Source organism: Cavia porcellus, unplaced genomic scaffold (assembly GCF_034190915.1).
Source record: "Cavia porcellus strain 051 isolate PalLab524CR breed Dunkin Hartley unplaced genomic scaffold, mCavPor4.1 scaffold_17, whole genome shotgun sequence".
Taxonomy (NCBI): domain Eukaryota; kingdom Metazoa; phylum Chordata; class Mammalia; order Rodentia; family Caviidae; genus Cavia; species Cavia porcellus.
The window spans coordinates 73,564,586-73,685,896 of NW_026947500.1; the positions used below are offsets into that span (position 1 = coordinate 73,564,586).

Sequence of the window (121,311 nt, forward strand, 5' to 3'; positions counted from 1 at the left end):
CTTCAGAATAACTTCTAGGATTCATTTTATTCTCCTTTTGATGAGGCCGGGGGTGGAGGGAATGATAACAGAAGCCTTGGCAGCCTCTGGGGTGGGGGGAGACCCTTGATTAACAGGAGTAGGAGAGGACAGAGGCCGTTGTGGTGCCCCTCGGCTCCGTGAGTGACCCAAGAGGAGGCCAGCTTCTCTTTCTCACAGCCGTGTGGGAGCATGGACCCCCCCCCTGACTTGGGGACACACGAGCCTCCCTCAGATGGCTCTGGATGCATAGCTGGAACAGGACACAGAGGAGGAGGACAGAGCCCTGCTGTCTGCTCTGTGTCACGGGGGACAATCGTGGAAAGTTCCAGAAGCACTAACTGCACCCTGAGGTGCAGGGGAGAAAAAAAGGCTGGGTGTGGGGGCGCACGCCCCTCATCCCAGCACCGAGAGGCGGAAGCAGGAGGATTCGCCACAAGCTGCAGCCCAGCCTGGGGAGTTTGGTGACTTCGCAAAATGCTGCCCCAAAACATAAAGGATTGTGGGCAGAGTGCAGTGCAAAGGCCCTGGGTTCAATCCCCCAACGCCCCAAACAACCCAGACGTTCACCCCAGCTTTGCTTCCTCCATCTCTAACCACCCCGTCCACCTCTCCATTTAGGGTTTTTCTTCTACCTGATCCAAGATGATCACAGTTTCTAGAAGCTTCCACGCTTTCTGTCTCCGGACAGGTATCTCTTATTTCTCCTCATCCTCTCTCTCTCACTGGGGGACCCCCCTCCCCATAAGTCGCCCATAATGGCCTCATGAAATAAATCACTCCTCGTGGCTAAAGGAAATTTAATAAGCCGGCTTATTTCTGCCTCCTCTGCTCTTTGTGCACGGCCTTTTTGTTAGGTTCGCATGGGAAGAGGCGTCTGGGAGGAAACTGTTCTCAGCAATGATATCTCGGATTCTCCCAGCTTTCCAGCAGCCCCAGAGGAAAAAGGGGTTTGTTTTTTCGTGTGGGAGGGGAAAGAAGCCAGGAGCCAAGGGAACACCCAGATTAAAATAAACAGATTTCCAGCTGCCTGGGACCTCAGCGCCAGGGGAAACAGGCAGGTGGGCGGTAAATCGAGGTGACTTCGGCCTGGAGTAGCTCCCCCTCTGCGCTGTGCTCTGGGAGGTGGCAGTGCCCCTAGATCTGTCTCCTCTAGTAAAATTACGCTGAAATTTCCTTTTCATGGTGCTGGAGAGAGATAGAGCCAGGTCTCAGCCATGCCAGGCAAGGTCAAAGTCACACCTGCTGGCCTCAAACAGGCGATCTTCCTGCCTCAGCCTCCCGAGGGGCTGGGATGGCAGCGGGGCAGCTCTGCACCCGAGGCGAGGCCCAGGCGGGGCTCAGGCTCCCGGTGACCCAGGGGCAGGAGCTGTAGCTCAGAGACCAGGCCGTGGGTTCCACCCTCCGTGTGTCGCGGGCAGGCTCACTGAGCAGCAGACCACGCCAGCGCTCTCACACGCACGCTCACAGCTTCCTGGGGGCTTCCTGGGGGGCTCCCTGGTCAGCTCTTTTTGGGCTTGGAGGCAAACTTTTCCCCAGACCTCAGAGTCTCAAAAAGCACCCAGGGACCAGCGCTGGAAAATGAGGCTTGCTCCCTGTGTGATGAGTCCCCAAAGCCCTGGGTAAGCGCTGGGATCCACGCTCTCCTCTGTGAGGTCCCGGACCCCTGTAACTGGGGAGAGTGGGGGAGAGCAGGAGGCCCCATGCAATGCTGCACACCTGGGATCCGGAACAATCTGGGAGGCTGAGGCAGGAGGATCGCTAGTCTGAGTCTTTAGCCTGGGCATTTTAGGGACCCAGTGAGACCCTGTGTCAAAAAGAAACATGGGGGCTGGCGGTTTAGCTCAGCGGCATAAGCACCTGCCTTGCAAGTAAGCAGTCATGGGTTTGATCCCTGATACCGATAAAAATAAATAAATAAATAAATAAATAAATAAATAAATAAATAATAAAACATAGAAAGGGCTGGGAGTGGAGCTCGGTGAGAAAGCTGGGGTTCAGTCTCCAGTACCAAGGAAAGGCTCTTTATAAAGTAAGGGGGGGCAGGCAGGCGAGGGGCCCCAGCGCGAAGCTCATTCCCGGGACACCCAGTTACTCGGTGACCTCAGGAGACAAACCATGAGAGCCCTCCCTACGGCCAACACGATGGCCCCCCATTTCAGGGTCTTTGATCCGGCCCCCTCAAATCCACACCCCAAACCCTCCGTGTGGACTGTCCAGCCCCCCGAGACTGCTGGCATGGCTGGGAAAGGGGGGTCTGACCCAAAGCTCCTGGTGGGGGTGAAGCTGGGGGTCCTTGCCCCCCCCCAGCCACCTCTACAAGCCAAACCTCGTTTACACGCCCGGCAGTGTCCACACCGACTGACCCCGTCCACCCTGGCTGCGTCCACACAACGCCGAGACCTCCAAACTGCTCCCGGGGTCTGCACGCCCTGGTCGCATGCACACAGCACCAGGTGTTCATACATGGACACCCCCGTTTCGGACGGGTCGCTGAGCCCCGCGGGGGACCCCAACTCACCCTGCTCCACTCAGCTCCCGCGGCCGGATCCCGCACTGCGGAGCCCGGAGCTGCGGACTAGAGGGCGGGGCGGGTGCACCTGGGCGAGGCGGGGACACCTGGGCGGGGCACGCCTGGGGGGGCACCTGGGCGGGGCACACCTGCCGGCACCGCCCTCCCCCTCCCCCTCCCTCACTCCGGGCTCAGCCCCTCAGCAGCTGCCTCCTTGGCTGCAGCTGCCAGAGCAGGTGAAGTGATTTCCTGAGGGAAGTCAGTCAGGGTCCCTCTGGGGACTGACTCCCTAGGGAGCAGGGGACAGAGCTGGGCAACGGGTGTGTGTGAATAACTAACTCGGTTTTGTAAACAAGCGTTTCATTTTAGAGCAGCTTCGCCCAAATATCCAGAAAGTAAACCAGGCACAGTGGCGCATGCCTGTCACCCCAGCACTCGGGAGGCTGAAGCAGGAGGGTTGCCAGCCTGGGCTGCCGGGTGAGTTCAAGGTCGGGCCTCCTTGCATAATTCCGTCGGCCTTGAACTTACCGTGGGGCTGAGCTTGCCCTCTGGGGTCCTGCAGGAGCTGCCTCACCAGGCAGAGCTCCCTGGGGCAGAGCTGGGTTTAGGATTCACGTGTGGTGCAGCCCCCCAATTCCTAGTGGGGTACAGCAAGCGATCCAGTACAGCAGGCACCGAGCAGATGGGTGGATGGGTAGGTGGATGGGTGAATGGCTGGGTTTGTGGACGGACTGATACGTGGACGGGTAAGTGGGTGACAGCTTGAGGGGTGGCTGGATGATAGGTAAGCGGGCAGGTGAGTGACAGGTGGGGAGCACACAGGTGGATACAGGGATGGCAGGTGGGCCTGGTGGATGGATGGCTGCGGGGGGCAGAGGTACAGATGGACGGGGGCTGGGCGCATGGAAATATTTAACCTCTGGTCAGCTGTTTGAAAGAAAATCCCCATGGTCAACATCTTTCTTTCTCTTTCTGTCTGAGACAGGGTCTCACTATACGGTTCAGGCTGGCCTCGAACTCTCAGCGATCCTCCTGCCTCAGCCTCCCCAGGTGCTGGGATGACAGGTGTGCGCCACCACGCCTGGCTCGAAATTGAGCATGGTGACCCCCAAACCAAGGGGATCGATGGCCTTGCATGGCTCTCGGCTGTATGGATGGATTGCTGAGTCCAAACCAAGAGGCTAACCCGGCTTTGGTAGCGCAGTAGCTCACGATTCCCCTGCGCATGCGCCCGGGGTCCCACATGGTGGGGGGGGGATCCTCAGCTGGGGGCGGGGCTTGGCTGGTGTCACATGGGCAGGGCCCTTTGTCCAGAGGGGAGGTGTGAAGCTGCTGAAGGGCACGTGGGTGGCCTAAGCACCTGAAGGTGCTGCTCCTCTTGGGTCCCCCCTCCTCCTGGGATACAGGAGGATCTGTGAGAACCAACTGACCACCAGAGCCCCAGTCCACAGCAAGGCCCAGGGTGATTTGGGTCCCCCAGCGCCCCCCAAAAGCACCCTCAAGATTAACTGGGTCCTTCTCACCCCCAGGCAGAGTGAGCAAGGGCCGGGACCAAGCCGCCTCATCTGTGCATGGCTGAAGGTTTTTAAAAATCCCTTTTCTTGCTAAGTAGCCTGGCCGGGCTCACACTTGTCATCCTCCTCCTGCCTCAGCCTCCCAGAGTGCCTGGGTGGCAGGCATACATTAATGCATGGCTCTGGCTTCTGTGATGCTCTTAAGTGGGACAGTAAAGCGGCTGTGGCAGAGACCACCTGGGCCACGGCACCCAAAGAGGTGACTGTGAGACGGGACCCTGGAACATTCCCGAGCTGCTCAGAGCTGCTGAGTTTCCTTCGGGTCCAGAATGTCTTCACCCGGGACCCTCCACCCCCCACTGTGTGCAGCCCCCACGGAGGAAAAGCCAGGTGGTAATATCAAAAGCTACGTTTAATCTTCAGAGCCAACAGGAGCAAGGCGAAACATACAAATGGGGAGCCCCGGGTGCCCCCCACTCCGACTGGAACGCCACGCACACCCCGTACAGAATGGCTTGAGTTAAGGTGCAGTCCCACAGAGGAAGCGGGCCCGGCCCCAGACTGTCCTGGCTCCCGGGGATGGAGGGAGGTCCCGCCACTCTCCCCCAGCTCACCTGGCTTTTCAAGGATCACGGCCCGTTGGGGTCACTCCACTTCCTCTGCTACATCCTGGGGGGGCTGGGAGCCCCACTCGGACACCCTGGCCCAAGGGAGTGGGGGGCACCTCCACCTTCCCAGTCCTGGAGGCCGAGCGGAGAGGAGGGGTCCCGCATCTGTGCTCTGCTGCCCAGCATTTGGGGCACAGGCAGCCCCGAACAGGTGGCCCCGCCTCAGGCGTCTCTGTCCTGGGCCTGGATGAGCCCGTGGGTGAGGTAGCGGACAGGACGTGGGCTGGGAGCGGCCTCCCTCGGTCCAGAGGCTCTGGGCTGCTTTTCCGACCTGCCCTGTGGGGTGGCAGGGACCCTGCCGGCGACACCACCAGACTCAGAGAGCAGCGACGCTTTATTAAAGGAGGGAGGCGCTGGGCCCCACTCTGGGCCCATTTGGGCCCTGGGACGACTATGGTCCCCTCTGCCCGTCCCTCGCCTGCACCGCAGCCCAGGGCCTGAGCCCCGCTGGCCTCCCACTCCGTGCAGCTCAGGCTGGGTCCCCTCATGTGGCCAGTGGCTGCTCAGCAGCCTGGAGCTGCGCCCTGCAGGGAGGACGACCCTGAAGGGGAGCGGTGGCGGGTGAAGCACCAGACGCAATGGCCTTGGCCACAAGCGGATGGCACAGGCTACCGGGGACGGGAGCTGATGGAAGACTGCAGAGCCGGAGGAGCCGAGGCAGCCAAGCACACCGAGCGGGGCTGGAGAGGCGGGGCGCGGGCGGGCGTGGGCAGGGGGGCCTCGAGGCCCTGCCCGGGACTGAGCACCATGTTGGGGGCCGGCACGGGCCGGGCTGGTGGGGGCGGCTGTCCTGTGTCCCCTGCAGTCGCCACTGGCCCCAGCATCGTGGTGTGGTGGCAACGGCCATGCACGGCCTCAGGGGCTTGGAGGACCCCTCCCTAGGCCGGGCTCCCAGGCTGGGCGGAAGGGGGGCCGGGCAAGGCCAGGTCCTGGCCCTCAGGCTCTGGGGCGCTGCGGGCCGGGCTCCCGGGCTCCTGGGCAGGCGCTGCAGCCCCTTCTTCCTCCGCCGCGCACGGCTCTGGGGGCTGCTCTTCACCTGGAGGCTGGGGTCTCGGGCCGACTGGCTCCCTCGGGGGCTGGGAACTGCCGGCCGGGGCCCACAGTGACTGAGGAAGGTCTTTCTGCAGAAGAGAGGCTGTGGGTGACATGGGGACAGGAGCCTGGAGCAGCTCTTGGCAGGGGCAGCAGGCACTGCTGCAGGTGGAGGCTGCAGGTGGAGGAGGGCAGGGGACGCCCTGGAGCTCTGGGCTCAGGACCAGCGAGAGGTCAAGACCACTTACCCACCCAGCCGCCCGCTGGCAGCCACCCCTCCTGTGTAGTCACCACCCTGCCCTGGCTCCAGGCCAGACGTGGGGCGGGTGACCTGCCATGCACTGGCGTCCCACCCTCGGCAGTACCCAACCCATCCTAGGATCCCCAAAACCTAGCCCAGCAGGGGCCGCCGCTGCCTGGTGAGGCACTGTCCTGGAGACAGATGGGGCACAGTCGCCTCCCTCCTGCTCAGCTGCAATGGCCCAGCCCCAAGCCGGGTCCCCCAGGAGGCGGGGACAGAAAAGGCTGGCAAAGAAAGCACAAGCCTCGGGCAGCGTCTGGCCAGGCCAGGGGACCCACAGCAGGCAGCCCGCCCGCTGCCCCATGACTACGATCTGCACCCCCCTCCCCCGGACAGCGGGGACCCGCTGGGGCCCCTCAGGTTACCACTCCCGCAGACACTGACAGAAACCGGTATTCACCGCAAAGCCGCTGCCCGTCCAGAAGGCGCCCAGCTCCTGGCGCCACAGGGCCACCGCGCACGACGTCACCAGGGTGCAGGGCACCAGGTAGAGCAGCGCGGGCTGGCCACGCTGCATGAGCGCCAGCGCCACAAACGTCACCAGGAGGCCGATGCCATAGGCTGTGAGGAGGAGGGAGAGGGGCGCAGGGGCTGGGTGTCGGGGTGCTGGGGCGGGCCTGGCCCCACCCCACCCGTGTGCGGGGCAGAAGCCCGGGGCGGCGGGGGCGGAGGGAGTGAGACAAATGGCACAGCAGGCTCGCCTTGACGATGAGGCCCCCTCGCAGCCAGCGGGGGGCTCTGACTGGCTCCCCTCTGTGGTCCTCTCCGAGACAGTCTCACTGTCACCTCATCTCCCAGGGGGCCTCAGTTTGGAACCAACAACCCCACCCCAGGGCGCCAGGGGGAGGCGCTGAGCTCAGACACTTAGAAAGAACCTGGGCTCAGCAGAAAACAGGGTCCCGAGTACATGGTTCTGGGGTGAACAGGGAAGGCGACCAGGGAGAAGAAAAACAAAATGAGAGAGGCGGGGGACACGGACCAGCCCCCAACGGCCACCTTGAGGTCCTGGGTTCAAATCCCGACACCACCTCCACAACAAAATAGGAGGAAAGAAAACAGCCAGGCCCGCAGGAGCCAGGGCAGGACAGCGTCCTGGACGACGGTACCCACCGATGGTGCTGGCCATGAAGTAGACCCTGGAGGACTGCACCTGCACGTCGAACCTGTGGCAGTAGGCCACCAGCAGCCCTGCAGGGGTACCCCAGGCTCACCATGGGCCGAGGCCACCCCTCCCATCAGGCTGCTGACATCACCAGGGATTGGGGTTGCAATGACCCCCGAGACCTGAGGCCCAGGACGGCCTGGCTGGGGTCGTTACAGGGGCCCCCACCCTCTGCACCAGGGGGTGCAGGCTGCCAGGGCACAGGAGTAGGACACAGATGGGGCAGAGACTGCCCTGGTCAGGGGTCACCCCTACGCACCCCCAGCAGGATCTGGTCCCCACCCCCAGAGAGGGCCTCAGCCCTGGCCTGTCACTGCCAACTCCCCAGCCCGCCAGCCTCGGCACCTGGCACCAAGATGTCTCCAAAGCCCAGGAGGGAGAAGGGCCGGTCGCACAGGGCCAGGGGCGAGGAGTTGAGCCTGGGCACCTTCAGGACCATGGGCAGCTGCGGGAGAGCAGAGTGGACTCTCTCCAGACCGGGCCTGCCTGGCCTGGGGGGGCCCTGCACCCCACCCCGTCAGACTCTGGGCTGAGGCCTCACAGAGACATGACGCACCTTCTCATGGGTGGTGGAGTCCGAGGGTCCGGTGGCCACCTCCACCATGATGCTGTTCCCGCTCTGCACAGAAGGGTCACATCAGGGTGGGTGCTGGGCAGCGGGGTGGGAACCGCGAGGCGGGCAGGGCAGGCGCCTACCTTGGTCAGGAAGGGCGTAATGAAGACAAAGAAGACGTCGTAGATGAACAGCACCAGCAGCAGCAGCGTGCAAGCCTGGGGGAGCAACAAGTGTGAGGAGGAGGGGTCAGTGGGGGGAACGTGGGGGGGGCACAGTGGGGGGCCGAGCCTCACCTTGAAGGTTGGGAGGCGGATGGTCTTCAGCATGTACAGGCAGAAGGTGATGCCCAGCGCGTCCTGCAGGACCCAGGCCCACCTGGAAGGCAAGGCCCTACTGACCCAGACACCACACACCGCACCTGACCTGGCCCGCCCAGACCTGCTTCATGAGGCTCTGTGCACACCGCTCTCCAAACACATCCCGTCTCCCCGCTGCCAGTCAGCCTGTCAGGGCCAACCTGTGCCCAAGTGGGAGGGGGGACAAGTGGCGCGGACACCAACATCCCCCTGCACCAGCCGGTGTGAGCAGGGCTGGGCCTGCAACGTCGGGCAGGGGCCGTGCTGGGCATTGTGGGGGACAATGCTGGCACTGGGCCGGCGTCCCCCCTGCCTGGGGGCACCGTGGAGATCGCTGGCATCAGGGCCAGGAGGGTTCACGGCATCTCCGTCCAGATTCCAGTCAGGGCCAGGGGGCACCTGGCCAGCTGGGATGGAACCAGACACGGCTCCGGGCGGGAGGTCTCGGCACAGGCGGAGGTTCCGCCCGGGCACCTGAGGACAGGAGAGGGGACCGGGCAGGGGCGGGGTGGTGGCACTCACTGGTCCTCGTTGCGGAAGACGCCCCACACCACGCTGACGGCCACGCAGAAGAGTGCCAGGAGCAGCATGCGGGCCTGGGGGCGCTTGTGGAAGTAGGGCAGGCTGTTGTCTGGGACCCTGGTGGGGACCGCCCGTCAGCAGCCGGGATCCCGTGGCCCCGAGCCCGCACCCAACGGCTCCTGCAGCACGGGGGCCCCTCCAGAGCCCCATCAAGCTCCTGCCCCCCGGGGCAGGCAGCCAGAGGGAGCCTGCTGCACCAGGTCTGCCCCCGTCTCCAACAGCAAAGTGGGGTGGCGGGGCCCTCTGAGCCCCATCTGGCCTTGCCTTAGCCCCCCCTTACCCCGTGAACACCTCAGCTCCCGGGCCGGGACTCTCTGGGCCCAGCCTGTGGGGTCTGCTGAGCAGGCCAGTCTGCAGCCCAGGGCTGAGCCGTGGCCCTGGACCCCCAGGGGGCTGCTGGCCGGGCCAGGCGGGGCCGGGGCTCACCTGCACCCGCAGCAGGGCAGGCGGCGCACACAGGGCGCCAGGCAGCTGTAGAGGCCGGTGGAGGAGGCCAGGCAGAAGATCCCGATGATCACGTAGACTGCAGGGGGAGCGTGTGGTGAGGGCGCCGCTGGAGCACCCCCGCCCCGCCCGGCCCCGCCCACCCCGCCCCGCCCGGCCCCGCCAGCCCGCACCGAGGTGGTCGTAGAAGTAGTAGAGCAGCACGAGCATGGAGCAGCACATGACCACGAACACGCAGATCATGACGGGCGTCACGTCCACCGCGCCGTCCTCCTGCTTCTCGGGCCCGTCGTCCCGCTTGTGCTTCACGTACCTTCTTGGAGGACACGGGGCTCACGGGTGCCGGGGCGCTCCCGGCCCTGTGACGGCCTCCCCGCGGGCTGCAGGGACTGACCGGGACCCCCGAGCCCCCGGCAGGGCCTCACCTCCTCACGTCCCGGCTCCCGGCCCAGTAGCCGCCGAGGGCAACCGTGCCCACCGCCATGATGAAGATGATCACCATGTTGTAGTCCAGCACAGGCTCGCTGGGCGCGTACAGCGCCACCCGCAGCTGGTGGCCGAAGTTCTGCAGGGAAGGGCAGGGACAGGCTGCTGAGCGGCGCCCTGCCCTCTGCACCGCCCGCAGGCGGGGCCGCACCCCAGCCCGGCGGCCAGGGGCGCCTACCTGGAACATGTCCAGCATGTCCCGGTGGCTGAGCAGCGCCACGGGGATCCCGATCTCCTCGTACTGCGTCCTGTTGCCTCCTGGGGGCACCTGGCCCGGGAGGAGGCAGTGTGGGGAGTCCACGCGGGAGCCTGCGGACCACTGGGCCCAGGTCGCATCAGGGCCACTGCCAGGGTGGGTGCCAGGCCTCAGGCGGGGGTCACCCAGAGTCCCACGCAGGGCTCTGTCGCACACCAGCCCCTCCCACAAGGCCCCACAGCCAACACCAGAGCCCGCCGCCCGTACCAGCTTCTCCTTGCTGACCACCAGCAGCCCTCGTGCCCCGCCGCCTTGCGCCAGGCGCACTTTCTCGTAGAAGGTGCAGTTCCCACGCGCCACCAGCGGGACCTGGTTGATGAAGCCCCCGGGAGGGAGGTCGCTGGGGGAGCAGAGCATGGAGGATGACCAGTCGCCAAGCTGCAGGAGAGACTGGGGGGCGGGGAGGGGGTCACGGCGGCTTCCTGGCCACTGATCACTGGGGAGGACACCATGACCGTGCTGACTCCTGGGCTCTGGGAGGGGTCAGCCCAGTGTGGCAGGGTCAGAGATGGGGGAACCTTGACAGGGGTCTCGGGGACATCCCTGAGGGTCCTGTGAGAGTCCAGGGGGCCTCGGCAGTGTCCACGGGAGGGAAGCGGCTCGCCCAGCCTGCCAGGACTCTCTCAGTACAGGCCCCAGTGACTGGGAGGCGGGGGAGGACCAACACCACTGTCCAGAGCACAGGCCTCGCTTGAGGCTCACGGCCAGCCGTGCCCAAGAGACAGGGGACCCCGTGGCCGCCCCAGGGCCACCCTCCTAAGGTTCCACATCACAAGGTTGAAAACGCTCCCAGCATGCACCAGGCAGGGCCGGAGCTCACAGCCCCCACGGGGCAGCGCTGGGTGGGGGTGAGAGCGCCTGTGCACAGAAGCCACGGCGTACCTCACACTCAGGCCACACGCCTGTGCTCACAGACAGGCAGGTGTGGGGCTGCACCCCTGTAGGGAACAGCGGGGTGCACACTGCCTGGCACCAGACCCTCCCCGCAGCCCCGTGCCGGGTGCGGCAGCCTCACCGCCTTGCCCAGGTCGTGCGGCAGGTGCGCCCACTGCGGGTTGTAGAGGATGCAGTAGTCCTTGCCTCTGGGGACACCGCTCTCAGACATCACGTGCACCATGCCGTACTCGCAGGTCACCTGCGCAGGGACAGGACGGGGGACGGGGTGGTCAGAGTGACCCCACGGGGCCTGGGGCGCCTTCGGGCAAGCATCAGGACTCAGCCTCTCCTGAGCACGGCTCACGGCTGAGGACCCCGGAGGGAGGGCGGCGGGGACAAGCTGACTTCCCAGGGAGACTGGCTGGGACCACGGCCCTGCGCCAGCGCTCTCCAGACAGGGAAGACAGCTCGAGTTCTCAGGGCCTTCGGGATCAGTGGGGACAGGAGGGAACAGAGTCCTAGGAAGAGCCCTCTTACAGGATATCCACAGCCCTGTCCCCCGCTCTGGTGGCCACTGCGTGCGTGGGGGGGGGGGACAGGGCAGGTCTGACCACAGGTGGGGGGTTACAGCTAGTCACATGACCAGTCCAAGAGGGCACAGGTCAGAGGGGACCCTGCCTGATACCCCATCAGCTCCCAAGTAAGCGGGGCGGGAAGTGGACAGACCAAAGGAGCTGAGGGCACTGGACATTGGGCTGGCCACAGCCATGTGTGTGCTCTGCAGGGGCTGAGGTCTGGCAGCCGCTGGGAACAAATCCAGGCAGCCACAGCAGGGCGCTCCCTCCTGCACCCCTACCCAGCACCAGCCAGCCAGGGACAGCTGGCCTGGGTCCCTCCACGGTGACCAGCAGGAGCCCAGGAGACAGAGAGGGATGATGAGCACCGTTCACACAGAGGGCAGAGGCGCCCAGCACAGGGGGCCCCGCCTGCTGACCCCGCCTCACACGGCCACCTGCTCACCCGCCTCCTGCTGGGCCTGGCCTGGCTGCCACCACCTCAGGCAGAGCTGGGTCCTGATGCCCTGCCACTGCCCAGAGAACACCCTCAGCCTCACGTGGGCCTTGGGAGGGCGGGGTCTCAGGCGCCTCGGCCCATGCCTTGGTCTTCTTGGGGACGGAGTGCCCACCCGCACCCCTGAACACTCCTCCCACAGGGCTGCGTGCCCTGGGCCACTCCTGGCGTCCAGAGGCCCTGCACACAAACAAGCGGGCAGTGGTGCCAACCTGCACCCTGGGGCGAGGCCAGCACTGCGGGTCCGTGATGTCACATGGAACCTCAGTCCCACAGGTGGCTACGCTAGGCTGGGGCAGCGAAAGGGGGACTCTCATCTGCCTTGGTTTGACCGTCAGTCTAAGAGCATCTCACCTGAGGCCCTGGCCACCCAGAGGTGGCAGCACGTAAATGCCCAAGGCCTCCGAGTCCCCATGGTCCAGAGTTGATACAGGCTATATTTTGAAGGCCACCCCCAGCTGCTGTTCCAGGGTCTCCCTGTCCCCTGAGATAACAAACGTGAGTCACCTGTGGCTGCGGGCTGCATCCTGGGCACTTGGCTGGCTGTCCTCTGCCCATTCCCTGTCCCAGCCTGGCCTGAGCACCTCTCCCAATGTCTCCTCCTCCCCCACCTGCAGGTGCCCCACTGCCCTGCCCGCCCGAGGGTGCCCAGCTGTGTGCCCTTCAGATGGGTCCACCCATGGTCCAGCATCCCTGGCACCTGCTGGGAGGCAAGGTAAGGGCCACGAAGGTGCTGGGGTCCACGGTCCTAGCTGCATCTGATAATAAAGGTTTTTTTTGTTTTTATGTTTTTGCTTTTTTGAGACAATCTGCTTAGACAGCTCAGGCTGGCCTTGAGCTCACTTTGTGGCCCAGGCTGGTCTTGAACTTCCAATGATCCTCCTGCCTCAGCCTCCCAAGCTGGGATGACAGGTGTGGGCCACCACACCCACCAGGCTTGTTGACGAACTTTTTTTTTTTTTTTTTTGTCTTTTTTCCCCGGTACCAGGGATCGAACTCACGACTGCCTGCTTGCAAGGCAGGTGCTTATGCCGCTGAGCTAAATCCCCAGCCCCTAGTTGACGAACTTTTACAGGAACTCAGCCCAACGTGCTCCTATGCAGAAGGTCCAAGGTCGTCCCCACCCGCAAGGGAGGGGCGGCAGCAGGAACTCGGGGCCCAGAGCGGAGACCGCTGGCTATCTGGCCTTCCCAGAAGACAGCCCAGCCCTGTCCCCGGATCTGGGCTGTGAGTGAAATGCCTTTTGTGTGACACAGAAATAGATAGAGCCACTGCTCTTCAAAAGGATCACTCAGGGACACAAAAGCGCATTCACTGATATTCTGTCCTCATAATCTGCAAAACTGGTTTCCACTAAAAAAAAAAAACCCTGGGGCCGGTTGTGTTGCTCAGCAGCACAGCGTCTGCCTGGCAAGCTGGAGGCAGGAGGTCAGGGGTGAGGGCTCGGACCCCCGGTGCCTGAACATGACACAGCCACCTCCAGGGCTTCGTGATCACAGTGGGGACAGGCGGGACACCTGTGGGGAACTGAGCCTTGGAACAACACAGGGGGGTCTCGAAAACATCACGGGGAACTGCCTCCCTGCAGGGGTCCCCAGTTCCAGCTAGGACCAGGCTGCTGCCTGGGGAAGGGGTGGAGCACACCAGGGCGCCCACAGCTGACCACAGGTCCCACGGACAGACTCGCCTCGCCTCCCTTCTGTCCTGCGGTGCCAGGGAGGTGGGCACAGCTGCAGACAGCAGAGCTGCCCAGGGTCCCCACGTGGCAGTGCACTCAGGACTAGCACCAAGCAGCCCTCTGGAGAACAGCCGCTTCCATTCCTGGGCACCCCCCCCCCCCAGTCCACAACGGGTTCCAGGAAGAGAGGGAAGCCCTGGAAGCTGCTTCCTTGTTCTACTCTTGGGATGAAATGTGAACTCTGCCTGCCCAGGATGAAGTCCAAAAACCCCTGCATCCTGAGCATTCTGCCAGCTGGCCTGGCCTGACCTGTCCAGCCCTGCCCCACCTTTTCCCCCTGCCCATAGCCGCTCCCTGGGCTCCTGCTCTGCCCTCTGGCTGAGGGGGAACCCCTGGTCTTACCTCCAGGTCACCAGGAGGGCCTCCTTTACGGGGACATCTTGCAGGGGGTGGCGGGAGTGTAAGCTGTCCTTGCAAGTGCTAAACAGCTCTCCACACCAGCCCTAACCAACTCATCATCGTCCCCAAATAAATCCAGCTCACATCCCCCGACCTGCAGCCCATACCACCGCTCCTCTTCCGGGCCCACCTGGAGAAATCCTGTGCAGTTCAGGACACCCATGTCACAGCTTTTAAAACCTCCCAGAGAGCCAGGCGTGGTGATGCACGTCTGTAATCCCAGCACTCAGAGGCTAAGGCAGGAGGCATGTTGGAGTTTGAGACCCGCCTTGGGCTACAAAGTGAGCTCAAGGCCAGCCTGAACTGCATTTCGAAACCCTGTCTCAAAAAGACAAAATCAAAAAACAAAACAAAACCCTCCCAAGGAAACTGAGTCCCCACTTCTGTGGTGCCTCCACAATCACACAGCATTTCTCTCACTTCCCCTGTAGCCCCTCCACCTGCTGGAGCAGACCAGTGAGGGAAGTCCAGGCCAGTGCAGGGAAAGTCCAGCGAGCTGGAGAGACAGCTGGGCAGCTGAGGGGCTTCCTGGACAGCCTCTGAGGGCAACAGAACAACCAAGACTAAGGGAGACCAGGGGCATTCCAGGGTGACGCAAGAGCATAGAGCATAAGGGGCCACCAGTGAACCTTGCTAACCAGGGGGCGGCACCCAGAGGCCTCAGGAAAAAGACAGGAAACCGCTGGATGTGACAAGACACAAGAAGCTTTGAAGAAAATGTTATTTCTGCCTGGTCAAGAGTGGACTTGAGGGACAAAAGCTGGCACACGGGGACCAAGCAGCTGCAAGGAGCTACCACGGAGACACACAGACAGGCTGCACAATGCACACAGAGAAAGCGCCCTAGTGTGGGAGAGGTGTCAGGAGTTAAACTGCACACATGCCTGTCATCCTAGCACCCTAGGAGGCTGAGGCAGGAGGACTGAAATTGACCCCAGCCTGGCCAAATGAGCAAGACCTTGTCTCAAAAAAAAAAAAAAAAAAAAAAAAAAAAAAAGACTGGGGACCTACTTACCTACTTTAGTGTGAAAGCCCTGGGGTCCCCGATTAGAACTAACTAAGGAATGCATTTGTAGACTTCCCAGGGCCCGAATCCCTGAGCTGCAGACCCCAGGAGCAAAGGAACACCTGGAACCCTACTGTAGTCACAACGGTGGGCATCAGCTACCCCGTGGATGGAGGGAGGCCCTGCTAGACTGTGACACCCTTCTCACTAACTGACTCATGGCCCCCACATCTCCTCCTGGACCCAAAAACGAGACGCTTATGGCCCCTTTTGCAGACTGACAACTGCCGCTCAGAGCTGGAGCCCCCTTGCCCAAGGTCACGGAGCACAGTAGGCGAGGGGCCGGGGTTCAATCGCATTTCAGGTCTGAGTGCTTAGCTGCTCCTCAACGCCGCCAGGTTTTGGGGAACACGGCGGACGCCCCACCGGGGTCCTTCTGGCAAGCCCCCGGTGGAGACCTAGCTTGCATTGCGCTCATTTCGCAAAAGGGGAAACTGAGGCTCGGGACGGGCTGTCACCTGCCAAGGCCACTAAAGTGGAGGTCCGTGGCGGCGGCTGCGGACCCCGAGACCGACAAGCAGGCCTTGGGGAGCGTTCCCGCGGCGGGAAGGCGAGGAAGAGGAGCCAGGAAAGGCCCGCAAGGTCACAGCCGGGCTCCCGCCGCCCGTGGGGGGCGCGGGTGTCGGAGGCTGCTCCCCGCGCCGGGTCGGGCGGGCTCCCACGCGTAACCCGGAACCGAGGGCCCAGCACCCCACCCACAGCTGCGGGTCGGCCGGGCCCAGCGCAGCCCTCACCTGGGCCGCGAAGAGTACAAAGGCCGCCCCGAGTCGCGCCACTGTCAAAGCCGCCATTCCTGCCGGTCCCGCCGCAACAGACAGCGGAGGTTTCCAAGCAACGCCCCAGGCCGCCGCGTCGCGCAAGCGCTGCGCATGCGCGCGAAGCCGGGGTCAAAGGACGTGGCTTAGCGCCTGCGCAAAGAGGCGCAGGCGGCACCATGGCGGTGAGTGCACGGCTGGACGTGTGCCTGGGAGAGCGGAGGGGCTGGGGGTGCATGCACCGGGACGAGGGAGCCCGGGGGCTGAAGACCCCGGGAAGATAGAGGGACTCCAAGACAGAGGGCTGCGGAGCGGGAGACGTATTTGAGAGGCAGGAAGCTGCACACCGGTGATTAGGAGCGCTGTGGACCGTAGAGTGGGGTGCTGCAGACTGAGGGTGCAGGAGGACAGGTAGCTGAGAGATTGCAGACTGTGAAGACTGGGGCTCTGTATCAGGCAGAGATAGCGGCAGCCGAGGAGAGGGGCCGCCGACGGGGAGGACGTGTGGGGACGGGTGAGTCGCGGACCCCTGAGACTCGGTGTCCGGAGAACGGGGGGTGCCAGAGCTGGGGCCGCGCTCCCCACTTCACGGGTTCTGCCTTCCCGCAGGACAAAGAGAAAAAGAAGAAGGAAAGCATCTTGGACCTGTCCAAGTACATTGATAAGACGATCCGGGTGAAGTTCCAGGGGGGCCGCGAAGGTGAGGCGCCCTCTCCTAAAAACGCAAATAAAATACGTAAAGGCAGCGGCGAGGGGGAGACAGGCAGAGCTGCGGATGTTTTAGGTGCTTAAAACGGGCCACCTTGTGCCATCTTCGTGTTGTCACTGGGAAATAGGAACTGGCTGCCTGTATTTCAGGTGGGGAGACTGAGGCAGAGAGAGGAGACCCAGTGTAACCAAGAGAGCTGTCCCGCCTCTGCGTTTTCCCCAGCCCGGGGCTGCCCCAGCGCCTTCCTGGTGTCTTGCTTTCCTTACATGTGCACGTGTTTTGTTTTGTTTCAGACAGGATTTCACTATGTAGCCCAGGCTGGCTTTGAATTTAGCAATCCTCCTGCCTCAGCCACCCAAGTGCTGGGATTAGAGGCCTGCATCAGCATGCCTGGTCAGTTTTTGCTTTTTGAGACAAAGCTCTGGGCTCCTTTTTCTCCAAGCTGGGGACTGATAGGTGGCATCAGTCCTTAAGGCCTGATGCCTGCCTGACCATCGAGGTACAAAGCCCATGCTAGAATCTGAATAAATGTTTGCTCCATGAGCACCATGCTGGCTCCTAGCCTGTAGGCTGTGTTAAAAAGATACAGTTCCTGCTCTTCGGGGAGCTGGTGTTTGTTTTGTACCCAACATAGCAAATGTATGCCTATGTAGCAGGTTAAATAACACCCATTTTTTACCTTACTGGATCTACAGGCTACCCAGGCATGGTAGCACATACATCTATAATCCCAGCAGTGGGAGGCTGAAGCAGGAGGGTCTCTGAAAGTTCAAAGCCAGCCTGGGCTACATAGTGAGACCCAGTCTCCAAAAAAAAAAAGTGTAAGCTAATGACTTGGTGCCACTCAGGGCCCCCCCAAGGCTGTCAGAGAAGGAGCTCTCTTGAGCTGCAGCCCCAAGCGCACCAGTTACTAGTAGAACCCTGTCGTGGGACTCCTGTCTTCCAGTCATGCTGGTTGGGGACCCTCACTCCTGCCTGGGGACCGAACCCAGGCCCTTCATGCTGAGCTCGCCCCTCAGCCCTTTTTATTGATTTTCTTTTAATTTGAGGCACGGTCTCACTAAGCTGCCTGGGCTGTGCTCAAATTTGGATCTTCCTGCCTCAGCCTCTGAGAGTGCCGTAATGACAACCATGCACTGACCCTTAGACTGACCCAAAGCCCCTCATCAGAGACCTGAGTTATGGCGCTAGCTTCTTATTATTGGCGCAGGACCTAAGCTTGGGGTGGGGGGCACCCACACACAGGCCTGGCTTCCCCAGTGCATTTCGCCCTGCCTGCAGCCTCAGCCAGGCCGGGCCAGGGAACAGTCAGTGTGGTGTTCGGGCCCCAGAGGAGGTGACAGAGAGAGAGCCTGGCAAAAAGGAGCATGCAGTCCCCGGAGGCAGAAGGTCACCTGCAGAGAGGTGGCACCAAGACACAACAAGATGGCCCATCAGGCAGAACAGGCAGCCCTGGTGGGGACACCGGGCTCGTCCCCTCTCAGGCTGTCACCGGGTGTGGCAGATGTGGCACCTGGACAAGGAGCCGTGACCCAGGACACCCAGGCTCCCAGAGAGGAGGGCACTCCCGGTAGCCAGGGAGGGGCGTTTCTCCCGAGAGCTGCCCAGAATCCTGCTGGGCACTGGGTCTCCGGGGGACCCAGCTGAAGAAGCCACAGACCCAGAAGAGGACACTCTGTCTGAGCACATGCACCAGGTCCATCCCCTCCCCAGCCCGGGCTCCCTGAGGCCACTTTCTGTCTTGGTGTCACCTACCTGGGTCATTTCCAGTCCGTGAAGCCCACACTGTGTGTCCTCTGTGCCTGGCATCTCTCACTGAGCATGGCATCCTCAAGGTCTCCGGCCCTTAGAGTGGCTCATGCCTGTGATCCCAGCACTCAGAGGCTGAGACAGGAGGATCGCTTTGAGTTCGAAACCAGTCTGGGCTAGACAGTGAGCTCAAGGCCAGCCTGAACTGCATAGTGAGACCCTGTCTCAAAAGGACAAAAACAAAATCTGTGTTTCATGGGCCCGGGATCCCCATCCATAGTCGCAGGGTCCCCTGCCCCCAAGTACTGTGTAGCATGTTGTGAGCAGGCGGGTGATGAGTGTGTCTCTCGTCTCGCGGGTCTGCAGCCTGCACAGCCTCTCTGAGCTTGCCCCCTCTGCTGGCCCCCAGCATTCCAGCCTCCAGTCACACCACCGCCTGTTCCTCGACAACTCACAAGACAAGAGTTTTTTGTTTTTGTTCTTTTGTCTTTCTGAGACAGGGTCTCCCTGCACAGGCTGGCCTTGAGCTCACTCTAGCCCAGGCTGGTCTTGAACTCACAATGGTCCTCCTGCCTCAGCCTCCCGAGTGCTGGGGTCACAGGTGTGCATCGCCACTGAGCCCAGCTTGGTTTTTACGTGGCCTTTTGTCTTTTTTCATTTTTATCGGTACCAGGGATCGAACTCACGACTGCCTGCTTGCAAGGCAGGTGCTTATGCCGCTGAGCTAAATCCCCAGCCCCTGATTCTTGGTTTTTACACTTTGCATAGAAGCCTAAGGAAGAGCTCCCGTCAGCCCTCACTGGGCCGTGTCCACCCAGAAAGTTTCATTGGCACCCGGGGCTCCATGCACGGCAGCAGTGTCCCCCATGTCCTCCGCAGACGGTGACGCGGCCCATTGTACCGGCCATCGGGCCTCTGCAGGAGACGCTTGCTGACCGTGCCTGGGGAGCCCCAGCACCCCTGCCCTGGGGTGGGTGCTGACCTCACACTCCTGTCCGTTTGCTTCCCTTCCCGGTGGCTTCTCCAAGCTAGTGGAATCCTGAAGGGCTTCGACCCACTGCTCAACCTCGTGCTGGACGGGACCATCGAGTACATGCGAGGTGAGCGGCCCTTCTGCTTCCCTGAGGGCCACCGGCAGGTCACCTCCCCCACCTGGGCCGCTGGCACAAGCAGAGAGCCTCCCCATGACCTCCGTCTTCAGCCCGTGCGAGGCTGGGACTGGGGCCTTCTGTTCTGGGCAGGTCTCCTGAGCTGTCCAGGCTGGGCTGCAGCTTGCAGTCCTGCCTCAGCCCCCTAGAGTGCAGGGTGCCAACTCTCTTGGCGATCGTTGGGCGTGGTGAGGTCCTTGGGCTGGGTCCAGCGTGGTCACAGAGCCGTGCTGTGAGAGCTGTGCTGGGGGCTCCCCCGGTGCGCCCGTTCTGCTCCTGAGTTCACACAGCCCCTGACCCTGAGGGTCCCTTGTTTCTTCCCCTCACTGAACCCCCCATCCCCGTCCTGGCCACCACCATGCTTAACTTCTGGGGCACCCGGACGGGTGGCAGAGTCTGATGTCCCAGTGTGTCACCCCAGCCGTGGCTTTGCCCTGTCCCAGAAAGGCAGGGTAGTGTGGCCCCCTTGGCAGTCACCTCTCCCAGCCCAAGGGCCCCTGGGAAAGCACAGGAGCCACCTGGGCCCCACCTTGGTGGCCACTGGCCCCGTCGTGCAGGGCTAGCACAGCACCCCCGAGCTCTAGTGTCACCTGGGTCACCAGGCCGTGGACGAGAGGCTGCCTAGGGAGAGCCGGGTCCCAGACCACACCAGCGCCCCAGTGTCACACTCCAGGCCACCCGGTCCTGGCCACTCCTAGCACCCTGTGACAGTGACCTCACCAGAGCCTGGGTCCGGCTCCCTGCCCCTCACCACAGGACAGTGGTGCCCATGAGGGAGCCTGGGGGTCTCAGAGTCCCGGAGTCCAGGCCCTGGTCCCACTGAGTTCCGGAGCGAGGGTCCCACAGTTCGCAGGCTCAGCACCTCTGTGTCCCCCAGACCCCGATGACCAGTACAAGCTGACGGAGGACACGCGGCAGCTGGGGCTGGTGGTGTGCCGGGGCACGTCGGTGGTGCTGATCTGCCCGCAGGACGGCATGGAAGCCATCCCCAACCCCTTCATCCAGCAGCAGGACGCCTAGGGCCCCCCCCCCCGCCTTTTTGTATTGGTTGAATTTTTGTTTTCTTAATAAAACCACAAACCTTTCGCAGCCTGGCATCTAGTATCTCGCTTTCCCAGCTGTGACCCCAGGACCTGTGGGTTCCCTGGGGCTCAGTCCAGCCCCCACCCCCACCCCGGTTTGTAGATCACCAGCCACCATCTGAGCTGGGAACCGGAAAGAGTTCCGAGGTGACCAGGGTGACGGGTGGGCAGGAGCATCCATCCCGAGGGGACTTAGTCCAGCTCACCCGGCTCAGCCTCCATGCAACCCTGGACGGTGCCCCCAGAGCCAGTGCCCTGTCACTCCCCACACAGCCAGGTCCCTTCAGGAGCGGGAGCAAGCCTGGCGACCCTCGGGAGGCCGGCGGGGTGGCAGGACCTCACCCCGGCTGTGCTAGGGGCTTGGGGGTGGCCTAGGGTTGTCCAGGCAGGAACCCGGGCTTGATCACATCTCACAGCTGTGGACACGGAGGAGGCAGGCTGGATGGGGCGGACGGGGAGCCCAGGGCCGGGGTAGGCGGAGCGCTGGGGTCTGGGTCCTCACCTGCGCCCCGCTTCCCACCCCCCACCGCCATCTGGCCTGGCCCTGCCTCGCCTCTCCTCCTCCTCCTCCATCTCCTCAGAGGCCTCATGGGGGGCATGGATCTGTGGGGCTCACAGCCCTCCCACCCCAGGTCCCTTTCTTGGCAGGGGACCAGGGCCAGAGGAGGGGAGCCCAATGTGGAGGAACCAGGAGCCAGGCCCCAGAGCCAGCTGTCCGCAAAGTCCACACCCTGAGCCCCTGTGTCCTGGCCCTAACTGGGTGCAGCAGCTCTGGCAGCCTGGGGTCCTAAACCCTGGGGGGAAAGCAGGAATTTCCTCTTTGGGGGGCCAAGTAGACCCCTTGGAGCACCTAGGGACACAAGCAGGCAGAGGGGGACCCCAGCTTGCCCCAGAGCCAGAAAGAAGGCCTGTTCCTGTGCCCCTCAAAACATCTCCCTGGATGTGCCGCCCCCCATCCTGCCCCGCTCAGTCACCCCTCAGTGAGCCGACGAGGGTCCCACTCCCATGAGGCTGAGGATGCCCCCCCACCTCCGAGCCAGGTCCCACTCGGGGTCAGAGAGAGGCACGTAATGTCCACGCCAGCTCCTTGCCGGAGCCCAGAGACTCACTTCCCAGGACCAAGGCTGCACAAAACAGGCCTGATATAAGCCATGTACAGTGGCACGCACCTGTCACCCAGCAACTGGGAAGCTGAGGCAGGAGGGTCACAAGTCTCACCCCAGCCAGGGGCACTCAGTATCTTAGCAAGACCTGTCTCAAAATTAAAAAAAAAAACTAAAAGGGCACCAGGAGGAGGATCAGAAGTAACTCACTGGTAGAGCACTTGCCTATCATGGGCAAGGTCCTGGGTTCAACCCCCAGGATTGCAAAAAAATATTTTTTATGACACTGCATTTTTTTTTTTTTGTCTTTTTCCTTTTTATTGGTACCAGGGATCGAACTCACGACTGCCTGCTTTCAAGCCAGGCGCTTATGCCGCTGAGCTAAATCCCCAGCCCCTGCGTTTTTGGGCATGTTTCTTACACAGCAGTGCATCAAGAAACTTGCTGACAAAAGCCTATGGCAAATTACCAAGTGATGGGGCCAGTCTAGCACAATAAAGTATAAGGTGTAGTACTGTTTATTCCGTTTATTTAAGACAAAGATTTCAAATAAGATTGTATTTTCTTTTTCTTTTTTTTTTTTTTTAGACAAAAAAAGTCTCACTATGTAGTTCATGCTAGCCTTGAACTCACTGTGTAGCCCAGGCTGGCCTCAAACTTGTGGCAGTCCTCCTGCCTCAGCCTCCTGGGTGTTGGGATGACAGCTGAGCACCACCACACCCCGCTCAAAAGATTGTATTTTCTGTGTGGTTAAATGTGCCAGTTAAAGACACAGAGGAGCCCGGGCTCCTCTCCGGAGTTGAAGATTCTGGTCAACAGGGGGTGTTAGCCAGTTCTGTGGGTTTTAATATTTTAGAAGGAGAAATTTAATATTTAATGTTTTACCTTTAATATTACATCGAAAATTTAATATTTCACTAGGAGTCAGAGCAGAGCGAGAAGGGAGAGGGAGCTGGAGCGGGACTGAGGCAAGGGCCCGGGCGGGCACAGGGAGGACATGAGGGGCCCCGGGGCCCCTGATCTTGGCCGCTATCAATCCTGGCCTGTGGCTCCCCGGGCCGCGCCATGCTGATGACAGTGACGGAGGGTCACCCCAGACTCTGGCCCGGGTTCCCTGCTTTTAGCTCCTTGCCCCCAGCCTGCTGCAGCTGCCGTGGTCAGCAGGGCCCTGGCCTCCAGGCGCTGGCCAAGCAGGGACAGAGGTCCCTGAAGACTGCAGCGCAAAGTGAGCAGAGCCCAGCGTGACCCCGGATCTGGCGGATGGAAACCCCAGGACACCACCTGCCCACAGGTTCTGGAAGCTTCTGAAAGCAGACACTCCTCGCCTGCCTCAGAGAAGCTTTGTTCCCGTAACCCAGCCCCAGACCCTCTGGGGGATCCTACACCACTCCACTGTGTAGCCCCGACCCCTCCCCGCCCCCTGCAGTTTCCCTGGCCTCAGTTTCCCGGTCGTCGGTGAAATGGGAGAAGAACCCGGCTTCTCCTGGGCTCAACCTAGGACATAAAGAGAAGCAGGTTTACAGAGGGGCAGCTTCCGGCCTGGCATGGGGCACGGTCATTCTGGCTTCTGGGAGGCCGAGGCAGGAGGGTGGTGAGTTCAAACCCAGCCCAGATAATTTAGTGACTTAGTGAGGCCCTGTCTCAAAATTAAAGGTAACATAGGTGGAAGAGGGAGCCCATGCAAAGGCCCTGGGGTCTGCCCCAGCACTACAAAACCAACAGGGTGGCCAGGCACATGGGCTTTGCCCACAAGCAGGGCTTCAGGATTCAAGGTGGTGGGTGGGGACCCTCCCCATCCTGCCCACCGTCCAGGCTCCAAATTTCCCCAGGACCGTTGTCCCCACATCCACCTCCCCCATCAATCTAGCAGCCTTGTGAGCTCAAGGTGGGTGTCTGTATCTGGCCAATGACAGCTCGTCCTGGTCCCCACCCAAGGCTGCCCACACACTTGGTCACGGGCCCTGGACTGGCCAGTGCAGCGTGCTCCAGCCAGCAGGGGGCAGGAGTCTCCCAGGAACAAGGCCCAGGCCACCTGGGGTGAGCTGGGGACACAGGGGTGAAACCTGGTCACCCAGGGGAGGGGTCTAGAGAGGAAGGTGGGCAGAGATCAAACTTGAACCAGGCCTGTCACCCACCTGTCATCCCAGCTTCTCTGGAAGCTGAGGCGGGAGGATCTCCAGTTCGAAGCCAGCCTGGACAGTTTAGCAATTTAGCAATCTTAGGTCCAAAGAAAATCAAAAGGGATGGATGTGGTTTGGTGGTAAACACTCGCCTGGCCTGTGCCAGGTCCTGGGTTTTATGCCCAGCACCGCAGACCACAAAATAAAATAACATAGAATCGATCTCGAAGCTTTTAAAGGACACATAACATAGTTTCAACCCCCCATTCTTCCAGAGACTAGTTTTCTAGTTCAGATATAAGGTCACCAGACAAAGACAGAAAAATAGGAATCCTTCTTGAGACAGTAGCAAATTGAACCCACCCATCTACACAGAGGAGCAAAGTAGAGGCCTGTCCCAGCTACTAGAGGCCGAGGCAGGAGAATCTTGGGTTCTAGCCCAGCCCAGGCAGAACAGAAACCTAAATGCAGTTCAGAGCAAAGGTCCTGGGTTCCATCGCCCTACTGGAAAGGGCAGGGGAATATCACTGCCTGCAATCAATGGACCTTCTCAGGAGGCTGAGGCAGGAGGATCACACGAGTTTGCAGCCAGCCTGAGTACATAGCGAGACCCTGTCTCAAATGAAAACAACAGGCCTTTTTTTGGTTTGTGTATTCATGTTCTTGAGATAGGATGGTATTGTTGTGTAGGTCAGGCTGGCCTTGAAGTCATTTGGTACCCCAGGCTGGTCTCCAACTCACAGCGATCCTCCTGCCTCAGCCTCTCGATTGCTGGGATTACAGACATGTGCCACCATGCTCGGAAAATGCACTTTATAGTCACTCAATTGCCCAGGCTGGGCTCCAACTTGCAATCCTCCTGCCTCAGCCTCCTGCAAAGGGCTCTCCCTCCCACCACCACCACCCCTGCAGCCTACAGGGTGTGACCTTCGGAGCCCTGATCTCCTTGGTGGTTTGCCTTGTGGCGCTGATTTTGGGGCCTTTGTCTCCCCGCCCTGTGTGTGCTGGCAGGGGCTGCGTGGGGACCCCGAATCCCAGGGTCTTGCCCAGGGATTGCCCTGGCATTGCACAGAAAGCGACTCTGGAAACTGTCCTAGCTCATTTCACCGCTGGCCGCTGGCCACGTGTCAGGCGACCTCCTAAATATTCCACAACTGCTGCAGGCGCTCAGCAGATGGAGACCTGCAGTCAGAGAGGTCAGTCAGCAGCCTGGGGTCACACAGCCACCGCCAGCCACACCCGGCCCAGGCCCAGACCTCTGCAGCCCGAGCCTCCTAACCACTCTGCCTGAAGGGCCCAGGACTGTCCCCAGTCACAGCGGGAAGGAACTTGTCAGAGCTCCTGTCCCCCAGACCCCCTCGGGGCTGTGACAGCCGTACCAGATCCCCAAAGTCACAAGGGAGCCAGAGGGGAGGGGGACAGGAGGGCATCTAATTTTAGAAATAATTACACCACATCAGAGCTCCTACTGGGGGGACTCAGACAAGAGGGCCCCCCACCAGGCACCCACACACACCCCTTTCCAGAGGGCCAGGTAGGGCTCCACAGTCAGCGGTCACCTCCCTGCCCCCCAGGATGCCCACTGCATCCCCAGCTGGCTCCGCCCCTGCCTCCCAGGTGGTCCATCTCCATGGCAACAGCCCCCTCACAGGTGGTCCGTCTCCATGGCAACCAGGTAGCTGAGAAGCTGTGACCCAGCCTACAGCCCCTTCCCACGCTTTCTCCCACGCCCCATCAAGGCAGCTCTGGGAGAGGAGTGCAGGGGACCTGCAGGGACCTGGTCACAGAAAGGGAGAGCGACGACCCAAGATCACCCAGCCTGAGCATTTTATTAAGCACCAGGTCCCCCCCAAACTCAGGTGCAGCCCCTGTCCTCCACTGGCTCTCACCAGAAGACAGAGGCTCTGGCCACGGAAAGAAAGGCAAGCGGCACCCACCAGTCCTCGGGGAGGCTGAGGCAGGAGGGTTGCAGCTTGGCGAGACCTCGTCTCAAAATAAAAACCAGAAAAGGGGCCGGGCTGCAGCTCAGTGGGAAGGCTCTGGATTCCAGTCCCAGCACTCAGAAGAGAAAGGATGCGAGGAATGGGGGAGGGGGCCGAAGGTCTCAGTCTCAGGAAGCTGCCAGCACCTCGGTGAGGTACGAGGAACGATGGCCTTAGACAGCCCGCACTGGGAACAAGCACGCTGCCTGATGCCACACTTTGCTGGCTCACATGTGCCCTGCTGCTTATTAGACGCCGATGATGTTGGGGGGCTGAGGTGCAGGGATGACAGGGGAGGGCAGAGAACAAACAAGATAAATCAGCAAATTACAGAGCAACTCGGGGAACTGCCAGGGAGGCTGGCGAGGAGGAACGGAGGCACGTGTGGTGGCAGGGTGACTCAAGGGGAAGGGAGTGGGGAAACAGCTGGTGCAAAGGCCCTGCGCCTAGCCCTGGCCTCCAGCCTCTTCCTGATGACAGAGGCACGGGGCCCCCTGGCCTGCCCCTCCATTAGTGAGGGCAGAATCTTCAGTCCTGGGACACAGAAACACTTCCTTTTTTTTTTTTTTTTTTCCTAAACAAGGTCTTGCTATGTAGCCGGCAGCAGCCCTTCCGCCTCAGCCTCCTGCATGCAGGGCAGGATTGCTGGTGTGTACCACCAGGTCTGGCTGAGACAAGAGACTCTTCCACTCACCCATTTCACAGATAGGACAACTGAGTCTGGAAGAGAGAGATTCCCCCCCACCATGGTCACAGGGCTGGGATGCAGGAGAACCTACACTTGATCCCAGATGATTGGCTATTGTCCCTCACATTCCTGGGGGTAACCTCCCTGATCCCCGATCCCTCCACTTGGTACACCCTTGGTAGGTGCTCAATCAACGCCTTTTCCTAAGAGCCCAGAGAGGCCAAAATCAGAGCCACAAGGCCTCAGAGAGGGGAAGCGGTCTCCCTTAGGTCACACAGTGCTGCAGCCCTGCACCCTGGGGACAGGGCTCTCGTGTCCTTTCCCTGGACCTCTTCTCCTCTCCTCGGCCACCCAAGGAATCTGCCCACCTCATGCTGGTCCCATGGGGGCCCTGGCCTCCGGCCTCCAGGGATGCAGTTTCTGGGCCTCGGGCCAACGCGACAGTCTGGGAACGCAGCCGGCTTGAGTCACAGGTGGCAGAGCGAATGCCAAGCCACCAGCAAAGCTGCGGAGGACACAGAGGGCGGGGGCAGGGCTGGGGACCGGGTGGGCAGTGCGGGGTGACACGCAGGCTCCCGGGGAGCAGCAGGGCTCACTGGGGACACTCGGTATCTGAGTCCCGGAGCAAGTCGGAGGGCCGCTGTGTCCAGGGGCTGGCCGCCCGCTTCTGGCCGCCCTGCTGCCCTGGCTGCTGCCACTGGGCAGTCACAGCCTCCCGGCCGGGGTGTGGATGGGGACCCAACAATGACGCCATGCGGTGCCTCCACCAGGGGCCCCAAGCCTCCTCTAGTCTTGAGGTGCCCAAGCCTAGGAACGGGCTCAGCGCCTCCCGGAAAGACTCCGGCTAAAGCCAGGCAGGGCGCCGCACGCCGGTCATCCCAGCACTCGGAGGCCGAGGCAGGAGGGCCGCTAGGTCCAGGGCGGCCTGGGCAGCTGAGCAAGACCCCCCCCCCGCCGTCTTAAACAGTTTTTTGATGTGTAGAAGGGCTGTGGATGTAGCTCAGTGCAAAGGCCCAGGGCTCCCCTCACTAAGGCAAGAAAAGGAAAAAAAAGTAATGGGGAGCCCTGGCAGGTTCTAGGGCCCAGCAGCTAAGCTGTCCCCTCCGCGGCTTCCCGGGCACCGCAGCAGCTGCAGGCCCTGGAGGTCCAGCTTGGGTGGGGGTGGGGACGCGAGGGGGTGGCCGGTTCCAGACAGGATCGCCCCCACCTTTCCCTAACCCCACTTTCTCCGCTCACCCACCCCTGCCCCCCCCGCCCCCCCTTCGGGTCTCCTCTCCCGCAGTCTGTAGGGAGGGGTGCGGGTGGGAGGGGGTGGGGTGACAAGGGAGTGGGGGAGGGGAGAACGTAGGTAGGGGGAGGGAGAGGGGGGGAGGAGGGGAGGGGGGAGGGGAGGGGGGAGGAGAACGTAGGGGAGGGGAGGAGGGGTGGAGGGGGAGGGGGGACGTTGAGTCCCGGCGCAGATGCAGGCGCCCTGGCCTGCCCCCCCACCTGCGCCCACGTGTCCCCAGCACACCTGCGGCCCCCGCGCGCCCCCGCCCCGCGCTCGCGCACAGGGGAGGCGGGCGGCGGGCGGCGGGCGCGCGCGGCGGGCTCGTGCACAGCGGCGGAGCCCGGGAGGCGGCGGGCTCGTGTCTGCCGGGCCCAGCGCCGAGTCGGTGTCGCGCGGAGCCGCCCAGGTGAGCGCCGCAGCCGGGATCGCGGCCCCACGCGCAGCGCCCGCGCGCCCCTCTCCCTGGAAACTTCGGGGTCCCCTCGCCGCCTGGGGGACGCGGAGGAGCGGGGACCGCGGGGAGCCGGGGGAAAGGGGGGCGCGGGCCTGGACGCGGGGACCCCGGCGCGGGCGGGGAGCCCGGCTGCACCCCTGCGCCCACCCCCGTGTTGGGGCGCCGGGGTCCGGAGCCCGCACCGAGCGGCGGCGGAGCCGAGCTCGCGGAGGAGGATTCGGGGTGCGGGGCGCAGCCCCTGCGCTGCGGGCCTGTGTGGGAGCTGGGGGGCGGCTGCGCCCCCCTCCGAGGCTGGGCCTGGGGGGCCCGGGGCCTCGGGGCCTGGCCCGAGGGTGGGGGGTGCGAGCCCCATTCAACAAGTTGGGGGCCGCACCTCGCGGGGACGGGAAATGCGGGGCCCTCGGTGGCCGCAGAGCCCCTTACAGCGGGGCAGCGCCGCCGGTGCCTGGGCACTGGGGTGCCATTGGTCCCGGTCCCCAAACCCTGAGGAAAGGGAATTTCGGGGCATGGAGGCCCCGGAACCTTCAGATTTACCTCGCACCCCGCAGCGAGCCGAGCCCGTCTGTTCCTGGGGGTCAGGAGCGAAGGGGCCCGTCTGGAGAGCCCCGGGGACCTGCTGGGGACTTCTGGGGACAGCGGAGCCCAGGGAACGTCCTGGGCTCCCGAAGAGGCCAGCAGCTCGCGAGTGACAGCTGCAGGGGCGCGGACTGGAAAGTGTGCCCAGAGTTGGGGCTCTTGGGGATCGGGGTACCCTGCTTCCTCTGCCTCCCTCTGCAGACCCCCTGGGCTCCTCCAAGGACCCGAATGGCGTGGGGTGACCGGCTGGGGACACCCAGGCTCAGGAGTTCCAAACGCGGCCTCCACAGGAGCTCAGGACCTGGGGCTCTTGGGGTTCTCATCTGCAAAGTGGGGGTCGGCACTGCCTGCCACCCCCAGATCAGCCGCTGCCTCCAAAGGGCCCTGGTGTAGGGGAACAGACAGCGGATCCGGATCCGGGCTGAGGCTGCCTGTGTCTGCCCACAGCGCCGTCACCCCCGGGCACCCCTGAGTCAGCGCGCTCCGAGGACATCGAGGACATCGGGCGCCCCAGCAAGCCGCCCACCACCCCACATGGCACTCGGGGGCCCAGACGCAGCGGGGAGGAGCCGGTGTGAGAGGCGGGCTCCGGGCTCCTGTCCAGCTGAGGGCACGTAAGTGAACTGGGGTCTGCTGGGACCCTTTTGTTTTTTTCTTTTTGTACCAGGACTCGAACTCACGCCCTTGCGTTTGTGCGGCTGAGGCACCTCCCACCCTCGGGGTCCCTTTCTCCGCAGTAAATTTCATTGTCCGCCGGCGCTGGTGGGTGAGCGGCCGGCAGTATGCAGTAGGCCCTGAACAAGTGCTTCCTGATCTAGGGCCCCCCCAAGGTGATCCACAGCCCCCCACATGCAGGCTGCCCAGGAAAAGTGGGTCGGGAGGCCCCCACCCCCGAGGGGTTGACAGGAGAAACAGCAGATGGAAACTAATTAGGGCCTAATGGGCTGTCGTGGCTGAAAGCCCAGGAGAGCCTAGATCTAGGACGGAGGACAGGCCAGTCCTGGGGGGCGGCAGTGAGTCCCCAAAAACGGACCTCGAAGAGCAGCCCAAAAGTACACCTAGGAAAGGTGGGCGCTGCGCAAGCCTGGGCCCCCACATTCCACGCTTAGATGCACAACTTGGGGTGAGTGTGGTGGGGAGCAGGGGCTGCAGTGGATGGGAGGGGGCTCGGAGCTCGGACCCCACTGGAGGGCTGTGTGGGGAGGGGCCCCTAGAAGGCCCCTGGCCTGGGCTGGGTATAGATGTCGGACCCTAAGCCTCCTCTGTCTGCAGAGATGGAGGCGCAGGGCTCCCTTCCCCTTCCCGTTCCTAGGGGTTGGGGGCCCAGGGAGAAACCTGGGGGCTCTGAAAAGTCAGCCACCCTCTACGGGCTGCAAGCTCGAATATTTATGCCTCATGGTCCTGGGTTTGGAGGCCAACATGGACCCCTGAGGGCTGAGTCCAGGTGGGGCGGCAAGCCCACTAGTCCTGAGGCTCTGGGAGAGCCTGGTCCCCAGCCCAGCCCCTAGCAGCGCCTGCAACCCTTGGCTTGTGGCCCCTTCCTCCATCTGCAGAGCTGGCAGCTTTGCCTCAGCCTCTCCCAGGCTCTCCTGTGCCTGCTCAGGGTGACCCTGAGGATCACTGTGCCCTGCTGGTCAGGATGGTCCCCCTCAGAGTCTGTCACTTAGACCAGCTGCAGGGTCCCTCCGGCCATGGTGAGTGACAGGGCTACAGGTCCCAGGATTCGGATGCAGACGCCTTTGGGAGCCACGTTGTGGTGGCCCAGGCCTGGTTCCCCTGCTCATTGTCCTGTAGCTCAGCCATCCAGCCAGTGTGACAACGGATTCCCCCTCCCGCTCCGCTCCCCTAGACAGAGTAGCAGACTTGGTGTTTTAGCCAGCAAGAATGGCTCCAGGCATACCGCAGGCACACACTAAGTGACTTCTGAACCAGTGTGAAGGAGCAGACCTGTCATCCTAGCCCTCTGGGAGGCTGACACAGGAGGATCACAAGATCCAGGACATCTAGGTGACTTAGCAAGACCCTGTCTCAAAGTAAATGCAAAGGGCTGGGGCTGGAGCGCAGTGCAAAGGCCCTGGGTTCAATCCCCAGCACCACAAAACAGAGAAAAAGCTCTAAGAGGCAGAGGCAGGAGGATCACCAGCATGAAACACGTGGCAAGCGCATGGCTCAAAAAAACCCATACATTTACTGGGTGCAGCTCAGCGGTAGCCCGTCCCTAGTACACCCCCAGAATAGCCCGAGTAGGACCCTTGTCATAGGGTGGCTGTGCCCCCAGAGAGCTGGGGAGCTCGGGGCTGCATGGGCTGGGGTATGGGACATCAGGGCCGGTGTGGTCAGGGGGTGGCGGTCAGGGGATGGTGGGGCCGTGCAGTCCCGGCTCGGCCTCCCTCCCTGGCCCAGGCCCGCCCCCTCCGCTGCCCGGGCTCCCGCATGGTAATGAGCCTGCGTCCCTTCCTGGACCCCCCAACGCCCAGCAGCGCATGCGCCACGGCAGTGCCAAGGCCAGCAGCCCCAGGGCAGGATTTTTTTTTTTTCCTTTTTCTCTTTGTGCACTGGGTCTTGAACCCGGGACCCAAGAGCATCACACTGACCACTATCTGCAGCCTTTTTTATTTTTGATCTCCAGGCAGGGTCCCGCTGAGTGACTAAATTGCCAGGGCTGGGCTCAACTGTGCAACCCTCCTGCCTCAGCCTCCCCAGTGCTGGGATGACAGGCATGGGCCACCACGCGCGGCTCTGGCTTCGTGCCTGTGCCACGGGGCTCATCCTTGTTCCCTCGGGCAGGGTGCGGGGACACAGCTGTCCCCTGTTGCCTGGCAGTCATAGCAGTGTTGCAGTGTGTGTCTTTCTGGGTGTCTCTCCTCGAGGAGAGGGCTGGTGGTTTCATTGACGGGTGGGGGAGGGGCTGCAGGCTCGGGTGTCGTGGGTGAGGTTGGGACAGTGGCCCATCTTGGGGACGCCGGGGACGTCAGAGGCCCAGGTCAAGAGCTCAGGGGACACACAGTGTCCAAGAGCTGGCAGGGAGCGAGCTCAGTGAACGCCCGAGGGGGACAGATGGGGGGCCTGCGGGTCCCTTCCCCAGGCACACTGGGACAGAGACCGGAGATGGCAGCCCACGCCTCCCAGCCTGCAGGGCCCGATTTTCTCCCTGGCCTTCGGTGGGGATGGAACCCGGGTCTTGGCGCTGGGTCCATTTATTTTGAGACCGGGCCTCACAAAGCCCCTAAATTTCCTAGACTTGAACTGGTGATCCTCCTGCCTCAGCCTCCTGAGCAGCGTGGGTGTTGAGCATGAGCCATTCTGCCTGGCTTCAGGTCTTGTAGGGGTACAGTGTCCCCACACCAGGAGAGCAGTTCAAGAGTGCAATCTGGCAGCAGAGCAACAGGTATGCCAGCACTGGGGAGGCCGAGGCAGGAGGACTGCTGCGAATTCAGGGTGGGTGAAGGCCAGCCTGGACCCCACAGCAAGACGCTGGCTCTACAAACAAGAACAGAAAATTGGGAATCCGCCCCCCCCCCCGCCCCGCTGCCATCAGGAGTGGGGTCCCAGCCTCCTGAACCTTCCCGGGCAGTGAGGTCCAGGGCCACAGAGGGAAAGCCCCTCTGTCCCCCCGGCCCCCTGTGGGGGGAATGATGGCAGGCCGTGCCATCAGGACAGAGGGAGAAACTAGGTCACAGCTCGAGTGGCCCGGCTGGGCGGGCCCCAGGGATCAGCCGTCCTCCTCCAAGGAGTAATTATAGAGCCAGAGCCCGCGGGGCGCCCTGGAGTGCTTGTGCCCGCAGGTTGACAGCTGAGGGCCAGCGAGGGTACAGATGCCACCAGGGTCACTCAGCAAGAAGGGATCATGGTGTCCTGCTGGACTCTGAGTGGCTGCCCCGGGCGGCTTCTGCCCCGTTGGTACTGGAATCCACTTGAGGTCTCCATGTTTATCTCTCCGCTGCTTTGAAAATCCCGTGCCTTTAAAAGTCACGGCACAGAGGGCTGGGGATTTAGCTCAGCAGCATAAGTGACTGCCTTGCCAGCAGGCGGTCGTGAGTTCGATCCCCGGTACCGATAAAAAGGAAAAAGGACCCCCCCCCCCAAAAAAAGTCACAGGCACAGGCCTGTGAGCCCGGCACTCGGGAGGCTGAGGCAGGAGGGTGGCAGGTTTGTCCACCCTGGGCAACTTAGAGATTTAAGCCAACGATGGAGCTCAGCGGGCAGCCCCGGACTGCATGCCAGGACCACACACAAAAAAGTTCTTCCCAAAACAGGACCACGTTTTAAGTTCTAGATGAAGAGCTGAAGGGTTCTGTCTTTGATCTGTTTTGGGTTTTTTTTTGGGGGGGGGATTGTTTGTTTGAAACTGGGTTAGGGTCATAGCGATCCTCCTGCCTCAGCCTCCCGAGTGCCAGAATTATAGATAGGCACCACCTTACTGGGTTTGTATTTTTTAAAGGAGGGGAAAGGGAGAGGTTAACTAGCAGGACAGGATGTGAGTGCACCCAGCTCTCCTCTGGGAATTCCCTGGTCCCCACAGGAAGGACCAAGTGGTACCTGAGGAGTGGGCAACCATCTCCCCAGGAACGCTGCAGTCTTAGAGGCCCCAACTCAGGCCCCAGAGCCACCCACTGAAAGCACAGTACCATGAACCTTTGCTGAGGTTGTGGGGCATGCAAAGGTCCTGGGGCACAGGGAGCAAGTGAGGGTCTCAGTGGCTGGGATGGTGGAGGTGGCCTTAGCCAGCAGTAGTGGCACTGAGACAGACATTGATGGGATGAGGGAGGACAGCCTAGGGGCACGGAGAATGAGGTGAAGGTTGGTCCTGCCCACCCAGGGAGCCAGACTCCACCTAAAGGGCCCCAGCAGTGGGTGTGGGGGTGTGGCACGCTGCAGGTGCTTCCGGTCTTTTACGTGGAGATTTGATTGGCACTTTGGGGACACAGGAGTATGGACTGTGTCACAAGAGTAGCCAGGAAGGTGACATTTCCAGTGGGACCGGTGTGAGGTGAAAGGCCAGGCAGGGAGGGCTGTGCAGGCAGAGACACAGCTGTGTAAAGGTCCTGGGGCAGCCCGGAACCGGGTGCATTGCCGGGTCAGCCAGGGGCCGAGAGGGAGGTGGGGAGGGGACAGGACAGGCGGGTCCTGCAGGGAGGATTTTGGTTTCACTCTAAGCCTATGAAGTTGTTTCCCACAGAGGACAAATGCGGCGGTTGTGTTCCTACCTGAAGGCTTTCGTTTTGGGTTTTGGGTTTTCTGTTTTGTTTTTAGAGACAGGGCCTCACTGTGCATCCCAGGCTGGCCTGGAACACATGGCGATCCTCCTGCCTCAGCCTCCCGAGGGCCGGAATAACAGGCATTTGTCACCAGGTCCCGCTTCTTGCTGATAGTTTTGCTTCAGGGACTGAGAGCATAGGGGCCCCGACCCTCCAGCATAGGCCGTGAGCCTTTGTCCCCCATCTCCGGGACAAGCAGAAACACACGCAGCAGTGGCCGCAGAGTCAGGGCAGGCTGGAGGTGGGAGCGGCCGGGATCATGGGCCGGGCAGCTGGCGAGGGGCGTGACAGCAGCCAGTCTGTCCTCCTGTCCCCTCCGGGGACTCCGGAGGGGCCGGGCGGGGTGACCTAGAAAGCCCAGCGGCAGGCAGGCAGGCAGGGGATTACACTCCCGGCTGAGCCCGGCTGGCTTAGGTCACTTCCGGTGGGCGCCTGGGCAGCCCGGGCGGGGACCCCTGGGGTTCCCTTGCCGCGACCTTCCTGTTACGGTGGGGTTCCCAGCATTTTGGGGGTGTCCTGCTGTGTCCCCCTGAGGCCACTGGAGGCCCCCTTTGTCCCGTCATGACTTCCCCTGGGGTAGCTGCCACCTCGATGCCCCTCTACGGAGCTGGGCGCCCGCTGTCTCCCCTGGGGCCGCCCTCCTCGGCCCTCACTGATGGGCACTTAGCTTAGCTCCGTGACCTCCCCCAAGACCAGGCTCAGCTGGCTAGGCACTGTGGGTCCCCCACATTCAGCAGCGGATACGACGGGGTGTGGTAACACACAGCTGTCACCCCAGCACTCGGGAGGCTGAAGCAGGAGGATCCACTGAGTCTGGGGTCCCTGGGGCTTTGTTTGTTAGGTTGAGCTGGACTCGAACTCACAGCGATCCTCCTGCCTCAGCCTCCCGAGAGCTGGGATGACAGGCGTGTGCCACCAGCTCATTTCTCCCCTATTGCTGGTCACTTTGAGGAATTCCAGCTTCTCACTGTTTAAAGTGACAGTGCAAGGACTAGGGATTTAGCTCAGTGGCATAAATACCTGCCTGGCAAGCATGGGGTCATGAGTTCAATCCCTGGTACCAAAAAAATAAATAAATAAATAAATAAATAAATAAATAAATAAAATGACAGTGCAGAAACTCTGAAGATGAATCTCCCCAGCCTCTGCCCCCCACCCCGTCACACAGCCTTCTGTGTGTATGCACACACGTGTGCATGGGACCTCTCCTCCACCAAGGTGACCTTTGCTTTTCTCTCCCTTCTGCCATTCTAGGAACTGACCACAGGGCCTTTGCACTGAGCTCCATCTCCAGCCCTTTTTATTTTGAGTCAGGGTCTTGCTGAGAAACTAACGTGAGCTGGGGATACAGCTCAGTGGCACAGCGCTTGCCTGGCAAGCGTGAGGTTGTGAGTTCAAGTCCCAGAACCCCCCAAAATTAAGAAACTTAAGTCACTAGGCTGGCCTTCAACTCACAGGGATCCTCCTGCCTCAGCCTCCCACGGGCTGGGGTGGCAGGCAGGCGCCTGGTTTGTGACTTCCCATTCTGCTTGCTGTCACCAGTATGGACCAGGCCGGGATGCGGTTCCTGGTGAGCTTGGTCTCACTCGGGGTTCCCAGGGGTTCAGTGGGTCCCCAGAGCCGGGTCAGGGGACCTGAGGGCACCCCTGGGGGCTTCAGCTGCTGAGTTGCCAAAAATAAACTGCTGGCAGATGGGAGGCCCCAGGCAGAAGCAGCAGCGCCATCTGGCTTCCTCCCCTGCCCACCTCAACCCCTGAGCTGGGCTGCAGCTGGGGTGGGGGGTGGGGTAGCTGGGGAGACAGGCCTGCAGCCAGGAGACACAGCCAGGAGGTCGCTGCCCCAGGACTCTGTGCCCACCTCGCCCCCGGGCCTTTGCACAGGCAGCTCCCAGCCTGGAACGCACTGTAACAAAGCACCCTGGACACACAGTACAGGGATCGAGGTATGGACAGGGCTGCTCTCCATCTGGAGCCTCAGGGGCTCCTTCTGCTGCCCCCCAGATCCCGGAGCTCCAGGCTCCCTGGCCTCAGCCGCGTTGCTGCAGTCTCTGCGCTGATCTCTCCCTGCTCTGTTCCCCCACCGGAGTCTGGGTGTCCGAATTTCCTTCCTGTGAGGTTGCCAGGCCCTGGGCCACGGCCACCTCGGCCAGTGTGAGCGTCCTGACTTGACCCCAACTGCAGAAACACCGTTACAGCGAGGTCCCTGCACCCCCTGAGCCAGTCCTCAGAACGTCCTTGGGAGGGGGGGTGCCATGACTCCCGGTCCCCAGCAGGGGGCGCCCGTGGGGCCCACGGAGGCTCGCAGTGCGGAAGGTTCAGTCCAAGGGTTGGGCAGGCCTCGGGGAATTAAAACACTGCGGGTTCCAGGGGCGGTCAGAGAGGTTTAGAAGACAGGGCCACAGAGGCAGGGGGACGCCGAGGGCTGAGCTCTGATGCCGGGGGGACAAGAAGACAGTTGAGCCATCCGTGCTTCCCTGCTGCTGGTGTGAGCCCCGAGAGCGAGGTCCTTGGTCACTCATTCCCAGTGCACACAGGCCAGGAGAAATAAGCATCAATGAATGTATTATTATTATTATTACTATTTCCTTGGTTTGGGGTTTTTTTGAGGTAGAGTCTCACTATGCAGTTCAGGCTGCCGGGAACTCTCAGGGATCCTCCTGCCTCAGCCTCCCGAGTGCTGGGATGACAGGGCTGTGCCACCTCCCAGCACTGGAGATGGAACCCAGAGCAGGCGCTCGCCTCTGAGCTGCACCCTGGCCCTTTTGATGTTCTGTTTTGATGCAGGGTCTCAGTGAGTTGCTCAGGCTGGCCTCAGGCCTGCAGCTGTCCTGCCTCAGCCTCCCCAGCTGCTGGGATAATAGGTACCCGAGGTTAATACCGTTTGCAGCAAAATCCATACCTTGGGTTCCTGTAGCTCCTCTCCAGTGCAGTGAATCCTCTCTCTGATGACATTTTATGGAGGTAAAAATCCACATCTCGGAGCTGAGTTTTAGGGCAACCCTGTAATCCCAGTCCTCAAGAGGCCGAAGCAGGAGGGTCGAACATTCCAGGCCAATCTAGGCAACTTAGTGATTTTACTGTCTCAAAAAAAAAAAAAAAAAAAAAAAAAAAAAAAAAAAACAGGGGCTGGGGCAGAGTTTGGCCCAAAGGCCCTGGGTCAGTCTCCAGTACCGAAAAAAGTAAGTAAATAAAAAGTTGACAAACCACGTAACATAAACTCACCCTTTAAGTACAGTTCGTGCCTGGCGAGGTTGTGAGGTCGAGCCCCAATACCAAAAACTAAACAGTGTCCAGTTCATTTGGTGGTGTTTAGTGCAATTACATGGTTGCAAAACCACCCATCCCTTTCTCCCCAGACCATGCCATCAACTCAGAAGAAACCCAGTCCCTGTGATCAGTCACCTGTCCTCTCCCCAGTCCCTCGGGCCCACTTCCTGTCTCTGGAGTCACCTGTCCTGGGCATTTCCAGTCCATAGAGTCCATGCCGTGTCCGGCATCTTTCCCTGAGCACACTGTCCCCAAGGTGGACCCTTGCTGTGGCAACTGTCACTGCCATGTTCCTTTTGCTGGCTGAGTAATATTTCAGCCCTGGTGGACCATCCCTCTCTGCATGGACACATGGGCTGGTGCCACCTTCCGACCACTGGCCATGCAGCCTGCAGTTTCTAGGGTTCAGTTCTGTCACACCCCAGTAGAAGAGTTGGGGGGGATCCCACGCTGGGGACCTGCTCCGGGCCTCCCTGGCGGGTTTAGGCCGGGTCCAGAGGCTCCGGAGGGAGGTGCTGACCCTGTTTGGTCCCCAGGTGCGCGTGAGGATGCTGGCACGGCCCTAGGCCAGGCTCCGCACGATGACCTGCTGGCTGCGCATGCTCAGTCTGCACCTCCTGCTGCTGCCCGCCGCGCCACCGCCGGCCCGGGGCTGCCCCGCCCGCTGCGAGTGCACGGCGCCCACGCGAGCGGTGGCCTGCGCGCGCCGCCGCCTAACAGCCGTGCCCGACGGCATCCCCGCCGAGACGCGCGTGCTGGAGCTGAGCCGCAACCGCATCCGCTGCCTCAACCCGGGGGACCTGGCCTCGCTGCCCGCGCTGGAGGAGCTGGACCTCAGCCTCAACGCCATCGCGCACGTGGAGCCGGGCGCCTTCGCCAACCTGCCCCGCCTGCGCGTCCTGCGCCTCCGGGGCAACCAGCTCAAGCTCATCCCGCCCGGGGTCTTCACGCGCCTGGACAACCTGACCCTGCTGGACCTGAGCGAGAACCAGCTGGTCATCCTGCTGGACTACACCTTCCAGGACCTGCGCCGCCTGCGCACGCTCGAGGTGGGCGACAACGACCTGGTGTTCATCGCGCGCAGGGCCTTCGCGGGGCTGCTGGCCCTGGAGGAGCTGACCCTGGAGCGCTGCAACCTGACGGCGCTGTCCGGGGAGTCGCTGGGCCACCTGCGCGGCCTGGGCGCCCTGCGGCTGCGGCACCTGGCCATCGCCACGCTGGAGGAGCAGAACTTCTGCAAGCTGTCGGGGCTGCTGCACCTGGAGATCGACCACTGGCCGCTGCTGGAGGACGTGGCGGCGGGCAGCCTGCGGGGCCTCAACCTGACCTCGCTGTCCGTCACGCACACCAACATCACCGCCGTCCCCGCCGCCGCGCTCCGCCACCAGGCGCACCTGACCTGCCTCAACCTGTCCTACAACCCCATCAGCACGGTGCCCCGGGGCTCCTTCCGTGACCTGGTGCGGCTGCGGGAGCTGCACCTGGCGGGGGCGCTGCTGGCCGTGGTGGAGCCCCAGGCCTTCCTGGGCCTGCGGCAGATCCGCCTGCTCAACCTCTCCAACAACCTGCTGTCCACGCTGGAGGAGGCCACGTTCCACTCGGTGAACACGCTGGAGACGCTGCGCGTGGACGGCAACCCGCTGGCCTGCGACTGCCGCCTGCTCTGGGTGGTCCAGCGCCGCAAGACCCTCAACTTCGACGGGCGCCTGCCGGCCTGCGCCACCCCGGCCGAGGTCCGCGGCGACGCGCTGCGCACCCTGCCGGACTCGGCGCTCTTCGAGTACTTCGTGTGCCACAAGCCGCAGATCCGCGAGCGCCGCCTGCAGCACGTCACGGCCACGGCGGGGGACGACGTGCGCTTCCTGTGCCGCGCCGAGGGCGAGCCCGCGCCCAGCGTGGCCTGGGTGACGCCGCAGCACCGGGCGGTGACGGCCACCAGCGGGACGGGCCGCGCGCGCCTGCTGCCCGGGGGCACGCTGGAGATCCTGGGCACGCGGCCGCAGGACAGCGGCACCTACACGTGCGTGGCCAGCAACGCGGGGGGCAACGACACCTACTTCGCCACGCTGACCGTGCGGCCCGAGCCCGCCGCCAACCGGACCCCGGAGGACGCGCGCAACGAGACGCAGGCGGCCGCGCGCTTCCCGCTGGACCTCACCACCGTCCTGGTGTCCACGGCCATGGGCTGCATCACCTTCCTGGGCGTCGTGCTCTTCTGCTTCCTGCTGCTCTTCGTGTGGAGCCGCGGCCGCGGGCAGCACAAGAACCACTTCTCCGTGGAGTACTCGTTCCGGAAGGTGGACGGGCCCGCGGCCGCCGCCGGCCAGGGCGGCGCGCGCAAGTTCAACATGAAGATGATCTGAGCCGCCGTCCTCCGGTGCGCCCGCCGGGGGCCGTGGCAGCCGGCCGCAGGGCGCCACCCCGCTGTTTTTGTGGGCGCCCAGCTTGTTTTTCTGCCGAGCGCGTCTTTTTGCAGTTTCTCGGGACTCTACTAAAGGTCCCCGCCTGTGTCCCGCGCCCCCCCACCCTGCTGTGATGGGGGGTGCGGGGTGAGGGGCCCCAGGAGGTGCCGGTGCCCCCAGCCTGCTCCCCTGCAGCTGTGTGTCCGGGGTGACAGCCGCCCCAGGGGAGGGTGCACAGAGGGTCAGCCCTGCTCACACCCAGAGTGCGCCAGATTCACACCAGGGCCCCAGATCCTGCTGGGCGGGGCGCGTGCACACCCCACACGCGGGTACTCATTTCCCTGCAGGACACACCCGGCCCACGGCAAGGGCATGCCACTCACACCCAGGGCACACTCAGCTCGCATCGAGGACACTCTCAATTCACACTTAGCACATTGGCTTCACACCAAGTACACACCCGGTTCACACCTCCCAGGCACACCCGGCCCATGCTGGGGACCCGCAGTTTACACCAGAAACGCGCGGTGCACAGCGGCACACACTCAGCTCACACGTAATGCACACGCAGTTCACAGCAGTGCACCCGAGTGGCCCTTGTCGTGGTCCCGCAGCCAGGTCCCCTTCCTTCTCCCCTCCCTCCCTCCTTCTGGGACCTGTGGGCCAGTGGGGCGCCCACTAGAAGCCCTGTCCCTGGCATCCGCAGCACCCCCAGCCCCTCGATGCCCAGCCTCAGGGTCCCTCCCAGCCTCTGGCCTGCAGAACCGAGCAGCCCCGGATGGGCGTAGAGCAGACAACTGAGAGCACCTCCCGGTCCCTGGCACGCAACTTCGGGCTGCGACAGGGAAGTGGGCTGAACAGGGAGGCGCCTCGCACAGAGCACTGAGGGACATCGAGAGGATGGGGTCTCTGTGACTGGGGGGCAGAGCTAGGACCAGAGTTTGAATCCCAGGCTCAGCTGCAGCTCTGGGGAAGAAAGACCCCTCCCCCCAGACCACTGCAGGTAGTGAGCTGCCCGTCGCTGGGGTGCAGCAAGCAGGAGATACCAGACTACCTCAGCCAGATGACCGTTGGGACACTGTCTCGGGAGGAGGCACAGGAACTCAAGAGGCCACAGACCCCGACCTCTGCGCTGGGAGATGTTTAAGCCGGCCCTGGCCCTGCTGCCCTGCAGTGTGTTCTCTGCTGGTGACCGGGACCCCCAGGTCGCTGGTGTCTTCTCTCCTTACGTGGCTCGAGTCCCGGCCTGCAGACACGCTGCGTGGCTTTTCCTGCATCCTGGCTCCCTCGAGACTGTGGCCAGGTCTGAAGCTGGCTTTGTGCAAAGGACTGGGCAGGACCCCAGCTGGGCCGTGGACTGGGCCTCGGTGACCCCTGTCCCTGCCTGCAGTGTGCAGTGACCAGGGGGGTGCAGGCCAGGGGTATGGAGCCGCCGCCCAGACTCCGCCCCGGAGCCCAGCCAGGCAGAACACACGGTGGTCCTCCTTGGCCTCCAGGCCCTGTTGCCATGACAACCTGGAAGGCCTCCTGACCCTGTTGCCATGACGATTCCCAAGGCCTCCAAACAGCCTCCAAGTGCCTTTAGCATCACACAAAGACTGGGCGGGGAGGGAGGGATGCATTCCTGGCAGCACTGGGGGTGACAGCTTCAGTATTGGGGGTCCCCAGGCCTTTCTCCCCAGTCCCAACCCAAACCCAGACCCCTCTGCCCACCTCCTTCTCCACATCCCGCTGTATTTGATTGGAATCCAATAAAACGGAAAGTGATTTAATAAACAAACTTCAGGTTGTTTTTATTATTCCTGTGGAGGAGGGATGGGAAGGGGGCCCCCCGAAAGGGAAGCACTGGGCCAGGTCCTAAGGTCCCACAGAAGGAGCTGAGTGTGTGGTCCGGGCCTGTCATCCCAGCACCAGGAGGCTGAGGCAGGAGGATCACTGGGAGTCTAAGGCCAGCCTGGGCTACACAGAGAGATCCCGTCTCAATAAAGGAAAAAACCAGGCTGGGCAGGGTGGCACAAGCCTGTAATCCCAGCACCCGGGAGGCTGAGGCAGGAGGATCACTGGGAGTCTAAGGCCAGCCTGGGCTACACAGAGAGATCCCGTCTCAATAAAGGAAAAAACCAGGCTGAGCAGGGTGGCACAAGCCTGTAATCCCAGCACCCGGGAGGTGAGGCAGGAGGATCACTGTGAGTTCAAGGCCAGCCTGGGCTACACAGTGAGCTGAAGGCCAGCCTGACAGCGAAACCCTGTCTGAAAAAGACTAAATAAATAAATAAAATAAAATAAAAAAACAGGACAGAAGGAATCAGGCCATGAGACCCAGCTAGGAAGAACTATGGGTCCTAGGAGAAACTCCTGCGGTGAGCTCGGGTGGGGGTGGGGCAGAAGGAGAAGTGGGCTCTGACCTCCCTCCAACCCGGAGGTCTGGGAAGCCACAGGGTGGGGGGCTGACGTCCCAAAAAAACAGTAATAAAAATGCTTTATCACTAGGCATGGTGGGACACACCTGTCACCCCAGCACCCTGGGAAACTGAGGCAGGAGGATCACAAGTTCTAACCCAGCCTGGGCAACTTAATGAGCCCCTATCTGAAAATACACAATACAGAGAGGCTGAGGATGGAGGTCAGAGAAAGGCCCCAGGTTCAATCCCTAACACTGTAAAAAAAAAAATTAAGCTTTTTATTCAAGCTCCACTTGACAGAAGGGTAAACTGAGGCACAGAAAAATGGCAGAAACCTGGAGTCCAGGCTCCAATCCCTCCTGCCAAGATATAGGCAAACACCTGTAATTCCCTAATTTTTTTTTTTTTTTTTTCGTGAGCCAGCGTCAGGCTGGCCTTGAATTCACTGTGTAGCGCAGACTGGCTTCAATCTTGAAGTGATCCTCCTGCCTCAGCCCCTTGAGTATGTGGGATTTCAGTGGGCCTCGTGAGCCTCAGTTTCCCCACCCAGAAAAGCTGCCATTCCCGGTCCAGCGCCTCTGAGTTTCTGACTCAAGACCAAGGACAGGACCAAGATTGTCCCCCCTCCTGTCATATCTCGGGGTGATTGTGGGAGAAGTTACCCCAGCCAAGGGGGACCCTCCTTCTGCAGGCAGCCAGGGCCCAGCTGGAGTGAGCCCTAAGAAGAGGCCCTGGGAAGGGAGTCTGGGGTCCCCCCAAAACAGCATCAGACAGCACCGTCTGCCTGGTGGCCCAGGCACCCTGGATTCATCCCAGATGGGGCAGAGTGGGGAGCAGCTGCCCAAGCCCACGCCAGACCCCGGCGCATCACAACCCCAGCTCCCGACTCAGATGTGCTTTATGGGGGTTCCGACCCCCCCCCCCCCCCGTCCTCTGTAACCTGCCAGGTGATTGCCCGGCTGGGCTACGTAACTCCCTGCCCAGGGCCTTCACGCCAAGCGACGCGACGACCCCAGCTCGTTTTAGTTTGCATTTGGGGACGGAATCTAGCAAAGTCAAAGCTGTTCAAGCTTTGCAGCTTGCAATCCTCCTGCCTCAGCCTCCGCCTCCCACAGGCCTGCTGTGAGTTCGAGGCCAGCCCGAGCTGCCTAGAGAGACCCCACCTCAAACATCAAAACAGAACAAAATCCGCGGTTTCTTTCTTCCCGGGGGCACAGGGTGGGCTGGTGACGCCCCCTAGGGTCACACACTCGGGGGCTCGGGACAGGACGGGGGCTCCTGAGGCAGCCCGCAGGGGAAAGTGTTTCTCAGGAACTGAAAAACCGCAGGAGAAGCTGCGCGGTTTCATGGCTCCCGGAAGGGCCGAGTCCCCAGGCCCCAGGCTTTCAGGGTCCCGCTGCCACCCGCCCACCCCAGCAGGGGGGTGGGGAGCTTGTGGCCCTCCGCGACCCCCCCAGGCTGCTGACTTCGGGGTCCCGTCTTCGCCCAGGCTGTTCCCCGGCTGGGACGCCCTTCCACCACCCTGGGGAGGCCGGGCTGACTGAACCCCACGGGGGAAGTGAAGCAAAGGGGCCCCGCGCCCCACCCCGGGCCCAGCCCGTGACCTCAGAGTTGCTCCACAGGCTCTGTGGCCACCAGCCAGAGCCACCGCGGAGGCCGTGTCCCCCGAGTCCCTCCAGCCTGAAGGTAGGGACCCCGGCCCGGCAGAGGCCGCAGCTCTGTGCTCTTTGCTTTGATCCCCTTTCCCAGTCCCCGAGATCAAGCCCAGCGCCCCCTCTCTGAGCTGCGGCCCCAGCCCCTTGCCCAGCCCTTTTTAAGATTTCTTTTGAGACAAGGTCTTGCTGAGTTGCTAAAGCTGAGCTGGAGAAGGTGAAACCCTCCTGCCTCAGCCTCCCAGAGTGCTGGGACGACACACGTGTGCCACCCGAGGGGGCTCAGAAACAGCAAGTCTTTGAGGCTGGGTGGGGACCCGGGGGCTGGGACAGTGAGATGCCCTGCAGTGTGGGTGGGCTGGGCGTGTGGCGGGGTTCAGGCATGGTTCCCGCTCATTGTCACCCCCTGCCGCTGCCCCCCTGGACACCCCATCCTGCGGGCTGCACATTCTGCCCCTGCGTAGGATATACAGGCCTGAAGGATGGATGGGTGGCAGGCCCGTCTCGTGAATCAGGAAGGGTCAGAGAGGGCAACAAACTCACCCAGGGTCACCCAGCAGCTCCAGGGCTGGCCAAGACACCCAGTCAGGCAGTCAGAGCGGGTGACACGGTGGGCCCCTTCCCCACAGCCCCCAGGAAGCACTCAGCCCCTAAGCTGTGTGCTCTGTCACCCGGCATGCCCCTCCCACCAACAGTATGAGTGGCCCCGAATCAGCCACGGAGACCCCGGAGCCCAGGGACCTGGGCCTGATGGCGCAGCCCACCTACTGCAACCTTGGTGAGCAGCCAGCTGGGGGCTCTGGGCCGGGATGGCGGGGAGGGCTGCGAGCGCCGGGACACAGGAACCAGTGGTGGCCACAGGGCACCGGGAGGGAAGTTTAAACAGTCACCTGCACAGCCAGGCAGGAAAACGGGGCTTCCTTGGGGGCTGGAAGGCATGGGTCTCTCTAGGTCACTGCTCTGGAGCCTCAGTTTCCCTACCTGCAAACTAGGGCTGGGCCTCCTAACCTACAGACACTGGGCAGTTGGCTAGTTAGGTTTTGTTCTATTTGTGATACTGAAGATGGACAGACCCCAGGGCCTTTGCATTGCACTCCATCCCCAGACTTTTTATTTTTTATGGCTCAAACAAGAGATCCTCCTGCCTCAGCTTCCTAGCATGCAGAGATGACAGCCCTGCACCAGTATGCCTGGCATCATTCCCATTTTAGAGATGGGGAAGTCGAGGCTGAGATGTGGTCACAAGGGCTCCATGGCCTCCCAGACTCTCAACACCCCCCCCCATCTCCTGCACAGGAGAGGTCCGCGCCGGCCTGCTGCCCTCCAAGGCCTGCCGGCCCCGCACCCCCGGGTCCCTCTCCTCCGACTCCCAGCCCCCGCCCCTGCCCAAGAAGACCCTGACTCGGACGAAGTCCCTGCCCACTCGCGGAGTCCCCGGCGCCCGCCCGGCACAGCCCCGGAGGCCACTCCTGGCGTCCCACAGTGTGGACGGGTGCCAGGGAGAGACGGGGCCCGACGGTCCGGCTGCAGAGCTGACCTCGGGCCACGATGCTGATGGTGAAGACGCGGCCACGGCGCTGGGCCTGCGGCTCCACGGGCCCCACGGCCCCGAGGCCCTGCACGCAGCGCTGGCCGCCCGCGAGCTGCAGGGGCTCCGCGCCATCCACGCGCGGCTCGGGGCGCGGCTCACGGGCGGCCTCCCGGGCCCCTGCGGCGCGGGCCACAGCTTCCGCCTGCTGGAGCTCGCGCCCTGCGCCGAGAGCGGGGATGCGCTCTACTACCGCGTGGTGCGCGCCGGCGACGACGCGTGGCACGTGCTGGCGGCCAAGGTGAGCCCGCAGCTCGGGGCCCGCCTGCCATTTATTTAGCATTTATTTATGTATTGAGAGGCAGGGTCTCGCCACGCAGTTGGCCTGGAACTTCCGTAGCCCAGTTTGCGCTCGAACTCGTGGGGATCCTCCTGCCTCAGCCTCCCCGGGCTAGGACACGCATGGGCCACCAGGCGGCCCCGTGTGGTCCACCTACCGTGGCCACCTCTCTCTTTACCCAGGGGACTTTAAGAGCTGCCCCCTGTGACCCCCCCCCCCCCTTTTTTTGCTTTTGACGCAGGCTCTTGCTATGTAATAGGCTGCCTTGAACTCGCTGTGTCCCCGGGCTGGGGCTGGCCTACTGTGGCGACCCTCCTACCTCAGCCTCCCGGCTCCCAGTCCCCGCCCTCCCCGGCCACCTTCTCCTTTCCCCCCAACTCCTCCCTGGGTGTCCCCGCCGAGAATCGGCGTCCCAAGCCCGGTGGGGTGGGCCGGGGCGGGCATGGGTCCGGGTGTGCCGAGTGCCACAGTGCCCGCCCGTGTCCCGCAGGTGCCCAAGCCCGGAGCCGGAGCCGAGGCGCCCCACGCCTGGGGCCTGGAGCTGCAGGCCTGCCTGCCGCCCCACTACAACGTGCAGGGGCTGTGCGGGCTGCTGTCCGAGGGCGCGCTGCCCGGGGCGCCCTGGCCGGGCCGCGTGCTGCTGGCCGCCGAGGTGCCCGAGCGCACGGTGGCCCAGTGGCTGGCGGAGCTGCGGGAGCGGCGGCCGGAGGAGCTCGCGTGGGCCGCGGCCATCACGCTGCTGCAGCTGAGCGCGGCCCTGGAGCTCCTGGAGGCGCGGGGGGCCGCCGTGAGCGAGCTGCGCCCCGAAAACCTGCTGCTGGCGACGCCGCGGGGCTGCGCGGCCGCCGGGCCCCCGCGCCTGCTGCTGGCTGACTTCGGCCGGGTCCGCCCGAGCCCCGCGGGCCTCCCGGGCGCCCACGCGCCGCAGCTGGGCCGCCTGCTCCTCGCCCTGCTGGGCCCCGACCGGGCCCCGGCCTCGGCCCTGGCCGCCGGCCTGCGGCGCCTGGCGGCCCGCCTCCCGCGCGCACGGCCCCCCGCGGCCGGGACTCGGGGCGCGCTGCAGGCGCTGCTCTGGGGCCCCGGGCCGGGGCTGCGCGCCCGCGGGGCTGCGCTGGGCACCTGGCTGCGCGTGCGGCGCGCGCTGCTGCTCGTGCAGCTGGCGGAGCGGGCGGCGGGCGGCGCGGCGCCGGGCCTGGAGGAGTGGCTGTGCTGCGGGTACCTGGCCTCGGCCACCGAGGCCTCGCTGGCCCAGGCCCTCGAACTGCTGTGGGCCGACCCCGAGTGACCGCTGGCCGGGGCGGGGTGGCATCTCCGGACTCTGGACACCCGCGTCCTTCAAAGCCCGGCCCTCCCCAAGAGCTGCGCCCCTTGGGGTGCTGGGCCCAGTCGCCGTCTCCGCGAAGTGGACACTGGCGTCAAGGGGGACATGTGGGTGTAAAGGATGACCGCTGGCCTCTTGCCAACTACGGCCTGCTGAATGGGGCAGGGAAGCACGTGGCTGTCACCTGAGCACTCGGAGGCTGAGGCAGGGCCATCTCAAGTTCAAGCCCAGGCTGGACAACCGTCCCCAAGCGATGAAAGGCCTGGGGAGGCCACTCGGGGAAGCCCTGCCACCAGCAGCACTGGAAACCACAATCACAGGTGGTGGCCTCCCAGCACCCCCCACTCTGCAGGGGTCCCCCAGCCCAGTCTCCCTCTAGCAAGTCAGGGCCCAGGCCCGTTGCACACGCAGCACCCCTGGGGTGCCTACCCTGCCACCCTCCAGCGCCTCCACCAAGCAGCATTGCTCACTGCTAGGGTGCAGGACCTAGACTCAGAGGTGGTGGGCCCCAAGTTACCAGTGGCACCCTTCCTGTTCCCACAGCAATCCCCACACTGGACCAGGCCCGCTCCTGCCAACGCCCCACACCCTCCTGCCTGGAGTTCACCCTCAACCCACGCTGCAAGGGGTCCCGGCCAATGAGCTGGGTCAGCCCAGGGCAGGACACAGATGTGGCCAGCAGGTGGCGCTACGGCCCTATGGGACCAAGAGCCAGGCTGGTGCCTGTGTCTCTCCAGTAGACTGGACTGGCACTGCTGTCCCCTGCCCAGTACTTCCGGGTCTGCTAGCAGCCTCCAAAGGCAAGGCACCTGAGGGCCACACACAGGGCAGGCCACAAAGTGTCCTCAATGTCCATGGTGCAGCAGAGTGCGCCAGGCCGAGATCCTAGCCCGGGTGCCCACAGCATAGGGACCCTGCCTTACCTTCCTGGCTGGGGGCCACCCCTGCTGGTTCCACCCATGGTCCCCATCCCAGCAACACCAGAGTCCACACAGGGCACGGAGGTGTCACCACGTTTATTCAGATTTTTGGGAGCAGAGAACAGTGGATTCACGCCTAACTTTCCAAGGCGACAGACCCAAGACCTCGGCCACCGAGGGCTCCTCCAGGACAAGGGTCCGAGTCATCTTCAACCAGCAATAAAAAAGTAAAATATAAATTTTTATTTAGAATTAAAGCAAATACTTCAGTATCACAAACACAACATTAAACTTCAAGAAATATACCGCTAATTTGAAGTGAGCGTTTATTTGCACAATTACGACATGCGGACAAACCCAGGGGGAGGGCAGGCCATCCCCAGGGCGCCACTGCGAGGCCACTAGGCGCCCGCTGGCCGCTACTCCTCCTCGCCGGCGGACTCCCTCTCAAACGTGTAGGCCATGAAGCAAGCGTCGGGTCTCTTGGGGACAAGGGGGTGCCCTGGTCTCACAATCTCAAAGCCCAAAAAGCTGAAGGTCCGGAGCAAGGCAGCTGCAAGGGACACAGCACCCGTCAGGACCCGCAGGCACCCAGAGGGGTCCCCAGGGTGGCAGCAGGGCAGTCACCCACCTCTGTCCTCCCGGTTCTTATGGAAGCAAATGAAGACGTGGTCGGCGTGGAGCTGCTCCTCTGCGAACTCGAGGAGAACTGCAAAGCTGAGGCAGGGGGGTGTCAGCCTTGCCCAGGTCACCCTCTGCAGGTGCCAGGGCCGCGCCCACCTCCCCGGGGCTCACCTGTCTTTGCTGCCCTCGGGCAGGGGGCCGCCCGGGATCTCGATATAGAGGCTGCCGCCGCTCCACACAGCTCTCCAGGTGATGTGCTTGGCATCCGTGAGCCTGGACTGGACATTTAGAATCCGTGTCTTGTTGTTGGATGTTAGTTCCTCGGTTACATTCAGCCGGTTATCCTGCCACAGTCGGGTGTGCTGGCTCAGAGACCTGGCCTTGGAGCCAGCTGGGCCCTTGGTGCCCCCAGCCACCACCTGCCCGGTCTGGTACTCACAGAGTAGAAGGAGTCAGCTGAAAGACTGTGATCCCGCTGACCATTCCCTCGCCCACCTGGGATCCTCAGGGGTGGGTGAGGGGCATCAGGAGCACCACCGAGGCCCCGGACCCGGGTTACTACAGCAGCTGGCAGGGGCCCTGGAACTGGAGCAGAGGCTGGTTAGGGCCAGGCCCAGGGGGCACACCTGTCACCCTGGCACACTGGGAGGCTGAGGCAGGAGAATCTCCATGCGCTCAAGGGTAGCCTGGGCTACCTGCCACAGCAGTCGGCCTGTGCACTGCCCTGGTACCTGCGGGTAGCTCGGGTGCACACACCTTCCTCCAGCGGGTGAGGCCCAAACCAGCCATCCTTCCCCCTGGGGTCACTGGGCCGGCAGGCTTCTGCCTGGTCCCAGCCTCCAACGCACCCCACTGCCTCGTTTCTAACCCCAACACCCCAAGGCTGCGGCCTTTCAGCTGCAAGCAGAGGCCGAAAGCCCAGCACTTCCCTGGGAAGCCGCCCCTGTCCCCGCGTGTGACCGCAGACCGCTCGCCAGCAGACACGCGCAGTGGGGCTGTTTGGCTCTCGACCCGAGGACACGCGGCCCGGCCCCTCCCGAGCCCCGCCTGGCCCCTCGGTTGCGTCATCGCGCAGACGCCCGGGCCCCGGGGGAGATTTTCACAATCGCCAGCTGACAGCGCCAGCAGCCATTTGCTGCGCAGTGTAAACAGCCCCGAAGTCGCCTCCATCTTGCTAGCTCCAGCGTGAGGTCCCCAAACCGCAGCCCCAGCACGGAGTCGCCAAGGGGGCCCGGGCATGCCCACCTGCGGGGCCGGCGTCGGCTCGATCAGGACCCCGGGATTTCCAACACCAGCACAGCGGGCACAGAGCGCCTAACACACGCCGTCGCCGTCCCCGCGGGGGAGGCCCGGGGCGCCACGCACTCAACACGGGGCCCACGACCACCGCCGAGGGGGCCGCCGCGAAGCGTAAACAGCCCCGCAGCCGGCGCTCCTCACACCCGCCCGAAAGTGCCGATTCACTGAACTGTGCACGACGCCCCGGGCCAGCCCGTCCCCCCACCTTGACCCCGCCCCCAAGTCCGAATCGCCTTTCCGCCGCCCAAACTGCAACTCAGCCCTGCACCCCGCACCTCCCAAACCTGAGCCCCAGGCACCTGCCTCCGTCCCCCGGGCACCCTCATACCCGAAGCCCTCTTCTAAATAAATTAGAGTCCGCAAACCGACACCGCCGACTCCGTGCGCTTCCAAGTGCGCCCCGACCCTCCCCCAAACGAGGCTCCCCAGCGCATCCTGGGTCTCCTGTCTTCGGTATCCGACCGTGGGTCCTTCCCACACCCTGCTCCCCATCCTACGACTTTCCCTCTTCACGCCCAGACCCCACCTCAGAGCACTGTCTGACCGTAACTCTGACCCTCCCGGCCCCACCGCCCTGCCAGCCGCCGCCCGGGGACCCCCGGGACCGGCCCCGCCCCCACCCGGGCAGAACCCGCCCCACCCGGCTCGATTGTGGCCTCGACAAAGGGGCGGGCCGCGCGCTCCGGACCCCGATCTGGAGCCCAAACCAAAACCCCCACGGTGGCTGGGGCGGCCGGGGTTTCTGGAAGCTTCGGGCGGGGGCGGGGCGCTCACCTCTCACTGCTGCGGCCGCCGCGGCTGTGCAGACTAAGAAGCGGCATGGTGTGGCTGGCGTGAATGGTGGCACTAGGTTTATCCCCTTCTTTCTCTCTGGCGAAGCAGTGGCTGTTGAGGATCCGCTGCAGGGAGGATTTCACCATCCGGCCGCTGGGGTCCGAAACCAGGAAAACCTCCGCTGCGCCTCTCCGCGCCGCCGCCGCTGCTCGCCGTTCGCAAAATGGCGCCGCCGCCGCCGCCCACTTTTATAGACGCCGCGCCTAGGCCACGCCCCCACGCCGCGGCGAACGCCGCCGCACGAGGGGGCGGAGCCGCAGAGGCCGTCGGGAGAACTAAATTCTCCCGCCCCTTCTGGCGTCTGATTGGTCAAAAACGAGGGGTCAAGGCAAATCTCTCCTTTTGATTGGTGTATGTGCTCTTGGTCCCGCCTTCTCCTGCTCGCGTCACCTGTGGGCCCGTGGCGTACCCTGCATCTGTCGTGCCGGAAACGCGCTGTGTGCGCCCCGCCCCCCAGCCTGGATTTGGGGTGGGGGTGTCGCACCCCAGCTGGTTTACTGGGTTCTTGTTGTTAGGGATGTTTCTTTCGCTATCGCTGTCGCTCTCTATAAAGGTCCCGTTAGTCAATGGGACCCCTTCTTCCCTAAGATCCTCCTAGCGAAAAGCTGATGGGGGAAGACAGTCCCAAAGCGCCCACTCCCCCATAGAACAAAATTATTTTCAGCGCTGACTTCGTAATAATCAATAATTATTGTATTCTTGACTTGGTCTTTTCGTGGGAAAACTTTCAGTGATAAAGATACTCTCATCTATTAAGATGTTGCTTGTAAAATTTGAACCCAGTGAAAATTTTACTTTTTGCAAATTTTGCATGTATGTGAGGACCATAGTTTGCTCCAAGGAAAATTTAAAATTCACAAAAATTTTCTGCTAGATGTGGCTGCACTTTCTGTAACCCAGCACTCTGGGAGGCTGAGGCAGGAGAATCTCAAATCGGAGCCCAGCTTATCTCTAAATAAAAAGGACTGAGGATGTAGCTCAGTGTGAAAACCCTGGGTTCAATCTCCATTTAAAAATAAAAATTCCAGCCGGATGTGGTGGCTCACACTGTAATCCCAGCACTCAGGAGACTGAGGCAGGAGGATTGTTGTGAGTCTGAGACCAGCCTGGGCTACAGAGTGAGCTCAAGTTAGCCTGGACTGCATAGACACCCTGTCTCAAAAAGACAAAATAAATAAAAATTCCTCTTGCAGCTAGACCCAATTAAGTATTTCTTGTATGAGCTATGATTCAGATTTAAGTAAAAAAACAAATGTTAAATTTTGAGCTGGGTGGGGCTGGGGATTTAGCTCAGCGGCATAAGCACCTGCCTTGCAAGCAGGCAGTCGTGAGTTCAATCCCTGGTACCGATACAAAAAAGGAAAAAGACCAAAAAAAAATTTTTGAGCTGGGAATGGTGGCACAAGCCTGTAATCTCAACACTCTGGGAGGCTGAGGCAGGAAGACCACTGTGAGGTTGAGGCCAGCCTGAACTAAAACTTGAAACCCTATCTCAAAAAAGACCAAAGACTGGGGTTATAGCTTAACCATGAAGCACCTGCCTGGCCAGTGCAAGGTCCTGAGTTCAAATTCTGATACAAAAGAAAAAAAAGATCAGGGGCTGGGGATGTGAATGTCATGAGTTCCATCTCCAATACCAAAAAAAAACACCAAAGATTTTTTACTTCGTGGTTAAATTCAGAAACATATTTGAGATATGAACTGCAGTATGCATTCAGTGAGTAAAGATAGAACTTGCAGTTAAATACAGGAGCATATTTTGTATGTAGATCAAAATTTGAATTAACCAGGCAAAAACATTGCATCTCTGAGTTAAACTGAGTTCATATTTTATGTATGAACTAAAGTCTGCTCTTTCCAGGGAAAGACTCAGCATCTGCAGGTTCCTCTGCATCTCGGGGGCAGAACTTTCAGCACTGAGCTGCTCCCCAGCCCGCTTCGGAGCTTTACTGTCTTTTTTCTTGAGGTACCAGGAATTGAACTCATGACCTCATGCTTGCTGGCCGGGGCTGTGCCACTGAGCTGTCCCAGGCCCCTTGACTGTTTTTTGTTTCTTGTGAGGACACACTGGTTTCTGGCCTCTGGCTAGCTGCCCAGGGCAAGCAGCTGGGCCATTCTGGGCGGGGCGTGTGCAATTGGGCCCCAGCCAGCAGCAGGTCCTGGCACTGGTACCGGGGCACAGTGCGGTTTGGCTCCCGTGACCCAGACCGGAAAGGGACTGTAGTCACGAGTGACCCCGCCCGGAGGAAGTGAACCTACCTAGCTTCCCAGTGCTCAGCCAGGCTGCGGAATTGCCATCTGGGAACCTGCCAGAGCCTCTGCGGGTCCCAGGAGACCCCGGAAGCCTCCAGAGAGACACCGGGTGGGGAAGCTTTCTTTCTTCCTTGGCAGCCTTATATCTTCACTGGCCAAAACAGGCTTCTATCTGTGGGTAGAAGGAAACCAGTGACCTGGTGAAAACGAGCCAAGCCTGAGGAGCAGAGCTGGGTGGCCAGCACTTGTGTGACACGCGTGAGGTCCTGGTTTCCACCCAGGTGTGGGCGCGCACACCTGTCACTGCAGCACTTGGGAGGCTGAGGCAGGAGGAACTCAGCTTGCTCCAAGCCGGCCTGGGCTCCATGGTGAGTTCGAGGCCAGCCTGAAGTACATAGTGAGACCTTGTCCCGAAAATCCAAAACAAAAAAATGACAGAGTGGTCTGCAGGATGGTGGGGGCTGCAGCTAGCATTAGGGATCCCCGAGCAGGCACAGGAGGAAAAAAGGAGAGTCCCAGAGAAGCAGAAGACCCAGTGGCACCAGCTTTGTAGGTGGAGGGAGGGGCCACAAGCCGAGGGCTGCAGGCACCTCTCAGAGCTGGGATGGAGACCCCGGTTCTCCCAGAAACCTTGGCAGGGACAGACCAGTTGTCCAGCCTGGAAACAGCCCAGGAGGCTGTGCTGAGCTCAGATCCCAGGGCTGATAGAGAAGAACACAGTGCAGAATCTCCCGGACGCTGACACTTGGCATCATGGTGGCCGAGGCCACTGGACAGAACTCACCCCAGGCTTGTAGCCCTCATGCTGCCTAAGTTTTATCTAAAAACTAGAGCCACCAGTGTGCACTGCTGTCCAGTCAATGGGGCACACACTGAGGTGTTTTGGAGACAGAGACTGATTCCTGCAATTGAAGGAGAAAAAGTAGACCTGGCGTGGTGGCATGGACTCTGGGAGGCTGAGGCAGGAGGGTTGCAAATGCAAGCTCGCCCAGGCTTAGTACCTTAGCAAGAACTCATCTCAAGTCCAGGATATACACAGCTCAGTAGTACAGCACCTACCTGGCCTGGCAAGTGTGAGGTCATGGATTTGATTCCCGGTACCAAAAAAGAGTAAAAGGTAAAAAATGAAAAGGCGGGGCTGGGGATTTAGCTCAGCGGCATAAGCGCCTGCCTTGAAAGCAGGCAGTCGTGAGTTCGATCCCTGGTACCGATAAAAATGAAAAAGACCAAAAAACAAAAAATGAAAAGGCATAAATGGATTTTGCTATTCTTTGTTATGTTTTTTTTTTTTTTTTTTTTTTTTTTTTTTTGTCTTTTTCGTTTCTAAGAGTACCAGGGATTGAACTCAAGACCTCACACTTATAAGGCAGGTGCTTATCCCACTGAGCTAAATCCTCAGCCCCCTTGTTATTTTTTGAGACAGGGTCTCACTGTGTAGCCCACGATGGCTTCCAACTCACTTCAATCCTCCTGCCTCAGCCTCCTGGGTGTTAGGATTACAGGTTCAACGCCAACTACACAAAGCTCCCCAGCCTGGTTTTTTCCCTTTGGTAGTGGGACTCAAACTCAGGCCCTTGCCAGGCAGGCACTTGTGCCGCTGAGCTATATCCACAGTCCACCCCCAGCTATTTCTATCTTTTAATCTGAGACAAAAATCTCACTAGATTGCCTCGGCTAGGCTGGAACTTCTTTTTTTAAATTTTTTTTTATTGGTACCAGGGATCGAACTCATGACCGCCTGATCAAACTCACAACAGCCTGCTTGCAAAGCAGGTGCTTATGCTGCTGAGCTAAATCCCCAGCCCCTAGGCTGGAACTTTTAATCTGACCCTCCTGCCTCAGCCTCCTGTGGTTCTGGGATGGTAGCCCTGCGCCACTGGGGCCAGTTTGAGCATAATTTTTGAAGCCTGGCTTCCTCCTCTCTACATAAAAAACGGAGAATGCCTGTGGACGTATTTTTGTAAACAGCACAAAGAAGAAGGAAATGAACACCAACTCTGTTGAAAGCGCACCCAGCTGGGAGTGGGGGGTGCACGCCTGTCATGGCAGCGCTTGGGAGGCTGAGGCAGGAGGACCGCCACAAGTTCCAGACCAGCCTGGGCTACATAGTGAGACCCCGTCTCAAAAAATAGATAATTAGGGGCTGGGGATTTAGCTCAGTGGCATAAGCGCCTGCCTTGCAAGTGTGCGGTCGTGAGTTCGGTCCCTGGTACCGATAAAAACGAAAGACAAAAAAAAAAAAAAAAAAGATAAACTGCACCCAGGAGCTGTGGCAGGAACGGGGTGTGGAGAGGACAGCGCTGGAATGCGGGCTCCAGGCCCCACCCAGGTCTGCTGCCCGGAGATAAAGGCCAGGCCCAGCCCCTCCCCCAGCCGTGGCTGGCTGTGAAAACACCCTGAAGAAAGATCAGGAATCTGGCCTCAAGGCCGAACTGGCTTTTCTCAGAAGAGAGGTATTTGCTTTGGGTCTCTTTGTGGGGCCAGGCTTGGGGTTTGGACCCCAGGGCCTTGGTGTTACACAGTCGCTATGGAGAGATTTCACTGCAGAGAACAGATGCCGGACGACGTGGTGGCACACGCCTGTCATCCCAGCACTCCAGAGACTGAGGCAGCAGGATTGCCAGGAGTTCGAGTCCAGCCTGGGCTACGAAGTGAACTTGCATCTCTAGCAAGAGCTTGTCTCCAAAAACAAAAAAGGGTCTTCACGTCTGATGTCCCCATGCTCCCTGGGCTTGCTGCCTTCCCACGCTCCTGTCACAGTGTCCCCAAGTTTCCTGTTTTCAGCCCAACCGTGGCCTTGAGCTCCATCCCCAGCCTTTCCAGGTTTTGAGACAGGGTCTCCTAAATTGTCCCGGCTACGCCCCAACGTGCAGTCCTCAGGCCTCGGCCTCCCACAGTGTGGTGCCGGGATGACAGGCGTGCACCTCTCTGCCTGGCCTTTTTCTTTCTGTTTGCAGTGCTGCAGTGATCTGTCCCTAAGGTCTCATTGTGTAGCCCAGGCTGGCCTTCAAGCATGACAGTCCTCCTGCCTCAACCTCCAAATGCTGGGAACATAGGTGTGTGGCACCGTGCCCACCTCATTTTTTTAAGAGAAAAATATTGACTGCTGGTGAAGACGCACAGACCTCAGAATGCTCTCCCCCGGGGAGGAATGTAACGTCATGTGGCCACTGGTGAGAGGCCAACCCCTCAAAACTTGAGCACAGAATCACCAGACGGCCTGGCAGTCTGCTCACAGGTAAATCCCAGAAGGACTGAGGGCAGGGCCTCAAACACAGCATGCACACCCGTGTTCACAGCAGCCAAACCGCAGAAAGAACTCTGGTCCATCAAACCAAGCAGGAATATGCAAAGGGTGCTTCCATCCCATGCTGGAATATCATACAGCCAGGAAAAGGAGTCAAGCGGTCACTGCAAATTGAAACTACAGTCTGCTTGCATCAAAGCAGAATGGCTTACATAGAGAGTACAAAGAAAATAAGACAGCCAGGCATGGGGGTGCATACCTGTAATCCTAGCCCTTGAGTGGCTGAGGCAGAAGGACTTCGGCAAGTCTGAGGACACCCTATGCTACGTCATGAGACCATGTCTCCGAAAAAAAAAAAAAATGTCTGGGGGATCTGATCATGTTATTCAGGCTGGTCTTGAACTTACGGGGATCCTCCTGCCTCAGCCTCCCAAGTGCTGGGATGACAGGTGTGCGCCACCACAGCCCGAGGGCTTGAAGCATGCTGTGCGCATATGCAGATCTGCTAAACTGAAACCCATTAATTGATAGAGTTATTTCCAAAAGATGAAAAATATTAACAAAAGATGAGAAATAGGATAAAATAAAAAGCGGCCTTTATTCTGAGAACACGGAGAGAGATGACCGGCAACCCCACCGCTGGCGTCCGGCGATCTCTCCGGCGGACACGCGGCATGGGGGCCTGTAAATAGCCTCGGTTTGGGGTGGAACCTAAGGCGGGCATTAGGGATGCACAGGTAGCCCATTGGTCCTAGGTTTGGCGCCATATGTAAATTCCCAGGGGCGGGAAGATGGCGTCACAGGTAACTTCCTAGGGGCAGGGCAAGATGGGGCTTCCTGCTTCCGGTTGTGGCTTTCCTGGCTACAGTGTCCTGTCTGGGCCAAAACCTTTCATTAATCTGTATGAGGAATTTTTTTTTGTCTTTTTCTTCTTTATAGGTACCGGGGATTGAACTCACAATTGCCTGCTTGCAAGGCAGGCGCTTATGCCGCTGAGCTAAATCCCCGGCCCCTGTATGAGGAATTTCAAAAGGGAAAACACTAAAAGAAATGGGACCCGTGATGTTTGCCACAGTGTGGACGGACCTTGAAGATGTCATGTTCAGTGAGAGCCACAGAGGACACACTGTGGGTTCCTTGGACAGGAAATGCCCAAGACAGGCGACACCAGAGACAGGAAGTGGCCTCGGGGGTGCTGGGGTAGAGGAGGGGACGAGAGTCAGTGTTTCCTGGGGCAGAGACAGTTTGGGGGCACTGAAAGTTCTGGAGGCATGGTGCCAGCCTCAAAGCCACAGGAATCAGCGAATGCCACCAAACCATGCACTCAAATGCGGTCATTTTATGTCATGTATACTGTACCACACTAAAGAATCTACCAAGCTGGGCACGATGGCACATACCTCTAACCTCAGCATTCTAGGAGGCTGAGGCAGGAGGGTCCAAGTTAGAGGCCAGTCCGGCCTGCGTAATGAGGGCATCATTTAAAAAAAGAGAGACAGGGGCTGGGGATTTAGTTCAGCGGCATAAGCACCTGCCTTGCAAGCAGGCAGTCATGAGTTCGATCCCGGGTACCAATAAAAAGAAAGAGGACAAAAAAAGAGAGAGAGAGAGAGAGACAGAGAGAAACCCAAATAAATAGGCAAAAAGGCAGCCAGGTGACAGCACACGCCAGCACTCAGGAGGCTGAGGCAGGGGGATTCCAAGTTGCAACCCAGTCTCAGTAACTCAGCAAATCACTGACTTAAGGAGATCTTGTTTCAAAATGAAAACTGACAGAGACTGGGCTCGGAGCTCAGGGTGAAGGCCCGGATTCCCGCCATGACCCTTACTGGCCCCACTAATGTTCTGCTGATTGAATCCCAGACCGAGGGCAGGGCCAGCTGCCGGCTGGGCTCTGGGTTTGTCTGGCTCAGGCTCCGCACTGGGTCACCGCTGTGGTGGGGCGGGGGTGGGGAAGCGCCCTCCTGCGTGCCCCGCCCCCGCCCCACTGGCCGCCCCTGATTGGCCCCCAGCTGTCCCCAGCCACCTGGCCCTGTCTGTCCCGGTTGCCCTCCCTCGCCCCATCCTGTCCAAAGCCGCACAGAGCCTGTGGGGTAAGAGGGGTTGGGGGAGGCCTGGGTGGAGTACGGACCCCTGCATTCTGGGAGGGCATCTCTGGAGTCCACGAGGGTCCCCAACTCCTGTAGCAGCCACCACCACACACCCGGACCCCCTCCCTTGCTCCTGCCTCCATGTGGGCCCAGCTCCTCCAAGTTCCAGGAACGACGATGGTACGGTGATAGTGACACCGACTGGCAGCCGGGGGCCCTGGAGACCCCCGGAGAGCAAAGCCTTGCATCTGGCTTCCAGCTCAGCCCGTCTCCTGGGACCCCCCCAGGTCCCCCTCAGGTTCCCTTCTGCCACGTACAAGGGGACGAAATTCGGGATCAGCAGATTCCTGGGACCTCCTAGCCTGTCCGCAGCTGTCACCCAGACCAGGCTGGTGCTGGCTGCTGGGGCCTTGGCCCCCTAGGTCCCCAGAGTGTGGCTTTTTTGGTGTTGTTTGGGTCCCCACAGCCCCCACCCAGGCCTGGGGTTGAACCCAGGGCCTCTACGCCAAGCACCCCACCCTCACCCTTTTTTATTTATTTGGAAACGGTTACCCAGTCTGATCTCAAACTGTGCACTTGCCTGCCTCAGCCTTCCGAGTGCTGGGACGACAGGCAGGTGGCAGGCGTGGCGCTGGGTGTTGAGTGCCGGGAACTGTGGGTGAGTTTGGGTGGAAGAGACCCCAAAGAAGGGGCAGCCTGGGAGGACTGTCTGCCCTGGCCTGCTGGCCTTGGACATCAGATAAAAATAGTGCCTGGTCTCAGGCAACATGAGCTGGCCTGGGCCTGGGTTCTGGTTTGGGCTGTATCTTCAGACTCACTGCTGTGTGGCTTTGGGTGGCTCCCAGTGCCTCTCTGACCTCCAACAGCCCTGAGTGCTGTGCTCAGCAGTGTCGCGGGGGGGGGGGGACCCCCGGAGCGGCGAGGCCACCGCGGAGGACAGCCCAAGGGCAGGCGTGGGGGCACCAGGAACGGCGCCCGGGGCGTACCTTGTAGAAGCCTCACTTTGCAGCAGCCATGAGGCACCTGCCTTTCATTCTGGAAGGCTGAGGCAGGGGGATCTCAGCCTGGGCAGTTTAGCAAGACCTCGCCTCCAAAGAAAATCAATAAAAAGTGCCTGGGAGGGAACTGCACTGTAAAGGGCAGGTCCATTCCGCCACCGGAGTGGAGGGAGGGGCACTCATTTGTCCAGGGACCTGAGGCCACCGCAAGGCTCTAGGAAGGCAGCGTCCTCTCCCATCTCTCCCAGCCCCACTGCAGCGGGAGGGACCTGGCTCCCGTCTCCATGACAGCGAGGGCCTTGGAGGAGTTGGACCGTGGCCTGGGCAGCTGCCTCGCCAACGAGTGCTCTGAGCTGGCGGGGACCGGCACAGGGCAGGTGAAGGAGGACGAGGCCCGAGGTACTCTGTCGCCCCTGCAGTTTGCTCTGTCACCTGTAATTTGGCCCTTCTCCGCCCTGGCCCAGCCTAGCAAGGCGTGGTTGGGGTAGGATAAACTTGGGCGGTGGGCGCCCAACACTGACTGCCTCTGTTCCCACCCACAGAGGCACCCAGGCTGGCTGAGACCAGCAGCTGGCCCCAGGTGAGTAGCTGGGGACCTCAGAGTTGGGGACATACTGGCCAAGGAGGGGACCTCGTCTCTTAGAACACTAAAAGAAATACCACCCCGAACTGGGTACGCTGCCCCATGCCTGTCATCCTCTCCTTCTGGGAGGCTGAGGCAGGAGGATCTCAAGTGGAAGCCTAGGTGGGTCACAAAGCAAAACCCTGTCTCCAAAAAAAAAAAAAAATAAAAAGGGGCTGGGGTTGTAGCTCAGGGCGAAGGCCCTGGGTTCCATCCCCAGTGCCGGAAAGGACAAAAAAGCAAGGAAAAGGCCAAACGGAGAGACAAGGCGAGGACTCTGCTTCCCGCGCAGGGCCCTCACGAGGACGCCAGACCCAAAAAGATGGAGAAGGAGCCCGCGGCCAGGGGGACCCTCGGCCCCGGAAAGGAGAAGCAGAAACCTGGAGCCAGTGCGTCTGCAGCAGGCTTGGGTGAAGGGGCGCAGGCAGGGGGTGGGGACTCCCGCTCCTCCGCGTGGCTCCGGGCGATGGGCTCCCCTCCCCGCCCCACCCCCTCCTGACCTCGTTCTCGACCCCTGCAGCCCCCCGCAGCGCCCCGGCCCGCAAGAAGCCTCAAGCCGCGCCCCCCGCGCAGCCGCCCCCGCCGCCCCCGGCCCCCAGCGAGGAGCTGCCCTGGGGCGACCTGACGGTCAACAAATGCCTGGTGCTGGCCTCGTTGGTGGCGCTGCTGGGCTCGGCGGTGCAGCTGTGCCGCGGTGAGCCCGGTTCCCCGACGCGGGGGTGGGGGTGGGGCTGGGGTCGGCCGAGCGCCCCGCCCCCGGGAAGGGGCGGGGCCAGCGCGGGGCGGTGGCTGTGGTGTCCCGTTTGGAGTGGGTCTTTTTTTTCTGGCTTCTTTGCGGTGCTGGGGATGGAACCCTGACCCTCTGTGCTGAGCTCCACGCCCAGGCCTTTGCATTGAAAAAAAAATTGTTTTGAGACACGGTCTCGCTAAATCGCGTACATAGCTCGGGTTGGGCTGGAATTTACAACCCTTCTGCCTCAGCCTCCCATATTCTTGGCTTAAAGGATGAGTTTTGGGCTCGCGCGCCTTGGCCAGGCTTGCGACCCTGTGCCTCCCTGGAGCCAGCCGTGTACTCTGTCCCTCACCTCAGCGCACCTGGCCAAGGGGGAGGGGTCCTCACTTTCCCTTCCTGAAAGTGACAGTGACGCGTGCTCCCAGTCCTTACCCCGAGCTCCCTCTGGTGGATGCGCTTCGCCTGTGTCCCCGCCCGAGAGGGGCCCGGCGCGGGGCGTTTCCCCTTCCTGCTGGAGCTTGTGCGCCCCGCTGCGCCGCACCAGCCTAGGGACAGGCCCCCTCAGGTTCCTTGTGTGCGCTTTAGGGGATCCCCCCCCACCTCGGCTCGGTGCCTGCTGCTGCCAGGAGATGGGCCCTAAGGGGGAAAAAAGAATGACCACTCCTTTAAAAAGGGGGAATCAAAAAAATTAAAATAAAAAATAGAAAGGGGAAGTCGCACCAGACATGGTGGCGCAGGCCCGTCATCCCAGCACTCGGCAGGCTGAGGCAGGAGGATCGCTGTGAGTTCCAGGGCGGCCTGGGCTACATAGTTTAAGGTCTACCTGAACTACACAGCGAGACCCTGTCTCAAAACAAGCAAATATATACAAACAAGTGAATAACAAATAAAAGGGGAGGTCGCGAGAGAAAGGATGACCCGCGTCGCGGTGGAGACCCAGAGGCTCGAAAGAAGCCAGAGCAGCCTCTTGGTACCCGCGGGGTCGCGTGGCCCAGGTGCTGGGGGGAGAAGCAGGGGTGCACGGTGTGTCCGGCGCGGTGTCCCAGGGTGATCCATCCGCCTTCCCACCCTCCCTCTCAGATGCTGTGGCTGGGCAGGAGGCCGCCCCTGTGCCTTGGGTACCACCGACCGCACCCCCCAAGCACCCGGTGCCGCCGGTGGTAAGCGCTGCCTCCCAGTGACCTCGGGTGGGGGAGGCCGGGTCGGCGGGAGAGGCGGGCTCGGGGGCCGAGGACGCCACACTGTCCGCCTTGCAGCCTAAACTCACGGCCCCATCGAAGCCACCCGCGCCCCAAGTGGGGCCACCTGCACCTCAGGTGGAGGCAGGGGACAAGCCCGAGGTTCCCGGGAGCAGGGAGACCGCAGAGAAGGTGCAGAGAGATCCCGGGGAGGCCGCCAACCGGGGAGAGCGCGCGACCCGCGCCGAGCAAGGGCCCAGGGAGAAGTCGAGGAAGGAGGAGAAGCCGCGGAGGGAGCGGCCGCGCAGAGCCGAGAAGCCGTGGAAGGAGAAGCCGCGGAAGGAACACAGGCCGCGGAAGGAGAGGCCCCGCGCTGCCGGGGAGCCCCGAGAAGCTCTGCCCCGACGCTGGGGGACGCCAGAAGGGGGCCACCGGCTGTGGGCGCGGGACACCGGGGACCCAGAGCACCGGAAGAGGCAGGCCTGGGCCTCCCCGCGGCGCCCCGAAGCGGACCGGCCCCCGGGGAGGCAGCAGCACCGCCAGGGCAAAGGGCGGGACTGAGCGGGACTGGGTGCTGCGGCCGAATCCGAATCCCGCCGCCACTCTCAGGGTGGCCCCGCGATTCCAGCAAAATAAAGGGAGTGTTGTGGCCGCCCCGTCGCCCCCTCCTTTGTGCCTCAGCCCGGGCCCGACGGATGGGCGGAGAGGCGCCCGCGGGGGTGACGCAGGCCCGGCGCGCACGAAGAAAGGCACCCACGCAGCCCCCCAGCTGGGTGCGCCCAGGCTTTATTGGGACACTGCCGGGGTCTGAATAAATATAGGACGGGCTCCGCAGCCGCGGCGGCGGGGTCACCGGCAGCCGCACTCGGTGGCCACCATGTTGGGCACGTGGTGCGCGCTGATGCGGTCCTCAGCCAGGCTGATCAGGAGTTTGCCCGCGTAGGCCGTGGGCACGCAGCAGGGCGCGCGCGCCAGGATGGCCCCGCGCGCCTGCATCTTCAGCAGCAGCACCACGTGGTTGCCGTAGTGCGGGCTGCGGTCGGACTGCGGCCAGCCGCAGGCGCCCTGGCAGTTGTTGGCCTGGTAGGTCTCCGGGATGAGCACGGAGCGCTCGGCGCGCAGGTCCACGCTTAGCTCGCGCAGCGCGCACGGCCCCTCCGCGGAGGCGCTGCGCTGTGCCCGGGCCGCCCCGCGCGTGTCCCGCCCGCGCCACTCCCTGCGTAGGCTCTGCAGCGCCTTGAGCAGCAGCAGGGCGCGCAGCGGGTCTGCAGGGGGACTGCCGGGGTCGCTGGGGTCACCCGGGCACAGCGCGAGCAGGCGCGTGAGCAGCGGGGGTGCAGCGGGCGGTAGCCCCGGGAGGCCGCGCAACTCCGCGGCCGCGGCTTGCAGCTCCACGGCCACGCGGTGCGCCAAACCTGCGGCCCAGGGCACCGACGAAGGACCCCGCAGTGGTGCCGGCTGCCCGGCACTGGCCGCAGCGGGCGGCGTCAGTAGTAGGAAAGGCTCGTCCACCTCTAGTAGACGCTCCAGGGCTGCAGGGTCAGACAGGTTGACCAGGCCCTGCGGGAAACTGGCCAGCGCGCCCGTGTCCAGAGCCAGGCGCATTGGAGAGGCCCGGGCTGGGGAGCCCCGCAGCGCGCGCACCAGGCGCGTGAGAGTCTGCAGAAAGGGGTCTGCGCTGGGCAGCAGCTCCACGGTATCCAGAGAAGGCCTGGAGTCCACAGTGGGAGCCAGGGGTCATGAAGGCGTTGGGTTGCGCTGCCTCCACCCACCCCACCATCCACCCCCCTAACTTCATCCGCTGCTCTGAGCCCGCGCGCACCTGGGTGGTGGGAAGGACACTGTGTCCAGCTGGCCGCGCGCGGGTAGGAGCACAGGTTCGGACTGTGGCAGCAGGAGGAGGGCAGGGGTCATCCGAGTGAAGCAACGGGGATCGGACCCAAACATCAGGGTCTGCAGCTGGGCGGTGCTCAGGGTGGCACCTGCTTCCCAGAAGGGGGTATAGGCTGGCTCAAGATTTGGGGGCTCAGGGTAACTGCCTGCCGCGTGGGTCTTCCTCCCCAGGCCCCCAGCCTACCGTCTCCGTGAGGCTGCAAGGTCAGGGCGAGTCCTGCGCCAAGCCAGGCCCTCTCCGGGCGGTCCACAACCAGCACCAGATAGCGGGTGTCTGCGGTCGGGCAGAGGCTCTGCGGAGATGGGGCCTCAGCCCTGCCGGGCCTGGCTCTGCCATCCCTCCCTCCCCCACACCTTTCTCCACGCGCCCCTTGGAGACCCCTCCCGTGCCACCCGAGGTACCTGGGCAGCCAGCAGCTCAGCCCCAGTGACAGTGACCTCGGGGCCAGGCCCAGGGTACAGCACCAGCACTGCCTGCTCCGGGAGGTTGGCCGCACCAAGGGGGGGCTCCTGGAACCTCAGCAAGGGAGTCGGGTCCCACGTCACTGCAGCCAGGAGAGGGAAAGCGCTGAGCCAGGGGCCAGGCTGCCCCAGAGACCCCCTTCCCAGCTGGACAGAGAACCTGGACAGGCAATACCCTGCCCTGATAGAGGGGTAGTGGATACTAAGCCTGAAGGATTGGGGGGGGGGGCGCCCCTTGGGGTTCGGCTCCAGCTTTGTCCGGGGCACTTGGGGAGGACCCTACCCTGCTGCTTCTTCCTGGGTGGGGAGGGGGCCATCTGGGGACCCTGCCTAGATCCCCAACTTCCAGGCAGGACAGAGATGGGAGGCATGGCACCCCATCTGAAGAAGCTGCCACCCTTGGACTCAGAGGCGCTGCGTTCCCAGGTCCCCCAGGTACCTTCCGCCAGGTGCAGGACCAGCAGCTGCCGCCCCCCTGGCTCCCGAAGCCAGGCCCCCAGGTGCTGCAGAGCAGGCAGCGCTCTGCTGTGGCCAGGGCTGCAGACCCCGAAGGTGGCCAGGTCGCGGGGGCCCCACCGGGCGCCCCACACAGCCTCCAGGAAGGCCCGTTCGTAGCTGCTCAGGCCTCCCACCACCTGCAGGGGCGCCCCGCTGCTGTTGCTGGAACTGCTCAGGGTCACCAGGCACCAGGGGTCCTTTGGGCCACCTGGCGGCCAGACTTGGTCCTCTGGGAAGATGAGGCCCCCGGTGCCAGCAGCTGGATCTTCTCCAGGGGTCTCGGTCCCCAGCACGGCTCCCAGGGAGAGCAGCACAAGGGGCAGCTGGGCAAGAAGTGGCCCCTGCATGATGGGTGCTGGGGGGCCTGGCAGTCTGACTATGGCTTATATGGCCAGGGTGGAATGTTTGGGGGAAGGAGGCCCCTATCTCCCCTGGACGTGGCCTTGGCGACAGGGCCTGGTGCACCTCCAGGGCCTGGCAGGTGGGAGGCGACCTTCTCAAAGGGCTTTCTGTCTCGCCCTGGCCATATATCTATCTCTGCTCTCCTTAGATACAGCTCAGCCCGGCTGCACTGGCACACAGCTGGCCTTGAGGGACCGTCCCTCGGGACAGTAAACAGCACTGGGCAGCACAAAGCCCAGGGGGCAGCAGCACAGAGCCCTGGGCCGGCACAGGACCAGTGGTCCTTGGGGAGGGCAGCAGGCTTCAAGGTGCTGGACTTCAGGCTGGCCTGGACTACGCAGCTCAGCGCACCACGGAGCTCCTGGTGACCCTCCTGCCTCAGCCTCCAAAGTGGTGCTTAAAAGCCTTTGCCACCACACCCCATGCCCTTACCCACTTTTGGGGCCCCAGCTATAGTACACCCCAGGAGCAGGGACCTCACACTTTCCTCCCTGCTTCTGCCCAGTAGACAGGGTGAGCAGAGCTCACAGCTCCCCCCACTCCCCACCCCCCGCTGTTACAGCTGGATGGCAACCAGACACACGGGGGAGGCTGTTTAATGGGCTCTGGGCATAGTACAAAAGCTGAGGACTCTGCTCTGTGGGAAAACACAGAAAAACAGGCAGCCAGACACGGGATGCGGAGGGGGGGCGCCTCAGTTGGTTGGGGGCGGCGGAGGAATGTTCCCAGGGCCCTCCGAGGGCAGAGGAGGCCTCAACATTGGAGGCATGGGAGTTGGTGGATGTACCCCAGGGTTTGCTGGATGAACTCCAGGAGGCTGGGGGTGCACCCCAGGAGCTGCAGGGTGGACCCCAGGAGGCTGGGGGTGGACCCCTGGAGCCTGCGGGTGAATCCCAGGGGCTGCAGGGTGCACCCCAGGGGCCTGCGGGTGAACCGCAGGAGCAGGTGGGTGCACTCCTGGGGTTTGGGGGTGGACCCCAGCTGCTGGGGGAGGGTGCACGCCTGGGGCCGGTGGGTGGACCCCAGGGGCTGGTGGATGGACCCCGGGGGCTGGAGGGTGCACCCCTGGAGCCGCTGGGTGGACTGCAGATGTGGGGGCATGGACCACTGGTGCTGGAGGGTGCACCCCTGGAGCTGGGGGGTGGACCCCAGATGCAGGGGGGTGGACCACTGGTGTTGGAGGGTGGACCCCTGGAGCCGGAGGGGGCAGCTGGGGAGGCCCAGGGGGGCCCGAAGGTGCAGGCCCGGTGGGAGGCATGGGGGGCAGCGGCAGGCCGCCTGGTGGGGGTGGGGGAAGAGACTCCGGCAGCGGCGGCCGGGGGGGCAGCCCGTTCATCAGTGGGGGTGGCGGTCGCTTCACCCCTGGGGGCCCCGCGGGGAGGCTGGGTGGTGCAGGGGGCTTCTCCATCTTGAAGTGGAACTGGAGGAAGAACTAGCAGGACGGACAGAGTGAGGCTCAGCAGCCCAGCAGCGGGCCCAGGGGCAGCACCCCTACCCACCGGGCCCCCCATACCTACCTGCTTGGTTTCCCGGTTCCAGTGGGTCCAGAACTTGCCTTCCGCCTTGTCAATCTCCCTGCTAGGCACCTGGGGATTGGGGGTGACAAGGCTCCTGGTCCCCAGGCCTCCAAGTGGGCCATGGCTGCAGGGCTCACGTTCAGCCAGGTGCTGAGGTGCCAGGGCACCTGCTCCCCACTTGGGGCCCCTCCCAAGGAGTTTGGGAGACTCTGTTCTCAGTGCTGGGGTGGAATTCGGGGTCCCTAGATGTACATTTACCACTGCACCACACTCCCTACCCCCTTTTTAAGATTTTATTTTACTAAGTTTTGGGGAGTTTTCAGGCTGGCTTCCAGAGGATTCTCCTGCCTCAGCCTCCTGAATGATTACTACCACCTGGCCTCTTAAGGCCTATTTGTGGGTCCTGTGCTCCATCCAGGGGCAGAGCAGACAAGGTTTCACCCCAGCTCTGTTCCTTAGCTCATCTCAAGGCCTGGGGGGAGGGGGACAGATGCTCACCTGACTTACTCTCCTGGTACCTGACCTGGGGTACAGTGACACAGCCTCACAGATCTGGGCCCACACAAGATCCTACCCTGTGGGGGGGGGACATCCCACAGTGGCCCCCATAGCAGCCACGCAGCTGAGCTACCTTGAAGGCGATGGTCTCGTAGGGCTCAGCGGCCATGAGCAGGTACTGCCAGCGCCGGTCCGGGGGCTCGATTCGCTGCTCGTAGGCAGACATGAAGCGGTGGCGGGGCATGATACCCTCAGCAATCTCAGGGTAGTCGATCTGGGGGGACACAGGCACTCAAGGGGTGCCCTGAGGCTCCCCACACACCTGAGACCCAGGCCCCCATCTCACCTGAAACAGGAGGCTCTGCTGGCCCATCTCGGTGTCCCTCTGCTTGGTCACTATGACAGGCATGGAGGGAGGGTCGGCCTCAGGGACTCGTCCTCCCCAAAGCCAGGGAACCCTGTATGTTCTAATCACTGCCACCCGGGGGATGGGACAGTGGGACTCGAGGTGGTCCTCATGCCAGTGAGGGGGGCCTCGGGGCCCTGTGGATGCCACAGTGGGGCTGGCAGGAAGGCAGGGCGGATGGGTCTTGGAGGACAGGAGAAGGGATGTGCCCAACCCCCGTGACAGTGAGGGACGATGCAGAGGAAGGGCTGAACCCCAGGGCCAGCGCACAGTGGCGCTGTGTGGCCTGGTTGGGGCAGCGGCCGTGCACCTTTGTAGCCGGGGCGCCCGATCTTCACAAACTTCTTCACCTCCACCTTGACCTTCTCAGGCGCCGGCTGGGCAGGGGCCTCCTTGGCCTCCTTGGCCGCCCGCCGGGCTCTGTGGGGAGACAGAGGTGTCTCTGTGGCCTCTCCCGTGAGACGCCAAGGCCATGGGCCCAGATGCTGGAGCCCAGCCTAACCTTGGAGCTAATCGGGGAGGTGAGGGCCGAGGGCAGGGTGGGAAGCAAGCAGGATGGGATGGTGGGAGAGGCCCCACAGCAGCCCCCATCACAGCCCCGGCCGCAGAGGAGGGACACTCACAGGTTGGTCTGGTGCTTCTTCCCCTGTGTGTGGGCCAGGTAGCTCCCCTAAGGAGGGACAGAGGCAGGGAGGGAGCGCTGTCAGGGCTGCAGGGCCCAGCCGGCCTCACCGGGCTGGAGGGGCTGGGGAGGGCAGCGCCTGGCCCAGGGTGATGCATCAAGTCCTGGGGCTGGGCCTGTTGGGACATATCTGGGGACACTGCTGACAGAGGTACCCGCAGAGTATCACTTGGCACGAGGCGGGTGGAGGCCAGAGGGGGATACAGGCAAGCGCTGCTGGCTGCGCTCCTGTCCTTAGGCATGCACGTGAGCGGTGACAGCACCAATGGTGAGAGAAAGGAGTGGCAGGGCCACCTGTAGGTCCCCTGGGGAGAACTCTGGGTGCTGAGGGCATGGGACACAGGTAGGGACCAAGGGGACTCAGTGTCACCCACAGAAAGACACCCTAAAGCAAATGGGCTGCCGGCAAAGAGCAGAGCACCCCAGGTGGACCCGCAGTGTCCTGAGTGACAGTGCAGTGGGGTAGGGGCCTGCAGGGGCCTCACCTCATTGTTGTGCAGGGTCAGGCAGAGCTTGCATTCATAGGAGCCCAGGTGGTTTTTCATGAAATAGGGGTCCTGGAGGGGAAAGGGGGGTCCGTCAGACACGGAAAATCACTGCCCTGTGGCCAGGGCCAAGGCTGGCAGCTGCTGGCCCCCACCGGGAAAAGTCCTCTGGGAGCCACCTGAGCTCAGGGAGCAGCGGGGTGACCATGGTGGAGCCCCAGGCCCCACCTTGTTGATGTCGATGGTCTCCAGAGCCAGCTGCCGGAGCCGCTCCCTCCTGTCCCGGTTGCTCTCGGAGGAGGAGGCCACGCCCCCACTGCCCGTCTTGCCCCCGGGGCGGTGTTGGAAGTCCATGGTGAAGGCTTGCGGGGGTCACTGGGCGGCCCGGGAGAAACTGTGAAGGAAATAGGACAGGGACGGCACTGGAGGTCACGGATGCTGCCCATCACTGTGGCACACTGTGACCTGAGACAGGGGCTTACTGTGTAGTCCAGGCTGGGCTTGAACTCAATAGCAATCGTCTCAGCCTCCCTAGTCCTGGTATTACAAGCGTGCACCACCATGCCAGGTTTGAGCTGGCTTTAGAGACCCCCACCTGGGGCTGAGGGGTCATCAGGACACCTCCCAGTGACCACACTGGAGGAAGTCACTCTGACTCACAGCACAGAGGCTGGAACTGCAAAGAGCAATGGGGTGCCATGCAGAGGCCCAACCAGGGAAGAAGAGACTCCCAGACTAATCGAGCCCCCACCTTACAGCTTCCTGAGATCTCATTCTGGCTGTCTCCACTAATTACAAACTGACTCCATTTCTGCAGCTGGCCACAAGCTTGCCAGAGGCCTGGATGCTGTCTAGCTCTGGACCCTGCTGCTGATACACAGCTCCGTCTTCGAAACTGCCTGGAGCCAAGGCAGAGCCCTAAGGGCCTCTCCTGCACCCCTGCAGACCACCCTGGCAGGCTCTCGGAGCCCTGTCTGTTCTATCAGGCTCCAGGCAGTATTCTATTACCCAACACCAACCCTGAACTCATCCCTGCCTGCTTTAAGCCTGGGCTGAGCAGAGGCAGAGCCCAGGAAGGGAAGTGAATTATAGAGTCCCCAGAAACATCGTGGAGGGGGCTGATCCCAGGGAGGAGAAAACCAGAAAGGAGGGCAGAGGGGAAAAGAAAGGACCAAAAACAAAACAAGCCAAAATAAAAAACAAAAACAAAAAACAGGAAACAGGGCTTTTGTAAACCAGGGGAAGACAAAGGAAAGAAAAGTAACCTGGGCCCTGGGATTTAGCTCAGTGGCATAAGCGCCTGCCTGGCAAGTGCAAGATCATGTGTTTGATCTGTGGTACCAAAAAAAAAAAAAAAAAGGAAAGCAACGTGGTTAAGCACACCATGTATGTTAGCACTGCACAATACTCTGAACCTGAGAAAACCTAAAGGACTGTACAATGGTCGTGGAGGGCAGGGGCGTGGGAGGAAGGGAGAAAGGAGACTCCATCCACTACTTTAGGAAATCAGCATTTGACACCTGTAAAGGGGGACGCCTAGAAACAAAGTTAGTCTTGGTGCACACCTGTCCACCCAGGCAAATGTGAGACCAGCCTGGACAACTTTGTGAGACCTCATCTCAAAATTGAAAGTGTTCATGTCATCCCAGCACTCGGGAGGCTGAGGCAGGAGGACTGCTGCGAGTTCGAGATCAGCCTGGGTTACAAAGTGAGCTCAAGGCCAGCCTGAACTGCATAGAACACACACACACACAAAATAAATAAATACATGAGTGTTGCGGGTGCGGCTCTGCTAAAGGTCCTGGGTTCAGTTCCCGGTGCCATCACACAGGCGGCGTGTGTGATGATGAGTCTGCAGAGTGAAGAACACCGCGCCACTTTGCAGGAACCGAGGAGAAGATGACCTCTGGGGCTGTGGTCAGGGACGAATTCCTTCTCTCTCTTTCCCTCCTTCCCTCTCGGCAATGGGATACAGAACCCTGGACCTTCGCTCTGAGTTACATCTCGGTCCATTGGTTTCTTACTTTGAGGCAGGGACTCACAAAGTCGCCGAGCCTGGGCTCGAACTCGTGATCATTTCGCCTCAGCCTCGCAGAATTTTTAAGAGGATCCCCCGCCCCAACTGTTCCATTGTGCGATACCCGGCATACGCTTGTGAAATGAGGTGCAGAGTCGCGTTGGGTGCGGGGCGAACGCTGCGGGGCCCCGAATTAAGAACAAAGGACCCGCGGCGCTCATGGGGGTTAACGGTCCCGCCAAGACCCAAAGCCAAACCGGTAGCGGTCTTCAAAGGAGGCCTGGGGGATAAAGCAGCCGCGACCCTGCCGCGCCTTCACAAAGGGCGCTCCAAGACGCGCCGCCAGCCCGCGAGACCCACCACATGCGCCTCGCTCTCACGCCCGCCTTTCTCCGGTAAACCCCGGAGCACGGCCCGCGCCACTTCTCACCTAGGCCGGAGGCCACTCTGTCGAGACAACCGCCAAGACTTCGCTGTGCGCACGCGCGCTACGGGCTATGGAACCACTTCCGGGGCAATGTATCAGGGTCTCACACTTGCGCATGCTCAGCCCGCCCAATAACCCGGATGGACACTCCGGCGGTGCCCCCCCCCCCCGCGCTGAGACGCGCGTGCGCATAGTGGATTCCAGGTTGTGCAGGTCTGGCTGTGGCGAGAGGGCAGGCTGAGACTCTTATTTTAATAAAAGTTACTGCTCCCTCCACTGTGCTTCCTATACAGGGAGGGGGCCAGGAAACTTGAGGTCAGGCGGAAACAACCAAAGAGAGACGGACCATGTCGCTTGGGTGCTGTGAATCTGTACCCATTCCAAATTTTGTGTTTTTCATGCTTAAACAGACCCTTACTCCCGCACTAGATCGTGCTCTGTCTCACGATGCCGCCGCACGCTCGCGCCATCCAGTGGTGGCTTTTGGAAATGGCCGACCCACAACGCGCAGGCGCAATAGCCTCGACGGTGCTTCCGGTTTGGTGTCCTGAGACCTTTGTGGCGCGGGCCGCGGTGGAAACGGGGACGGTGGCCGGGCAGGAGGGTGCGGACCGTCGTTCCGCGTTCTCTTTCCCGAATTCCCCACAGTTGTTACTATGCGGTACAACGAGAAGGAGCTGCGGGCTCTGTCCCAGCAGCCGGCCGAGATGGCCGCCGAGTTGAGCATGCGAGGACCCAAGAAAGGCAGCGGTGAGCGGTTGCGGACTGGGGACTGGGTCAGAACGGGGGTGTGGGGGGGGTGGGGGGCTGTCCCCCGGCGGCGCTGAGCCCCGCCCTGTTCCCGCAGTGGCCAAGCGGCGGCTGGTGAAGCTGGTGGTCAACTTCCTGTTCTACTTCCGCGCCGACGAGGCCGAGGTAGGGGCATGGAGGCCGCGGGGGGCCCGCCCGGGCGGGCGGCCAGCGCTCACGGCCGTGTCTCGCGCAGCCCCTCGGAGCCCTGCTTCTGGAGCGCTGCAGAGTCGCGCAGGAAGAGCCCGGCGGCTTCTCTATCAGTGAGTGGCCCCCGCCGTCCCCTCCCCGGCCGGGCTGCTCCCTCCCTGGACACAAGAACCTCTTTGATGGTCCTCGGGTGGCCCAAGGTCAGGTCCTGGCCGTCCGCCCCGCGCACCTGCCAAGCCGCCAGCCCAAGCTGGCTGGGCTCCTGCCCACGCCTCCCGGGCCAGCCCTGGACTGGCCCCTCGCGCGGGCCCACGGCCAGCCCCGCCCAGCTGCTCCAACAGCTGCCGCTCCCAAAATGCCACCAAGACCTTCGCTTTTTGTTTCTCCCTCCCTTGTTTGTTGGCCAAATGCAGGGTGCCCGAGAGGAAGGGATAGACCTGCCGGTCACCTCTAGGAGATGCAGGTCACAGGGGAAGATGGGTTGTCTCTTGGAGCTGTCATTACAGTGCAGCTGACTTGGTGACTTTCATACCAACAGCAGTCTCTATGGGCAGCAGTCTGCGGACGGTCCGACGGGCTGGGTGCCTTCTCAGGCTGTGAGCGCTGGTCCCAGGCCCCTTCCCAGCCATCCTGGAGTTCTTGGAGCTTTATGTCGCTTTTGTCTCCATCCTCATACAGCATTTTGTCTTTATAAAGACTGCAGTTATTGGGTTTAGGGTCTTCACCGTCCCTGCCCTTAATGCTGGGGGGATTGGACTCAGGACTCTCACAAAGATCCTGTTTCAAACAAGGTGACATTTACAGGTTGCGGGGGAAACCAGGATTTGAGCCTGTGTTGCACAGGTGGGATCCAGGTCAGCTCATGATGCAATGCAATGAAACCTTGGTGGGGCCACAGGAGGGGCGGCCTGGGCCCTGGCAAGAGAAAGCTGTGGCTGGCAGGGTGGAGAGCAAGCGGGGACCCACTGGAGGTGCTCCGTCCCATCCCCTCTGCAGGCTTCATCGAGGACCCCGAGAGGAAGTATCACTTTGAGTGCAGTAGCCAGGAGCAGTGTCAGGAGTGGATGGAGGCTCTGCGGCGGGCCAGGTGGGGCTCGGGGACAGCGGGGACACATTGGGCACCGCCACCAGGAAGGGGTGGAATTTGGAAGCTGACCAAGCAGGTGCCCCCCTTTTTCTCAGCTACGAGTACATGCGGAGAAGCCTCATCTTCTACAGGAATGAGATCCGGAAGATGACTGGCAAGGTGTGCGCAGGGCGGACGGTGGCAGGGCCAAGTTGGGGGGGCCCGTCTCACCTCACTCTACGCCCCTCATAGGACCCCCTGGAGCAGTACGGCATATCCGAGGAGGCCAGGTTCCAGCTGAGCAACTTGCCCCAGGATGGGCGGGCAGCATTGGTCTGCGCTCGGCTAGATGAGCTGGATTAACGCTCTGCCCAGCCTCGAACTGGGTCCCCTGGGCGCAAAGCCCGAAGCTGGCTGGGGTGGGCGGGGCTCAGGCTACGGTTTTGGAGAAACCCAGCAAGTGGCCCTTCACTGTGCCTTGGGACCCACCAGAGGGTTCTGGCACCTGGGTGCCACAGTGTGCTGCTAGGCCAAGTGCCCCCTGTGTGCTGGGCGTACCCCCCTGCACGCTGGGTGTGTCCCTGGCCGGCAGGGCCCTCCGGTCCTGCGCCAGCTGAATGTACGGAGCTAAGGGAAGCTGTGAATGGTGAGGGGCTCCCTCTGCCAGCGGTGACCTCCACTCCTGTTGAGGGGGACGGCTGGTCCTGGCCCTGGGCCACCACACTCACTGTGTTCAATAAAGGTACCTCTTTCTACACTGAGGACGGCAAGGTGGATGAGAAGTGGGGCCCTGGCAGCGGGCGCCCCCTCAGCACACTGGTCCTCACAGTGTGAACGCGCGGGGACTCCGGGGTGACCCAGGACCCCAGATGAGCTGGCTTTGAGAAACTGGGGTGGGGGGGGGTCTTCTTTGCCCTGCCACGGAGCAGCTGCTGGGGGCTCCCTCCACCCTGGGGAGAGGAGTCCCCACATAGGAAGCACACATATCGCTGTGTCGAGTGATGCCAAGAAAAAGCCGTTGAGACCAGGTCCAAGTGAAAACTGCTTTTATTACAGCGCCTGGGGGACACAGTGCAGTGGACAGCGGGGCAGAGGTACAGCGTTGGTTACAGACGCAGCCGAGCCAGTGGGGGTGGGAGGCAAGCTGTGTGGGGAGCCGGGGAGGGCGTGCTCGTGGGACGATAAATACTTGAGAAGGTAAGTCTTAAATAAGTTGCCATTTGTGGGGCTCACATAGGATGGGGAGCCTGGTTCCTGGCAACTGGTGGGTCAGCAAGGTCACAAAAGGGTGGGTTGTCCGGTCCTTAGGGTTCCTGACCAATTCCTGAGGCAGCGCCACATGGCACCCTCCCAGGGTTGTCCCAGGGCCAGGGCAGCCCAAGATGGGAGCCGCTGGCAGCACCAGATTCCAGGGCGGCTTGTGCCACTGCGCTGCCCTGCTGCCCGGGGACGGGGACGCAGCTCAGTTGGGTGGGGGCGCGGGTGGGTGCACACGCGGGGCAGCGCCGCACGACGTTAGCTTACTGGGGGGTGCACGCGTCCCGTGGGCTCAGGAGGGGACGTGGGCGCGGCCCCTAGCGGGGCGGCATCTGCCAACACTCAAGTATATGCGTGGAGCCTGGGGCCCGGCGCTGCCGGAGCATACAGTGTTAGTTTGGAGGACGTGACCGAGACAGGGCTTGCTGCCTGCTGACTTTGCTACTGTCATCTAGGGGCTGGGTGGTGAGAGGTGACCCTTGGCCCCCGCATGCCAAGCAGGGTGCCGGGGCGGGGTCCGTGGGAATGAGGCACAGCACCTAGAGGCCAGGCTGAGAGCACCAACTTGGGGGAGGGGTCCCCAGCACCATCTTTAGAACTCACTGCTAGGTGGGGAGAAGCAGGGGTCCGAGCCAGACTGACAGGGTGAGTGGGAAACCCAACACTCGGACCTCCCAGATGGAGAAGCCCGGGCCTGGCCGCACGGCAGGCGAGGGGACCTGCAAGGACAGTGGCAGCAGGACCCTGGCCGCAGTGTGGGGCTCGCACTCCTGCAGGGCGAGGGGGCAGACGGGTGGGGCAGCCGGGGCCAGTGCGCTTTGTGCATTTGAATAAATAAGGTTTCTCTTCCCCTTGCTTTTCTCTTTAAACTCCCTGTGCATTGTACAGTCTAAAAATAAATGCGGTCAAGTCTATGAAATTTATAAATTCTCATCACATCTCTATAAAATACCATCGCACCTTCGTGCGCCTCTCTCCTATACACAGACGCCACACCGCGGGTACAAAGTAACTGCACTTGTCACATGCCAGCACCACCAGGAGCGGCAGGAGCGCTGCGCCGGCTTCACAGTCGGGGAGGCGGCGCCCCGGGGACTCTCAGCACCCGCACGGGGCTCGGGCTCCGGGCTCCGGGCTTCGGCGGGGCGGCGTCCGGCAGCACCAAGAGGCCTGGCGGCGGTAGCACCGGGTCGCAGGGCTGTGGCCGCCCGCCCCACGGCCGAGTCCTCCTCTGCAATGAAGTTCTCAGACATTTACATCCCAGCGGGCTGCCCTGACAACTCGGTGGAATAAAGTAAGTCAGAATTGTGTGTACTCTTTAAAAAACGATAAATATTTTATCTAAAACTATGGACAGTACAGACTGGAGCAGTCCAGCACCTCCTGCGGTGGTGTGCCGCGCCGATTCACAGTGGGGCGCTGTCCGCCGTCCCGCCGTCCGTCCAGCCATCCATCCTTCCGTCGGTGGGAGCCTGGCAGCGCCAGCCCTGAGCAGCAGGCGCTTGGTCCCACCGCCTTGCATAGTCGCGCGTGAGGTAGAAGTCCTAGTTACCTGTGGGACAGCGGGGGCAGCGGTTAGCGGGGGTTAGCGGTGAGCCCAGCGCAGCCCGGGGGGCCGGGCAAGTTCTCCGGAGCGCCCTGCACAGGACCACCTGCCTCCGTGGCCGGGCGCAGGGCACCCGTGAGTGTCGCGGTCCCCAGTCCAACTCTAGCGCCTCAAGACAGTTGGCATGTGCCCCAGCCCAGCACCGACACCCTCTCCAGGGGCGTCAGCACGCCACCATGTGCTCCTGCGCCCACGTGTGGACACCTGACCGCTGCCCCACGCCACAGCCTTGCCACAGCAGCACCAGCCTGCTCGAGTGGCTGCCGTGACGGGTGTGCAATGCCTGGGGTGCCAGATGCAGCCCGAGCCACCGCGCGCCCTGCGCAGGTCTTGCTAAGCTGCCTAGGCTGGGCTGAACGGACAATCCTGCCTCGGCCTCAGCAGGCAGGGACGACAGGCGTGCGTCACCAGCCTGGCCACACCAGGTCCCACCCTCTCTGGAGGGCAGTGGTCTTCGAGGGCCACCTCCGAGCCCTTCCCAATGCGCTCCCCGCTGGCTGGAGCCGGCCAGGGCATAGAGCCCAGCCGGGGGGTGTGCGACCACCCGGCTCCAGGGCCTGCTGTGCACCGGCGGGGACTGTCCCCACTCCCCCGGGGGCCGCAGGGCGCCTCCCGCCTGAGCCTCGCCCGGCACCTGCTGCGCTGCCCACCCGGGCTGTCCTGCAGTGCGGGAGGGCGGCCCGGGCCAGCGGTCGGGTCGGGTCACCAGCCCCACCCCGAGGGCCTGCGGTGCGAGGGCGGGTGTTGGGTGCGGGGCGCCCGCCGGGCGGGCTCTGGCCTTACCTTACAGCACACGAACGGCTAGCTAAGCAAGCTCGTTACCGGGGCTTAACCCCCGCAAGGTGCGCAGCGTAAGGAGGCGGCATGCCAAGGGAAACCCACACGGCGGACGGGCCCGCGGCGCCGGCCTGCGGGACGGCCAGGCGGGCCAGAGGCTGCGGGGGCACCGCGAAGGCGGGGCGGGCGGCCTTGTGCGGGAGGGAGGCGAGCTGGACGGACAGAGAGGCGTTAGCGGGCTGCAGGGAGGCGGAGGCGGAGGCGGACAGCGGTAAGAAAGCTTTGTTAGGCGGGAGGGCGGCCAGGCTCTGCAGAAGCGCGGGCTCGGGGTTAGCGGGCAGCAGCGCGGCGGGCGGAGGGTTAGGGGTAGGGGTAGGGGTAGGGTGCGGGTTAGGGAGCGGGCGGGGGCGAGGCGGGCAGGCGGGCGGAGCGGGCGGCCGCATCTCGGCCGCAGCCGGGGCCTGAAAGGAAGAGGCCGAGGTGCTGGCCGCCGCCTGCAGGGGGCCCGGGCCGCCGACAGTGGCTCCGAACGGGCGAGCAGAGGCGGGAGGCACCGCGAGGCTAGCGACACCTGCAAGGAGGAGAGAGAAGCGCTTCAGCAGGCGGCGGGGCGGGGCGGCGGGCGGGCGGGCCAGGCGCGGGCGGCGGCCATCGGCGTCGGCATCATCGGCGGCGGCCACTCACCTGGGGTGCGGCCACCCTGGGCCGCCGGCCGGGCCGGCGCGGAGCTGCTGCAAAGGGAAGCAGGTTAGGGCGCCCGCGGCCGCGCTGCCTACCTCCGACGGTGCCGCCAGCCACCCCGGGGGGGAAGCTGCCCATGGCGTGCGAGTTGCTCAGGCGGGTCGCAGCGGACGACACGTGCACCAGGCCGGCGGCGGCCGGCACCGAGCCGAACAGGGACTGCAGCACGGAAGGCCCGGCCACGGCGCCCAGGCTGGCCTGCAGCGCCACGGGGCCCAGCGAGAAGGGCGGGCCGGGCGCGAAGGCGCCCAGGAAGGGCCGGTGGGCCTGGGCCGCGGGGGCCGTGCCGCTCGCCGAGGACGCCGCCGCGGGGCCGCCCAGCAGGCCGGCGGGGGGCACGGCGGCCGCCGAGATGAAGAGGTTGTGGCCGCTCTTGAGGTCCAGCTCGCGGTCCCGGGCCTTGGCGGCCCTGCTGCCCGGCGGCGGTGCGGCCTTGTCCGCAGGCGCGCCCGCCTCGCCCTGCTCCTTGCCCGGGCCGCCTTCGCCCTTCGGGCCGCCCGCGCCGTCCGCCGGCCGCTTGCCCAGCAGCGGGTGCGGCTCGGGGGCGCCGTCCTTGGCACGCTGCGTGGGTAAGCTGGCCACCTCGGCGCCCTTGTGGGCCAGCGTGGCGCCGTCACCAAAGCCGTGTAGCCCGAGGTCTGCGGCCAGACCCCCGCCGAAGGCCAGGCCGTTGGGGGTTCCGGGCCCGGGCCCATCGGCGCCAGCGAAGCCCTTCCTGGGGTGCGCGGCCAGCTTGGTGTCGGCCGCGGTGGGCTCGTCAGGGGCCGGCCGGAAGGCGAACAGGGAGCCGGGTGCCAGCGCGGCACCGGCCTGCAGGGGGCTGTCGGCGGGCTTGGTCAGCGCCACGTCCGAGATGGGCGAGAAGGTGGCCTTCCACTTGCTGCTGTTGACCGGCTCGCTCGCGGGCGCCAGCTTCCTGCCCGCAGCGCCGCCACCTGGCGGGGTGATGGGCCGTGAGGAGGGGGCAGGTATAGCCGGGGTGGGGAGCAGCTGGCCAGCATGGGTGGGCAGGGCAGCGGGGCCACCTCGCGGCCACCACCGTCCTGGCCTCGCAGACAGCGGCGCCTCCGGCCTAGGCCGTGCGTGTCTGGGGTGCAGGCAGGCATAAGGGGCACCCGAGGCCCTGGCCCGGGCCGCCACTCACCGTTCTCCAAGGCCTTGGGGGGAGACCTGCTCTCCAGGGAAATGGTTGCTATCTTCCTCTCAATGCTGTCACGGGAGGAAGATGCCCTCATTGTCTGAACCTGCTGCTGTACCCCGAGGGGCAGCAGGGTCCCCGCTGGGGAAAGGCCAGGCAGCGGCTGCCCTGGGGACCCCCCTGAGATAGGGTGCAGTCTCCCGACCCCGGCAGAGGCGGGGCTGGGCTGGAGCTGGTGCCCACTCTGACCCGCAGGCCCCAGGGATGCGGCTGCCATGGGCCAGGCCGCAGGGAGCCGGGGAAGGGCAGGCAGGGCAGGTGCTCGGCACAGCGGCTGCGCAGACACACAGACAGACAGACAGACACACACAGCAGCTGTGTAGAGCCAGTCTTGGGGGCAGCACAGGACCAGGGAAGGGGAGGGGCGAGTGAGCAGTCCTTGGGGGACACCGCCTCCCCAGGGCAGGACCTGGGGGACCCCATGTGCGCTACCACATGGGTGCTCACAACGGGGCACAGTTCCCAAGGACCTGGACATGGCAGTGGCCTACATCCAGGAAGGACGGCCAGATGGACGGAGGGTCAGAAGGATGCATGCAGCCAGCCTGCTGCACGCTGGGCCAGCACTGGGCCGGGTAAAGCAGCGAGGCTGTGACGGTCGTCACAGGTTTAGGGACCTCAAGGACACTGTGCTCTAGGACACGCCAGACACAGAGGACACGGCGTGAGCGCCACACACAGGAAATGCCCAGGGCCACAGATGCCAGGGAACACGTTAAAACAGCTCTTTAAAAACACGAGCCAAGCAGGAACAGGGTGCTGAGACAACCCTAAAATGTCTTTTCTTTGTCTTCGGGAGACAGGGTCTCACTACGCACTTCAGGCTGGCCTCGGGCTCCCGGTGCGGCCCAGCCTGGCCTCAAACTCGTCCCATCTCACAGCCCGAGCGCTGGGATCGTGAAGCCCCTTTTTATGAGAGCCAGCCTGGCCTTACACCCTGAGGCTCAGTGACCTGAGCGGCTGGTGTGACGGCTTGCATCACATCCGGGTTCTCAGTTTCTTCATCCTCCTTGCTGTGGCCCAGTTCCTGCCCCACCAGCTGGCACCCAGGTCCCACTGGACACAACTCTGGCCCCGCTGGCAGGCCACCTGCCTCGGGCCCCCTCCCCGTGCCCCGGCTGGGAGCTTCACGCTACCCTCCCTGCCACTCACCGGGCACTGCTGGGCTCATCCTCAGAGCCGGGCTCCTCGTCCGAGGTCAGCGGGGAGTAGTGCGCCCCGTTGGTCTGGCCCAGCGGCCGCTCCTTTTTGAGCACGGGCGGCTGGTCATGGTCCTGGTAGGGCACAGGTGAGCTCTTCAGGGAGGTCTCGGGGGAGGAGATAGCAGTGATCTCCAGTGGCTGGTTGATGTTGCTGACCTGGGTGGGCAGAGGTGGCAGATGCACCTGGGGAACGGGCTGGACACGTGGGCCCCACGGCGCACAGCAACAGCCTGCTCTGTAGCCCCCGGCCCCTCCCGAGCATCCGAGCCAAGCCAGCAGCTGGTGGGGCACTGTCGTGGGTATGGCTACAGTCAGTCATTGTGGCCACCATGTCTGCACCCACTCTGGTCCCACACCGAGATACGGGCTCGAGCCTGCCCCTCAGCACACACCCCAGGGTTCTGCCGTCCTCACCATGGAGCTGAGGTTGAGAGGGGACCCTGAGGACTGCGTGAAGAGCCCGGCAACATTGGGCAGGGCGCGCCGCTTGGGGGATACGCCTGCACTCAGACTGGGGGTTCCGGCTGACATGCGCTTCCTCCGGCCACGCTTTCGGCTGTCCTGCCCGTGGCCAGACCCGCACTCTCCGCGGGCCAGGGGGCTGTGTTTGGTGGAGGGGGACTGCTTGGCGCTGCCCGCACCAGCCGAGATGGTGAACACGATTCTTCTCTTGGCGTCACTCTCGGGGTCTGAGAAGCCCAGGTCAGTGGGAAGGTCGCCCTTGCCCATGTCAGGAAGCAAACCCTGGGTGGCCCCAATGAGCCGGGGACTGGCGGAGAGCTGGTGGGCAGGGGACGCAGGTCCTGAGTTCCGAGGCTGTGCCAGCAGAGGTGGATGCTGTGGCGTGGCGCTCCGGGACCCCACGGTAGCGAACAGGCTCCCCGACGGCTCATCAAAGGTGGCTGGCTCCACGCCGGGTGCGGGTGGTGCCGGGCTGCCAGCCAGGGCCCCACTGATGGCCACGGAGCCCGCATAGGAGAAACCTGCAAGACCACATGGGGCTCTCGGGATGGAGGCACAAGGACCTGGGAGCTGGCCACCAGGGGGCACTGGTGGGTTCCGGGGCAATTCTGGACACAGCAGGAAGGTGCCAGGCCACCTGGGACCTCTTGGAAGAAGAGACAGTGACCTACCTGCCCTGTGTCACCCAAGCCTGGTAGCAAGTTGGCCCACAGCCCTGACTGCCTGGTGGCTGGCAATGGGAAGAGCCCCAGCCTGCATGTCGCCCTCCCTGGGCAGGCACTGAGGGCAGTGACCTGTGCACAGCAGTGGGGACTGCAGCCCGAAGAGTGGGAGGCCTGGCTGGCCATGTGTGACCTCAGTGGAGGCCTTCTGCACGTCGTTACCAGCCACTCTGGGGAAAGTGACTGCCGGGGCTGAGTGACCACCGTCAGAAGTGGCTTCCACCACCACAGCGCAGAGAGCGGGACAGGAATGGCGCCTTCCCCCAGCTCCCACATGGCCTCTGGGGCTTTAAACTACCGCAGAGCCCAAGCAAGGCTGCTCCCGGGCCGGCAGGCAGCCCCAACACCCACAGGGTGCCCTGGGCCACTTCCACACCCTGGGAAACCCCACTGCCGGTCTTGCTCCCAGATCCCGGGCCGCTACGGCTGTTTTAACCAGTCCTCGAACTGGGACTAGGCGGCCCTGCTCCTGCCTCACACTAACCCTGGCCTCTCCTTCTCTTTTGCACAGGGTTTTGCCCAGCTGATCGGGCTGAGCTCAGCCTCGAGGCGCGAGCTTCCCCGCCCTGCACCCCTCCAAGACCTGGGTGTAGTGGCCACGGAGGGCTCTGGGGGACGGGACAGGGTTACCTGCAGATGCCAGGGCCAGGCTCCGGCTCCCTGAGGCGTTGCTCCCGGCACTGTGGGCATTAGCACCGATCTGTTTGTCAAGCGCAGACGCGGCGTCCCGGGGCTGCGGCCCGGGGCTGGGGGTGCTCCTCTGCGAGAGAAACCCACAGCGGGTCAGCGGGCTGGGGCAGGAGTTCAGGCGGGGGGCTCTATTCCGCCCGCTCACGCCACCTTTCACCAGAAACAGACTGGGGGTGAGAACAGACAACACGCTGCGGTTAACCCCGGACCCCGCCCGCCCTCGGCCGGGGAGCAGCAGCGCCCTCGCAGTCCACTGGCATGCGGTGGCCCGGACAGGGACGACCGCCCGCCCCCGCGCCCGCAGTGGCCCAGCCCGTGCTCACCACCCTCTCGGCGCGGCTGGGCAGCACCACGCTGGCCAGGGGGATGCTGACGGGGAGCTTGTTGGGCTGCACGGTGCTCAGGGGGATGCTGATGGGCAGGCTGGTGATGGTCTCCCCGTGGCTGCCATACATGCGCTCCTTCCCGCCCTATGCAGATGGACGCACATGTTGAGCCCCACCGCCGCCTCCAGAAAGCACCCCGGTCTTCTCGGGACCTCCTCCCACCTGGCGGGCCCTTGGCCATGGGCTAGGACGTCCTGGCCCCTTCACCATCGCCCCCCTAGGCCCTGTGACAGGTGCCTAAGAATGATGGCCTCCTGGACTGGTGCCAGTGTGGTGCTGGGGGAGGCCAGCCTGGCGTCCCTCCCTGTCGTTACCTGGCCACTCATCCCTGGGTCCCCAAAGAGCTCCACGCATCCACCAGGCTAGGCGGCACCCCTATTGGAGCCCTAGTTACCCCGATGACCGCTCCTGGCCCTCCCAAACCTGAGGGGCCTATCATTCATGCCCAGCCCTCGGCTTGGGGCTCACAGGGGTGGCACCTCACCTTCTCACTGCCCTTCTCCCCAGCTTGGGGGGCTGCCCCTGGCGAAGGGGGCCTTGGGTCCTGAGGGCTCAGCTTCATGCTAGGGGGCAGCCCAGGGCTCTGGTAGGGGAGGCTGCTCTCCTTGGGGTGCTCGGCTCTGCAATAGGAAACCCAGTCACTCTTGGAGCCCTCGGAAACCTCCAAACCTCCCGAGTACCCATGGGCCCTCAGAGACCTGGGTACACTCACCTAGGGTGTGGCTCATTGGTCGCCACCTTGGCAGAGCCCCCGTGGTCCTGACTCAGGTGCCGGCGCAGCACAACTTTGGCCGGGGAGAGCCGGGTGTAGTCGGGCAGCGCCAGCCCCGACAGCTGCTCCAGCCGGGGCCGGCCGGTGTGGCTGGGGGTGCAGGGCACGACCTCCTGCTCCAAGGGGGAGGCCAGGTACTGCGGGGTGTTCTGCTTGGATGAGGGCCGGCTCAGCACACTACAGAGCTCATAGCCAGCGGCGTGGCCGTTCATGGAGAGCTCAGGGCTCGCACTGCTGAAGGGGGGCAGGGAGAACTTGGCGCAGTCCAGCTCCAGGTGCAGCCGGCCAGCAGCCTCAGTGTCCAGCTCCCTGCCCAGGGTGCTCTTCCCGCGCAGGGGCACTGGCAGGGTGTCATCAGGAGGCACGCAGGACTTGAGCTGCAGGAGCTCCTGCTGCCGCTGGCTCTTCTCCAGCTCCACGATGCTGATCTACAGGGGCAGGGGTGGTGAGGCCAGCAGGTAGAGGGGTGGCCACCCTGCCCAGGGCACCCACAGGCCCTCCCCCATGAGGGGAGCAGCCCTCTCAAGGAAGGAACAGAAGGTGACCACGCTGGGTGCTGCAGGGATGCTGGTCACTTATGCTGGGTGAAAAAGCCCAAATTGCCCGCATCTGAGGATGGAACCTTTTGCAGGTACAGCGGCGCCACCCCTGCCACCCAGCTCCCTGCTGGCCATGGTAGGAGAACTGCGAATGCAAAGCCAGCCTCGTGTTAGTCAGCGCCACCCTGTGGCAACACTGATCTTGTTTGTTGTTGTTCTGTGTATGTGTTTGATGCAGGACCTCGTTATATATATATATACAGTTCTGCCTGGGCTGGAATTCACAGCAGTCCTCCTGCCTCCGCTTCCCAAGTGCTGAGATTATAAACATCAACAACCAAGCCTCAAAAAGCGCTGTGGCTGGAGCTAAGTAGTACTCTGTCTGCCTATTCTGTGCAAGGCCCTGAATGTAACTCCCAGTAACCCCCAGCACCATAGAAAAAGAAAAAAAAAAAAAAAGATCAGAAACTGTGTGAACACATCTCTTACAACCCAAAGTGTGGGAACAGCTCTCATTCATCACTAAAACAGCACGGTTTTAGAGACTCCAACTCCTGAGCGTAGCTGTGTGGGGCGGCGTGCACTTGCCATCCCAGCACTCTGGGAGGCTGAAGCAGAAGGGTCACAAGTTCCCAGCCCAAACTTGGCAAATAAGACTGCCTCTTTTTTTTTTTTGTCTTTTTCCTTTTTATCAGTACTGGGGATCAAACTCACAAGTGCCTGCTTGCAAGGCAGGCACTTATGCCGCTGAGCTAAATCTCCAGCCCATAAGACTGCCTCTTAACTTAAAAATACACAGCGCTGGATGTAACTGGGTACTGAGCACCTGTGTTCATCCCCAGTAGTGGAAAAGTGGGCTCAAGGGATCCTCCTGCTTCAGCCTCCCAGAGCTCAAGAATTACAGGTGTGTGCCACCACGCCTGCCTCAAGACACGTTGTGGAACCTTCAAAAGCCAGTAAAACGGCTTTGGGAACATGTCATTAAGGAAATGGCCTTGCAAAGTCTCTGGGCCAGGTGTGGTGGCACACACCTGTGATCCCAGCAGCCTTGGCAGCATGAGGGAAGCAGATGCCAAGTTCAAACCCAGCCTGGGCAACACAGTGGCTTAGTGAGACCGTCTCCAAAGGAGATAGGACTGAGGTGCTCCTTGGTGGAAAGTCCTTGGGAAAAGTCCCAACTTCTACAAAAAAAAAAAAAAAAAAAAAAAGCCCGGCATCCCAGAGCTGTTCCACAGTGAATCACCTACAAGAACCCCGAGGGAGCAGTGACGGGGATGCCCTGCGTCACTTGGGACACCCTGCCTGGACACAGCCACCCGCAGGGCTCAGGCTGTGCAGTGAGATGCACACCTTGCCCCTTCAATGCCAGGCAGTGCACCGCGAGGGAGCCCAGGCTCCGCTCTCCTCCATGCTTCCTGCCCTGCGAGCGCACTTCCGGCCTCAGCGCATCCGCTGGCTTCGAATGCGCGACCCCCGGGCCAGCGACCTCCCCACAAGCTGTTGACCGGGAGGGCCGGTCCCAGGGTGCTCCCGCCTGCCCCTGGCCGGGGCCCACCTGCAGCTCCAGGCAGTGCCGCTGCTTCTCGGAGATCTGGCTGCGCAGGGCCTGCTTCTCCTTGCGCAGCTTCTCCAGGGACAGCGTGGACCAGTCCAGCTTAAGCTCCTCGCAGCGCGCCCGGAGCTGTGGGTGCAGGAACAGCGTTTCAGTGGTGCCTGGCCAGACAAACGTGGGGGAGAACAGAGCAGACTGGGGTGCTGGGGCTCCCCAGGTGGGTGCCGGGGCCAGCCCAGGGCAGCTTGCCTCTATCCTCCAGCAAGGCACCTGGAACAGCGCCAGAGCCAGGACTCCTTGCTGGGCGGGGACCTCGTGGCCACCTGTGCTACGGGTGACTGCGAGCTGACCAGGGAACTGGGGTGATGGACGTTCCCACAGCATGGGGTCAGGAGGCGCAGGGCGCACGCACCAGCTGCAGGCTCTGGCCGCGCAGTGCTCGGTTGTCCTTCTCCAGCTGCTCCGACTGCTCTCGCAGCTGCTGGTTGTGGGCCGAGATCTCCTTCTGGGCTTGGATCAGGTCGTTGTAGGTAAGCGCCTTCACACCCAGCTAGGGACACGGGGAATGCACAGCACAAGTGAGGCTCATGTCACAGGGACAAAGCCCACAGCAACCCCAGGGGCCCCAGAGTGTCTTCCTGGGGTGAGGGGAGGGTGAAGCTTTCCCTAGGTGATAAAGGAGAGGGGACAGCAGGGACCAGAGGGCAGCAGAGGGAGCCCCAAGGATGCAGCCAGAAACACCTTAGCCATGTAGCCCAGGGCCCGAAGAATTATTCAAGGTGGGGACTCTCAAAGACAGAGCAACCAACAGGACGGGTACCCTGCCCGCTCCCAGGGTCATGCCAGAGATCAGGGGGCAAAGAGTCCCAGGGCGGCCAGCACAGCTTCCGGGCCACTACCTCGTCCAGTTTCTGCTGGAACAGCCTGCGGATCTCCTCCTTCTGGGTCTGGCAGTGTCCAAAGAGCTGCTGCACCGTGCCCAACAACTGTGCATTCCGCTCCTGCAAGAGGAGGGCAGGTGACATGGGAACCAGCATGGGGCTACAATCCCTGAGCCCAGTGGCCAAGGCCACACGCACCTTCTCCTGGTCCAGCAGCTGCTGCAGGTTGGCCTTGTACTGTGGTGTCTTCGTGTATGCCAGGAACTGTAGGTACTGGATCTTAAAGGACTCTAGAGAGAAAGGACATGGCTGTGGGAGCTGGACATGCGGGGGTTGGGTACTGGACATCGCCCAGAGACAGCCTCGGGCTGTGGGTGGTGCCTGCACAGTGCACAACAGGGACTCTGCATGGTGCAGTGCCGGGCAGCACCCTTGCCATCTACCTGACCCCAACAGAAACACCCCAACCTGACAAACACACGTGGTAGACACTGCCCACGAGTCCCTGAGGTGACACCCAGTCAGGAACGCCATAGGTCCTCCACGAGAGTCCCTGCCAGCCAGCCCTGTGGGCCTGACCCCACCCCTGCCTCTCAGGGGGCTCACCAGGAGCCCCCAGCTATGGCCCAAAGAACCCACACCCCCAGTCCCGAGGCCGGTGCCCTCGGGTGAGCCTCACCGAGCAGCTTCTGCAGTGCGGGCGGGGTGGGCGCCACCAGCAGCGGGTTGGGGCCGTGCCGGGGCACACTTGGAGGTAGCTGGTAGAACGGGCTGTGAGGGGACCGGTATGCATCTGTGGGCAAGAGCAGCGTCCCCGTCAGCCCTGCCACTCTGTAGCCCACGCGTCGTGGTGGGCAACAGCGTGGCCCCAGTCCAGAGGACCCGCTGAACACCACGGCCTGTGGTCCTGCCCACTCCCTGCCCCCAGGACCCCAGAAACCTCCACTGGTGACACCACTTCTATCGCTGTCTTTTCTGGGGGATGAAAAGCAGAGTCTTCACACCCAGCAACACCCCAACACCTCCAGCCTTTATCTCAACACACTTGGCGCCAAGTTGCCCAGGCTGGGTTTGCACATGTGACCTCCTGCCGCAGCTTCCCAGGGGTCCCGGGACACAGGCGTGCCCCTGTACACCCAGCCCTGCCTTAGTGTTTGTCACGAGCTCTCCCCTGGCAAACAGGCGAGGACCAAGCCCCCAACGCTGTGCCGCGAGCCTGGAGGCCGAGGCTGGTGCAGGACAGTGCCCCCACATGACTCAGGGTGGCCTGAGGCCGCTCACCCTGGGGCGAGGAGGACGCAGTCTGGGACACGGTCTGGGAGTGGAGGAGATCCAGTGCAGTTTGATTCTTCTTGGGCTTACGCTCAGGGTTCGCAGCGTTCATCTTCTTGGGGCGCCCACGCTTCCGTCCAGCCATCTTCCGGCCCTTCTTGTTCAGCTTCTTCTTCCGGGCCTTGGAGGGCGAAGGCTTTTTGACTGTGGTCACCCCTGTCTTCTCTTCCTCAGCACCAGAATCCTGGCGGACCAAGAGGGAAACAGCGGGTGGGTCCCGTGCACCCCTGTGCAGAGCAGAATGGGGCGCAGCGCCCCCCAGGACTCCAGGCCCCACCCTGGGCGCCCGTGGCCAGGCCTTACCATGGGGGCCTCGGCGGGGACGGCTGCCTTGCTCTCGGGGACCTTGGTCGGGGTGGTCGCATTACTCTTGTTCTCTCGCTGCTGTCGGCGCCGAGCAGCTTCTTGTTCTTCCTGCAAAGAGTCCAACAAGGGTCCTGATGGCCCTGGCACTACCCACGCCAACTCCTCCATCCAGACCCAGACGGGAACACTGAGGCACCAAGGCCGAATGGCAGATCTCACAGGCCACTCACTGCCGCGCAGAGGGATGCAGGCCAGGGCCACTGACTGAGCAGGGAGAAAGGGAACAGCTGGACAGAGGGAACCAGATGCCCAGAAGAGGTCCAGCAACGCTGCCCTGCAGCAGGGAGGCCAGGGGCCCCAGGGCCAGGCTGGGCCTCAAAATGCCCTGGAGAGTCCCAGGTATGTCCTGCACACACAGGAAGGACATGGCTGGAGGGCCAGAAGCAAGCTAGGCAGCGCATTCCCTTCGTCCAGGGAACCAGGGCTAGAGCCAGCCAGCCCTGCTCGGGTTTCCAGCTCTCCAAAGGGCCCAGAGACCGAGCTCCTGGGGGAGGCTCGTGGCTGAGAGCGGACCCAGGCCAGCTCACCCGCCCTGGAGGCTCGGCACCTCCTGGAAGTTCCCCGGGACTGAAGCAAGGAGAAAGGAAACAGACTTACCCTGAGTTTTGGGTTTTTCAGACTAGAAAAATAATTTTCAAGCTAAAAAGAAATGAAAAACATGATTAGAAGTGAATCAGACTCTGCCAAGATGATGGTGACAGCCCAGACGGATGGGTCTGTAAGCCGCACCCATACCTGGGGACTTCGAGTACCAGCAACCACCAGCAGAGGTGACCTGGGAGTGGGATGGCCCCTTAAGCCCCAGGGAGGGCAGGCATCGCTGGTTCCCAAATGATGACAGCTGGGGACACAGCCTCCCCCAGGCAACCCGGGACCCCTGCTGGGCCGCACGGCCAAGGAGGCAGAGCAGCAAAGGTGGCTGCCGGCCTGCAGCCCAGCTCGGCTGCCGCATGTCACTCACGGGCTGGGTCTCGGGGGAGCAGTGTCCTGCACCCTTGGGCAGGCAGCGGAGAGGTCCCAGGCCAGCTGGGCCACAACAGGGTACATGGGAAGACAGCCCCAGCCCCAGAGCACTGCGTCATGCAGAGCTGGGAACAGACAGTGGAGGGAGACACTGCAGCTCAGGTGACAAGGCATACCCATCACCCTCACACCCATTTAGGAAAACGAGCACCTGCCAGCACCCAGTGTTATCAGGGGGCCGTGGTACAGGCCTGGCTGCCACCGCAGGGAGGGGGCAGGGGGCACAGCAGCCTGCGGACGCAGTGACGGTCGGCACACTCACTATGGTTCGATCAATAGTGTGCAGGTAATAGGAGACTGGCTTCCCCGTCCACGACACGGAGCCCTTCAGGGGGGACAGCTCCACCACGCGCATGATGGTGCCGATGTCTGAGGGGGACAAGGACAGGTCAGGGCCATCGCTGCGCCCTTAGCTGCCAGGACCTGACCCCAAAAGCCCTGCCAGCTAGGGAGACAGACCCTGAGTTACGGCCACCATTCTTCATCTCCACCCACCATGCCGAGTGGTCTGTGGCATCCTGAGGCCTGACCCCGTCCCTGGGCCACAGAGGCAGGGACACCATGTGACTGGCGGGGCTTATCAGGAGAGGCCACACGTCCAACAGAGCAGAAAGGCGTGCCGAGTGACTGGAGACACCCAGACCGCTGTCACGGGGACACCAGAGATCACACAGGCAAGAGGAGGAACCAAGACCTTTAACCTAGTGACACAAGCGCTCATTACCGCTCAGGTTTCTGCTGTTTATCCTGAAGTTCAGAGGCGCAAAGGGCTTTGAGGACACAATTCTCCCACCTGGAACACAGAAACCGGTTACTGGGGGGACAGACACACGCACAGACGCAACAGGGAGAGATGCGGCAAGAGTTACCAAGGAGAATAAGTGCTCCGCGTGAACATCGGGCCTGATCCCCGTTTCCTTATGAGGGAAGGAAACGCCTTAGCTGCCAGTGCCAACCCGTATAGGTAACTCCTTGAAAATGTGCCCAAACCGAGGGTGCCGAGGCCCCGCGGTGATCCTGGCACTCTGGGGGGCTACGGCAGGAGGACTGAAGTTTAAGCACAAGCAAGACAACTTAGTGATTTAAGGAGACCCAGTCTCGAAATAAAAAAGAACAATCAGAGCTGGAGACGTAGCCCAGTGCAATGGCCCTAGGTTCCATCCCTGGTACAGCAAGGTAAATAAAAGGAAAGTTTTCAGGTTTGGTACAATCTCACTGGAGCTGACCTCTGACCCCACAACGATGAAGGAAGCACAACTGACCCTCAGAGGCACCGTCTCAGACGGCAGTGACCTGGCTGCGCGGTGCGTTGCTACCCGAGTGCTTGGGGAAAGGGTCCTGGGGGACTCAGGACCACAACATGGTCAGGGAGACACCACCACAAGGCAGCGAGGCTGCTGCCACGGACAGCAGTGCTGGGGCTCACTGGGACACGAGGCAAAGCAGGGCCATCCGCGTGCGTGCGGTGAGTCTGTAATAACCCACTGCAGGGCCGAGGGTGCAGTACCTCGACTGCCTAGCACAGGGGAGGCTCACGGTTCCACCCATCACGCGTGTGCGCACCCGTCACATGCTGTGGCCCAGGGACGGGGTCAGGCACGGCAGTGCGTGACTGTAGTCCTAGTACCAAGGCGCTAAGGCAGGAGGATCCCCAGCCTGGGAAAGGTAGGCGTTCAAAGCCAGCCTGCAGTATACACCAAGACCGTGCCCCAAACTCCAACCCGACCAAGTCACTCTGCAGAGCAGGCCGGGCGTGCTGGAGCGGCTCAGGCGCGGCAAAGCAAGGGAAATGAAAAGGAAGCGCGCTGCCTTCCACCCCAGGCCGCGGGCTGGAGAGCCGCCAGGACCAGCAGGCCAGCGCAGAGCTTCTTCCCAGTCGCCCTCACAGCCGTGTACTGCGCTGCTGCTTTACCAAATTCCAAGCGCGAACGCACCAGAAACCTCACGAGGCGCTCAGTTTATCGTCAAACACTGGCATTACCGATGCCACCTAACCACGAGGCTACTGTGTGCACGTTAGGGCATTATACACACCGTGCGTTCGTACTAAGAACAGACATGTCAGGTGTTTACTAAGCACAACACATACTAACGCTCTCAAGAAACTAGCCTTTTATTGTAAGAATAAAGAAAAATTAAAATTCAAGAAGAACCATACACAGTGACAAAAGCCTGGAATCCCACTACTCGGGAGGCAGAGGCTGAGGCAGGATGATAACACTGAGCTCAAGGCCACGCTGCGCGACACAGTGAGCCCACAGCCAGCCTGCACTATACAGTGAGTCCATCGTCTCAAAACAAGAGACTGAGCAGAGGCTGAGGCAGGAGGGCTGCAAGTTCCTGCCCAGCACGGGAGGCTTTGTGAGCCGAGAGACCCTGTCTCAAAACATGAATCACAGAGCCAGGGGACGTCCTTCAGTGTGGAGGCTGTGGGCTCCTCCCCCAGTACTGAAGAAATCTGCAAAGTCAGAAAAGGCCCGGCCACTCCCGCCACACATGCCCGCACTCTGGGCCCTCGGTGCAAGGGCTGGGCTGGGGCAGCACGGCCGAGCCCAGGTCCCTGCCGGGCGGGAGGGCAGGCCCTACAGACCATGAGCGCAGCACGCCTCATCTGAGCACCACAGAGGGCGGGACTCTGTGGCGACCTCCCTTTTGCCTGAACCCGTGTGACCAGGAGGAGCGTGGCCGTCCTGCCCCACCGCAGTGGCACCAAGCCTGGCTCTCCTGACAAGAGGCCACCCAGCACCCAGGAACCCGCGCAGGACAGGCCGCGGCGCAAGGAGAGAAATCCGGGACGCCAGCGACCTCAGGACACAGCCCACTGTACAAAGCGACCATTAGGACACAGCTATCAGCACTGGGCACAGTGCAGGTCGAGGCTCTGGGGCCCACCCACGTGCAAAAACCGAAACTCCAGAAACAGAAAACAGAGGAGACACAGAAAGCCAGTCAGCAGCACCGCACAGGAACACTGGCAGGAAACCTGGGGACACGGGCGGCGGGCAACAGAAAGCAGACCGTGGACTGCAGAGGACGACAGTGCCCACGAGGGCACTCAGGCCCACAGGAGGGACCCAGAGGCTTCTTGGGGGACATGTGCTGCCCGCCACTGATGGCTCTAAAGTAACCTGGGCAGCTTCCTTCCTTCCACGCGTGCTCAGGTCCATGCTGCCCAGACAGCTGGGGGCCTGTTTTACGCGGCCTGCCTGACATCTTGCGACAGAGCTGCAGGCTGTCCCCACCCCATCTGCTTTCTGGCACCTGAGGAAGGAGCAGACCCAGAAGACCTGTCCCCGACAGCCCGGCCGGGGCGGGGCACCGAGGAGCCGTAGCTGCAGGGGAAGCAGCCACCCCGCCAAGGCCACTCCGCCCGTGGCCTGCCTGGCCAGGGGAAGGGGCTCTGAGGGGGTCAGGTGGGCAGGCCACGGCTGGGCACTGGGGATCTAAAGCCACAGATAGCAGAACACAGGCCAGGGACACTGCATTACCTTCCTTCATATTCGCAAAGCGCTCCTTCAGCTGGTGATCCACCTCAGGACCAAAGGCAAAGTTATTCACAAATATAACACTGCAAAACAATGTTCCAGCTCAGTGAGGCCAAGCGCCACATGATGTGAGTGCAGAGTCCCAGCGTGGACAGCGTGCTGCCGCCGCCACTGCCAGGCACTGCCCACACGCACCCCGGGACAGTCTGCGGGACCGGGCCATGGGGAGACGCTGCTGCGCCCTGCTGGACGGGCCAGGGTTAGACCCATGCCTGCATGACCCAGGGTGGCCAGAGATGTTCCCTGGCAGCCCACGAAAAGCAGAGTGGACAAGCATAGCGAGGACAGTTACGCTGCCAATGGCAGCCCCCCGGAGACCAGGTTGGAGCTCTGGGGCAGAACAGGCACATGGTGAAGTTTTACGCCCCAGAAGACGTGCACTGGGCCTGTGCCACAGCCCATGACGGGACAGCCGGGCCCGCAGGGGAGCATGAGCGGGGCCAGCAGGCGAGGGGCACGGAGGGGTGGAGCCTGGGGTCCCAGCCGGCCAGCGGCACAGCCCGCAGCCGTACCTCGTGTTGGCGATCCGTTCTCTCCACTCCTCCGACAGGAAATCACCCCGCTCCAGCTGAGGAAGAAAACACGGGGACACTTACTACGGCGACCCTGCTGCGCCGCTGCGGAAAGAACATGAGATGAGCGGAGTCGTGAGACGGAAGGAGCCAACCGGCCTGCTGCAGGCACTCGGGGCGGGCCCGGAGAGCGGGGCACACACGCACGCCACAGGACACCCTCATGTCCAGGGTGTGACCCCACGCAGGCCCTCAGGGAGCTCCCCACAGAGGGTGCCTGTACCCAGGAGCAGCATGGCACGGGCACCCCGTCCTCAGACGCTGCCCCCAGAACCCTGGGCAGCACAGTGCAGCTGTTGCCATGTGGGGCTGGGCAGGCCCTACCTGACACCCCCTCACCCAGCCCGAGTCTGCAGCAGAAGCCCCAGCAAGCCGTGCCCTGCTGCCGGCTGCTCCTGTCGCCTCCTCCTGCAGCCAGGCCAGGGCAGAGAGTAGAGGCCAGGGGCTGTGCAAGCAGAGGGCCACGGGGCCAAGCCACGGGGATGGGGCCAGTGTGGTGACACTCAGCAACAGGCCTCTCCCGCTGGCCCCTGCAGGAGGGCCGCTCAGTGAGACCCTGGCCCAAAACCAAAGGGCTGGGACGTGCCCTGCATGGCCCACCTGAGCCCAGCCTGGGCAGCAAAGAGGCCTGGCCTGCTGACCCCTCTCCAGTGAGGTGACTGCAGAGGCTCCCCTCCACCTGGGACAGTGGCAACACGGCCACCGCGGCCTCTATGGCATGGCCGTCCTGCAGGCGCCCGAGCAGCCCATACGCTGCGTGGCCTGGCAGAGCCCACAGGTCCTCTCCTGTCTCTTTCTTTCATCTGTTTCTTTTCCTTTTTTTTTTTGAGACACAGTCTTACTAAGTTGCCCAGGCTGATCTCAAACTTGAGACCTTCTTGCCTCAGCCTTTGAGGGCTGTGGAGAACGAAGTTTCTCACCAGGCCAGGAAGCCTGAGGTGCCTGCACCGACAGACGAGCCCCGGCCCCTTCCTGCGGGCCACACGGCTGCCCCTGCAGCGGAGGGCGCCCTGCCCTGCTCTGGGCAGTGGTCCCCCCACCACGGGGGCAGATCTCAGCCAGGGCGGGAGGCGCCCCCTGGAGGCGGACATAGCACTCATGTGGGAGGGGACACAGGTGGGGTGGCTCAGCACTGGAGCTCTCGCTCCGCGTGTACCAGGCCCTGGGTCTGAGCCTCAGTGCCACCAAGAAGAAAAAAAGCCACTCCTGAGAACCCGGCACAGCGACAGCCACAGGAGGGAGCAGGTCCGCATGCCTCGAAGCGAGGCGGGAGCCCTGGCCGCAGACACAGCTGTGGGCTGGGAGAGTGCACTGGGCTATTTTTAGGCTGCTGGCTTTTTTCCTCTTCCCCGAGTAACGGAAGACAGGACTCGGAGCTTGCCAACCAGGGCGCGGAGTCAAAGCCACAAAGCTGCTCAGAAGCTTGTTCAAAGAGCAGGACACTGGGAGCCGCCAAAACGAGGCGTTAAGACAGCCAGGCAAATGCTGGCGTGGCGGCACAGCCTGTGATCCCAGCCCTGGGAGGCGAAGGCAGGAGGACGCCGGTGGACTCGAGGCCGGTGTGGGCTACACACTGAGCGCAAGGCCAGCCCGGACTTCGTTCCGTCTCAAACACCCCCCCACCCCCCCAAACACACCAAGCAGCCCGGGCAGCGGCGCAGGCCTGTCATCTCAGCCCTCAGGAGGCTGAGGCAGGAGAGTCACAGGTTCCAGCCCTGCAAGGGCAATCCCGCAAGTTAAGGAGAGCCCACCTCAGATCGAAAGAAGAGCTGGGCCCGCAGCTCAGCGGCGCAGCACCCCGTCCACCGCAGTGCTGCAGGGTGCAGAGCAGGCGCGCTGCGGCTCCCAGCCTGCCTGGGGACAGCCAGCAGTCACAGGGGACGGTGCTGGAAACGAGGGCGGGTGCCGTAGGTGGGGGCAGCACACACACCCACCCTCGGCCCTCGGCCCGGCGCAGCGGCCGCCCCAAGCCTGTGGTGAGCAGCAGCGCCATCTCAGGGTTCAGCTCACAGCCAAAGGCAGACGCCGACCGCACAAGGGAGCGTCCCAGACCCCAAGGCCCTGCGACAGCTCCAGCTCCAGCGCATCACCGCCCCACACCCTTCCAGGCCAGCCGTCCACCAGGGAGGACAAGATGAGGACAGGGACAGAGATGTGCCCAGGGCCCTGTCTTCACCCCTGCCTCAGGCAGGGCGGGCAACAGAACGCAGGGGCCACTTGGGCCTGAGCAGGTTCCCGCTGGGATCGGGGCCCTGAGGAACATGTGTTGTCGCCACCCTGGGAAGCGACCCGCCTCTCCAGGTGTGGGGTCCTGGAGTTTAACAGGGTGCACTCCGGGGGGCAGCGTCACCGGTCCCACTAGCACGCCATGAGGCTGAGGCAGGAGGATTGCAACTCTGAGCCTACACTGGACAACTGAAGTGACCGGGTGAGACGAGTCCCAACAGATAAGCAAGGGCCGGGACGCAGCTCCGTACAAGGCCCTGCTTAATCCCCAGTGGGACCAGAACACAGTGAGAGGCAGGAAGAAAGGCCAAGTGGGCCAGGGCCACCTTCTGGGACCCGTGCACCCACCCGGGACACTCGGCAGGAGCAGAGGAAGAACTCCTCCGTCCCCAGGCCTCCACCACCCAGCATCAAAAGCCAGCCAGTGTGGCCCATGCCCAGGCAGAGGCCCCTGAGGCTGTGTGGCCGCTCCATGTCCAGGCACGGCTCAGCGGCCCACGGCTCCACTGCCCACAGGCATGGGGCCCAGGCGCCAGCAGCAAACAATAAAACAGAAACCAACATCTGAAAGCATCCACTCAGCTACCACACGCACGAGGGCCGGGAGGGGACAGCTCAGCTCTCCCAGGGAGGGCACCCCACCGAGGCAGGCCCTGCGCAGGCCAGTGGGGAGGGCCGTGAGTGCCCCAGGTGGGAAGGATGGAGGGAGACTCGGCCTCCACTCGGTGGCCCCAATAGTAAATGTCCCTCCCTACCACTGCCTCAGGTCCCTGAGCATGCCCTGGAGGACAGAAGGACCTAGGCCAGAGAGGCTGGTGAGCTCAAGGCTCCAGCCGGGCCAGAGACCAGGGGCGGGGCACCATGGCGCCCACTTGGCAAGAGGGGGGAGGTCAGGAGAGGTGGGGCTGGGGCCGGGCTGGGGTCGTAGCCACAGGGCATGGAGCGATGGCACTCACTGTGTATTCTGCATGCTTTTTTCCATACCATTTCATCCACTTCCTGAACTCTCGGTCCATGGTCTGGAAGGGAAAGAGGTCACACAGCCCATCAAAACCAGGCAGCCCGGAGGCCCCCAGCAAGCCCACATGTCTGCAAGGCTGCAGCTCCCAGTGGTCCTTTCTGTCCTAGCCAGGTCGCCGGGATCAGGACCTCAGTTTCCACAGCCCAGCCCCACAACATCCCTGGATGGGGCAGCAATCCAGGGCCCCAACCTCCAGCACCCAGAGGCCACAGGCCGACATGCCATTCACACGCCCATTCCCCAAGCCCCACTGCTCCCCAGCCCGGGCCCCAGCAGAGCCTACACCTCCACCAGGAAGAGGGGACAACCGAGGGAAGAGGACAGCATGCCGGGCTCAGCGGACAAGCTCAGCACCACCCACGTCAGGAGGGCGAGGGCAACAGCAGGGCGATGGGGGCACAGAGGCCCTGCCAGCCTCGCCGCTCCCAGAAGGTGTCTTGCATCACAACACGCATGCACCCTTCATTTAGATGAAACTCCTAGGCCGGCAAGGACGCCGCAATGATGGGCAGCCGTGTGGTGCCCACGACGCAGGCGCCCGGCTCACCTCTTGACGCTCGTCCCGCACGCCCAACCCAGGACCACGCACCTCGGCGTACTTGGCTGGGATGTCCGCTTTCTCGACTCCGTAGTGGTGCTTGCAGTTGGTGGCAGCAGCGACCTGGAGGACCACCTGGCCTACACCTTCGATCAGAGAGAGCTGTGTCAGAGGTCTCGGAGCTTTGGGACAATGCTCAGCACCCAAGGACACTGCCACATGTACACCACCAGAGGGCACACGGGCCATGCCCAATGCCCATGACATCAGCAGATATAGGGCAAGGGACTGCTCAAAGACCGCGACACCCTCCGAGGTCACTGAGGACACTTCTGCTATGCCGCCCCACCCAGAGGACCCAGCAGGGAACACACACCTCCACTCACCCTCAACCACACCAGCTGTCCCTGGCCCCCAGAGTTATGCACAGGGTAGTGTCCCCACTGAGCCACCGAGAGGTGGTGGTGCCCGAGTGGCCTCCTGCCCAGACCCCTGCAGGCTCCACTATAGCAAACAGGCCTGGAACGCAGGAAGTGGTGATGCGGGGGCTCAGGATCCCCCAGCCAGTGCTGAGGGGCCCTGTGGAGGTGACTTGGCCCTCACAGACAGGAGCAGCCCCTGATAAAGGGGCAGAGGGAGTAAGCAAGGCCCCCTGCCCTGCCACTCCCAACCTGTGAGGCAGAACAGCAAAGCCACCCAAGGCAAGGGGGGCAAAGGCCGAGCTTTGCACAGGGATGTGAGTGGCCAGGCCGACTGAGTTCCCTCCCGCACAGGGAGGTCCCAACAAGGCCAACAACAGAATCGCCTGGCAGAGGACAGGAGGAGCCCCATAAGCCAAGGCCTGCTGGCGGGGGGTCATGGGTCACAGGGCACAGAGCCCCAGGGCGTGACAGAGCTGGGGTGGTGGCTGGAGCCTCCCTGAGCTGCTGCCCCACCTCAGCACACCCATCCACACAGACAAGGGGCGCGGCCAGGATGCCAGCAAGCCCCTCGTGGAGACCCACCACTGCCCAGGTCCACGAACAGGTCATCCTCCGTCATCTTGATCTCGTCGATCATCTGGGCCACTAGGTCGAAGGAGGTCTCCCCATACACCTCGGGGGAGAAGGGTTCGTAGTTGTTGAGCTTCTCAGGGTCGGTCACTGAGTGGTTATAGACCTGCTGCAGGATGTGCCGCAGGAGCCCGTTGGATGGCCGCGTGTTCAGCTTCATGGGCTGGGTAGTCCCTTTCCACTGGGGACAGACACACAACGCACACGTCACCCACACGTGGGCGGCTGGCTGTGCCCCTCACCTAGTTACTTTCCCAGTTAGACACAGCAGGGCCCAGGCGCCGCTCTGTGAGGGTCTGCCCGGCACTCGTGGAGCACTGGGCCCGGCCCCACAGCCTCAAGGACAGCATCAGTGTGTGCAGGTGCAGGTGCATGTGCAAGTGCACCCCGGGTTGGGCACACACCAACTCTGCTCGGCTCTGCCCTGCGGGGAGCCGGGGAGCTCAGCTTGGGCTACCCTCGCTCAACAGCCTGCTCAGGCCCCTGGCACCCAGGCTGCTTTCCCAGGCCGAAGTTGGCAGGGCTCAGCCCACAGCCACCCGGCTCTCAACCCGCTGGATCCCCCAGGACAGGACAGGACAGGACAGGACAGTACAGCTGGCGGCCTCTCCTACTCCAGAGCTCTGACTTAGAAAGGCCACCCGGGGGAGGAAGCCAGCTGCCAGCCGGGATGTGCCAGCCACTTCCCAGCCCTGGCCTCGGGCCTGTGCTCAGCTGTCTGTCACCCCAGGTGCCGGCTGTCCAAGTCACCCCAAGTGCCAGTCCTGGCCCTGGGTGTCACTGTGAGGATCTGCTCCCTGACTCCTGTGACTAGAGGTGAGGGTCTGCCCTCTGTGGCGCTGGCTGCCTGCCCACACTGCCACACCCTTGGCCACAGGGCACTGGGGCAGTGTGGGGCGGCAGTGGGGTCTCCCAGAACAGGACCACAGCTGAGGGGGAAGGAGCGGGCTTGCTGGGCCCTGGTGGGGCCGAGTGCCAGTGCCCGGAGCCACATGAAGGGCCCTGCCAACACCCACACAGGCCGGCTACCCACTGAGTGCCCCATGGAACTGCGTGTGGCACACGATCGCCCAGGCACGGGCAGGCAGCCACAGGAGACTCAGCACCGCCATCTCAGAGGGAGCCTTGAGACCGCACCGTACCCCCACCTGTCCCCATGGACCCCACTCGGCAGCTGCACGTCCCCACCAGGGCCAGGCACCAGTGTGTTCTCTATGCAGCACCCCCAGGGCGCCAGGGTGACCAGGACACACGAAGAGAGCTGCAGGCTGTCTGGAAGGCAGGGGTGGCCTTCGCAGCTTGGGAGCTGCCTCTGCCCAAAACTCTGCCCTGTCTGAGGGGAAGGGGGCAAACATGACAACTCTCAGCTACTCTGGAAAACAAACAGAAGCCAGCTGGGTCCTGACAGTGCTGCTGCCAGGCCCCTACACGGACACTGGTCCTCACACCAGGCCATAACACCCGAGCCCTACTGTGTAACTTGTCTTCGGGTCCGGAACCTGACTTCAAACAGCCACTGGAAGGAACGGGATAGGTGGGGGCAGTGAGGCCACCTACCAGCTGGTGGATGCTGTCGATGGCCCGGTTGTACTTGTCACACAGCCTCTGCATGCTCTCGAAGCTGGAACAGGCAAGAGAGAGGTGCTGTCCCAGAGCCATGCTACTGCCACTGGCGGGACCCGCGACCTCAGGAAAGAGCGGCCAGGACCTCCTAAGGCCCACCTCCAGCACCAGGAACTACACAGGGGCCCCCAGCCAGGGCCAGGGCCATTCTCAGGCCTTGCACAGGGGCAGGGCAACCAGGTCAGATCCCCGTGAGGAGCTCCAGGCCAAGGTCAGCACACAGGTGGCCAGGCCTGACCAGGAGTCCTGGCCAGGAGACTGAGAGGGCTGCCTGGGCCACTCTGGGTCCAGGGCTCCAACCCAAGGTCAACACACAGAAGCAGCGTGAGTAGAGACAGGAGTCTGCCCAGGACCAGGCCCTCACTGCCTGGCTGGCAAGAACAGAAATGCACCAGGGCGGCCTTGGGCAGCCTCGGAGTCACCCTTGCCCCAGCTGGGTCCAGCCAGTGTCCCCTGCAGTGCTCCATGCGGGTGTACCAGGGCCATGGGGCACAGGGTGAAGCTATGGCTGGCTCCAAGGACCCCAGCTCTGTGGGAGGGGCAGCTCCCCCTGCCCACTCGGCGTCACCTCTGTGGAAGAAACTGCTGAGGCTCCCGGGGTGCTCAGAGACAAAAATGCAATCACAGACTGTCCCCCACAGTCACTACCCCCCTGCACCCCACAGGTGCAGGGGCCTCTGTTTTTACCGCACCGGGGGCTGAGCCCAGCACCTTTACACTGGGCTCCATCTCTAGTCCTTTTTAGATTTTCTTTTTAAATTTTGAGACAGGGTCCCACGAAGCTACCCAGGCTGGGCTGGAAGATGCGAACCTTCTGCTTCTGCCTCAGCCTCCCAGGATGCCACCACGTAGCCCTTCCTGCAAGGACCTGTGGTGTCCCCTACAGGTCTGCTGGCAGAGCCGGGTCAGCCATGGGCACTTCCCCAGAGGGCCCAGGATGGCGCCAATGCCCACAGTGCCAAGGAAGCCCGGCTGCAGGGTCAGAGCCCTGCCAGGGAGCGAGGCCTTCCCTTTCACTTTCAGAGGCAGGGTTTCACTATGGAGCTCAGGCTGGCCTTGAGCTTGCTGCCGTCTTCCTGCCTCCCAGGTCCCTTGGTCACAGGTGTGCAACGCAGCCAGCCTGTGTGCTGCAAGGCGAAGCCACCATAAGGCCCCCCAACAACAGTCAGGAGCCTGCTGTTGTGTGCACACCGGGTACAGGGCGCTGCCACAACTCAATGCCACAAGAACAGAAGTTCCCTGACCTCCACACGCCACCCCACCCCGCCATCTGGGTCCTTATCACACTCCTTGGAAGAAACCAGTGCCCTATAGCCACTCCCCAAGAGGTGGCGTATCTCACTCGGCCCTGCAGTGCCGGGTGCCCCTTGCCCTTGGCACCACTCTCATAGGAGGGACACCTGTGCGGGGCGTGGCAGGGAGGGCAGGGCATTGCTCGGAGCGCAGCGAGCCCTCCAAACCTAACAGTGAGGTCCCTGCGTGAGGCGCCAGGCTTGGGCCCTGTGGAGGGTGAGCCTGGAGCGCTCAGAGCAGGGCAGTCAGCACAGCCCTGCAGAGAGTTGTGAATCTGGCCACCATGCTTTCCACCACACAACAAACCCTCCGCAGGCATTCATTCCTGAGAGGCCGGGCCCTCCACCCACTCCCTGGGAGGAAAGCTCGAGCAGCCTCGAGGGCAGGCGAGGGCGGGCGGGAGCTGCTGAGGCCAGCAGGGGTGGCTTGGGTGGAGGGGCTGACATCTGGCAGCCACGCCAGCTATAAAAAGAGCTGCTGTTTACGCCGCTGCGTAATTCCACACACACCAATCCAGGTTTCAGCCTGAGGAGTCCCAGCTCTGCCCTCACACTGCCAGCCCTCGCCAAGGCCAAGGCGAGACAGACATTTCCAAGCAAGGTCAGCACACAGCCCCCAGCTCTTCGAGGAAACCCCGCAGCCGCCGTCGGGGAACCCTTGTCCTGGGTGGGGCTGCTTACCTTTTGGTATCATAGTCAATCAAGACGTAATTCTCCATGGCCAGCTTGAGATCTGGGATCTCCTCACAGACCCACCTGGAACAGAAAAGCAGAAACCCCGGGCCACCATCAGCAGGCCTGGCTTTTTTTTTTGTTTATCTTTTTTACAGGCCTCAAACTCAACTCTCCTGACTCTAAACTGACAAAACAAAACTTTCACTGCGTGGTGGTGTGCACCTGTCGGCCCAGCACGATGTGAGGCTAAGGCAGGAGGATCACAAGTTTGAGGTCGGCCCAGGCAATTTAGCAGCTCAGCAAGACTGTCTCAAAAAATAAAAATAAAGCCAGGCCTGGTGGCACACTGCTGTCCTCCCAGCACTCGGGAGGCTGAGGCAGGAGGATCCCTGCGAGTTACAGAGACCAGTCTGGGCTACACAGTGAGCTCAAGGCCAGCCTGAACTGCATAGTGAGACCCGGTCTCAAAAAGACAAAAATAGTAAGCACCTGCCTGGCAGGCGCAGGGTCTTGAGTTTAATCCCTGGTACCCCCCCTAAAAAGACGAAATAAAATGTGAAAGAGAGAAGGAAGCATTATGGTACAACAAACGCCATAAAGTTGGCAGTGGGTTGCTGCACATCACATAGATTTGATGGGCTTTTGGCCCACCAGTGCTGGCCCTGGAAGGAAACTGAACGCCCATATCACTGCCACAGCAAAGCACTCAGGCCAGGATGTAGCCCAGCACTAGGGCACTGTCTACCTGCAAGGCTTTCTGCCCAATCCCCAGCACTGCAAAACAAACACAACAAGCAGTAAAAAGTGTCATGCCAGGAATGGCGGCGCACATGGGTAATCTTGTGCTCAGGAGGTTGAAGCTGGTGAATCCAAAGCTCCAGCCCAGCCCAGGCAATTTAGCAAGGCTTTGAGTCAATAAATAAAAAAGTGCATGCACTTTTGAGGCTGAGGCAGGAAGATCTCAAGTTTGAGCCCAGCCTAAGCAACTTAGTGACTTAATGGGACCCTATCTCAAAATAATTTTAAAAAAAAGAGCGGGGGGAGGGGATTGGGACTGCAGCTCAGTCCCGGAGGACTGCTAGCATTCACAGGGCCTTAGACTCTGTCCCCAGGCCCACTATGTAAGTAAGAAAGAGGAGGACACTGCTGAGAGACTGAGCCACAGGCCCTGTGATGAGGACACAGCCACTGTAAGATGACGGCACGATGACCCTTCCTAGAGAGAGAAGGGCCAGAGAGGCCAAGCTGGGGGAGCGTGGCTGGTGAGGTCGAGGGGAGCACAGAGCATCCTGACACTGGCAGCGAATGGGTTCCGGGGCATGCTCAGAGCCCTTGGTGCTGTCCTTCTGCGCTCCTCCCTCCCGGCAGCACTCTGGGAACCCCAGGAAACTGAGGGACCCAGAAAACCAGTCCTACACACAAGGGTCACCAAGTGCAGGTGGTTTACAAGACGTCGTGGGCCTGTAGCTCAGGGCTGGCACAGGCACAGAGGTTAAAGCAGCTCGGGACTCTCCACAGGCACCCTGACCTGAGAGGGGGTCCCAGACCCCACCTCCCGCTCCCAGCACAGGGCAGCCCCCCATAAGCTCCACCCCCGCCCACAGGTACACTGGGGCCTCAGCCCCCAGATCCCCATCTACTGCCAGTGGAGAAGTGGGTGACCACCAGCTGGACAGGCCCTGTCTCACTGGATCCTGGAAAGCCACGCCCGAGTCCACTTCCTGCAGCGGGCTCCAAGGAAGGCACAGTCTTCCTATTCCCAGGCAAATCCCTGAGTTTGCTTATTTTTTTGGTACCAGGGATCAAGCTGACGACCTCATACTTGCCAGGCAGGTGCTTATACCACTGAGCTAAATCTGCAGCCCACAGGTCCACTGCCTTCTCCAGGGCATTTATTCAACAAACACTGGGGACGCTGAGAACAGACTGAGGGGACTGTGACAAGAGCAAGGGCACACGTGTGACAAGCCAGCTACCCCCATGTGCACTGTCCCCTGGGCTCCGGCCTGGAGCTCCTGCAGCTGTGTCCACCCACACCAAGGCAGTGGCCCCGCACTCACCGGATGGTCTCGATGATTTCGTGAGCAGCATCGTGGTGTTTGTCCTGAAAAGCAAGGGCGGCAGCTCTGACACTGGGCCTCTGTCCACCCCGGCCATGGAGGGGCGGCACTTTCCTCCCAAGGGGCCCTATGATGGCCTTCCCTTCCCGACTGATCGGCTCCCAGCCACCCCATGGGACCCGAAAGCCTCTGTGGCCCTGGTGCTTCCCGAGCCGCGGCCTGGCTGTTCTTTGTGCCCCTACGTGGGTCTGACATGCGGCTGGCAGCTCACCAAGTCCCCACAGGGGTCCCCTGTGTGATGGGGGCTGGAGCACGCCAGGTCTGTAACCAAGTCTCGGGTGCCCATGCCACCACTGCCACCTCACCCTCTCCGTTGTCCCCAAGGACGTAGTCAACAGAAGCCACGGATACATGAGACGCACTGACAACAGCGCGCAAGCCTGTGACCCCAGGACTCAGGAGGCCGAGCCGGAGCAGCACTGCAGATCTGAGGCCAGTCTGGGCCACGCAGTGCATTCGGAGCCAGCCTAGACAATGCACAGTGAGCTATCTCCACACACAGAACAGAGCACAGCAGGACAGAGGGACAGAGAAGGACGAGAGCAAGATGGTTCGGCCTTGTGCTCCCCGCCTCCCAGCCGACCCCATGGGCCCACAGGGAGCCAGCCTGATCTGGAGACCCCCTCGCCTGCACCCTGGCCCTTGAAGAGCACTCATGGGCACAAGTCCCCAGCACTCCGGGGGCAGTGCCACCCTTCTCCGCCTAAGTGCTGCTTCCGGCCATGGCCCTGTGCAGAAGGGCCGGGTGCACCACAGTCCACCTCCTGAGCCCACCGCCTTCCTGGGCGCCGTGGGCCTCTCATCACTGGTGCCCAGCGGCTCCCCATTCCCACTGTCTCCACACAGCTCCGGGGCTTCCTTGCAGCGGCTGGGCTCCACATCGCTGGGTTACGAAGCTCCCCACAACAGACTTCCCTGCCTCGCCACCAACTCAGCCACCAGGGACCCTGCTCCCCTATGGCCGGGCTCTGCCCTGGTGGCGCTGTTTCCTCTGCCATACGCTCAGTCCCCCTGCACCCCAGGCACCTGGGGTCCACCAGCACCCCAAGGACTGGCAGCACGGGGCCCATATGGCAAAGCTGCCCAGAACACCCAAGGTGCCACTAGCGGGCTCATTTTGTGACAGCAGCCGCCCCGGCCAAGGCCACAGTGTCCACACCTCCACAGTGAGAGAAAAGGCCCTGGCCGGCAGCAATGCGAGGACAGTGCGTCCACTCAGGAGCTGGAGGAACCTGGCCGAGGACACGAGGCCCAGCACATGATGCCTGCTGGACCCAGCACTCTGGTGGCTGGGGTAACTTCACAGCCTAGTGAGACCCTGTCTCCAAAAGAGACCGCGTGGTGGTGCTGCTGGGGGTGAGGCTCAGCACACAGCCCAGGTTTGAGCCCCAGCGTCGCTGCAAGACTCCAGTCTCAGGCTCCCAACAGCAGCACTGAGGGGTAACCACACCCCCACAAGTGTTTCTTTCAAATCCATCTGACTTCAAGGAGGAAAAAAAAAAAGAGGAGGAAGGAGGAGGAGGAAGAAAAGAAGAAGAAAAACTAAAAATTTCAAAACATGATAATCAGGGACAACAATGGCACATACACTGTGCACGGTCACCCCAAATCATCCAGCCAGAGCGCAGGACATCTGCCTTCACTCGTCCGCACAGAGCTTTCTCTTCAGAGAACTCGGCCATCAGTGGTCCTTCTAACCCTGACCGGAGTCTCTCTATATACTTACACATACTCACACGCCAAGCTGTTTTGGCTGCTCACACCACTGAGACCATGTGTTCATACATGAGTCTCATCTATCTCACTGATGAGTGTGGTCTCAAGTTGCCTCCATTTACCTACAAAGAGTCTCCAGTTTGCCCTTCTTTATGGCTGAGTAGTATTCCACTGCATAAAAAAAGCCATTCTTTTTTATCCATTCCTCAGAAAAAGGGCGTTTAGGCTGTTTCCCAGATCTGGCCATTACAAACTGCTGCTATAAACACGGGTGCACGTGTCACTGCAATATGGTGTTTTTAATTCTCCTGGGAGATCCTGGAGAGAGGAACGGCCGGGTCAAAAAGGACCTCTAGCTCTCTTTCTGAGGGGCTCCATGCTGACCTCCAGAGGTGCCCCAGCCCGCACCGGGCCGCCGTGGAGAAGGCCCTTCCCCAGCCCTGCTGGGAGCTGCTGTCGGTGACTCCGGGCCGACTTCCGTTCCCTCCGGGCTGAGGTGGACTCCCAGTGCTGTTTTAATGTGCACCTCTCCAACGCCGGGGAACGGAATAGCTTCCCATGTTTACTTGCTGTCCAGGTTTCCTCCGCGGAGAGGTGTGTGTCCACCTCGGCACTGGGCCTTACCCAGGAGGACTGATTTTCTGAGTTCTCTGCACGGTCCGGGAGCAGCCCCGTCCAAGGCGCTGGCCAACTCGCTCTCGCCGCGGGCTCTCCGGCCCACACCCCCGGTGTCGCCCACCCTACTCCTGGGCTGGGCTGCCCTCCGGAAAGCGCCTGCCTAGCACAGAGGCCAGGCCCCACCCTCAGCACTGCAAAGCATAAGTCAGAAAATGGAAAAGGGGAGACAGCGCACCGCGGTGACCCAGCAGCCAGACCCAGCCTCCCGGTTTAACGTGCTGAGCCAGCCAGTGGCCTTCACCCAACTGTGCTCTCAGCCCCTTCCAGTTTTCATCTTGAGGCAAGGTCTCACGGAGCCACCAAGTCGCCCAGGCTGGGTTCAAACTTGTGACCCTCCTGCCCCAGCCTCCCCCCCCCCCCGCTAGGTTACAGGTGTGTACCATGATGCCAGCTACAAACCTTATCCTTCAAGGCAAAACAAACAAACAAAACTGAAACAGAAACAAAACCAGGCATCCAGCACTCCTACGAAACCCTCCAGAGCTGGAGGCCCAGCTCCACGGCAGAGGGCTCGCCTGGCACACAGCAGCCTCTGGCGTCCATTCCCTGCACCAGAAGAAAATAAATAAAACCCTCCAATTTCCCAAGGCCCAACCTGCCAACACTACGGGTCCTTGGGGTGTCCCCCTAACCCCCAGTGTTGGTGCCTCGCCTGACTCACAGGGCCCCAAGAAAGGGACACATGAGCACCCCACGCCCTCGGCCTCGCACAGCGTAACAGCCTGTACCTAGATGAGCCCTCAAACTCTCATGTGGCCTCAGGTGGCGAGTCCCAAAGGTGGCTGGATTAGGGTGGATTAAGGATGTGGTATTGGGGTTAAGGGTACCCCCATGGGTATGGGTGGCACTAATTAATAGGCTTGTAGACTGGACGGAATACAAAGAACAAAAAGAAGCCATGCTTTGCAGGCGTGGTGGCGGACCCCTATAATCTCAGCACTCAGGAGGCGGAGGCTGAGGATTGCTGTGATTTCAGGGCCAGCCTAGGCTGCAAAGTAAATGACGGCCAGCCTGAACTGCAGAGTGAAACTCTGTCTCAAAAACACCAAAAGAGGGCTGAGGATTTAGCTCGGCAGTAAAAGCAGCTGCCTGACAAGCGCGAGGTCATGAGTTCAATCCCCGGTTCCAAAAATAAATAAATAAATACAATAATAAAACAATAAAAATAAATAAATAAAAGCCAGGCTGCCGCTGCCGCTGCCTTCCCGCCTGTGCGCCCCACCCGCCAGGCCCCCAGCCGCCGATTCTCCACCGTGCCGCTCCTCTGCCGTGCCACCCTGCCTGGAAGCCAGTTGACTGAAACCTCCCCATCTGAGCTAACCCTTTCCTCCTTTAACTCTGAGTGTCAGGTATTTTGTCTCAGCAACAACAAAAGCAACCATGGCACAGGGCCACCTCCATCTGTGCAGGCGCAGGGCTCCGGCCTCATCTCCAGGAAAGAGAACTGCTGCCCGTCACCTGCCCAGGGCTGAGCAGAGCGGCTGAGGAGGTTCTCCTGATAAAAAGCCAGTTCAGAGGACGCTGGCAGCTCCTCCACCCTGGGACTCACCAAATGACAACGGCCTTAATGAGCAGGGCTTCCGGCTTCACACCATACGCGGTCCTATGTCAAGGCCCCCAGGGGATGCCTGGATTCTCAGCACAGGAATTTCAGGTATATGCCACTGTGCTAGCCTGCGATACATTTAACTTACAAACTAACACTAATAAGGTAACTATGCCAATGTGCTGTAGATCATGGATTCTATAAAGATGTCCACTCATAGGTGGCGCCTTTGGGAGGTCACTGGACCACTGACTGGTGCAGTGCAGTTCTGCGTGTCGATAATGGGAGACCCGCTTGGGTCTGTAGCCTGAATGGAATCAAAAGGGAAAGGAAGGCGCCCTGCCGCCTGCCTCCTGCGTGCTCTGCCAAGGACTGTTCCTCCTCTGTGGTGAGCCTCTGCTGGGCCGCCCGCCTCTGAACCAGAGGACCATGGGCTGAAACCTCCACAAGCTGTGAACTAAAATAATCCTGCCCCACTTTCACCTGTGAGGGCAGGGTATTCTGTCCCACCAACAACAAAGTCAGTAAGGCTCTGTAATACATTTGCACTTTGAGGCCCTTACTGCTAAGTAGCAAACTCTGATAACCGAACTGGCTGCTGAGTGAGCTCTTGGGGGCAGCCTCTGCCACCTGGAGACTGGACAAGGGAAGATTCCCATCTGGGCAGAATGTGTGGGATGCCCCAAGACCCCAGCATATAAAAACCCGAACTTAAGCTCAGGAAGTGCCCTGGCATTCTCCACCCAGTGCTGTGGGGCAGAGGTGATCCCTAGGTAACAGCAGCCATTGCAGTGGGACGACAAGCCTGCTCCTCAGGGACACACACAGACTAGTGTGTGCTAGGAGGGCAGTGAGTACTGGCAAGACCTGCGTGAAAACCACACCCAGGACCAGGCACACCAGGTCTGAAAGCAGATGTAGGCGTGGCCTCTGGCCTAGGTGAAACCCACAGCCTAAGGGTCTTGGGCCTCTCCACTGGGGCCTCCGCTCTCTTGCCCAGGGGATACACCCAGGGTGTCTCAGAGCTTCTTTTGGGTCTGTGTTGGTGGCTGCGCCCACGGGAGCTCAGGAAGGAAATGGGAAAAAGGCTAGAGACCCGCACACAGGAGCCTCTGTCTGCCACTCAGCGGCCCCCACGGCTCCCTCCCCTCTCTTGGTCTCTCTGTGGTGTGTGGGACCAGGAAAGAAATGGAACCAGGGCCTTTGCAGTGAGCTGCATCCGAGCACAATTTTTACATTTTAAGACACGGTCTTGCAAAGTTGCCCAGACGGGGCTCAAACTTTTTCTTTTTTCCTTCTTTTATAGAAGACTTCCGTGAAGACTGGCCTCAAACTTGCAATTCTCCTGTATCAGCCTCCTGAGTGCCGGGGTTATAGGCACGTATCAGGGTACCGAGGTATTTTGTCATTTGAGACAGGGTCTAACCACATAGGCCAAAAGCAGCCTGAATGTGCCGTGGAGCCCCTCCCTTGGCCTGCTGCCCACTGAAGTGCAGGCCTTCCTGCCACTCCCAGCTAGAGGCAAGACCCCAGGGAGCACCGAGCCCCGCGCAGGGGCCTCCAGGGGCTCCCATCCATCCAGGCTACTCTGTGACGAGGGCTCTGGGCAGTCACTGTGCTGCCCTCTTCTCCCCGTCTGCTCTGGGACACATCTGCTGCTCACTGGCTCTGGCCCCCAAACTTCTGCTCCAGCTGGGGTCTTCTGGGCTCTGAAAAGCTGGCACAGTGGAGACAAACACCCCAGACACCATCCACATAACGACAGTTGTCACCAGTTGTCTCTGACCCTCCGCTCTTCTGTAGAGCCCAACAGGGAAGGAAATGGCTTCACGGAGGCGAGGGCTGCTGGCCAGGGCTCCTACCCTGCTCTGGGGCCCAGGCAGGGACTCCCAGGAGCTGCGGTCAGGGCCGCCCAGCCCAGCCTCGTGTGTCACGGTGGCTATGAGAACTCCTTTTACTCGGCTTTTAAAATAGCATCACGCTATGAAAAGGAAAGAAAGGGCGCGTGACACAGTGCTGAGCAACTGCCGGGCTGGGCTGAGTCAGGGTTCAGTCGTGCCCCCACAGTGATTCACCGACTGGGAACAGTGCTCCTCACACCATCGGGGAGCAGGCCAGGCACTGAGTCACCAGAGAGGAGGGCGACTGACCTGGCCAGACCAAGGTGCCTTTGCCTAGAAGTCCAGGCTGTGCCTTTAGCAAGGATCACAGCTCCGCCAAGAGCCTGTCTCCACCTGCAGCTGAGAAGGAGCCAAAGGAGAAGTGAGCCTGCCTTGGTGGCACACGCCAGCCTTGCCCCATAACAAGACAGCCTCGAGAAACAGAATGAGGCCGCATCCTAAGGACACAGCACCCCAGCTCCCCGGGGTGTCTGGCCCCCACACGTCCCACACCCTGCATCCCACAGACAAGGCCACAGGGTATGTCCCTGGCCGCACTGCACATGCACAAAACCTACACAGGATTTCGGACCTGAGAACTCCCTGCCGCCCGCACCCCCGCGCGCACAGCGTGAACTCATCCTAACCTCTTGCTTGGTTTTCTACACAGGGTCTTGCTGAGTTTCCCACGATGGCCTCAAACTCTTGGGCCCAAGCAATCCTCCCGCCTCAGCCTTCTCAGGAGCTGGGACTGTAGGATGCACCCCTGCACCCTGCCAACGGAACATTTTAAAACCTGACCCTGCATCTGAAATTCACAGAGGGTCCAGGCCCTGGCCCAAGTTAGGGACTAAACTCCAGCAGCCTGCTTCTGGGCTGGCTGCTCTTGTCCAGGAAGGAGGGTGGGCGTGGACCAAGGATCTTGGATGTCACAGGATGAGAGAGGCCTTGGACAGCTCCAGAGCAGGCCTAAGACCAAAGATATCAGTGACCAACGAGGCTCAGAACATCCATCCATGCCCAGTGACATGGGGCTGCAACCCGTGCCCTGGAAGTTCAGACGAGAAAGGGCAGCACTCCCCAGGCATGCTGGCGCACTCCTGTCACCCAGCACTCGGGAGGCTGAGGCAGGACGACTGCTGCGAGTTCGAGACTAGCCTGGGCTACACAGTGAGCTCAAGGCCAGCCTGAACTGCATAGGGAGACCCTGTCTCAAAAAGACCAAAGGGGGGTGGGCAGCACTGCTGGACACGGGGGTGACCCCCTAAGTACTTGAAAGGCTGAGGCAGGACAATCACATACAAGTTCAAAGCCTATCTGGACAATCAGCAAGACCCCATCTCAAGATAAAAAGGGAATGGGTGTAACTAAATGGTGAGCCTATGCCTGCCATATGCCAGGCCATGGGTCTCACCCACCCCGGGCACCACAAGAAACAAAGCATGGGATATCTCCCTGAGCCTTAGCACTACTGCCACCCAGGTCTGGTCACACTCTGTGGGGGGCTGGCCCATGCTACTGGGCATCCAGCCAGTCACAGGCTTCTCCCATCCAACATGACAAGTGCAAAGTTATCCACGTGTCCCCAAGCTTCCCAGGGGGGCTGCTGGTTGATGGCTTCTGCCTATACGCCTAGCCCAGGGTGCCCTCACATGAGCAGGGGCTCTGTGGTGGCTCACTGGGAACTGAGCTAGAGGAACGAACATGGGGAAACACAGGGTATCTGGAGAAACAGGGTCTCTCTATGCAGTCCAGGCTGGCCTTGAGCTCACCTTGCAGCCCAGGCTGGTCTCAAACTCACAATGATCCTCCTGAGTACTGGGATTATAGGTGTGCCTGCCACACTCAGCTCTTTGGAGTATTTCTTTATGTGTGAACTGACAGTTACCCCAGAACAAAACATGTAGCTGGGTACAGGGGGACACATCTGTTATCTCAGCACTTGGGAAGCGAGGCAGGAGGATTGCTGTTTGTTTGAGACCAGCCTATGCTACATAATGAGTTCTAGGTCACCTTACATAGGGAGACCCTGTTTCAAAAGAGGGTGTGTGATCTGAGCTCAATGTGAAGAGCCAGAATTCAATCCCCAGTATTGCAAAAAAATAAAAAGCTGGTCCTTAGGAGTCCAAAACAAGAGCTCAGAGCCAGCACAAACTACAGGGTGAGCTCAAGGTGCCTGAGCTACCCAGAACACCTGGCTCAAAAACTAAATAAAGCTTAATTTAAAAAAGAAAAGAACAGAGCTTCCAGGGAGAGGATGGGCTGAAGGCAGGCAGCTGTGCCCTCTGGCCCCTCGGGCCCCTCCCAGGCCCTGGATGTCATCTGGAGGGAGTGGGCTGGGTGACCAAGAACCAGAGAGATCACAGCAGGACATCGCACGCTTAGTGATGCAAAGGAAGCCCCCGCCCTCGTCACACAGGCCTGTGAAGCCAGCCAGCCAGCCTTCGGCCCACACACAGCAGTCTGAAGGCCGCGAACAGGATTAAGTGAGCCTTGCACGGGGAGGTCAGCAGCAGAAAATACCTCTGAGTCACCGTGGAGGCGGAGGCGGCGGCGGTGGCACACTCCGCCCCCCACAACTCACTCAGCCACTGCCAGGCTTCCAGGCTCTCACCAGACAAGGGATACTCGGCTGGGGAGGCCAACTCATCTCCTCCGCCGCCCACAGCTAACTGAATCACTGCAGGGAAGCCCCCCTGCTCCCCAACCTCTCAGGCTTTCCCCCACCATGCCTGCCAGGTAACCCTCCAAAAATACAGCTTTCACCCTTCCTGCCAGTGACAGGTCACCCCACACGAGGCCTGGCCCCACGGCCCTCCTGCCTCCCATCTGTTGTTGCGTAAAGCTGGTTTCAAAGGTGGACATTTCCGAGTGGGGACAGCTGTGGCTATTCCCACTTCCTTCCTCCCTCAGAGGTCCCCTCCTTTGAGAGGCCACCCTCTTCTCCCCAGGGGGCCACACTGACATGCTGGCCCCCAGGGACCTGGGCTGATCGCTCTGTGCCTGAGACTGGGGCTCTCCTGACCTTCTCCCAGCCTCCCTTGGCCTTGAAGAGCTCCTGAGACCACGGCTACTCCTGCTGTCCCCTGCTCCCCGCAGGACAGGTCCTGAGTGGACACTCACTGTCAAGGGTACTCGGCCCCTGAAGAAGCCCAGCTTGGCCACAGGACATTTCCCTAGCGTCCAATCCCAGGACCCTGCTCTCAAGTGAATGTCTGGGGCCCTGCAGCAGGTGAGGGGGGCTGTGCCCCTTTTGCTCGGAGTTTCTGTGTGTCCTACACACACCTGCTGGCTCTGGCCGGGTGGCACAGCCCCAGCAGGAAAGGACGCCCAGCCCCTGCCAAGCCAGGCCCAGCCAGCGGCCAGCAGCCAACAGCCAGCGGCCAGCAGCCAGTGGCCAGCAGCCAGCCCTAGTCCCACCCGCCACTGGAACGCTGGCTCCCGCCAATGAGCCTGTGGGTGGAGACAGGGCCACAGTCACTGGGTGAACTTTCATCTCGGGACCGGCAGAATCGAGCAGAGCCAACCTGGCAAACCCACTCCACTCAAAGGCCACGGTGGGTTCCAGGGAATTCTCAGCTCCTCCAACACGCAAAGGGCAGGGCTTTGGGCACCACCCGACTGCCCAGGCACCCCACAGAGGGCAAGGAGAGGAGCCCTCCACTATTCCAGCTACCCTAGCACGCTGCTTTACTCTGTACACACACACATACACACTGAAAAGAGCCCAGTATCCTGTGCCCTAAGGCAAATGAATGGATAAACAATCTGTGGCCCATTGGTCCGCTTGGCAAAAACAACCGGAGTGAACTTCGCGGACGCATGGCTCTCCGGTAGTTTTTGCTCAGTGAACGCAGCAGGGCCAGAGGGCTACTGGGAACTCCATTCATTCATGGGAGTGTCTGGGGAAACCGACCAGCGGCAGTCAGAGTCCAAGCCAGGCCTGCAACTGTCACTCCAGCCCTCCAGGAGGCTGAAGCAGGGAAACAGCAAGCTCCAGCCCAGCAGGGACCATTTGCTGCCTTACTGAGACCCTGTTTTACAGTAAGATATAATACAGGGCCGGGAATGGAGCTCAGTGCTACACATTCGATTCATACACACACACACACACACACACACACACACACACGCACGACAGAAGGGGGTGTGAGACAGGTGACAGGGGCCACAGAAGGGAGCCGTGGGTCACTGGAACTGTCCTGCAGCTGGAGCAGCTGAGGTTAAGAGACCGCAGGCATCTGTCAAAGCTCACAGAACTATACCCTTTAAGAAAAACAATGATATTATAGGTCAACTGAAAGAGGAAAGAGTACGAATTAAATTTCAAACTCCTACTGCCCCGCACGCACGGGTGATCTCTCCAAGAGAAGAGGAAAGGCCTGGGGTTTTGAGGGTGGAAACGGGGGGAGTTTCCATCCGGGATCCACACATGCTGCCCAACAGGAAAAGTCGGACAGCGCACCTGCTCTCCGGCACCTGCTCTCCGCCGCTGCGCACCAGCGGGTACCGCCAGCACACCCCCAAAAGCTGCCAAGGCCAGGGCGAGGGGGCCCCAATGACCATGAGGACCCCAAGGTGCCTGCCCAACCTGCCTGCTCCGATTTCCACCCACCCACGCACAAGCCGTGCCCTGGGACTGGGCGACGACCCCTCTCTCGGGAGAAGCAGTGGACTCCAAGCAACTCACCGGGGGACCTGTTTTAAATTTACACTCGGGCTGTCAGTTTCCCAGGGTCACTAGGAACAGGGGCACTAAGATCGGTCCCTTCCTGAGGTCAGTCCCACACGACCCAAAGGAGGGGGCAACCTCCCCTCCTTTCACCGTCGTGCCGATCTTGCCCCACTGAAAAGGGGAGAGACAACCTCCCCGACTTCCGATGGCCACCCCGGCTCTGCCCTCCCCCCGTCTTTCCACGCGCAAAAATTCCCAACTTACAATAAATCTAGATAACGAGGAAGACAGGACGAGGGGATCCCCAAAAGTAGACACATGACGCGTCGCGGGGTGCCAGCGAGAGGGACACGGCTGGCCAAGCTGCCCCGACCCGACCCGAGTCCCAGCGCCTGCCCGCCAACGGCAGCCGCCGAGCGGGCGGGCGCGGGGTGACAACGGCCGGGTCCCCGACCGCGACTCCCTGGGTCCCCGTCGTCGGGGCGGGTAGATCAGGATCCCGTCGCGACACTCACGTAGACCGGCAGCGGCCACGGGTAGACGGCGGGCTCGGCCCCCACGGGCGACTTGAGCCTCAGCTCCAGCTTCTCCCCCATGTCTGCGCGCGCGGCCGCCGGACCATGCTAGTCGGGCGGTTGGGGGAGGGGCGGGGCCGCCGGCGAGAAGGCGGGCGGAGGAGGGGGCGGGCGCAGGGAGGGGCGGGCGATTGCAGGGAGGGGGGGCCCGGGCTGGGTCTCGGCCGGCCGCCGCCGCTGCCGCTGCCGCCGCCGCCGCCACCTCGCTCCCGTTCGGCCCCCGGCTCCCTCTTTGTGGTCACAGGCCCAGGTCCTCCAGCGCCGCCGCCATCTTGGCCCGGCGTGAGGCGAGCACAATGAGCCGGGGGCTGGGTGAAACCACTCCCGCTCGCACGCGGGGGGCCCGGGCGCGAAGAGGCGGTTCGCGGAAGCAGCCCCGCCCGCTGCGCCGCGCGCGCTACCCCTCCGTCGTCCCGCCCCCGTGGACTCGCCCGCCAGTGCGTACCCCACGCACGCACGCACGCTTGGCACGCACGTCCTCGGCTGCCCTCGAACGCCCCCGCTGGCCGGAAACGGGGACCCCGGGAATCCCTGCGGGCTGGTTGCGAAGTGGCGAGTTCGAATCTAACCTCCCCAAACCCTGCTCGACAAAACCATCAGTTACCTTTTTTAGCATCGGATGCCAAATCCAGGACCCTGCCCTCACTCCAGGCACAGCGCTCTTTGCACAATAATTCTGAGTTCTGTACAATAATTCTTCCCCCAACCCGCCCCGTACTAAGAATTGTACCCAGGTCCTTCACCTGAGCTACATCGCCAAGCTTTTATTTAGTTTTTTCAAATTTTAACATAGGGTTTTACGAAGTCGCTAAATTGTCCAGATTGTGCTCAAATGGTCCGTTTTTCCCTCGGTCTCCCGGAGTGCTGGTATAACAAGTATGGGCCTCCACATCTGGAAAGTAATGCGGTTTTTTGAGAACTTACCGTACATCAGCTACAGGCCATTGACCTGGTGATTATAAGACAAGGTCCTTCCCACAGAGCCTCCTTCCATTTTAATCACGGTGATGGTCTCCAGAGGAAAACATTAGGGAAAGAGCCAAGTGCCCCCAGGCAGCGATCAGATTCCTGTGTCACTGTGGTTCGCCCACACACCAAAGTTTTTTGCTTTGTTGAGCCAGGTCTGACTATGCATTTCAGGCTGGCCTCGAACTTGAGGCAATCCTGACTCAGCCTCCCAAGTGCTTGGATGACAGACCACAACCACCAAACATGGCTTGGAACCATGGAGTTTTTTTGTTTTGTTTTGTTTTGTTTTGTTTTGTTTGCTTTTTCGTTTTTTACCGGTACCAGGGATTGAACTCACGACTGCCTGCTTTCGAGGCAGGCGCTTATGCCACTGAGCTAAATCCCCAGCCCCCGAAACCATGGAGTTTTAAACAAAGCAATATTCTAGGTGTCACTATTATAGGCAGCTAAATTAAATAAAAATTAATATAGTTACAAAGGGAACAGGCTCTCAAGGAAGTTAGCACAAAAATCAAGACATCAGAATTGTGGCTGGAGGCAAGGCTGGAAAATAAAAACTGGGCATGGTGGCACATACCTGTAAGCCTAGCAGAGGGGAAGCTGAGGCAGGAGGATCCTTGAGACTTTGAAATCAACCTGAGCTACAAAGTGAGCTCAAGGCCAATCTAATATAGTGAGTCCTAGTCTCAAAAAACCAAAAGGGGAAAGAAAAAGCCATAGATAAGCCCGAGCTAATATTATTATAGACAATTAATTAGGCAGAAATGTTATAGGCAGCGAACGACCATATTCTAAATAGGTATCCATCACCTTGAGTGGGGGCAGCAAGAGCCGCTGACCCAACCCTTCCAGGAGAACTCCCTGTTCAGTCCATGTGCTTTCTCCCCCATTTGATCCCCATTTAATCAATATTATGTAAGCCATTATTAAAATCTTAACAGAGTCTCAGTCGTTGAACTGCGACTGTTGGAGTGGGTTCAAATAGTCCATCTTTCGTGACCTCGTGATCTTATTGGTTGGCCGTAGTCTTGTCCCACCTCATACCCACTTTCATGATATTCCATTGGGTCAATGTGACCTAAGCAACTGTACTCCTCATCTTATTGGTTGATTGTAAATTTTTCCCACTTTGGACCCGCCTCACTTCTTGATTTTGAAAAGCAGGGTCCTCCAGAACTCACTTGGTTCCCCTGTTGTCTCTCTGGAACGGAACCTTTCTTTCCCCAATAAATAGATTCTGCCCTTAACCTCTGTTGTTCCTGGAATTCATTCTTCGATTTTAGAGAACACGAACTCTTACCGGATCCCTAGCACAATGGGAGGTATATTGCTTCTATATCATCACTGTGAAGATATTTTGTTTTGGTCTGAATTTTGTGGGGGAATGGAACCCAGAGTTTCACACTTGTTAGCCACACTCACCACCACCGAATTATATCCCTAGCCTCAATTAGGTTTTGTTTTGTTTTGTTTTGTTTGTCTTTTTGAGGCAGGGTCTCCCTATGCAGTCCAGGCTGGCAATGAGCTAACTTTGTAGTCCAGGCTGGTCTCCAACTTGGAGTGATCCTCCTGCCTCAGCCTCCCAAGTGCTGGGATTACAGGTGTGAGTCACCACGGCCGGCTTAATATTTTATTTGATGAGCATAGCAAGACCCCATCTCAAAAAAGACCAAAAAATATTATTTGATACTATTATCTGACTTTCCCAGAATTCAGACAAGAAAACAGTCAAATTTAATTTCCGATAGACCAGTTACACTCAGCAAAATAATGAATTTCCCACTGGCCATGGTGGTATGTCCTTGTAATCCCAGGGCTCAGGAGGCTGAGGCAGGAGGATGGCCACAAATTAGAGGCCAGTCTGGGCTACAGTGGGACACCTTGTTTCAAGGAAGAGGCAGAAAAGAGGGAGGGGTTTGCCTCAGTCTTAATCCTTCTAAAAGTTACTGGGTGCAATGGGAGGATGTCTGTAATCCCAGGATTGGGGGAGGCTGAGACAGAAGGATGAGCAATTTAGAGAGATTCCAGTATCTGGGGAAAAAGGGGGGCTGAAAATGTACCTCAGTAGTACAGAGGCCCAGGGTTTGATCTTCACCAAAAAATAAAAATAAAACAAAGGGGGCAGGGGGCTTAGCTCAGCTGCGTAAGTGCCTGCCTTGCAAGTGTGCGGTCGAGAGTTCGATCCCTGGTACCGATAAAAATGAAAAACACAAAAAAAAATTTTTTAAATCCTATTAGGTCTGTTTAGTAAAAATTGTTTTTTCCCACAGAATCCTCTTTGCTCTGAGTAATTTTCCATCCACTGTTCCCTCCTCTCGGCTCCTCGGCTATAAATTCTAATTTTTCCTTGATGTATTGTTCGTTTTGCAACAAGCCTCATCCAGTTGATTGAAGGGCTTGCTTTTTGTTTGTTTTGCTTTTCTGTTGCATTACCGAAGCCCGTGGGCCAGGGCCCCCGCGGGGCAATGAACTGTGCCCCCAGCCCCTGAAGACCGTAAGGGGCCCAAATTCAGCCACTGTACACTGTTGGGTTCCAGCTGCGATATCCTCTTTTCCCTGTGTCTCCAACCTGCCTGGCCTTTGCGTTTTGGACTCCACAGCCCACTCAATCCCATGAGTCAGTTCCTTAAAATAAATATCTTTCTATATTTATACAATGCTGCTCTATTTCTGGGGACCTGAGTAATAGCTGGGGAGCTCTGAGCTCACACTTTCAATTATCTGTCTGCCAGGTTATGTATGGCTCCCTGGCTGGTTAGGATTACAGAATGGAGTCCCCCAGGAAGCCCCCCCACAGAAGAGATACAGACCTCCACTCACCTATCCGTAGGGTAGACTCTCGATTTGTCTCAGAAGAGCTGCAGAGCCAGGCGGGGTGGTGCACACACGCCTCAGAGGCTGAGGTAGGAATACTAGGAATACAGGAATAGGAGGCTGAGGCAGGAATATCAACAAGCCAGCCCAGGCTACATAAGGAGACTCTGTCTACAAAATAAAAAACAAAACAAAACAAAAAAGCATTTCAGGGCACATGAGAAAGAGGCATCAACATTTTGTTGTTGTTGCTACTGTTTGATTGTTGTTTGATGTTTATCGCTGTTGTTTATGAGACATGATCTCTCTATGTAGTTCAGACTGGACTCAAACTCACTAGGGAGCCCAGGCTGGCCTTGAACTCATGTCAATCCTCCTGCCTCAGCCTCCTGAGTGCTGGGATTACAGACATCACCTAAGACACCCAGCTGAAAGGTCTTTATGGCACTATTTTGGCAAGTTTCTTTTAGATGGTGGATGGGTTCATTTTAAGTAGTGATGTCCGGGTTTAGGCTCTGTCACTGGGACTGGGGAGATTTTATGTGACCTTAGGGTTGGAGATTTTCTACAATCTGTGATCTATTTTTTTTTTTTTTTTTTTTTTTTTTTGTCTTTTTCCTTTTTATCGGTACCGGGGATCGAACTCACGACTGCCTGCTTGCAAGGCAGGCGCTTATGCCGCTGAGCTAAATCTCCAGCCCCACAATCTGTGATCTATAGAAATCTCAGGCTCAGGTGGGCATGGAGCACAGACCTAGAATCCTCTTATTTGGGGAGGCTGAGACAAGAAGATCCCACTGTGGGGTCCAGGAAAAGTCAGCGCCTCCTGAGAATCGGCCATGCTGGGACCGGGAGGACCCACCAAGAAGCCAAGTAGCGGCACAGACCATGTGGGTTCCAGGAAGAGTCAGACAGCGCCCCCCTGAGCCTGGGCTGGGAATCACATGCTTCACACCGGCTGCTTGGGAAGCCAGGCTGAGTTGACAGCAACTAAGGTACAAAAAGCAACGAAAGGCTTGTACTGCTTGATGTTGCAGGTCTGGGGCGAGAGGTCTGAGCATCTCTAGGGAGGGTGGCATTATGAAATATGGCAAATATGGGGGATTTCCCTCTATCTTGCCTTTATCCTGTTTTTGTTTTGTTCTGAATAACTGTTTTTGCTTTATTCAGTGTGCTGCTTTGATTGGTTTTATTGTATTGTTTCGGTTTGATTCTGCTATACCCGATGGAATGGACAACTATTATGAAGATTTACTAAAACACCTACTGTTGCCTTCCTGTATCCTGCTTGGAAGTTCTGTACCAATTTTGCTGCTTTGGTTTGATTGGCTTTGTTCTGTTTCGATTCGTTGGGTTTTATTATCTTTAAAATAAAAGACTTTTAAAAAAAAAGATTCCAAATTGGGATAAGCCAGGACAATTTGGCAATTGAGTGAGCCTCTGTTTCAAAATATAAAATTTGAAAAAAGAAAGAAGAAAGTCAGTCGTGGGGGCTCACACCTGCATCCCAGCACCTGGGAGGCTGAGGCAGGAGGATCCTTGCAAGTTCCAGACCAGCTTGGGCTACAAAGTGAGCTCAAGACCTGCCCAAACTGCATAGAAACCCTGTCTCAAAAAAGACAAAAAGTAAAAATAAAACAAAAGTAAAAATTAAAAGAAGAAAGACGAGCTGGGCATGGTGGTACACACTTGTAATCCCAGCACTGGGGAGGCTGAGGCAGGAGAATCATTACAAATTTGAGATCAGCCTGGGCTGCTTAATGAGTTCAAGACCAGCCAGACGTGCATAGCAAGACCCTGTCTGGAAAAAAAATTTTTTTAAATTAAAAAAAGAAAAAAACAGTTTGAGTCCATAGTTAAAAGACAATGGTCCATTTTGCAGGCTTATATTAGCTTTATGGGTCTTGGAATTTTTTTTTTTTTTTTTTTTTTTTTTTGGTTTTGGAGTGAGTTCCCTTAGAAGGGAAAAAAGACGTTGTAGAGTTGCGTAATTTCAATTGCATCTTGAAGCTTCAGTTTTCCTGTTGTATTTTATTTTATTTTATTTATTCATTTCATGGTGCTGGGGATCAAGCCCAGGGCCTCGTGCATGGAAGGCAAGACCTCTCCCACTGAGTGACATCCCTGGCCCTGCAGTTTTCCTTAAATACACATTTAAAAACAATACACAAATGATATTATAGGCAGCTAAGTAAGGTAGAAATATTCTAGACAGTCGGACAGGGCAGGACCCCTGCGGGAGTCAGCACAGAAGATAAGAAGCCTTTACGAGTGTGACTGAAGCTGCCTCCAGGAAAGGCCAGGCCTGGGAGCACAGCTGGACTGACCGGGCCTGCGAGGCTCCCTGAGGGATGAGCAGGGCCTCGGTATCCGGCCCAGTGAAGTCTATCAGGGCATCAATCACCCGGATGGGTGACCGCCTAGACGCTCCTGAGCCATCTCTTCCAAAAAGGGTCCTTGATCTCCCTATGCACACCTGCTCCCGACCTGGTTCCCCACTGGATCAAAATTGCCTAAGGGGCTAAGCTTGAAATCCCTTTGGCTGGTCATAGTTTGTCCCACGTCGTGTGCACCTTGTGATTTTATTCGATGAAACTCCCTTTGAGGGCCAAGGATTTAGCCCAGTGGCACAGCGCCCACCTGGCAAGTGTGAGGTTGTGAGTTCGATCCCTGTACCAAAACAAACAAACAAAAATAAAATTGAAAACTGAAGACTCACTGATAAGCCACTCGAGTCCCCTCCTGGCTCCCGGGAACTGTCTCTCTGTCTCTCCACCCTGCCAAAATTTCCCTCCTCGTAATTTCTGTTGTCCCTTAGAATGCATTCTTTGGCCGGGGATTTAGCTCGGTGGCATAAGCACTTACCTGGCAAGTGTGAGGTCATGAGTTTGATCCCCGGTACAAAAAACCAAAGAATGCAGTCTTCGATTTTGAGGAACTCGAACTCGGTTTATGCGACTTCTAGCAGGCTGGGAGTTGCAATATTGCCCTTCTCTCATTTGGAGGTCCCACATCAACATGATCTCCCTGTGTGACCAGGTTGGCCCTGAAATTACTGGGATCCTCCTGCCTCAGCCTCCCCAGTGCTGGGTTTACAGCTGTGTGACTTAAGTACAATCAGAAACAAAAGGGTCTCCTCACCCCCTTCCCCTCATGCATCTGTAAAGGCCACACCACCAAGAAGCCCATGGAGCCCAAGACCACAGTGTCATCATCCAGGACTGTCAGCACAGGTCTGTCCCATGTTTATTCCTTAGACTATTTCTATTGCAGAATTATTAATTTTAATTTTATGAGTTTTATTGTGTTGAACAGTGAGTACTTAAAAAATCACAAAAATAAGGTATTGAATTTCT

General features: G+C 61.1%; 10 protein-coding genes across 21 annotated transcripts; 5 read left to right on the forward strand and 5 right to left on the reverse strand.

Annotated features, from left to right (window-relative positions):
- Nucleotides 1-4,438: 4,438 nt before the first annotated feature.
- On the reverse strand, nucleotides 4,439-15,918 carry Sppl2b (signal peptide peptidase like 2B). Of its 4 annotated transcripts, none has more exons than XM_063228925.1 (15): nucleotides 15,772-15,917; nucleotides 10,903-11,022; nucleotides 10,095-10,277; nucleotides 9,810-9,899; nucleotides 9,571-9,710; nucleotides 9,319-9,458; nucleotides 9,128-9,224; nucleotides 8,642-8,758; nucleotides 8,057-8,138; nucleotides 7,904-7,978; nucleotides 7,764-7,826; nucleotides 7,553-7,652; nucleotides 7,156-7,233; nucleotides 6,446-6,606; nucleotides 4,439-5,847 (listed from the first exon to the last, which is right to left on the reverse strand). In XM_063228925.1, the coding sequence occupies exons 1-15, from the start codon at nucleotides 15,826-15,828 to the stop codon at nucleotides 5,197-5,199; spliced, it is 2,154 nt and encodes a 717-aa protein (XP_063084995.1). In that variant the 5' UTR covers nucleotides 15,829-15,917; the 3' UTR covers nucleotides 4,439-5,196. The 4 variants fall into 4 exon arrangements, with proteins under 4 accessions (XP_063084995.1, XP_063084994.1, XP_003460788.2 ...); XM_063228924.1 differs by having other exon boundaries at nucleotides 9,319-9,461; XM_003460740.5 differs by having other exon boundaries at nucleotides 5,406-5,833; nucleotides 9,319-9,461.
- Nucleotides 15,890-20,487, forward strand: Lsm7 (LSM7 homolog, U6 small nuclear RNA and mRNA degradation associated). Its single transcript, XM_013159229.3, has 4 exons — nucleotides 15,890-15,977; nucleotides 16,402-16,492; nucleotides 19,279-19,350; nucleotides 20,276-20,487. Exons 1-4 carry the CDS (start codon nucleotides 15,972-15,974, stop codon nucleotides 20,416-20,418), a joined length of 312 nt encoding a protein of 103 aa, XP_013014683.1. The 5' UTR covers nucleotides 15,890-15,971; the 3' UTR covers nucleotides 20,419-20,487.
- A 7,403-nt stretch (nucleotides 20,488-27,890) lies between these two features.
- Lingo3 (leucine rich repeat and Ig domain containing 3) lies at nucleotides 27,891-41,379 on the forward strand. The gene is made up of 3 exons (XM_063228927.1): nucleotides 27,891-28,049; nucleotides 29,121-29,287; nucleotides 37,734-41,379. The coding sequence occupies exon 3, from the start codon at nucleotides 37,779-37,781 to the stop codon at nucleotides 39,558-39,560; it is 1,782 nt and encodes a 593-aa protein (XP_063084997.1). The 5' UTR covers nucleotides 27,891-28,049; nucleotides 29,121-29,287; nucleotides 37,734-37,778; the 3' UTR covers nucleotides 39,561-41,379.
- A 2,250-nt stretch (nucleotides 41,380-43,629) lies between these two features.
- Nucleotides 43,630-48,074, forward strand: Peak3 (PEAK family member 3). 2 transcript variants are annotated; one of them, XM_063228932.1, is made up of 4 exons: nucleotides 43,630-43,687; nucleotides 44,349-44,431; nucleotides 44,950-45,482; nucleotides 46,012-48,074. In XM_063228932.1, the coding sequence occupies exons 2-4, from the start codon at nucleotides 44,350-44,352 to the stop codon at nucleotides 46,804-46,806; spliced, it is 1,410 nt and encodes a 469-aa protein (XP_063085002.1). In that variant the 5' UTR covers nucleotides 43,630-43,687; nucleotide 44,349; the 3' UTR covers nucleotides 46,807-48,074. The 2 variants fall into 2 exon arrangements, with proteins under 2 accessions (XP_063085002.1, XP_063085001.1); XM_063228931.1 differs by lacking the exon at nucleotides 43,630-43,687 and having other exon boundaries at nucleotides 43,694-44,431.
- A 3-nt stretch (nucleotides 48,075-48,077) lies between these two features.
- On the reverse strand, nucleotides 48,078-50,672 carry Oaz1 (ornithine decarboxylase antizyme 1). The gene is given in 5 exon segments (NM_001289676.1): nucleotides 48,078-48,315; nucleotides 48,394-48,479; nucleotides 48,558-48,730; nucleotides 48,826-48,971; nucleotides 50,460-50,672. Coding segments are annotated over 5 exon segments (684 nt in total). The 5' UTR covers nucleotides 50,606-50,672; the 3' UTR covers nucleotides 48,078-48,181.
- Nucleotides 50,673-58,023: 7,351 nt separating this feature from the next.
- Jsrp1 (junctional sarcoplasmic reticulum protein 1) lies at nucleotides 58,024-62,292 on the forward strand. Of its 4 annotated transcripts, none has more exons than XM_063228935.1 (7): nucleotides 58,024-58,112; nucleotides 59,356-59,506; nucleotides 59,650-59,687; nucleotides 60,022-60,139; nucleotides 60,250-60,423; nucleotides 61,543-61,622; nucleotides 61,719-62,292. In XM_063228935.1, the coding sequence occupies exons 2-7, from the start codon at nucleotides 59,392-59,394 to the stop codon at nucleotides 62,199-62,201; spliced, it is 1,008 nt and encodes a 335-aa protein (XP_063085005.1). In that variant the 5' UTR covers nucleotides 58,024-58,112; nucleotides 59,356-59,391; the 3' UTR covers nucleotides 62,202-62,292. The 4 variants fall into 4 exon arrangements, with proteins under 4 accessions (XP_063085005.1, XP_063085003.1, XP_063085004.1 ...); XM_063228933.1 differs by lacking the exon at nucleotides 58,024-58,112 and adding an exon at nucleotides 58,143-58,289; XM_063228934.1 differs by lacking the exon at nucleotides 58,024-58,112 and adding an exon at nucleotides 58,145-58,289 and having other exon boundaries at nucleotides 60,022-60,118.
- Nucleotides 62,293-62,410: 118 nt separating this feature from the next.
- Amh (anti-Mullerian hormone) lies at nucleotides 62,411-65,316 on the reverse strand. The gene is made up of 5 exons (XM_003460845.4): nucleotides 64,435-65,316; nucleotides 63,936-64,078; nucleotides 63,718-63,826; nucleotides 63,463-63,622; nucleotides 62,411-63,351 (listed from the first exon to the last, which is right to left on the reverse strand). The coding sequence occupies exons 1-5, from the start codon at nucleotides 64,838-64,840 to the stop codon at nucleotides 62,490-62,492; spliced, it is 1,680 nt and encodes a 559-aa protein (XP_003460893.1). The 5' UTR covers nucleotides 64,841-65,316; the 3' UTR covers nucleotides 62,411-62,489.
- A 159-nt stretch (nucleotides 65,317-65,475) lies between these two features.
- On the reverse strand, nucleotides 65,476-71,073 carry Sf3a2 (splicing factor 3a subunit 2). Of its 3 annotated transcripts, none has more exons than XM_003460844.5 (9): nucleotides 70,931-71,073; nucleotides 68,712-68,877; nucleotides 68,484-68,555; nucleotides 67,940-67,986; nucleotides 67,627-67,736; nucleotides 67,257-67,306; nucleotides 67,044-67,184; nucleotides 66,413-66,481; nucleotides 65,476-66,327 (listed from the first exon to the last, which is right to left on the reverse strand). In XM_003460844.5, exons 2-9 carry the CDS (start codon nucleotides 68,835-68,837, stop codon nucleotides 65,590-65,592), a joined length of 1,353 nt encoding a protein of 450 aa, XP_003460892.1. In that variant the 5' UTR covers nucleotides 68,838-68,877; nucleotides 70,931-71,073; the 3' UTR covers nucleotides 65,476-65,589. The 3 variants fall into 3 exon arrangements, with proteins under 3 accessions (XP_003460892.1, XP_013000673.1, XP_004999269.1); XM_013145219.3 differs by lacking the exon at nucleotides 70,931-71,073 and adding an exon at nucleotides 70,861-70,883; XM_004999212.4 differs by lacking the exon at nucleotides 70,931-71,073 and adding an exon at nucleotides 70,252-70,770.
- Nucleotides 71,074-71,449: 376 nt separating this feature from the next.
- Nucleotides 71,450-73,693, forward strand: Plekhj1 (pleckstrin homology domain containing J1). The gene is made up of 6 exons (XM_063228937.1): nucleotides 71,450-71,677; nucleotides 71,775-71,842; nucleotides 71,913-71,979; nucleotides 72,863-72,953; nucleotides 73,049-73,112; nucleotides 73,185-73,693. Exons 1-6 carry the CDS (start codon nucleotides 71,584-71,586, stop codon nucleotides 73,293-73,295), a joined length of 495 nt encoding a protein of 164 aa, XP_063085007.1. The 5' UTR covers nucleotides 71,450-71,583; the 3' UTR covers nucleotides 73,296-73,693.
- Nucleotides 73,694-73,961: 268 nt separating this feature from the next.
- Dot1l (DOT1 like histone lysine methyltransferase) lies at nucleotides 73,962-114,351 on the reverse strand. Of its 3 annotated transcripts, XM_063228929.1 has the most exons (29): nucleotides 114,113-114,351; nucleotides 103,043-103,086; nucleotides 100,989-101,063; nucleotides 98,950-99,013; nucleotides 97,345-97,573; nucleotides 96,392-96,486; nucleotides 95,738-95,800; nucleotides 92,496-92,551; nucleotides 91,927-92,006; nucleotides 89,163-89,231; nucleotides 88,701-88,807; nucleotides 88,013-88,054; nucleotides 87,353-87,463; nucleotides 86,999-87,233; nucleotides 86,397-86,510; nucleotides 85,916-86,007; nucleotides 85,736-85,837; nucleotides 85,249-85,386; nucleotides 84,840-84,965; nucleotides 82,686-83,173; nucleotides 82,458-82,593; nucleotides 81,911-82,057; nucleotides 81,528-81,657; nucleotides 80,128-80,696; nucleotides 79,664-79,869; nucleotides 78,458-78,522; nucleotides 77,349-78,248; nucleotides 76,579-77,143; nucleotides 73,962-75,741 (listed from the first exon to the last, which is right to left on the reverse strand). In XM_063228929.1, the coding sequence occupies exons 1-28, from the start codon at nucleotides 114,191-114,193 to the stop codon at nucleotides 76,614-76,616; spliced, it is 5,094 nt and encodes a 1,697-aa protein (XP_063084999.1). In that variant the 5' UTR covers nucleotides 114,194-114,351; the 3' UTR covers nucleotides 73,962-75,741; nucleotides 76,579-76,613. The 3 variants fall into 3 exon arrangements, with proteins under 3 accessions (XP_063084999.1, XP_063084998.1, XP_063085000.1); XM_063228928.1 differs by having other exon boundaries at nucleotides 73,962-77,143; XM_063228930.1 differs by lacking the exon at nucleotides 76,579-77,143 and having other exon boundaries at nucleotides 114,113-114,347.
- Between the last annotated feature and the right edge of the window lie 6,960 nt (nucleotides 114,352-121,311).

Bases quoted from the DNA above. Each gene is read 5' to 3' on its own strand.
- Peak3 (XM_063228932.1), top strand. From the start codon at position 44,350: ATGAGTGGCCCCGAATCAGCCACGGAGACCCCGGAGCCCAGGGACCTG. The intron at 44,432-44,949 runs GTGAGCAGCCAG...TCTCCTGCACAG, and splicing joins GCCCACCTACTGCAACCTTG to GAGAGGTCCGCGCCGGCCTG. The intron at 45,483-46,011 runs GTGAGCCCGCAG...CGTGTCCCGCAG, and splicing joins GGCACGTGCTGGCGGCCAAG to GTGCCCAAGCCCGGAGCCGG.
- Lingo3 (XM_063228927.1), top strand. From the start codon at position 37,779: ATGACCTGCTGGCTGCGCATGCTCAGTCTGCACCTCCTGCTGCTGCCC.
- Amh (XM_003460845.4), bottom strand. From the start codon at position 64,840: ATGCAGGGGCCACTTCTTGCCCAGCTGCCCCTTGTGCTGCTCTCCCTG. The intron at 64,079-64,434 runs GTACCTGGGGGA...TCCTGGCTGCAG, and splicing joins GGTCCTGCACCTGGCGGAAG to TGACGTGGGACCCGACTCCC. The intron at 63,827-63,935 runs GTACCTCGGGTG...CCATCTCCGCAG, and splicing joins CTGAGCTGCTGGCTGCCCAG to AGCCTCTGCCCGACCGCAGA.
- Plekhj1 (XM_063228937.1), top strand. From the start codon at position 71,584: ATGCGGTACAACGAGAAGGAGCTGCGGGCTCTGTCCCAGCAGCCGGCC. The intron at 71,678-71,774 runs GTGAGCGGTTGC...CTGTTCCCGCAG, and splicing joins AGGACCCAAGAAAGGCAGCG to TGGCCAAGCGGCGGCTGGTG. The intron at 71,843-71,912 runs GTAGGGGCATGG...TGTCTCGCGCAG, and splicing joins TCCGCGCCGACGAGGCCGAG to CCCCTCGGAGCCCTGCTTCT.
- Lsm7 (XM_013159229.3), top strand. The intron at 16,493-19,278 runs GTGAGGCGCCCT...GGCTTCTCCAAG, and splicing joins GTTCCAGGGGGGCCGCGAAG to CTAGTGGAATCCTGAAGGGC. The intron at 19,351-20,275 runs GTGAGCGGCCCT...TGTGTCCCCCAG, and splicing joins GACCATCGAGTACATGCGAG to ACCCCGATGACCAGTACAAG.
- Jsrp1 (XM_063228933.1), top strand. From the start codon at position 58,251: ATGTGGGCCCAGCTCCTCCAAGTTCCAGGAACGACGATG. The intron at 60,140-60,249 runs GTGAAGGGGCGC...CGACCCCTGCAG, and splicing joins TGCGTCTGCAGCAGGCTTGG to CCCCCCGCAGCGCCCCGGCC. The intron at 60,424-61,542 runs GTGAGCCCGGTT...CCTCCCTCTCAG, and splicing joins GGCGGTGCAGCTGTGCCGCG to ATGCTGTGGCTGGGCAGGAG.
- Sf3a2 (XM_003460844.5), bottom strand. From the start codon at position 68,837: ATGGACTTCCAACACCGCCCCGGGGGCAAGACGGGCAGTGGGGGCGTG. The intron at 68,556-68,711 runs GTGGGGCCTGGG...TTTCCCCTCCAG, and splicing joins AGACCATCGACATCAACAAG to GACCCCTATTTCATGAAAAA. The intron at 67,987-68,483 runs GTGAGGCCCCTG...GTCCCTCCTTAG, and splicing joins TGACCCTGCACAACAATGAG to GGGAGCTACCTGGCCCACAC.
- Dot1l (XM_063228929.1), bottom strand. From the start codon at position 114,193: ATGGGGGAGAAGCTGGAGCTGAGGCTCAAGTCGCCCGTGGGGGCCGAG. The intron at 87,234-87,352 runs GTAAGGCCTGGC...TTGGTCCGCCAG, and splicing joins TCCCCGCCGAGGCCCCCATG to GATTCTGGTGCTGAGGAAGA. The intron at 80,697-81,527 runs GTAACCCTGTCC...GTGGTCTTGCAG, and splicing joins CCTGGCCCTGGCATCTGCAG to GTTTCTCCTATGCGGGCTCC.
- Sppl2b (XM_063228924.1), bottom strand. From the start codon at position 15,828: ATGGCGGCTTTGACAGTGGCGCGACTCGGGGCGGCCTTTGTACTCTTC. The intron at 9,900-10,094 runs GTACGGGCGGCG...CTCCCGGGCCAG, and splicing joins TGGTCAGCAAGGAGAAGCTG to GTGCCCCCAGGAGGCAACAG. The intron at 7,979-8,056 runs GTGAGGCTCGGC...TTGCTCCCCCAG, and splicing joins TCCGCCTCCCAACCTTCAAG to GCTTGCACGCTGCTGCTGCT.